The sequence below is a fragment of the Lissotriton helveticus genome, chromosome 10 (genome assembly GCF_964261635.1).
Source record: "Lissotriton helveticus chromosome 10, aLisHel1.1, whole genome shotgun sequence".
Taxonomy (NCBI): domain Eukaryota; kingdom Metazoa; phylum Chordata; class Amphibia; order Caudata; family Salamandridae; genus Lissotriton; species Lissotriton helveticus.
The window spans coordinates 905700347-905844525 of NC_136071.1; the positions used below are offsets into that span (position 1 = coordinate 905700347).

The 144179-nt window shown below is 46.5% G+C and overlaps 1 protein-coding gene across 1 annotated transcript; it reads left to right on the top strand.

Moving 5' to 3' along the window:
- The first annotated feature begins 5576 nt into the window (after positions 1–5576).
- Positions 5577–114553, top strand: TMEM42 (transmembrane protein 42). Its single transcript, XM_078663549.1, has 3 exons — positions 5577–5891; positions 87058–87204; positions 114254–114553. Exons 1-3 carry the CDS (start codon positions 5706–5708, stop codon positions 114395–114397), a joined length of 477 nt encoding a protein of 158 aa, XP_078519675.1. The 5' UTR covers positions 5577–5705; the 3' UTR covers positions 114398–114553.
- The last annotated feature ends 29626 nt before the right edge of the window (positions 114554–144179 follow it).

Here is a 144179-nt window from a genome sequence, read left to right on the forward strand (position 1 = left end):
ATTAAATCCACGGATGCTGAAGATGGTACACATAACAGTTTTCTGAGGAACGTATTTTCGTCTCTCTGCACGCTAGGACCAACACAATGTCCCCAGACTCCCGCTCCATACAATGCTGAGGACACACATTTTACATTATAGATATTCATCATGTCTCTGATACTCCTCACCCCAAGTTTAGATGAGAATCTAAAAATACTATTGGTTGATCTCTTTGTTTTTAGGCTAATGTTTTCGAACTCAGAGTGCCATAACCCACTATTGGCAAAGGTGATGCCTAAATAACAAAATGATTTTACTTGTACCATCTTGACCTTGTCAATAAAAAAGCTAGTTTGGGTTTTCTTAGCTTTCGTCCCACAGGACATTACAAAGGTTTTAGATTTGTTTACTAGGAGCTTCCTACCTTCAATAAACTTCGTGAAACTGTCAATAAGGCGCTGTAGGCCAATCTGTGTGCGGGACAATAGCACAGCGTCATCCGCATATAATAAAATTGGCACCGGTTTACCTCCAATCAAGGGTGCATCGGCTGGGGTCTGGCACAGTATGGAATCAATTTGATTAATAAAGAGGGAAAATAAAAGGGGGCCAAAACACAACCCTGGCGAATGCCTCGTGAAACCTTAAAAAATGAGGTACATTCGCCAAGGGAACCATAACACACTTTACATGACAGTCTCTCGTATAGCCTTGCCAGGAAATGGACAATTTCTTTCGGGGCTCCTGACTCTATTAGGACCTGCCATAATATGCAGTGGTCAACTAGATCGAACGCGCTACTCAGGTCCGCAAAGCATAAAAACAAATTCCCCTCTTTGACTTCCGTGTATTTATTAATTAAAAGATCTAAATTAACACACTGCTCTAGTGTCCCCATACCTTTTCTGAAACCGTATTGAACCTTCGTTAAAATATCCTTTTCATTTGCCCAGGTTTCCAGCCTCAGTAACATAATTCGACTCATTACCTTCACAGAGGCATCCAATAAGGAAATAGGGCGATAATTACTTGCCTCTGATTTGCTACCTTTTTTGAATATGGGAATTATAACTGATTGGCCCCAGGATGAACTCTTGGAGTCAATTTAAACAGGTCAATGTGTATGTTGACAAAAGCCCGTGCCGTCGGGCAAAAACGAAGACCCTTGGTAAGTACATTCCTGTCACACTTGGAAAGTTCAAGATTAGACAAATTAACAATGTTGACATCATTAGAGGGGGTAACAACACAAGGATTATCATTACTCAGTTCTGTGTTCAAGATGTGGCTCAGTTCTTCAGATTGCGGGACTTGGACCTGGTGTTTGTAGCACTCTCTGTTCCGCTTGCTGTGCCGCTCACCCCGTCTTGTTTGTTTGGGGGTGCCCTGTTGTAGTTGTTTCTTGAGCCCTTGCAAAATCGTGCCATTTCCTCTAAAAAAGAGGATGAGGTCGGATTGCGTATGGGACCAGGGTTGCCTGTTTCTGGGTCTCCCACTACACTAATCTCACTGTGGACACAGGAGATATCTGACTCGCTGGTCGAGGCAGTAAATACAGGAGGATTGTTTATCCTGCTGGTTACAGGTTGTCGTGACCTATCTTCATCAAGTTTTTTAGCAAAAGTGAAGACCCTTCTGTTTTTGTAGTCATTGTCGTCTCATTTTAGTTTCCTCATCTTTTTCTCTTTGATATATAACTGATGCCTACCTGGAACCTCTCTGAGTATTTTATAGTACTTGTCAGTAGCTTCTGGCAAATTCAAGTTTTTAATCTCCAATTCAAGTCTCCCAATATCGTTGAGTAAGTTACTATGCTTCCACTTCATATGGGAGATAAGGACGTCCATCATTTTATATGAGGATGTTAAAATCAATTCCTCCAATTCTTTAAGTAGGTCAGGGTCCAAATCCTCAAAGGAGGGAAAAATGATGATGCGTAACCCACGGGGTACTTGCCTAATATCTAATTATCTCTTCAGAATGGTGGCGTCGCACCATCTGGACAGTTCTTGTTTTTTCAAACGTTCAAGTTTAATACATTTTTGTTTAAGGCCTTCCTGCTCATTGGTCAACTGCTGTCTAGGTGTATTGCCTGTAGTGCCTGTGAACAGCTCCAAAAGGAGTTTAACCTTTCATCGTCAAAACTGGTCTGTTAGACCTGGCATCCTTGGCGTGGTTTCCCCCTATCTTTTTGCCTCTAACTCCTGTATTTTTGACGCTGTGCTGGATTTCTTTTTTGCTGGTTTAGATGCTTTGGGCACTTTGCCACTGCTGATCAGTGTCAAAGTGCAAGTGCTGCCTGTATAAATTGTTATTATGATTGGTTATCCATGATTGGCATATTTGTATTACCAAGAAGTCCCTAGTAAAGTGCACTAAGTGTGCCAAGGCTGGTGATTGAAATGCTATAGTGGGCCTGCAGCACTTATTGTGCCACCCACAGGAGTAGCCCTAAAATGGTGTCTCAGGCCAGCCACCGCAGTGCCTGTGTTCAGTCTGTGAACTGCCGTGTCAACCTGGCCAGTGTCCCCACTGACCAGGCCTAACCCTTTCCTTTCTGTACACATTAGACACCCCTATGGAAGGCCGAAGGTACCCCCTGGAAAGGGTGCAGTGTATGTGAGAGGTAGAGCATGTACTAGTGTGGGCGACATGCTCTGGTAGTGAATTACAGCCATTTTCGTTTTTCACTGCTATAAGGATATCTTGCCCATAGGCTATAATGGGGAATGCTGTGTACAGTGGTTACCTGCATATCTTCCCATAGGAGCAAGCTAGGACATAAAAGTCTGGTATCCCTGAACTCTGAATTTTATAACACATCTTTTAGGAAAGGTAGCTTTTAAATCCTGTGTTTGAAAACAGCACTTTCTAGAAAGTGGCTGTTCTCTTGTCTGACCTTTCTGTGTGCTTTGGCGGTTTGTGAAATGACTGTCTGGTTTGCGAGTGACAGGGCTGGGGGATTCCAGGAGACAGAATGAGTCTGCCCAGTGGTGAATAGAGAGATCTGCATCTAGATGGGAGGGAGGAGTTGCACCTGAGACATGAATAGGACTGTGCCTGCCCCCCACAGTGCTGGCGCCACCCCCTGTGGTGATTCTGATGTCTCTGCCCTGCACTGTGAAAGGAGAGATGGAATCATGTCAACAAAGTGCTCCATGGCTGTGCTTTCCTTCCACAATGCTGGCTCCACCTTCTGCTCCACCTCCTCCTGGGTGGCTGATGACCCTGCCCCTCTCTCTGGAAGGAAAGGAGAAGCCAGAAAAACAAAGTGCTCAGGAAACGCCCAGAACTGGTTCAGACCGGGCTCAGAGCCCTCCTGCACAAACGGAACAAAGACTTTTTGGGGTATAAGTACAGGACCCCAGACCACTGAACTTTAGATCATCCTGGAATCAAAAAGGAACCTCTGCCAAGGAGAAAGCTGTTGCTTTGCTGGACTGTGTAATGTTATTATCACAACAGACTGACCTGCAGTTGCTTTGCTACCAAGGAGAGGGGAAGGACTTTGTTGTTACTTTGTCCCCTTGCTTGAAGAGATCTCCAAGGGCCTGCTGTGAGCTGGCCTCCTGTTAAGAAGTCCCAGGAACCAAAGGATTTCACCTCCAGCTTTCCCTAAACTCTGCTGAGAGAGTTCTGCCCTTCCTGAGTGCTGAATCCGACTGAGGGGCAATTGGAAGTTGTGGCCTGCTGTTTGGAAAGTTGGAGAACAAGAAACTAAGACTATCTGCAAATTTTCAAGCATCGCTCGTTTGCGGAGAGCATCCCCATCAGTGCGAGGAAATTCCCGCCGCCGCGAAGATCGAGATCGTCGCAGCGCCTGTTGCCGATGCAAGGACCGTCGCATCCTTCGCTTGCGGAACGCCTCGCTCCGGTGCGGGAAAAGTACCATAGCTGCGGGTATAGTCGCAGAGCCTGTCGTCACTGGGTGAGATCGCCGCATCACTTACTTGCGGACCGCATGACGTCGCTGCGAACATCGTCGCAGAGCCATCGCATCGAGGGGCCACGAGAGGAGAAGATCGACGCTGCGCCGTGCATCGCCACCGCACCTGAGATTCGCCGTTCCGAAGATCGTCGCATCGTGCCTTTGCGAGATGCTTCCTACGGAACCTATGCACCGGAATCCATACAAGGTATCACCTCCCTCCCCATACAGACCGGATTCGTCGCAACACGCCCGCTGCATCCAGCGGGGTTGTCGCATCGCCTTCCCAGGGTCTCAGGAGTGACGCATTGCTTGTTTTCCACCGCACCAGCTTCTGTTTTGGAACTTTGTCGCATCTAAAGTAACTGTTGGCTAAACGTGACGCAACTGTGAACTATTCTAACGCAACTGTGGATTATTTTAACGCAACCTTAAGAACTCTTTTGAAACCATAATCTTGAACTATGTATGTTGGATTTTTGTCGTTTTGGTCTTGTGTTGTTTAGATTAAATACCTTTATTTTTCTAAACTGTTTTGGAGTCAGTTTGTTGTGTTTTCACTGTTACTGTGAGTGTTGGTACAAATACTTAACACATTGCGTTTGATAAGCCTGACTGCTCGTGCCAAGCTACCAAGGGGGTGAGCAGGGGTTATCTAAAGATTGGTTCCTCCTTACCCTGACGAGAAGCAAGGGTCCCTATTTGGACAGTGGTACCTACCTCTGCCAACTAGAGACCCCCAGTTCTAACATGGTCATTTTTAAATGTAAGCAAATAGACGGGTCGAGAACTGAGTGCAAGCTGGCACATGAACTTTACAATAAATGCACATGCTGGTCAAAGCAAACGGAGAGAACACTCAAACATAAGACTTATAAAATGTATGTCACGAGAAGAAAAGAAGCTTGAAGTAAAGTGACATATTGCTGTTCTGTTTTCAACACTATAGTTGACATTGATAACGTTTTCACTTTCAAATGAACTGACACGTCTAGCCATGTGTTAAAAGATGTTTCAAGGTTAGGAAATAGCCCCTTGCACCTGACATGCAGAACATCGAAATAAATTGACAAAAACCTGTCCAAGTTTGCACTGTAATTGATTTTTATGTTGTGTAGATTTTATCGGTCAAATGATTGAGCAAGTAGTGAAATATTTTAATAGTAATTTTTAACATACCAATTATTTTTTTATCAGATTATTTGCAATTAATTGTGTTAAACGTTTTAGCTCACCAAACAATAAATATTGACTAAATGAGACCTGGACATGTCAGATAAGCAGAAACCTGAATGCATTACTTCCAAATTCAGAGAGGAAGGTACAGCGCATTCTAGCGGTCATCTCAAAAGTGTGGGGCTGAGGTGGGGCCCAGCCAGGAGTAGAAGCCCAGCGTGAACATGTATGGAGCGTAACAACAAATCCGAAGTATTTAGGACGAGGAGCGAAAACGAAAGCAAAAGCGGAACTCCGGAAGTTAGGTACGTCATTAGAGTCCGGAGGGCTCTCGTCGGCTGAGAGCGTCACAAAATTACCTTGATAGTGAAAAGAATCGCAGTCTGGTCCGACTCGTGGAGGCGAAGAGTAGTATAAAATGCACCGGTAAATTAATATGGATCACTGACTTCTTCCCGCTGTTTCGGACCTGGACGCCAACTTACTGTGAGGCAAAAAAAAAAAAACACCCAGTGAAAAGTCAGGGCGCAGCCTGCTTAGAGAAGGTGCGGGGGTGCTTCAATGCGGAACACACGAGACTTAGTATACAAGGGATTGCAGTTTCAAGCAACGGATTGCCATGGACAGTATGAGCAGAGGGTCACCCGTAACGGCGGTGGGTGTCTTCTTTGCCCTTCTTGCAGGCATGATGGGAGCCCTGGCATCCGCTTCGGCAAAGTTAGCACTGGGTACGGGTCACCTGAGGGAGGTATGCATCTCGACAGCTACGATTTGGCAGGCAGAGGCCACGGCACTGTGTGAGTCGGTAAGTGCACGCTGGTGGGCCAGTCCTTGTTTCTATATTTGCAGCACTGAGCTTTACCTAGCCGAACTCGGAGATATACGCTGACCATATTAAGAGTCTCTCTGTGGCAAAGGTATGCTGCTGAATTGAGGGTAACTTCGAAATGCAACCTAGTTACTCGCGCATTGCAATGCAAGTACTGCAAGTAAGTGGAATAATGCATCAAACAGCCAATCAGCGCTTAAAATGGAAAAGTAGAAGTGCAAGAACCCTGTACCATACATTTTGCACCAGACTGCAGAGTACCCATTGCTCCTGGGAAACCTGGCCTATTGATGAAAGTTAAGTAAATCACCGAATGACTAGTTCAAGTTCATGGACAGGTTTGTCTGCCCCTCTCCGACCTACATTAAATGCCACAGCTGTTTAGCAGAAACATTCTAGAAGGAAAGATTCCACTATGCAAGCATACCAGCCGGCAGCAAACGCAGTACTTCATCACAGTTTGCATTTGTTATACTTGGCATCTTTGCCGCGGTTTCCCCAGACTTTTTGCCTCTGCCTTCTGTATTTTTGATGCTGTGCTGGATTTTGTTTTTGCTGGCTCAGGTGCTTTGGGCACTGCTGATCAGTGTCAAGGTGTAAGTGCTTCCTGTGTAAATTGTGATTACAATTGGTTCTCCCTGATTGGTATATTTGATTTACTGGTAAGTCCTTAGTAAAGTGCACCTAGTGTGCAGGGCCTGTAAATCAAATGCTACTAGTGGGCCTGCAGCACTGATTGTGCCACCCACATGAGTAGCCCAAAAAAGGTAACTCGGACCTGCCACTGCAGAGTCTGCACACAGTTTTGTGCTGCCATCTCATCTTGACAAGTGCCAGGCAATAACCTACCCTTTTTTTGACCTATAAGGCACCACTATGGTAGGCCCAAGGTATCCCCAAAAGCAGGGTGCAGTGTATGTGAAACAGGGCCAGACTGGGAACCTAAAGCAGCCCTTGATATTTTTGTCAGACCATCCCCCATACTGTGTGCAGCACATAGGCACAATGAGCGAGCTCAACAACTACAAGGTGGAATTTGGGGAGTATTTCTCCTAAGAAATGTTGGGAAAATATTGTGAAAATGGTGTACCAGACCACAAGAGAAAAGGTCAGTTCTGCTCAAGGGAACAGAAGAAAGGCCTGAGGTCTGTCTTCTCAGAGCCCGTCACACAATGAGATGCCTGTTTCCATTGTGGAGTGGCCTTTCATACAAGAGGGAGGGAGGCTGCACAAATATGCTTGAACCAACAAGGACTGCCGGTGTGTCTTTGCTGTACAGACAGCTAGCTGGTAGTATTCACCTGCGGCTCTCAAAGCGCTCTCCTAGCCCTTAGTGAGTCCACCAGGCCCGCAGTGAGAGCCCCTGATGGTGCTGCGCTGTGGGAGGCTGGAGCAGCCTGAACCTGCTGCACAGTGACAGCGACTGACCGTCCATAGCTGCCAAGGTTTCAGATTGCAATGTGTGACATGTTCATAATTTCAGTGCAATTATGAGTGACATTTTAATGACCATGAGCGACACTTTCTCGTGAACAAATTCAAGCAATGAAACCATGGAAACATATCAATATCACACATTACATCCATTTGAGCATCTGGGCTTCAGTTCTGTTTTTTTTTCAAGTATCCTACATGGTTTAGGTTTGCTGAGCTATGTTCAAATGCTATTCTTTACATTACCCTGTTTGATACATGTATAATTTTTCAGTGTGCCATTAAGCTTGCCTTGGTGGCATTTAGGCCAACTTAATTGGTATTTTATATACATGCCATGCTTAATTTGCAAACAAATAAAAAACATATGGAGTTCAAACTTTTTCTAAAGAGGCTGCCACTCATGCTGCCGAATGTAGGGTTTCATGAATACCAAGGTTTATACATTTTGATTCCATGTCATGCTTCTTTCTTCAATCAAACTCTCACTCTTGTAGGTTATTTTTCATTCCTTCTATCTCCATCTGTCACTGTTCCATTATTTTCCTCTGCCTTCTTCTTGCTCCCTTTCTGTAATTCTCTCTAGTAGTAGCTTGGACCAAGATATGGTGGAAGGAAAATAACTCTCAGACCCCAAAATTAATTCCCTCCACTACCAACCACCTGCATAAATTATGCACTGTATACGGGACAAAGATGAGTCACAAGAGTAGGGAGGCCTCCTCCACTGGTACCCTACCCTGCCCAGCCCCGCAGCCACTGTCAGCAGCTGCCTGCTGCTGCTGCTGCTGCTGCACAGAGATGAGCTGCCTTAGCCCATGTAAAGGCTTTTGGCTTGCCGAGGGTGAAGTAAATCTAACGGTTTGCAGACACCAGCACGCACCTCCGGGCATTTTGGGCAAGGCCGCCTCAGGCTGTGAGGCAGCAAACATTTGGTCATAGCTCGCCACCACAGCATGTGCTTCAAATCAAGGGATTTTCATTTTGTTTTAAAGCTCGTCTGGCATGCACTCTTCGCTGTACTGGCAGGCGAACCTGCCCGAGCACCCCCCCTCCTTCCCCCACACGCCCTGAGTCACCCCAAGCCAGGAATATGTCTCGCACTAATGGCTGCCTTTTTGCTTGAGTCACATACCTAACTTAGTCACAATGCAGGAGCCGGACTGTTTTACCTGGCGTCTACTTTTTTTCGACGTTTTTCTGTTTCCTGTGCTCACATTTTATGAGGATAAGTGCCAGGGTAGCTGTTTTTGGAGCGCATGTGCAGGATGCGTGTGCGTCCCAAAACAGCTCCAAACAATTAAAACGGGCAGCAATTGAAAGACCGCATAAGTCGCACCACAACGTCCGAAGACCAGGACGGACTCCCGGGGTTCCGAAAACTGCCTCCATGCGCCAAAACCAGCCTCCAGGAGCTCCGGCCTTCCGGGGGATTGCCCGCTTGCCCGGCTGGCCAGTCCGGCCCTGATGTGAAAGGTGGGACACGTACTGGTGTGTGTGACATGTTCTTATAGTGAAATACTGCCAATGTTTTTTTTCACTATTGAAAGACTGTCAGTCCCATAGGATAGAATGGGGAAATACTTTGTAACATCTTACAAGTATACCTTCCCATTGTGACAAGATTAAGAAATAAAGTTTAGGCTCTCTAAACTCAGAATTTACTAACACATCTTTTAGTAAAGATGGTTCTTAGGTCGAGCATCAGCGCGCATGCGCCGTCTAGAATATCTGTGGTAATCAATCGTACAGATTGTAATCCCGCCTGCCGCTTGCCATTGGTTCAGTTGTGCGTCGCTTTTATTTCTGGCTTTCTTATTGGTTGATGCTACCGATGCATTACTTCCGTTTTAAGACCAGGAGCACTGGCTAATTACAGTTTCATTACAGTGTAGGGATCTAATGTATTTTTTTGTGGGACTACATATTTGTTCAGCACGGCACCCGCTTTAATGCAATCTTTTATCTTGCATGCTCATTATCGCTGCTGCTCGCTTTTACGCCCCCTGCCACGGTGCGTGCATTCACTGTGGGCAAGATATGTGACCATGGCCTTCAGCGCCTTGCTGTTCATTTAAACCGGCACATTCTTTCTTCAAGAAACCTACTTCAAGGCAGATTTCCTTGCCATGGGAACAGGGAGAATGAAGTCTGGGCAAGGATCTTCGCTAATCCTGCTGTTGTTCAGTTAGTAAGAACACCAGCACAGCAGACAGCACGTCACTTAAGGACAGCCCTGACCGGAACCTTACGCTCTTTCAGCCATTTGATGCTCGCCGTGGAAGCAGTATTTATTATTCATTTATTTATTTAAGAGTTTTATATAGTGCTTGCCAGACCTGAAGGTATCAGAGAGCTTTACACATATATCGTGATGCAGTCAGTTATTCAGTTATACAATAAACAGCATTGAAGTGTCTATGTTCTGCACTGGGCAGGATTCCTTTGGTGGTGGAGCTTTGACACATTGTGAGGCATCTCTCCATTTAGAAGTACCTGACTGCAGCCATCCGGCCTTACGCCGTTTGTTTCATAGGCTCGCATACCTACGGCGGCCAAGATACCTCTGATTGTTGTCTTCCCTTTTTGGAGTTGAGGAGAGTTGATAACAAACCAGAACTAATGGGATTGTTTAGTATTCTCTGCTAGTCCGGTCAAGGTAAGGCCCCTTCTGTCCATTTCTGGAGTTTTGAATATGAATTGGCAGTTTGTTTATTTTGGTTTCTGTTTACAAATGCTTACCAGTGACAGCACCAAACGATTCCTAAACGTGTCATGATTCCAGTGGCATTTTATTGTGCGCTGTACCTAGCTATAATGTCTGTGTTAGAACTGGGGGTCTCTAGTTGGCAATGGTATACACCTTTGTCCAAATAAGGGCCCTTGCTTCTAATCAGGGAGAGGGGATACACTACTAAAATAACCCATGCTCCCCCTTGGTAGCTTGGCACAAGCAGATAGGCTTATCTCAGAGGCAGTGTGTAAAGCATTTGTGAACCCATTCAGTAATACAGTGACAACTACAGATGGACACCACACAGGTTGTGTTATAAAAATAAGTATTTTTATATAGACTGAACACAAGACTCAAATGACAAAAATCCCCAATACAGTGCTCACGATATGTTGAAAAATAGGTTATTGAGTTAAATTCAGTCTCTAGCAACAAATATCTCCACCTGGAGTTATGACTATGTCGTGACAGGAGAAATCCCAAAGTACAGCGCCGACCGCGAGGTGCGCAGCGTCGAGCCCGGTGTCCCGCGGATCCCCAAAGACCAGTACCTTGGAAAAGCGATGAAAAACAAAGACCCCTCCCGGCGTCGGGGAGGTGCGGATTCATTGGTGCTGGGCGACGTCGGTTCTTTACGGCCCAGGGGAGGTGTAGACTCGGCTCATGACTGCAGCGCAGGGGAGGTGAGACGACTGTTCCTTACTGCGTCGGGGAGGTGATGTCACGATGGCGCCAAAACTACGGTTCCTTACGGTATCTGGTTGTAGAAGGCGTCTTGGTCACTCACGTTGTGGATCAACTCCGCTTAGACGATGTTGGTGTTGGAGTCGATGCGGCACAGCAGCAGGCATTGGGCCCCCGGCACAAGTCGGTGCAGCGCTCACGGCTTTGGGCAGGTTACATCGCTCGCTGGTATCGATGTCGAGCTTTCCTTCTCTAGCAACTTGAACCGCAGCTCTATATGCAGACAGACAGAAGGGGTGAAGTCTGGTATCCCTGAGACTGAGACTTCAGCCAGGAGACAAGTTCAAGCCCTTGGAGATCTTTCTCAAGATGATGAAAAGCACACGCAGTCCTCTTTTCCTTTCTTTGGCAATGAAGCAACCAATGCAGGCAAACCCTGAACAACACGCAGCCTTGGGGTAGTTTCCTCCTTCAATTCCACGGTTCTTCTCCTCAGCAAAGGGGTTGTCTTGATTCCGAGAAGTGATCTAAAGTCCGGGGGTCTGGGCCCCAATATTTTTATTACTATTCTCTTTGTTCTCTGAAAGCAGAGAGTGTCTGTGCCTAGTGCAAACCAGTTCTGTGCAGTCCTGGAGCACTTTATGTACAGGACTCCTTCTTTCCTTAGTCAGGTTGGGCCAGGGTCCTCAGACGCACTCCGAAGGTGGAGCCAGCATTGTGGAAGGCAGGCACAGCCCTATTCAGATTCAGGTGCTACTCCTCCCACCACTCTACCTGCTGATGGGTCTATTCAGCCCTGGGCTGACTCACCCTGTCTCCTGGAGTCCCACAGCCCCTGTCACTCACAAACCCAGACACACAATAAACAAGCAAGCAGAGGCAGGAAAAGAAAATACCTATTTCTAAAAGTGGTATTTTCAAACATAGAATGTTAAAGCCAACTTCACTAAAAGATGTATTGTACCACTCTGAGTTCAGGCATACTAAATTCCTCTATCTAACATGTTCCCTGGGTCAGTTAGATTTTATAAGATGTTGTAAACAAACTGCCCATTCTGGCCTATGGGAACAGAGCGCTGTAATTCACAATCCCGACATACCACACACATCAGGGCATGTCCTTCCTTTTACTTACAATGCACCCTGCCCGCAGGGCTACTTTAGGGATGACTAAAATGCAGCAAAGGGAAAGTTTGGGGACTGGTAAGTGGGTGCACTTACCAAGTCGAGATGCCAGTACCAGACTGCACACAAACTCTGTGATGGTAGGCCTGAGACACACTTGCTGCGCTGCTCCGGTGGGTGGCACAACCAGTGCTGCAAGCCCACTAGCAGCATTTGACTTGCATGCCCTGGGCACATGTGCGGTGCACTGTACTAGGGCCTGATAGTAAATCAAATAAGCCAATCATGGAGTCACTAATCCATACATCAATTTATCATAGGGAGCATTTGCACTGTGGCACTGATTAGCAGTGGCAAAGTGCCCAAAGCGTCTAAACCAGCAAAAACATTTCAACATCAGAGGAGGCATAGCGAACAATGGAAGGGAGACCAACGACATTGGAGCCAGGTATAACTGTCTGTGTAATACTATACCTAACAGACTGATCTCTTTTAATTCAAGAAAGCACCCTAGAAGAGAGTTCAGACCAGCTCAGTCTCATTTGAGGCATTTGCTTATATTCAGGCCATGGGTTCCTACTATGTGCTGAAGGTCCATTATAAATGGTAGGCTGGTTTGGCCACACTTACCTCCCTTGTACTGAGTTCACCATGCATGACCCATGGGCCAGAGTGGACCAGGCTTGAGAATGACTTTACAATACAGACGCCAGAAACCTTGATAAACCATATATGTATTAATGCATATACTGTGCAGTCATAGCTCAAGTGACATATTTATTGTCAGATCCAGGTAAGGGATATGGAGTACTGGTAGGTGGTGATTTTAATGCTAGGTTGGGGAGCAATTCATCGTACCTAAATGAAAATCCTTTTACATGCACAGCTGCAAACATTGATGTGATACATATTCGGGAGCTTCAGGGTGTTATGCTGTATATATAACTACTGGAACATGATCTGTTTTTGATTCCCCCAGCCCTGAAATCTTCCACTCTTGTGAAATATGGAGCTAACTCAGTTATAGATTAGACCTTTACTGCAAAAGCTTTACCCAACAGATGTGTTCCCTAGCATTTATAGCGATCACAGTTTGCTTACTAATAAGATTATTCCTGAAGGCAAGCCATATGGTTATTTTGGAAAAGATAAATGAATCTATTACTTACAGAAAATAGTTATTACCTCCTCTTCCGTCTTTCTTGTCCTAATTTACTTACAAATGAGTGTGCACCCAATCACCAACACCAGCCCACAGGAAAATGTAAGCAAGAGAAAAACTTCCAAAATAGATCATGATAACAGTATGTGATATTTTAATTTAAGGCCTCCTTTAAGCTATTACATGTGAACCAAAATCTTATGTAAAACTTCCATCCAAGTGAAGTTGGAATAGGGCATGCAGTTATGTAGAGTTGTCAAGGCGGCATCATTACAAATGTCATTTTAGGAAGAGCTCTTAAAAGCCTCCCAGAAAGGTAGACACTCCCCTTGTGGATCAACTCTGAAAAGTGGCCCAAGATGAAGCACCACCTTATCGGAGAAAATAAATTAAGAAACTGAGAACATTAAATCAAAGCTTACAGTCACCCAGCCAATCCCCAGAATAAATAGATACTAAAAAGAACACTTCAGGAGACAAATATTTAAGACTGTGTACTCTAGTGGCTCAAAAGAACTCATCGACAAGGCCTCAGGCACCTAGAGAATCTCAGGAGGCAGAAATTGGGGAATATCTTTGCCGAAGAACTAAGAGATGTTCTCCAAGTACTTATCTCTGAACACTTTTCCGTAGATGCTATAATTTGGATTCAAACCCAGGTACTCCGGTTCTAAAGTGGGTCGCTTAACCACTAGACCAGATTTCCTCCATACGTTTTAGGTCTGGCTTGACAGAGAAACGTTCTACTGCACGACCTGCATTTTTTTTAAAGAACAGTTTTTATTGATTTTCAACTTACATTTATCAAATAAGCTACGTAGTCCTTCAAAGTTGCTCATTATATCCGGAGGCAAGATGGCGACCGTAACGGTTGCGTGAGCTAGCCGCTCTGCCGGACCTTGCGAACTACGGCGTCTTCTGCTGAAAGCTGAGGGTTGGAAAGTTGATGGAAGGACAAAATAACCTTCTCTACTAATGCTGATGAAGGACTGTATGTGGAGCTGTCTCGGTGTCTCTGGGAGCAGCAAGCGGACACTTTGTTCTTGCTATCGGCATTGATAGGAGCGGGATAGTGGAGACCGTAGCGGTTGTTCTGCGCTGGTTACGGAGGGCGCGCCCAGTAAGACGGCACACCTGTGGAAGCTGCCGCCCGGGTGTCAGAAGCTCGGAGAGCGGAGCCGAGCCGTAAGAAAATAATAACGGAGACACGGGTTTTGTTCCGGATTTTGCAATTATTTGGCGAATATAACTTTCAAGCAATGCGTCCTAAAGGACGAAGGGGCCGGGGGCAGACTGCCCCTGGGGCTGAGACACAGGCTGAGATACAGGTAGAGCGTCCGAATTCGAGAGGAGATAACGCTGCTTCAACACCATTGCAGAACACTCCGAGCAGAGGCAACAGTCGAGCGGAGGTACCGGCCAAGGAACCTGAAAAGGCTGGAAGAGGTCATCCACGACTGCATGAGAAGGAGTTGGAGACTGCACTGCATGAGGTTTCTAAGACTGCTAAGACTCTTAAAGTGACTAAAGGTATTCCTGAACTTTTTAATACTTTGAAAAATAAGGAGCTCTTAAAAGGTACAAAGCACATTCCACGTCAGGATTCTGATAATGATACTGTGCCTGTTGAATCTGTTGAGGCTCTGATAGAGCGTATTGAGACTGGTCAGGGGTCACAAGGAGGCTCTGATAACTTGTTGAGTGAAGAGGCACAGTTAAATAATGATGACGGTGGGGTTGGAGGATTGTGCGAAGAGATCGAGATACAGTCGGTTAAGACTGCCATGGTTCAAGAGCCTGTAGATAATGTTGGTCTCCCTGGTGGTACCACCCCCGTCAAATACATTGAGAGTACAGACTCTGCAGATTTTTACTCTCTCTCAGAGCACTCCATATCATCTACGGAGGATCTTGCTCAACAGTATGCTGAACAGATGAGTATGGCTGAAGGAAGCTTTAATAGCAGCTATGAGGCTGAAGAGGGGAGCTCTGAGCAAATGAAGGGACAGGCCGGGGGAGACTGTACGCCGATTGCGGTTGACACAGGATGGGCATTATGATCACACAGGAGCTGCCTCACAGTCTGGTGAGGAGCAAGATGATGAGATATCACTTGAGCTTATTTACAAGACTATGATGATACACAGAGAGGAGCATAGACAAGACAGTCTAAGAGTGCAAAACTCATGTAAAAAATTACAAACTTCTGTCAGGCGGCTGGCTAAATCTCATGCAGAGTTCCTGGGCAGAGTTACTGAGGCTGAGACGCGCATATCTACTTTAGAGGACGAGGTAACACAACAGAAGAGGATCATAGCCGAACAACTGACCCATAAAGAAGAGATTAACTGGAAAGTCATTGATCTAGAAAATCGTGCGAGGAGAAATAACTTGCGATTTTTACAAATTATGGAAGGAAAAGAGGGGTCAGATCCTCGTGGCTTTATAATCGAGCTTCTTAAAAAATCTTTCCCAGATTCAACCAGATGGGATTGGGACCGGGAAGTCGAAAGGGCGCATCGTTTTCCTTTTAAAATACGATCAAACCATTCGGAACACCGCGATTAGAGACCAAGCGCTTTATTAGTGGCATTTAATGGCTTTTTAGCGCGAGAGGAAGTATATAAGAAGGCAAGACCAGATAAGAAAATCAGCGCACTTGGTTGTGAATATTTTGTCCGCCCGGATTTGTGTAAACAAACGGTGGATCTGAGATGGCAATTGCGACAGCTTATCCCTCTTTTTCAATCCAAAGGAGCTCAGGTCTACCTTATGTTTCCTGCGAAAATGAAAATTGTGTATAAAGAGCGTACTCATTATTTCACAACATCACTGGCAGCTAAGACTTTTTTGGACTCAATGTAATTAGATTTAGTTAATGTGTAAACTAATGTAGTGAAATGAGTACATAATGATTATGATTATACTACATCTTTAGAGATTTATCTAAGAGTTGGGTAATTATGTATATGGCCTAGCCCTCAGGTCAGTGAGAAGACGCATATGAGTATATTGTCGTTTTCTTTTCTTTAAATTAGCACTAATTTCGCGGGCGAAGGTCGGGAGAATGGGGCAAGCTCGCAATCAAGAGGACCATAAGTCCTAAAGCCTCAATAAAGGGTTGGGGAGGGGGGAAGGGTACACTTGTTTGGGGGGGGCTTTGTGGGTGGCACAGTGGGGAGGTGTAGGGAGGAAAAGTGGGAAAAAATAGTTCTTGGGCACAGTGAACTGCAAATTGAGAAGTCTAATTGTGATTTAGCGCTGGTATGGAGTATCATGCTTTTTGTTGTATATGAGTGTTTAGAAATGATTTGGATCTTGAATATAACCCGAAATATTAGAATAAAGGGAAATTTATCTAGACTTTTTCAATGGCAACTAAGCGTTTAAAAATGTGTTCTCTAAATGTATCAGGACTCAATAACGTGAATAAAAGGCAGAAAGTCGCTGCTGAATTGAGGTATATAGGACCACATATCGTATGTATACAGGAGACTCATTTACCTTGGTCTAAGAGATTGGTCTTAAGAGAATTTGGATATACACTTGTAGTCGCTACAGGTCAAACTAGTCTGATTAGGGGTGTTGGTATTATGTCTAAAGGTAACATTGCTGTAATAGGTAAAACTTTGGCGGATAAAAAAGGAAGATGGGCAATAGCAGAAATAAGTGTAGAAGGTAAGAAGCTAACGCTTTGTAATATTTATGGTTCAAACTTAGATGACCCAGAGGCTTTAGTGGAAATGAATATTGAGTTAACTACTTGGGCCCAACCTATAATTATTTGTGGAGATATGAACATACATTTGAACAATACTTCTATAAAGGAAGGGCTGGCTATGTACAAAGGCCGTAAACCAAAAGTATATAAGGCGTTGGCAAGCTTAGCACAGGACCATGGGTTGGTGGATGTGTGGGGGCAATTAAGACCACAAGATACTGGGTATACGTTTTATTCTTACCCACATAAAAAATTGGTTAGACTTGACTACTTTTTTACTCCTGTTTCAATTACTTCAGGTGCAACTATTTCTGTATATCCTAGAATTTCATCTGATCACTCCCCGTTACTATTAGAGATCGATACGGAGCTAAATAAACCTAGACAAACTAGTTTCACATTTGACAGGAAATTAATTTTTAATGAGGAGTTTCAAGAACATATAAGAAAATGGATGAAACTATATTTTGAAGAGAACGAGGGATCCAGTTCACAAGGTATAATATGGGACTCTTTTAAAGCTGGATTTCGGGGAGAATGTATAAGCTTTTCGTGCAGGATTCAGAAAAAAGCTAAACAAGAGTTAGATAGATTATACGATCAGTTGATTCACTCTGAAACACAGTTAATGCAGGAGATAATCAATAAGGGGCCAGGTCTAACTATATTGGAGGATAAAGTTGCCAGGGATAAAGCGAAAATATCAGGTATCTGGTCTGAGGAAGATGCTAGGAAATATCTCTTTTCAAAAATGGATAGACACGAATATGGAGAAGCAATTGGGAGAAGATTGGCGATTCAATTACGTATTAAAGAGTCGGCCAGAAATATTGCTCAAATGAGAGATTCTACAGGGGTGATGCAGTCGACACCACAAGAGATCCTTAAGATTTTCCAAAAATTTTACTCTGAGCTATATGAAGGACCATCTGCTCCCGGATTAAACTGGAATACAACATTAGCAGAAGGCCTAAAAATGGTGGACTCAACTGTCTCTCTGGGGCTAGAGGATATAATTACAGAGGAGGAGCTGGATAGGGCTGTTAAAAGTCTAGCTAAGGGTAAAGCTGCTGGCCCCGATAGACTACCTAGCGAAATATATATACAATTTTATCAGGATATTAAAAAAGAACTTCTAAAAACAGTGAGAGAAGCTCAGGTGGGAAATCCCCCAAGAACGTGGGCAGAAGCCACTATCGCAGTCTTCTGTAAAAAAGGCAAACCAGCAGATTGCGTTGGGTCATATAGACCGATTTCGCTGTTTAATTCCGATAATAAAATCTATTCTAAAATCTTAGCTAATCGGTTGTCAAATTGTATCACCCCTTTAGTATCACAGCATCAGCATGGTTTTATTCCCAGAAGGGGGACGGTAGAACATGTAAATACAGTCATCTCTCTCTTTGACACTGCCTCAGTATATAAGAATGACCTAGCGCTGATTCTGTTGGACGCGGAACAAGCGTTTGATCGCGTGCAGTGGGAGTACCTCTGGGAACTAATGAGGAAAATGGGATTTGGGGTGAGATTTATTAGAGCAATACAATCTCTGTACTTGAAACCCGTAGCAAAGATATCAGTTATGGGCCAACTCTCTGACAATGTTATTATAACACTTGGTACGCGACAAGGTTGCCCCTGCTCTCCCCTTTTATTTGCTCTCTATATAAACCCTTTTATTGAGTTATTGAGTCAGAATATTCTGATTCCTCCATATAAAGTTCATAATTTTTATTTTTCAGTGTTTGCCTACGCTGACGATATAGCAGTGGCAACAACTAATCCTGCAACAGCAATTAAAGAAATTGAACGATTAGCACAGGTATTCGGTCTTATAGCAGGCTATAAATTGAATGAGACTAAAACTCAAATTCTCTGCTCTGATACAATTACCTGGCTAGATAGCAGGGTGGTTAAAGAAGTGATGTATTTGGGAATTTTAATCAGGGCAAATATGACGGATTTAGTGCAAGTTAACTGGAATACATTAATGGCAAAAATTACGGCAGATTTGGATAGATGGGAAAGGTTGTACCTAACCATTATTGGAAGATCAAATGTGATAAAAATGAATATATTGCCAAAGGTTTTGTATTTGTTTAGATCGATACCTTTAGAAATAACTAAAGATAAAATACAGGACCTGCAATCTAAATGCGGAAAATTTATATGGAGCCCGGGGAGACCTCGAAGGGCAATGAAATATATTACGCTGCCAGTTTTAAGGGGAGGAATGGGGGTACCTGATTTTTTTCTTTATTATGTCACTTGTTTTTTACTGAAAATGAAAGTTCTAATAATAGGAGTAAATGAAGTTGATGATACTAACATGTCAAATATTTTTGATATACAGTTAGGGACAAATGCAAAGCATATTCTTGTTAAAGAAATTGACGGGAGTTATTTCAAGCGAACAAGGTTCAAGGTAACCATGGGGGCTTTTAATGTCTGGAAATGGTTTATGAAAAATATGGATTTACCAAGAGTGTCATATTATACTCCGCTTAACGCACATAGGATTTTACCAGGCATTTTTTCTGATGCAATGTCTAATAAGTGGCAGCAGAAAGGCATCAAGACGTTAGGACATATTGTTAACAAGAATGGGATGTGTAAATCTTTTGAAGAGATCAAGGACGAATACTCACTGCCCAGATGGTATTTTTTTAAATATCTACAAATACGGGATTATTTAACTCGACGGGGTGGGAAATTAATTCAACATCAAGTTATTGAAGAAATTAGTAGATCAGTCAAAATTGGAGTGATTTATCAAGCCTTGATCTCTGCTAAGAAAGATGATTTAGAAAAAGTGCAGCTGAAATGGAGAGAGTCTCTAGGAGATTTCGAGATTGACGTAGAAGATCTTTTAATTTTGTCTAAGGAGGGGCTCATGTCGGCGAATTTGAAAGCTCAGTTTTTTAAATCATTATGTGATTTATATTATACGCCCAAGCGAATGGCAAAATGGGCAGTGGGAAGTCAAGGTAAATGTTTTCGTTGTGGTGAGGAGGATGCCGGAGCAATACATATTTTTTACAGCTGTGTTAAGTTAAAGGGATTTATTGAGCACTTGGAAAAATTCATCTCTTCAGTGATTAAAACCACGGTCGTCATTTCTCCAGCAATGATGCTGTTAGGAAAAATTCAAAAAGACAATATTTTGGAAACACTTTTTCAACACCGGCATTTTATTTTTTTTGCGATGACAGTGGCACGTCTTTGTATCGCCAGGGAATGGTTACAGGAAAAGTCACCGGATTTTTATCAATGGCGTGCTAAAATGCTGAGTTTATATAATTTGGAGTGGAGTTTATTTTCAATTAAAGGATTAAGGAAAAAGAGACTGGGTATTAAAATTTGGAGTGCCTTCCGAGACTATTATGAATCATGAGTTTATCTCTCCTGAAAGCTAACATAATTTGGACTTTATTATTTGATGATGTACTTGTTGAATATTAATTCGAGATGTCTGCAGTTTGCTGTGCTAAGAACAATAATAAAAATAAATTTAAAAAAATCAAAGTTGCTCATTATACAGTACTGCAACAAACATTGTTTTTGTCTTAATGCCATATGAATACAATGCGTAGCAGTCAAATATATCAGCTTAACCAACACAAATTGAAGGTGGTAATCATAACTCATAAAAAAAGCATAAGTAAATCAGAAGACTTTGCATTACGTTACTGGCTGTCAATTTGATGTCAGAGATATGAGAGGGATATAGGACCCCTTGTCAGAGCTAGGGCCTGTTGCGGAACACAAGTATGGGATTGAGATATGTTAAGTAAAGCATGCTCTATAAGATTTCCTCATGATGCTTCTTGTGGTGGCAGGAAGGGCCTGGATGTCACTCAGGGTTACACATGGCCTATATGGTTGGTGGTGGATAGCCATCCCTCCCTCCCAGTCTTGGTGGGTGTCAAAGTCACTGTAGTTTGTTACACTTAAAGGTCAGGTAGGGCCCCCAGCATTTGGAAACTAAATAGTCCCCGTATATGTATTTTTGACTGCTTCCTTATACCCTTGCTGTTGTCTGTGCGGAGTGTTTCCAATTCAATCCCACCCGATGTATTACAAACTCTACCCATTGGGGATTTTCAGACAATGCTGATACTTCTCTTATGTAGTAATGTGTTATTACTCAATATGTTTCATTTACAGTTTGTGAGCACTCTCTTGTTAATGACTTCTTTGGCGTGGCTGCCTCTGCAGGCATCACAGCTACGCACAGCCTTAACCGTACTTGTATTTCGATTTATATAGCGCACAAATCACCCAGGGGTCTCAAGGCGCTTGCTTAGGGAACCCGTCCTGGTATTCCCCTGTGAGATACCCCGACAGGGTATTCACAAGGTGAAAGCCAGGCATCCCGCCGCGAGGGGCCGTAGTGGAGATTAAGCAAGCTATTGCCCAGAGTCGCAGAGTGTGACCCTGTGAGTCGAGTAGGCACCGGAGTGAGAATTGTCGAGTCCGTGGAATTTTTGAGCCCAAGACCCGCCGAGGCGGGGAATCGAACCCTGGTCCACGGCTGATCTCAGCTTCCGGGTCTGCCACCTCTAACCACTGAGCCACGCTTCTCCACTTCGCTGACCTGTTGTTCTTGTACTTGTTTCTTGTGATTTTAGGTGTGTTGTTCAAAAGTTTCTGTTGCATTAGCGTGCAAGGTAACTGTTGGACCTAGGAAACACCCAAGTCACATAGGGTAGCTTGGCACTAAGTGGGAAGGCCTAACTCCAAGAAACATGTGCTAAGTTTGCGTCACACCCTTCAGTAACAAAACATCCATCCACTTCAAAATAAGCACACTACACCAATTTGGAAAAATATGAGCTGTTTTATAAAAATACTTTGTTAGCTTTTCTCTCTCTTCCGTATTTCAACAATTTAATACACTGTACATTTTGACTTGTCCTCCCCACACATATCCTGTAACAACAGTAGAACTCAGTTCAGTAGTCTCTTAGCCTTTCGATATTTTTTTACAGAGAGTTTACCTAGGATGCACTGTCTTAACGCTCAGAATTAGCACCTCCCACAACAATGGTTTGCCCTCCCAAGAGGAGGTTTTCCGGTTACATAAAAGAACAGTTTCAATCATTAATTCTTGTCCCACTCCGGTCTAACATCATGGGAATATCCAGGCAATAGGACCCTGGAATGTTACCTTGGTAACCACCGTGTGACACCTTCCCCACAACAGGTGAGTAACCCCAGGATTCAGATGCCAGGTGCAATGCTACAATCAGCTCCTTTATAGCTTGCTCATATGTTAGTACAGGGTGAAGTCACAGATTTTCCTCCCCGACCACCTCTGAAAGAGAATTCCACATCAGACCTCAACCCCCATCCTCATTAGCCACAGGGGCTGAATTCTCTTCTCCAGCCTTGTGGCGTCTCCTTGCTTCGCTTATTCTCCTGTACTTCTAACCCTGATGACTTTCAGTCACAATCTTCCTCCACTTTGTCAGGGCTATGGCTATAGCTATCTCCGGTATCAGGGGGTGTGAGAGAGCTCTCTTCTGGCCTCACGTTTGATCTCCCAGTCATTCAGCAATCTCCCCCCTTTCCTCCACCTTACTTGGGGCCAATTAAGCCATGTGCGGGATCAGTCCTCCAGCTCTCCGTTCCCGGCGGCTCCTCCCACGGACCCCAGGACAAGCGTACTCACGCCGGCACCGAGGGGAGGCCGGTCTGGGGCTGCCGGTGATCCAGTCACTCGCGCTGTCCCCGTAGCTCCCTCGACGTTCGCGCCACTGCACAGGCGCGGGAGAGCAGTGTCTCGGCAAAGCGCCGCCTCTCCTCCTGCTCCGACAATCGCTCACCGCTCCTGGGCCTGCGCGGAGATCAGCGCTTCCACGCTCCACACCACTGTCGGCCGCACTTCTGGGCCTGCGCGAGTATCAGCGCTTCTTCGCTTTCAACCACTGTCAGCCGCACTTCCCTCGCTCATGCGCCCAGCCCGGCACCACCTCCGCAGACACTCTCCTCCTCTCCAGAGACTCCTCGGGCGGCGCAAGGCTCTTCAACTTGTTTCGGTCTTCTCCTCTGGGAAACCGGTAAGGCGGACTAGTGGGGGGTTTTGCCCCAGTCAGCGGCTAGGATCAAGGAAGGCAGGGGCCGGAGGGTCTAAAGGGGGCCAACTGTAGTTATCAAGCCGACTCCCTCAGAGGATGAAACCCAACAAGAGGGTTTGGTCAGGGGCTAAGGGGGGTACGTCCTCACGAAGAGGTTGTCTATCTCTCTGATAAACTAACTACTTCTTGCGCGTCCTCCTCTCCTCACCACGGCCTCTCTCCTCAAGCTCTCTGGACTACACAAAATGGCTACCTTGCCCCTGTCCTTCTATAGACTGACCACACTGGGTCCAGTAGGGTCCAGAAGATTCTGGAAGGTCTCTATGTTATTCTATGGGGCTTCCTCAGAGGTTGGCAGTTATGGCAGTTAGTAGCCACCATTTTAGGTACCTTCTAGTTTTTAGTCAGGAAAGACACCTAGGCCTCAAGAAAAGGGACCATGAGGGCAAAGAACACCTAACCCCTAGGACAACACCCCAAAAATTCAGTGGACATAAAAAGATAAAAAGGGTTTGAGGGGCAAAAAGGGGACAAAATAAATAATTAACTAGGAGGGACTAGGAGGTCTAACACGCGTCCCCCCCAGCTGAAAGTGGGGAGAGCTACCCAACCCCTTGGGAGTCCTCTTCACTAAGGCGGAAATACCTAGAGAGACCGTCTGCATTGGCGTGGTCCACTTCAGGCCGATGTTCCACCCGGAAGTCCATTCCCTGTAGGGAGATGGACCATCTCAACAACTTGGGATTTTCCCCCTTCATTTGCATCAGCCAACGAAGGGGTCGGTGGTCAGTCTGAACCAGAAAGTGCGAGCCAAACGGGTATGGCCGCAACTTCTTCAGAGCCCACACCACCGCAAAAGCTTCCCGCTCAATTGCACTCCACTTCTGTTCCCGGGGAAGCAGTCTCCTGGATAGGAAAACTACAGGCTGATCCAGACCCTCTTCATTGAGTTGCGATAACACTGCCCCAATGCCATGTTCTGATGCGTCTGTCTGGACAATGAACTCCTTGGAGAAGTCTGGGGCCCTCAGGACCGGTGCTGCACACATTGCCTGCTTCAATTTCTCAAAGGCTTGCTGACAAGCCTCTGTCCAGACTACCCGTCGAGGTTGTTTCTTAGAGGTAAGCTCTGTGAGGGGCGCTACAATAGTGCCATACCCCTTCACAAAGCGACGGTAGTAACCTGTGAGGCCCAGGAAAGCTCGGACCTCAGTCTGGGTCTTGGGGGGTTCCCAGGCCATGATTGCCTCAATCTTTGCCTGGAGGGGCTGCACTGTTCCCCTACCCACCAAGTGTCCTAGGTACACAACCGACCCCTGCCCAATCTGACATTTGCTGGCCTTGATTGTCAAGCCAGCTTGTTTCAGGGCCTGGAGAACTGCTTGCAAGTGCTGCAAATGGTCCTCCCAACTGCTGCTGAAGACGGCAATGTCATCCAGGTAAGCAGCGGAGAAACCCTCCATTCCGGAGAGGACCTGATTCACCAGCCGCTGAAAAGTGGCAGGGGCATTCTTGAGCCCAAAGGGCATCACGCAGAATTGGAAGTGTCCCTCAGATGTGGAGAAAGCTGACCTTTCTTTTGCTCCATCTGTAAGGGAGATCTGCCAGTACCCTGAAGTGAGGTCAAAGGTACTCAAATATTGGGCAGCTCCCAGCCGGTCAATCAATTCATCCACCCTAGGGATCGGATGAGCATCAGTCTTGGTCACTGAGTTCAGTCCCCGGTAATCCACACAGAACCTCAGTTCTGGAGTGGTGCCTGGTGGAGTTGCTTTTGGCACTAGAACCACCAGACTGGACCAGGGGCTACTGGAAGGTTCAATAACTCCTAGCTCCAGCATCTTGGCAACCTCACCATGGATGCTGGCCTTCACCTTGTCTGACAGCCGGTAGGTCTTTGACTTCACTGGTGGGCTGTCTCCTGTGTTCACGTCATGGGTACACAGGTGGGTCCTTCCCGGGACAAGGGAGAACAACGTAGAGTACTGCTCCAGTATCTGGCGGCAGTCCTCTCGCTGCTCAGGAGTTAGGGATGGGGAGAGAATCACTCCCTCCACCGACCCATCCTTTTCCTGAGACGAAAACAAGTCCGGGAGAGGCTCGCTTTCCGCTTCCTCTCCTCCATCAGTCACCATCATTAAGATGACCTCGGGCCTCTCATGGTGGGGTTTGAGGCGGTTAGCATGCAGCACCCGTAGGGGCTGTCGAGGGGTCTTAAGGTCCACCAGGTATGTGACCTTACCCTTCTTCTCTAACACCTCAAAGGGGCCTGTCCAGCGATCCTGGAGGGCACTTAGCTCTCCAGGCTCCATCACCCACACTTTCTGGCCAGGCTCCAACTCCACCGGGTGAGCGTTGTGGTCATACCACTCCTTCATTACAGCTTGACTAGCCTCCAAGTTGTCAGAAGCTTGCTTCCACAACTTCGCCATTTGGCTCCTGAAGGCCAGCATGTAGCTCACCACATCCTGGGGGGGCTTCCTGGGAGACTTTTCCCATCCATCCTTCACCAGGCTGAGAGGTCCGCGTACAGGGTGCCCATACAGAAGCTCAAAGGGGCTGAAGCCCACTCCCTTCTGCGGCACTTCCCTGTAGGAGAATAGCAAACAGGGTAGGAGGACGTCCCATTTCCTCCGCAGGCTCTCAGGCAGACTTCTGATCATGCCCTTCAAGGTCTTGTTGAACCTTTCTACCAGTCCATTTGACTGGGGGTGATAGGGAGTGGTGAACCGGTAGGTCACTCCACACTCCTTCCACGTTGCCCGCATATATGCTGACATGAAGTTGGTCCCCCTGTCGGACACAACTTCCTTGGGGAAACCCACTCGGGTAAAGATCCCCATCAGGGCCCTAGCCACTACAGGTGCAGTGACAGTCCTCAGAGGAATTGCCTCTGGGTACCCCGTGGCGTGATCCACCAGAACCAGAATAAACCTGTGACCAGCTGTTGTTGGTGGATCCAATGGCCCCACAATGTCGATGCCCACCCTTTCAAAGGGCGTGCTAACGACAGGTAGTGGTTCCAGGGGAGCTTTCAGCTTCACCCCTGTTTTCCCACTGGCTTGACAGGATACACATGTCCGACAGTAGGTGTCAGACGCCACTTTCATCTGAGGCCAGTAAAAGTGGGGGACAAGCCGGGCAAAGGTCTTGTCCTGACCTAAGTGTCCTGCCAAGGGTATTTCGTGAGCCAATTCTAACAGAAAGGCTCGGTATCGTTGAGGGACTACCAAGGCCCTAGATGAACCGGGTAAAGGTACCTTGGGTTCACTGTAGAGGAGTCCGTCCTCCCAGTAAATGTGGTAGTGTCCTGCAACGTTCCCTGCTGCCTGGGCTTCGGCCTGTCGCCTCAGTCCCTCAAGGGTAGGGCACTCCTTCTGGCCCTTGCAAAACTCCTCCCTGGTAGGCCCTCTCTCCACATGCCACTCGGCAGGGATAGGTAAGTCCTCCAGGGAGACTACTTCCCCCTCCACGGACTCCTGGCTCACCACCGCAGGTGGCCGATCTGTCTCATGGGGCGTGGAAGCCGAAGCAGGCTTCTCCTGTCTCCGGGTCTGTCCCTTCTTGGCAGCGGGCTGGGCCATTGTTCCAGGCTCCAACCCCGGCGAACTCCCTCTCTGGGTAGTCGCAGACCTTGTGCTTACACAGGCCCAGTCAGGTGTACCCAGCATCCCCGAATGAGTCCGGTATTCCACCTCTCTCCAAGCATTGTGCTCCATGTCATTCCCCAGCAGACAATCGACTGGCACGGCAGGGCTTACGGCAACTCGAAGTGAACCTGCAACCCCTTCCCACTCAAAGGGAACCTCGGCCACAGGGTAGTGGCCCATTCTGCCGTCAGCCATCGCGGCAGGGTGGAGTACATTGGGAATCACCTGCTCTGGAGACACCAGTTGACTCCTTACCATAGTCATACTGGCTCCTGTGTCTCTCAGAGCCTCCCCTCTCTGGCCATTGATGGTGATCCATTGCCCATACTTGGTGGTATTTGGGGGCACCTGGATCTTAGGAACCATCTCCCGATCTCCCAGGGACACTAAGGTGACACCCGCCCACTCACCCCCCTTATCTAAGGGCAACTCCTCCCCGAGCGCTACACTAGCTACTCCTGGGGCTTTTCCTCCAGTGGGAGGGGGTGGTCTCTTTGGGCATTTGACATCTCCCTTATAATGTCCAACACCACCACACTCAAAGCAGTGGACAACCCTTGGCTGCTGGCTTTGGCCAGGATGAGGGTTTCTGGGCGGGTTAGCCTTAGGAGTGAAACCTGTTCCTTTTCCCTGGAAACTGTTTTGGGGACCTTTTGAGAACTCCCGCTTTTTATCTCCCCCCTCCTTCTTCTGAGGGGCGCCCTGTCCGGCCCTTTGGGAATCCCCTCCAGTCCCCTTTGAGGACACCCGGGTACTTGCCCAGATGTCCGCCTCCTCTGCAAGCTTCCGGGGGTTGGTCAGCTTGCTGTCCACCAGGTGTTGTCGCAGCTCGGGAAAACATTTCTCGAGTAGGTGCTCTCTGAGAAAAAGGTCATATAACCCCTCATAGTCCTTTACCTCGCTGCCCTGTACCCAGCCCTCCAATGCCTTCCTTGCATAGTCCAGGAAATCCACCCAGTTTTGGGTGCTTAATTTGTGACTCCCCCTGAACTTTTGGCAATACTTCTCCGGGGTCAGTCCAAACTTTTTAATTAACGCCACTTTCATGGTGGGGTAGTGGGTCTGCTCTTTCTGTTCCAGGGCCAATAAGGTGTCCCGGCCAGTAGGAGGAATATACTTGTATAAACCACCCCCCAGTGTTTTTCCTGGATCCCATGGGCTCTTAAGGAGACCTCATAGGCAGCCAACCACTTGGCTATATCATCCCCTTGGCTGTAGCTGGCAACTATGTCTTTAGGTAGGTAGGGTCTGGATTCCCTGGTTAATTCTTTGATTTCGCTGCCACCATTCGGAGTGATGTTAAGGGCTTTGAGGTCGAGCTCTCGTAGCTTGAGCTCGTGTTCCATCCTCCTCCCTTCCATCTCCAGTTTGGCCATCTCCCACCTTAACTGTCTTTCCTCTCTCCTGTCGGCTAACTCGGTCTCTGACAACCCTCTCGATGACACACTGCTGCCCTCCCGTGAGACTACCTTGGGGCTGATTGACATTTCACCCATCCCCGGGGGACATTCTGCAAGCCTCTCGATGACAGTACTTCTGTCTGACTCCTCCTCCTCTACCGTTCCCTCCGTGTGTGCTTCCACCCAGGCTCGCAGACTAGTACGGAGCTCCTCTCTTTTGGCCCCTCGCCTAACGAACACTCCCCTTTCCTGACAGAAATCCTTGAGCTGTGCCACAGTATAGGTCTCCAGCTCTGACATTTCGAATTCCATCTTGTCAGTGAAAAGTGTGGACAACCACCCCGAAGTAGGTTACAAGGTTAGGAAACTCTGAGGGTCACCTCCACCCACCACCAGGAATACATTTAGAAAAACCAAAAGTAGTAATTAGGAAGTCCGCCAGGAGAAAACTCCAGGTGTAGGCCTTTTGGGAAGGCTTTGTTACTTCAGAGTAGACGCAAACACAGTTTAGATCCCACCGCTGGACACCAATTATGTTGGACCTAGGAAACACCCAAGTCACATAGGGTAGCTTGGCACTACGTGGGAAGGCCTAACTCCAAGGAACATGTGCTAAGTTTGCGTCACACCCTTCAGTAACAAAACATCCATCCACTTCAAAATAAGGACACTACACCAATTTGGAAAAATATGAGCTGTTTTATAAAAATACTTTGTTAGCTTTTCTCTCTCTTCCGTATTTCAACAATTTAATACACTGTACATTTTGACTTGTCCTCCCCACACATATCCTGTAACAACAGTAGAACTCAGTTCAGTAGTCTCTTAGCCTTTCGATATTTTTTTACAGAGAGTTTACCTAGGATGCACTGTCTTAACGCTCAGAATTAGCACCTCCCACAACAATGGTTTGCCCTCCCAAGAGGAGGTTTTCCGGTTACATAAAAGAACAGTTTCAATCATTAATTCTTGTCCCATTCCGGTCTAACATCATGGGAATATCCAGGCAATAGGACCCTGGAATGTTACCTTGGTAACCACCATGTGACACCTTCCCCACAACAGGTGAGTAACCCCAGGATTCAGATGCCAGGTGCAATGCTACAATCAGCTCCTTTATAGCTTGCTCATATGTTAGTACAGGGTGAAGTCACAGATTTTCCTCCCCGACCACCTCTGAAAGAGAATTCCACATCAGACCTCAACCCCCATCCTCATTAGCCACAGGGGCTCAATTCTCTTCTCCAGCCTTGTGGCGTCTCCCTGCTTCGCTTATTCTCCTGTACTTCTAACCCTGATGACTTTCAGTCACAATCTTTCTCCACTTTGTCAGGGCTATGGCTATAGCTATCTCCGGTATCAGGGGGTGTGAGAGAGCTCTCTTCTGGCCTTACGTTTGATCTCCCAGTCATTCAGCAATCTCCCCCCTTTCCTCCACCTTACTTGGGGCCGATTAAGCCATGTGCGGGATCAGTCCTCCAGCTCTCCGTTCCCGGCGGCTCCTCCCACGGACCCCAGGACAAGCGTACTCATGCCGGCACCGAGGGGAGGCCGGTCTGGGGCTGCTGGTGATCCAGTCACTCGCGCTGTCCCCGTAGCTCCCTCGACGTTCGCGCCACTGCACAGGCGCGGGAGAGCAGTGTCTCGGCAAAGCGCCGCCTCTCCTCCTGCTCCGACAATTGCTCACCGCTCCTGGGCCTGCGCGGAGATCAGCGCTTCCACGCTCCACACCACTGTCGGCCGCACTTCTGGGCCTGCGCGAGGATCAGCGCTTCTTCGCTTTCAACCACTGTCAGCCGCACTTCCCTCGCTCATGAGCCCAGCCCGGCACCACCTCCGCAGACACTCGCCCCCTCTCCATAGACTCCTCGGGCGGCGCAGGGCGCTTCAACTTGTTTCGGTCTTCTCCTCTGGGAAACCGGTAAGGCGGACTAGTGGGGGGTTTTGCCCCAGTCAGCGGCTAGGATCTAGGAAGGCAGGGGCCAGAGGGTCTAAAGGGGGCCAACTGTAGTTATCGAGCCGACTCCCTCAGATGATGAAATCCAACAAGAGGGTTTGGTCAGGGGCTAGGGGGGGAACGTCCTCACGAAGAGGTTGTCTATCTCTCTGATAAACTAACTACTTCTTGCGCGTCCTCCTCTCCTCACCACGGCCTCTCTCCTCAAGCTCTCTGAACTACACAAAATGGCTACCTTGCCCCTGTCCTTTTATAGACTGACCACACTGGGTCCAGTAGGGTCCAGAAGATTCTGGAAGGTCTCTATGTTATTCTATGGGGCTTCCTCAGAGGTTGGCAGTTATGGCAGTTAGTAGCCACCATTTTAGGTACCTTCTAGTTTTTAGTCAGGAAAGACACCTAGGCCTCAAGAAAAGGGACCATGAGGGCAAAGAACACCTAACCCCTAGGACAACACCGCAAAAATTCAGTGGACATAAAAAGATAAAAAGGGTTTGAGGGGCAAAAAGGGGACAAAATAAATAATTAACTAGGAGGGACTTCCAAAAGGCTGACAGGTCTAACAGTAACATTTTGTTTTCTTCAGTGCAGTTTGCTGCACTTGATCTTTAACAATGGCAGCTGCACGTCTTTTCTTTTGTTGTGCGTGGCTCGTCCAACAACGTAAGTTTAAAATTTTTGGAGCGCGTTATGCTGCATTTCATCTTTACAAATGGCGGCTAGCAAGAGGACAGCAGCCTCCCGGGCAGGGTGCATGCTCTAGCAAAGTGAAAGCATTAACACAAGCACCCATCTCCTACTAAACCAGCCCCTGGCCCATAATTATGCTTGCGCATTACACACCCGGCGCAGGCGCATTGTAGACGGTTGCAGTTCTATAACAATTTAAAAGTCTGGTTGGGTAGGAAGCAGGGCCAGTGCAGTAAAGGGAGGGTAGATCAACTCTTATTTTAGCTGACGGTGCACAGCAATGCTTCTAAAAGTACGGTGTCTATATTCTAAGTAGATTAACAACGCCAATTGCTCTAACTTTCAACAATGCAAGACCTATTGCATTGCAAATGCTTGTTAAATTGTGTGTTTGAAAATGCCACTTTTAGAAAGTAGGCATTTTCTTGTTTAACCATTCTGTGTGCGTCTGCCTATTTGTGGATTGACTGGTTTTGGAGTGACAGGGGCTGGGGATGTGTATTCACTGTAGACAGCCACTTTGGGAGGAGTGCCTGACCCTTCCTGGAAGACTCAGAGCTGAGATGAATGGGGCTTGGCTGCATTTAGAGTAGTGGGAGGAATTTTCCTTGCACATGAATAGGGCCCGTCCGAATATACCTAGTTTTTCCCCATTCTTTTTCCCAGGGAATTATAACGCTTGCGACTTGCGGAGTAATGGTATGTGTTGTTACAACGCGGTTGTTGTAACGACGGCGTTGTAATTCCCTGCGGGTAAAAGTATTTGTGGTAAACAATGTTTACCGTCTGTCTCCCTTGCACAATGCTTTCTCTACCCCCTGTGGTCATACTGCACCAGAGAGGACGGAACTGGTTTGGACTGGGTTCAAAGACCCTTGCACAAAGAGAACGTAGACATTTTGAGGTATAAGTATCACACCTACAACCCCAGAACTTTAGATTACTTCTGGACTCAAGAGTAACCTTTGCCAAGGAGAAGAGCTGTGAGGAGGAGTACTGTCCTTTGCTGTATGGGGTTGGCCTGTAGTTGCTGGTTCTGCCAAGGAAAGGACAAAGACTGGAACTTTTGTTTTGAACCTGCTTGAAGAGATCTTCAAGGGCCTGTGTGTGCTGGGCTCCTGTTCTGAAGTCTCAGGGACACAAAGACTTCACCACCAGCTCCCCTGAACTCCGCTGCTGAGAGTTCATACCTGCCAGGAGGGGCCTATTCCAGTTGTGAGCCACTGGAGGTTGTTCCTGCTGTTGGTAGCTGGAAGAAAAGAAGAACTGAAGAAATCAACGCATCGCTCTTCTTGCTACTGTTTTTTTCCGTCGCATTGTTTCTGGAAGTCCAAATCGTCAGTCTCTATAGCGCAAGATGGGTAGATGGGCGATGGACAAGATAGGAACCGCCCCATCCAGAGTTTAGGCAATTATACTCCATCAATTTCTGGTTTACTCCCCTTGACATCACCATCTTTGTCGGACCAGTCCGTCCTATTGGTCAGTTTCGATAGGGTGACATGATGTAGTAGGCAAAAGTATAAAAATGCAGAAGAATTAAGCAATCTATGACCTTGCATTTTCCTTAGGACCACTATACTTTAGTCATATGATTGGTTGTGACATTTCGAAAGCAGGCACGTTCATGTTCTGATTCTTTGTCAGTTCTTTCCCAGGGATGTGCTCTAGGAAGTAGTATTTTGTTGCAAGTTCAGTCATGCAAGCTACAAATTGAGAAAGGAATTTTTGAGTGTTGGAGCACAAGTAGAAACTTTACGAAAGATTCCTGTAGGCTCCAGACTATTCAGTTCATAAGTTCATACTAGAAAAAGCCCGTTTTGAGGTCTTCATGAAACACAGCTTGTGCATGATGAATTTGTGCTAAAATGTGAATCTCACAATATTGAAACAATGCATTAGTTCTTTAGTTTGGCAGATGAATGATTTACAATTACATCATGTAAGTATAAGGTACGCCTAAGAAAAAAAGTTAACAGTTCATTTTTATTTCACATATAATTGTGCAAGACTCTTTGCAAGTTATAGGTTAGTACATCATTCAGGATTTGAAAGGAACATTTAAATTAAACCTTTACATTACACAAATTATATCAATGGCAGTATTCCCATTTCACATTCGAATGCTAATGACCATTTTCCTAACACATAAAACAACTTTATTCTTATATATACTTCTCTGTATTATTGTTGGTTTATTATGTCCATCTGTGTACAAAGAAAACATATGTCAATATAATTTAAGCTTCACATCAGCTTATTGACTATTAAGTGTTATCAGGAAACTACTTCTAACATTGTGCATGCTTTTACAATGCAGTATCTAAATCAAACTTCATTTGTGCTTCTTCTAGGTCTCGCCTGAGCCAGCGCTTGCGCTGCTCTGGCAAAGACATTTAGTAGCTGGGTTTTAAAAGTGCTACCTTGCTGTTACGCGCCCAAGCGCGTGCGACGTGCACAGCTGCCATCTGGCTTTCAGCGCGCGTGTGAATCTCCTCCCCTACCCCATCTCTACTCCCACTCCCTCCTCATCCGCTTCATTTTCCTTTCTCTTCTGCGCTGGCTTTAAGCGCGTGTGTGAATCCCCTCCCCTACCCCCTCCCTTCTCCCACTTCCTCCTCCTCAGCTTCAGTTTCCTTTCACATTCGCGCCAAACGGCCGTGTCCACGGGCTTTCCACGTGCAGCCCCAATCAAAGACTGTCACAAGTCATTTGTTTCTTCGCCCAAGATGTATAAACATGGCTGACTGGGAGCAGCACACCCCAGTGACTGCGAAATGGCAGCTTTGCATACGACAAACAAAGGTGAATTTATGCTCATTTGGGGACCCGGGTGATAATGCAAGCACAACGACCTCTCTTTAAGCCCGGTCCAGGCTGAATTCTCAGTCTAACTGAATTGTTAATGAGGTGTTTAGCATATTATTCAAGTGTACAAGTGGCATGGGTGCCCAGACGTGCTCTCCGGTTAACCTGCCATTGAAATGCAGAGCGCATGCTGCTCGAGCGGCGTTGCACACATTCTGACAGCAAGATTACATTTTATACTGTGACAATCCTGCCACAGCTTTCCACTTCGCAATTATCCTGATGGAAACCCTTCGCTCTCCTTAGTGCATGCCTGTTCTGGCGCCCGGCACGCACGAGGTCACGTATCATGTGGGCAGCATATAACGCCGGCGTGTGTTTAGGCCAGGGCAATATTGCTTCTGCTACCACTAACACTAGCATCAAAAACAACAAAACAATAATAAAATGAACAGTCATAGTAGCGATAAAAATTACCAGGTTTGCAGCACACGCCGCCACTCGAACTGCCGCAAGGTGCTTGAAGGATGCTAGCCTCCAATCAGTCATACTCATTTTTACGACCTTGGAAAGGTGATGGGTAGAGTCGGTCCCTGACAGGAACCTCTGACCCGTGGGCTCCATGAATATCTCTCACTGCTTCACGTGACATCAAGCTACCTCGCTAACTAGGCTAGCTGTCCTACCAGGATGTAATTAAACCAGCTTTTAATCAGTGTACACCTTTCTTTTAAAGAACAGCTCCTTCGATCTTGTGTATAAAATGGCAGGTTCCCAAACGCCTTGGTAGTCCATACACATTTCTGTGATTCCCCTCTAAACCCTCCCCATACGGCGTTGTGTTCCATCCTTGCGGCCGCATTTATTGGTATGGTGGTGGGGACGCTGTACTCCATCGTTAAGGTGTCATTTATATGCAGCACATTACTGTTTGCTGAGTGGAATTGCTTTTATACATCACTATCTTTGCAGACTGCGGGAGCAGGGAGCGAAGTAATAGCGCAGTGAATTAGTATTGTACACAGAGCTGAGTAATAGAGAAGGGAGTTCATGGACCCAGTGTAACAGGCTGTGTCTATGAACTCACCTTCTCTGTACATAATGTGAAGGCAGTGGGAAAGGGCAGTCGGAAGTCTTTCCTGTGAGTGCCAGGGACGCTTAGTGCAAGTACCAGTATTCTGCAACCACTTGTGCATGATCTGGTGCTCATTGGTGTCTGTGGCATTGATTGTGCGCGAGTGTGCAAGCTTGTGCATCGGTGTGTGAATTATGGAACTGGCATCTGTAAAGCCCTAGTTGAGGTTGACACAAGTCTTCCATAGGTAAGTGTCTTTATTTTACCTATGACTCCTCCCAGCTGATTATCTAGTTGTCAGCGACCATCCCCTGAAGTTGAGTGTGCCACTAAATTATGTGTGGGTGTGCATGAAAAAAGAGGCCTGGTGTGTGTGTGTGGGGGGCATCCATAATCCAAAGCTGTCCAGTGTTCACTTTTGATTACAACTTGTATGTCTGTGGTGGAGTGTGTGTGTGTGTGTGTGTGTTTAGGGGGTGCCATAGAGTGTGGCTAAAAATAACATCATCTTATTTTGATTCCCTCCTGTGATTTTGCAGTCCGCTTTGCAGAGCACATCCTCTCCCTCGTGCTCTTTGAAGAAGCTGCACTGCTGGCGGATTTGCTCGGCTCTTGTAATTGTCTCCAATGTGTTCTTGTGGCGCTAAGAGCAGGATTAGCAGAATGTGCATTATCCGAGGAGACCTGACAATGACTGCATTTGAGTCCCCAAGACCATGTTAATTGGAGGCTTTCCAAGTAAAACCATGGGCAGCTCTGTGAAAGCAAAGATTTGAGATTGGTCAGCCAAGAAAGTTTTGATCCACACGAAGAACTGTTTTTCACATTTGAGATGCTGTAATACCCACTTAACTTTACACTAATCTGGATTTGGCCAATTTGTTAGAAAGGGGCCTTGAGGGAACAAACATTGGCATAGCCAATAGGTCTCACTTTTGGGACCTTATAAGTATTTAGTTATGCAACACAATATACTTGGTGCAACAACATCAACTGTTGCATGGCTAAACACTTATAAGGTCCCAAAAGCGAGACCTATTGGCTATGCCAATGCTTGTCTTAAACTTGGTAACCTAACACACATTTGTCATTATTGTAAATTAATGTCACAAATCATTTTTCCACGGTGAATTCATGGAAACAGATGAAAGATAACATCTTTGCTCTATCAGAGGCAGCGTCGGGGACGGTGGCTCCCTTCTTGTGAGGGTTTGAGTGAAGGTGGCGCTGGTCACCCTGGGGACTGTTCTCGTCCCCTGCTGCCAGGAGCTGTTGCTCAGAGTTGTGGCAGGCCCCTCCTTTGTGAGGGTTAAAGATCTGTCGCTGGCAGCTAAGTGTTGATTTGCGGCCTTGCTGTCTCCTTATTGGCAGGGCTCTGGGAGTCAGCAGTGGGCTTATTGCAGCTGTTGTGGACCAGCTGGTTCTGTGGTTTACAGCTCACCTCTGTGGTACTTGGAAGGACGTGCTTGGAACCTCCTGCAGTGTCCTGTGTAATGACTCACTATTGCCACAGACTTTTGGCACCCCCTAAGGTTGGTTTGGTTTCTGGTTCCTTTCCTGCCGGGGCTCTTGGATGGGCATTTTTTCTCCACAGGAGCTGATTATCTCTCACTTTTGTGCGTTTACCACTGTTGTGCCCTTCGCCCTGTTATAGTGGGTCGGGCTTGCTGGGTGGGTTCCTCTATGGCCAAGTGCTCTTTGTGTGTTTCTTCTCCCTATTTGCTCCCGCCCGTGGCGACCTGCCTCTGTGTGCTGGGTTGACGCCAAGGCATTCTTGCACCATGTTGTGGCAATGTGATTAGTGTCCCTGACCTATGTTGCTCTGCTATAGTGATCATGGCTCGGCGTCTCCCAGTGTGGCTCCTTCGTGTCCCTCGCCTGATGTGCATGGCATATGAGGGTGGGGCTTGGGGGGTCTCCATGTACTTTTTGCCCTGCTTTCATGGGCATGTTGCTTGTTTGCCTCTTGCCAGGTTTCGCACTGCGGTCTTGTGTCAAGGGGGCTGGGTTTGCTGTGGCCTGATTTCTTTTCTCCATACATCGTATGGGGTTGCGTTGGGTTGGCTCCGCTCATGGTTTGACATCTCCGGGTGCCTTCTTGTGATATGGCAAGAGTTCACCTTTACTGTCTCATGTTTTTGGCACATCTCATTGGCTCTCTGCAAGCTGTTTTTAACATTTCCTCCTTCTGGGGTTCTTTGGCCATGTTCCTTTGTGCTGTGTCGCTTGGTCTGTGCTCCTAGCTATGGCTTTTTTTAGGCCATGCTACGGCTGCAGTGGTGGCGGCTTTTTGGTCCTGAGTGTCCCGCTGCAGGTTGTATTTGGCCTGATGCGGTCCGAGGCAGGTGTGCTGAGGGGTTCTTGTGTTTGGAGTTCTGCTTGGGAAGGCCTACTGTGGAATCTTGGTGTCTGTTATTCTCCCCTCCTCTTGCGCTTAGCCTTTTTGCCTGGCTGTTTGTCTTTCCTTCTTTCTATTTGCGGAGAAGGTGTATGCGGTCTGCCGTCTTTTGGATTTCTTCTCCCCACTGGTGGCACCCATCTCAGTCTGCTGCTGCTGCCTTTGGTTTTGTTGCAGTCCGCTTCTGTTTTTCTCACCACAGTGCCCTTCTGGGTGCCTGTGCACTTTGCACTTGCACTTGCCACATGAATGGCGTGTTGTTGCCAGGTCCTTTTTTCCTGGCTTTTCTGTACCAAAGTTCTCCTGTGTATGTGTTTTGCAATTGCTCTTCCTACATGGCATCTCCGACATTGACTTCCACTGGGCTGTTACATCCGTAGTTGAGTCCTGTATTTGGCCCTTGTGAGCCCTGGTTCAGATCATGGCAGGTCCACTCAGCTTTTCCTTCTTTTGGCGTCGATGCATTGTGTACCATGGAGTTGGGTGGCTATTTTCATCTGTTCTCCATCACCCTTTCACCCTTCTGGGTGTCTATGCCCTTTACATTTGCTTATGTTGTACTCTCCTGGCCTCTGTTAGGTCTGCCCCTATTACGAGTGGTTTTGGTATTGTGGGGTCATTCTTGTACTCTCCTGGCCTCTGTTAGGTCTGCCCCTATTACGAGTGGTTTTGGTATTGTGGGGTCATTCCTTTTTTCCGTCTGATGGGCTTTGGCCCGATTCCGGATTTGGTTTCCTCCCATCTGGCAGGGGTCACGGGGGGGTGTGTTTGAAAGGTTGCCCAGTTGGGGGTGTTATTTTTTTGTGTTGAGCTGGGTGGCTGTTAGTCCCCTTCCTTTTTGTTTGTACCCGGTTGCGGAGCGGAAGCCTGCGTTTCTACTCGGTCTTCAATGGGCCAGTCCTTGCAGCTCCTGTGGTTTGCTCCTGGCATACCTCATACTGTTGGACGCCTGCCTGCGGATTACCTTCTGTTGGCTGTGAGCTCATGCTCCTGCCATTTCAGGGTGCTTCTTTTCATCTAAGCCATCGTTTTTTTATGGCCATCCTGGCCCCTCTGGCTCTGCGGTTCTACAGAGCTCTCTTCTCTCTGTTCCAACCATATTTTCTGGCTTCTTCTCCTTCCCTGGGTGTCTGCCTGTCTCTGCCAAATCTGGGGGAGATGGCCTACGCACTGCCAATTCTCCATCTCCGTTTTGTTCCCTGTTTCCGGCTTCTCCTGGATCTCTAGTTTCATTCCTGGGTCCCCGATATTTGAGGTTTCTCTGATGGCTTCTCTCCTGCGCCTCAGGCTGGTAGTCTGTCACTGGGATGAAATGAAATGAATGAAATGAAATGAAATGAAATGAAAGTGTGTCTTGTAAAGCGCACTGCTACCCGCACCGCAGGCCTCGTAGCGCTATAGACCGCTGGGGGACCCGTCCTGGCTTTCCCTGTGAGATAGTTCCTCCTGGGAGTCTCCAAGGTGAAGCCAGGCATCCCTGACGTTTGTGAGGGGCCGTTGTGGAGATGAGGCAAGCTTAATGCCCAGAGTTACCGAGTGTGGTCCCTGGATAGAGTAGGCACCGAGTCGAGAATTATCGAGTCCGCTGATCCTGGTCCAAGACCCTGCCACGTCGGGAATCGAACCCTGGTCCCAGCCCGTTCTCTGCTCTCGGGTCTGCCGCCTCTAACCAAGTGAGCCACACCACTCCATAGTTGTCCATGTTTGCTCAGAATTGTTCTCTTGCAGTTCCTCGTTCCTTCTGGTTCTGTCACATACCTTCAACCCTGGCGTCTTGCAGTCGTCATTGGGGATGCTTTGGCTCTTGGTGTGGTGACGGATCTGTCTACTGTTTCCATGGTGGCTCTATTTATGTGAAGTCTTTCTGCTTCTGGATCCTGTCCCCTGCTCTGTGGTTCCCTCCCGGAGTCTTTCACTGGTGCTTCTGGCATTGCCTTTCTTTGCACCTCTGTTTCCAGTTGTTCTTGGTGTTTTTTGTCCATTTGGTGTTTTTTCCTGCACTGTCTTCTCTGGAGATGGGGATTTTCCGTTCTCTGGATGTGTTTTGAGTAACCCTGGGTGAAGTACTACGCTACGCTTGCGTAGTTTGCGAAGCTTGTGCTACTTCGCACTACGCAAATTGTACGTAGCACAGTGCATATACTCGTAGCGTAGCAGTAATTTTTTGCTTGCTCGCGGTCCTCAACGTCAAGTTGGAAACCGCGAGCGAGCAAAATGACATCCCGGCGAGACTTTTTCCTCGTTCGCGATCAGCAACATCAAGATGCAGATTGTGAGCGTGGAAAATAAACCTCCCAGCAAGATTCTCAACGCAAGTGGTCGCGTATGCTCACGACCGCTCGCGATGAGATACTACCAGTCTGCGTTGAGAAAGCTGCCACTCTAGTAGAAATCTACTCGAGCTGCAGAAAACGACTGCTTACACTGTACAAGATGCTGTTTGCACTGATTGCACAGTGCAGACAAGCATCCGGCACTGTGCAATCAGTGCGTACAGCATTTTGCACAGTGCACTATGCAGTTCGCGTAGCTAAGCGTAGCTCGCATAGTGCACTGCACGGAGCTACGCGTAGCGCTACTACGCGAACTACGCCCAGGATTAGTTTTGAGCTTTTTGCATCTGCCTGAGCTGGTCCTGTGCTTTTGGGCGGTAGCGTCCTTATGTGCTGCCTTGGGTCTCTCTGGCTGGGGTTTTGTGCCTTCTTTGTCCCTTCTGGCTCATCAGGTGTTGTTTTCCTCATCCTGGACCTTGCTTTCTGGTTGCCTCCTTCCATGTTGTTTGTATTGCTGCTGCATGGGCCTCTTCCCACACTTGTTTCCCCTTACGATCTTCTGTTGGTGATGGCAGCTTCTGCTGCTTTTGGCGCACGTTTTGTCTGACGTTCATGTTTTGTGCTTTGTACTATTTTCTTTTCTCCATACACTTACCTGTTGATTTGGCTACCTCCTTCTGGTCTTTGTGCCCCAATCACTAGGCACTTGTATATGGACTTATTTCTTAAGGAAAGGGGCGGGAAGACTGACGAGGAGGTAATGCCCTGTTTCTTACCGGCAATCTTCATTACCCCGAGTCTTGTTCTTCTCATTCCATTCCTGAACCCGTCCCTTCCTCCTGGTTTCTGTTTAAGGTGATTGATTTGTGTTTTTCTTCTTCTTGACTTTCTTTGGTATTCTCAAAATGTGTGGATGACGCACTTCCCCCTTTATGCATGCCAGGCATATAGCGCCATTTTGGGGGAAGTATTCAACTTTGCTAGGTAATAGGTTTCTGTAGAGCAGGCAAGCTGGTCATTATTAAGGAGAGGAACAGGCAGATCAGGACTTGGAGTAATGAAGATTACTGCTGAGTAATCTGACATTATTTGTTCTCTGGTTGGAGCAAAGAATTACACATATTTTAAAGAATTGGTAACAAAAGTGCATATATATTTCCAACCTGTAATTTCAAGTAAGGCCTAGAAAGTTGGCATCGCCAAATGATCTTTAAATTGAAGATTTTTTTCTTAAGCTTTTGTAAGACACAAATGGTTATCATCAGTTTAAACTTGCCACTCACACAAAGCAAAGGTACCACATGGCTTCAGAAATGCAAGTTTCTATTGAAGGCATAGCGCAGGTAGAACATGACCACCACCAGTGAAGACGTTCCTTTAGTGCTGGAATTATGAAGGATTTAGTCCAGGAACCCATAAATCAGGGGCCAGAGTGTGGTAGAGGAAGGGGGTGGAGCCTCGAGATGTTGAGGCTGGAAAAGCAGAGTCTGACAATGAACTTACACATTTATTTTATTTTAAAACTCTGCCACAGCGAAATTGGCAGCAAGGACAAACTTGACAGTAAATCGGCTCTAGCTTACTTAATTGGTAGCAGAGACGCTGAATTTTAAAATATCTTACAGGGTGAATGGACCTGCTGCCGAGATCTTTTTATATCCAGCACTTTTCAGAGGATAGTAATTGTTACAATTCTGGTGAATAATGCACTTGCTGCAGAGATCTGTACTTTGTTAAGTCACAGATTGACTCATAATAGCACAGAAGGTTAATATTCCTGCTGCAAAGCAAATCATACACCATGCAGATCACAGATTCATATTTTATGTTGGCAGGTGAGTGGGTTACTGCTTTTGATGCAGAGCTCATGTTAATGGTCTGGCTTGACAGAACAGCTGTCACCAGACAATTATTTGAAAATCACCCTCAGAGTGACTTTTACTCCGCTCACGTGCTGGTAGTCAGAAGAACATGTTTTGATTGGGCACAAGTTGTCCCTTCCACAAAGAAGTGCTGCCTGAGCTTTAGAATTCATAGGCACACACATGACATTGCAATGCTGCTACAGTGTTTAGTTAGTTAGATAATGTGTGGTGTTTTTCTCTGGTGGCAGCACAGCTGAGAGGAAAGCAGTTATTGCCCTTCATCAATGTTTAGGTCTGGCTTGACAGTGCTATGGTCACTAGACCTTTTAACTTACTCCAATATTCTACAGTTCTTTCCTTCCGCACAAATACATTCCCATGCCATCTACTTGTAATGCTTCACATTACCATACTACATTTCTTTAAAGGCATACATATTGGCATTGTCAATGCTTGTGTAACTTAAATATATCTTTATTGTATGAAAATATTAATTACATCAATAAAGCACAATAAAAAGTTACCAAAAATTCCATACAACATAAAACGTTCATGAACTCCACATTTCATTTACGTTTCCTTGATGCGTTTCCTTGATATACAAGATCTAAAAATTTGGCCAGTTTCCCCAAAAATTGTCAAACCTTTGTAGAAAAACAATATAAACAATACGCAACAGCATCTTGTGAAATCTACATTTAATTGTAACAAATGCATTTTTCAAATATGTCTTCCTCAAATATAATAACCTGGGACAGGAACAAACTAAATACTCGATCAACTCCTCTTTACATAGGTGGCAAAACTTTGAGGGTAAGTAGTTTATATCCAGGACCCATCAAATTGAAATATTGGAATAAAAATAAGAAGAAATCTTAAATATGTTAACTTGCATCCGGTGTCCAGGTTATAATCTAAGTGCCCGATTACGAGTTTGGTAGTCCGAGACCGCTGTACCGGTGGTAACGGTGCGACCACCGCGACCTCCAGTGTCGGCTGCTGTTTTACGAGGTTGGTGGATTGCAGTTTGAAATACCATCAGCGAACTGCCGACACTACCAGCCAAGTCCGACCGCGGCGGCTGCAGAATGGGCCAGTGAGGCTGTGGGAGGCTCGGACCACCAGTGAAAGCACCGGCCCAATTGCGAGTTGATTTATAGCCGACGTGACCGTGGCAGTTCAACCACCACATCCGAGACAGAAGAAAGGAGGGATAAAGGGCAAAACTCACGTCTACATATCCTATGCTGCCACAGAGCCCATCAGACAAGTCCTACCACTGCTGATCCCGTTTGATCACATCTAAAACCCACTCCGTCGCAGGAGAAATCAGCAGTAAGTCATACAGCTACCAGTTTCCATAGACTCATTAGTAAAACAATGCCACGCCTTTGACCAATCAAGGGAGTTGGGGTTGCTAAGTAATTTATACATTTTCAGGGACCTTGTCTGGGATTATTACATAAGAATAATCAAAAATACATATGTAGGGTGCTCCCCTAGCCAAAAAACTGGTACTAATCAGGTATACTGTACACAAATGGACATATGTTTGCAAATGATATTCAGTGATAGTGATGTGTGCATTATTTTGTATTCTACAAGAGCACCGCCTCATCAATATCACACCTATTATTGTTGGTCATACATATCTTTTGCCCTTTCTAGCTTGTCTGACATGTTACAACTGATCTGCACTCATTAAGAAGCTTACACTTTCAAGTGTTGGTGGAGAAGTGTGGCTCAATGGTTAGAGCGGCAGACCCTGATGCAGAAGTCTGGCCTGGGACCAGGGTTCAATTCCCGCCTCGGCGGGTCTTGCGCTCAATTTCTTCGGACCTGATAATTCTCGCCTCGGTGCCTATTCCAATCATGAGTCCCACTCTGCAACTCTGGGCAATAGCTTGCTTAATCTCCACAACGGCCCCAACAACGCTAGGATGCCTGGCTTCACCTTGGGGGTGCCCAGGAGTGGGCACTTCACAGGGAAAGGCCAGGAAGGGTTCCTCAGCGGTATTCGTACAAGCGCTGAGAGGCCTCCGGGTAGTCGTGCGCTATACAAGTACCTCTACATTTACATTTACATTTAAAGTGAGATTTAAGTGACTACAACTACCATGAGGCCCTGTCATTGCAACTCTAACCAAGAAGCTAGACTCCTTTTGCCCATTCTCATTTGTCTACCATGTCCCTACTGATCAACATACATCATACCATTTGTCAAGTGTTGTAAAAGTGAGATTGAAGTGACTACAATTATAATGAGGCCCTGTCACTGCAACTCTAACCAAGACGTTAGACTTCTTTTGCCCCTTTTCACTTGTCTGCCATGTCACTACTGATCTTCACACACTATGCAGCTTACCATTTTTCAGTGTTGATAAAGTGAGATTGAGGTGGCTACCATGAAGACCTGTCACTGCAACTCTAGTCAAGAGGCTATAGTGAATGTGACACTCACATTTCACACTTCCCAGGTCCTGTTTTGATATCAAAGAAACATCTGTATGGATGTGTCATTAGCATAATACACACCTTCCCTGCTACAACTCTGTATTGGACTCACGCATATCACCCACATAAAAATACAATGCAAGTCAACAATGGGATTACATAGAACCAGTGTGAGAAGCATTCTAAGGGTACAATGGAAACATTCTCTGCAGTATAGCTATGCATCTATAAGGTGGAACCCTGAATGTCTGGGGCCCTGAGGCATAGTACAATTTGCACATGCCTGATCAACTCTATGGGCACTTCACCAGGTAATGGAAGTATATCAGGGGCAACCAATAGCATAGCCAACTGCCAGGCATGTGTAAGGAACATGTAAGTGCAACTCATGAGAGCAAACAGCATGTGTCACACATCTAGATATAGTAGCTGTAAGGTACACACAGGACAATGGGCACATGTCCATGTAGATCTCCACAAATGTATGACAAGTTAACACCATCCGTGTGTGGATAAACTAATAGCTAACTTCAACACACCTAACACATATCCTACATGCATCATAGGGAGAAGTGCAATCTAAATGACATTGACAGTGGCATGGCCAAGCTGATTAACTCACCATATGCCATAGACATCCATCCAACGTTTCTCCTTGTCCTGTGCAACTCCAGCACATGCTCCAAGGTCACATCATTCAAACCACTTCAACTGTATGAGCAATCAGGGACGAAACTAACACAACTGTAGTCACACATAAATAACTATACAACAACATCAAATAGTTAGAAAAGTAATGGCAGGACCAATGTCTTAAAAACTATGAAAAGATTTAAACGACTGTATGTCACAACAGGATTCTACACAAAGGCCAATGGGTCCCAAGAGAAATAAACACTCTGCCCCGTGGTTTTCTGAGAATCTTAGGCAACATAAACAAGCATGCAGAAAACAAGAAAGGGTCTGGAAAAAAGATTATAACCCCTCCGAGAGAAGTATAAGGCCTGCCTTAATGAATACAAGCATTGGAAATGCAATAGGTCTCGCAGCATTAGAGTTAGTGCATTTAGAATTGTTTATGGGTTTTTTGTTGTAAATCTTTTGCATTTTTTATTTTTTTTGCCAATGCTAAAGAATTACAAATCAAAAAAGCAATAAACAATTGTAAAAGCTGTAACTAAAAATCCTACGAGACCTATTGCACTGTGTGAGGGTGAGGTGTTGAGGGTGAGTGAGGGTGGGGGTGAGTGAGGAGTTGAGTGTGAGTGAGGTGTTGAGGGTGAGTGAGGTGTTGAGGGTGAGTGAGAGTGAGAGTGAGTGAGGGTGAGGGTGAGGGAGGGTTATTGCGAGTTAGGATGAGGGGTTGAGGGTGGGTGATGGTGAGGTGAGACATTCCTTTTAGCCAAACATGGTGTCGATTTCTCTGTTGATTCGACCCCTTCTATTCCTGACTCTGCTTGCCGGTCCATGCAAATGAAAAATCCCTTGTTTTACGCCCCTACCAGGTGTTTCTAAATGTTAATGTGCGTGTATATGTTTTATAAGACACAGCCAGTGAGATAACAGGAGGTTATCGCCCCGCCCCCACAAACACATGCTGGCCGGAGACAAAAGGCAGCTGGAGTATGTGTGACCCCGGATCCCTGAGTCCTGTTTGTTAAAGCATGTAGACTTTGTTTATGTTGGGCGCATGTTATCATGTTTTGTTTTAGAGAGCTCAAAGAGAACCCTGACACGCGCCTTACCAATAGCAGAGAGGTCTGGGTGGGCGAGATATGCATTTTACGATAACTAGGGTTAAGGGGCTTTCCTTTACGTACTGAAAGATCTGCGGCAGGAAGTTGTCAACGTAAATAAACACCTGGATACAAACCAAATTGTCCTATGCCTACTTTGTACAAACGTGCAGGTAAGAGCAGAAAAAGAAACACCTGGATGCATTAGCGACTTCGCAGAATTCTGTAAGAAGTGCTGCGACTGCTAGAGGTGGAAGGTGAATATGCCACAAACCGACCCGCACTTCCGACACAGTTCTGGGCAGTGAAGCGGAGGGCGGTCTGAAGTTGAATTGGGAAAAGCTTGTGCTGAGTGTTTGGTTACAGTTCTGGGCGGAGGCAGGAGAAGCTTGTGCTGGAGTTCCTAGGATGGGCGGTGCTGGCAGACTACCATTTACGTAGTAACAACAAGAAAGGGTGGAGGGGGCAGGGGAGGAGGGGGCAGGGGAGGAGGGGTCCGGGGAGGAGGGAAGGGCCAGAGGGACTTGATGGGAGTGGTGGGGGGGAGGGGGAGGGTATAGAGAGGGAGAGGAGGAGAGACAGGACAGGGGGAAGCAGCAGAGACACGGCGGGTAAAATAAACAAACAAGCCTTTCACCGTAACACGGCTGGCAGGGGAGGGGGCGGAGAGGGGAGAGGTGCGACACGGCAGTAGGAGGAGGAGGGGGGAGGAGAGTAGGGGAGGCACGGCCTAGCGGTAGGCAGGCAGGGGAGGAGAGGAGGAGGGGGGAGGAGAGTAGGGGAGGCACGGCCTAGCGGCCGTGCAATCAAGTAGTGAGGGGGCGGAGCTGGGGGAGGCTGTGAGAGAGAGTAGGCAAGGCAGGCGGCTGGGGGCATGTGCACGCGCTTTTAAGCTCAATGCACATGCGCATTGAGCTTAAAAGTCACGGGCACTGCAAGGAATCGCCACGATTCCTTGCAAGTTAGATAAAGTCTGGATGAGCCCCTATAGTCTCGCTTGCTCGATGCGCATGCGCATCGACAGGCGAGACCTAATAAAAATGTTGTGCATAGCGCAGTCGACTTCCTTCACACAAAAAAAAATGATGGGAACAATTCAACTAAAGAGCTTTTTAAAGTTGTGGCTAGCCTGACAATGTCTCCCAGGAGTATCTTGAATAAGAACACACAGGACTTGTGGACACTGTAGCCAGGTTTTTCATGGGTAAAGTAGTCCAAATTTACATCATTTTCAGACAAAAACAGACACCGAGGTCTGATTAGCATTCCCTAAATATGCCTACTCTGGACGCACCTATCTTTTCAAATGTTTCCCCTCTTACCTTACAGCTAGTTTCCTTGCTCATTAAAACAACAAATTCAGGCTCCCCTCAGACCCGTGTCCTCCTTCCATCATTCACATGGTCGCGGAAATGGTGGCAGACAATCTAAGCACAATCTTCAACTCTATGCTCTCTTCCAGACTTTTCCCTTCAGTCTGGAAAGAGACCTCTGTCCTTCCCCTGCTAAAATAAGCCAACCTGAATGCTGGGGATCCCAACAACTACAGACCTATCCCCTGTTTACCCCTTACTGCCAAAATCCTTGAAAAAGCTATGAATCAGCAACTGCTTCAATTTTTATCCAATCACCATCTGCTAGATACCACCCTATTCAGTTTCAGAAACTGTCAAAGTACCAAAACAGGCCTGATAAAAAAACTACTGATTAAATCAGGGCCATTGTGGATGGCAGAGATGTTGCTACTTTGGTGCGCCTTGATTTATCAGCAGCCTTTGATACGGTCAACAACAAGATTCTGATCAACCATCTCCAGGCTGTTGGTATCAAAGAGTCCGCTCTCAAACATTTGGGACCCTTCTTTCAGAAAGGAAACAGATGGTGGCCCATGATCCTTTTGTATCTAAACCTTTCAATGCGCCATGCCGGGTTCTATAGGGTACTTTTTTAAGCCCCACGTTCTTCAATGTATATGTTAAAACCCTGGCAGTCTTGATCAGATCCTTTTGTCAGAATTTTACTTCATACATAGATGATACCCAAATTGTGGTGACCATGTCTTCAACTAATAATCATACCGGCCATAACTTTAATAATTGCATGGCAGCAATTGGCCGTTTGATGAGCCAAAATTGCCTAAAAATCAATTCAGGGAAAACTGAAGTCATCTTGTTTGGAAATAACCCAACTCTGTGTCCCAGCCTGAGGACCTCAAAAGATGGGTACCGTCCCCACACCAGTGAATAAGGTCAGAAACCTGGGTGTGGTTGTAGATATCAAACTGACTGTTGGGCCTCAGACCTCTTCTGCCTACCTCATTCTGCGCAATGTTAAAAAGATCTTTCTTTTTATTCCATCTGATGCCCAGAGAACAGTTATATTGGCTCTAGTATTGACCAAAATAGACTATTCCAATGCCTTATATCTCAATATGCAGTCACTGCAGCTCAATAAACTTCAGGTACTGCAAAATGCAGCAGCAGGAGCTCTAACTACGATATCTAAACAGAAATGCTCTGCCCCTGCTATCAAACAGCTTCACTGGCTTCCCATCAGACAAATAATTAAATTCAGAGCCCTCTGCCTGGCCCAGAGGGCCCTCCATGGGGTTGTCCCAAGGTTTTTGCAAAAATCCTTCAATTGGAATCTTCCAGGTAGAAACCTTAGGTCCAGTGGCTCCGGCCAACTAGTGGTCCAGAGATATAAACTTACCCACTGGGGAGGCAGAAACTTTGTCAACACCACAGCCAAGAAATGGAATAACTTACCCTCCCATATTAGATCCATTTATAACTTACTCAATTTCTGAAAAGCCTTAAAAACCTAACTCTTCCCTAAGTAAGCATCATCTGGACTCTCTTCTTTTTCTCTTCCACAGTGCTAGCGTCTAAACACCATTGGATAATTATTTGTACTTTATAAGTCCAAAAAACATAACATAACATAGGCCAGTCCATTTAGTGTACATGTGCCACTAACTTGCCCTAACTGACACTGCCTGGGAACCGCCTCACAAAAGGGCATCCGTTGGGCATAGTAGGCACCCAGAATATGGTACTTTGGAGGAGGGGGGGGGGGGCGAGGTTTAGAGAGGGGTAGGTTTCGTTTTGTACGGTGTCTTCTTGGGTTTGGGGGGTTTTGGGCTGTCTTTAAGTGGGTAGGGATGCTGTTTTTCACAGGGGAGTGTGAAGTGGATGGGTTGGATTTATCTTTGGGAGGTTTCTTTTCTTTTTTGGGCTGGGTTTAGGAGGGTGTGGATGCTGTTTTTTGTGGTGGAGTGGGAAGTGGAAATTATGGATTTAGGTGTGGGAGAGGTTTTTTGGACTTTTGGAGTGGGGTTAGGTTTTTACAGTGGAAAAGGCAAGGGCAAATGACACATCTTCACAAGGAAAATGGGTAGGATGTTCGGGTTGGAAGTGTGAGCTGGGTCTGCTGTCTGCACTGTGTGTTGTGTTGGTGTCTGTTGTGTAGGTGACTGTGAGTGTTTGTTTGTGCCTGTTTGTGCTGTGGACGTGCTCAGTATTGTGGAGGGTGTCTGTGTGTGTGTTGCTGTGTCATCTGGGAGGAAGAATGTGGATGCGGAGGGTTCTGTGTGTGTGGTATGTTGTCTGTGAGTATGAGTGTGGTTGTGTAGTCTTAAGTCATGGTGAATGAAGCCATTGTAGTAGAGTCCAAATTGTCTGGAGTCCAAAGTCCAACATACTCCTCCCATCAGATGTGGAAAAGTGAATGTGTAGCACACAAATTAGTGGCAATATTGTTTCCTGGTTGTGTGAGAGTCATGCCGTCCCTACCTCCTGGATTTTTGTGTGGACATCCCTTCTTTTTGCCAGGGGGGAATCCATAGCTGCTGAGACCGGGGTGCATGCAGTTGTGTCCACCTCTGACAGGGCCGTCCTTCCTGTGGTTGTGGCAGATATTGATGGCCTGGATGTTCTTTGTCCACAGGAAGGGGTAGATGCAGGTGGAAAAGCCCTGCAGATGTTAATGTTGATGCCGGCCACCTCGGTGTGTATGCTGGCCACCTGTGTGTATGCCAGCAACCTCCTCACATGTGTTCCTCTGCAGCTTCCTCGTTTCCAAGATTTCGGTAAATACCTGCCCTATGACACTTTGGGAGTCCTGATATACTCTCAGAACTAGGGTGAAGGCAGCCCCAGTCGGCTCACTCTGCGGGCCCAGGTCCTGGTCCCTCAATGACTGGAGTGGTGATAGCCAGCCCAGAATCCAGGACTGGGGGGCACAGGATGGTACTGACTGTGCTAGGTGCACAGGTTGGGGCTGGAGTGGTTAACTATGTTGTTGTGGGAACCATAAGCCCCACTGTTGCCGCATGCCGATGCTGAACAGTTGGGCTAGTACCGGCATCCACGTCCACCTCTTCATGAGCGTTGTCATCTCTGAAGGCTTCAGTATGGGGAGGAGAGGAACTCTGTTCGGGTTCCAACCTCCGTCCATGTGCTGTGTCGGATCAACCTGTAGAGAAATAGAGAAGTTTGTTATTGGTGGAAGTGAGGAATCTACATCCACGTTGTTTGTGAAAAAGAAAATGAGGATGTAGAATGGAACAAAATAGATAGAGATTAGTATTGTCATCTATTTGCATGGAGTTGAGATTGGTTACTGGACATTTAAAGACTTTCAATAGATGTAGTAGATTTCATCAACTCATTTGATGTGCAGATATGTGGCATTTTGATTTTAGGGATAAACATGATAGCTCCAAAACTGCTACAAATACAGTGCAGTCATAACATGTGCTTTTGTCCATTCTAGGGCCTAGTTGTGTATAATAGAGGCCAAAACACAGCTTGGTTGTATTTTTGGCATTGTTCATCATTTGAGGAGTGCAGAGTCAAGAGGCCGCCTGGTACTGCTAATCAGCTAAGTTTCTATAATGGCTTACATAAACTAGGGGTACACCATTGTTAGGGTATCACTCACTCAGTTGATGAGACCAGGACACCACCAAGCAAAGTATTCAGACATATATCTGAGTGGAGCATTGTCTGTACATTGCACAGTCCATGATGAGTGAAGATCAGTAGTAACATGGCAGACCAGTGAGAAGGAGCTAAAGTAGTCTAGCATCTTGGTTAGAGTTGAAGTGACAAGGCCTCATGGTAGTTGTAGTCACTTCAGTCTCACTTTACCAACCCTTGGTCAACAGTTAGTATACCATACCTGTTGACATCATACATTTGAGATGGGCCATTCTTTTAAATATTCACACATATATGGGTCCTGCATTGATATTTTTATGGTAACCACTTACCGACAGCATAGCAACATGTGGCATGTCATGGAGTTGCATTCATGTGCTCTTATATGTAACAATTTACATTGACACAGACAAACCAACATCTCGGATACTTTGAGTATTGCATGTTAGGAAAGCAGATAGAGAACACAATAGCAGAGTTGAGATCAAACAGGACATTTTGATATTGTGACAGTTATTGAAGTGTAACTTACCAGAGTCCACTTCCCTAGCTATTCCTGTCAAGCCCTCAGGATGGCCAAGACCTTCTCCTCCCAGGGAAAGAATTGTAATGGTGCGCTCGAAGGGCCAACGCCAGTCCTCTGAGCATTCAAGTGGTGGTTGTTGTACCTGGTATACACCCTCAACCTGAGGTTGTTCACCTCTTCCTAATGTCGCCCTGTGCCTGCAGGGTGGTACCAACAGCATTCACTCTGTTATCCTGTCCCATATTTCCGTATTCTACTGAGCAGAGTATGCTGGACTTGGGAACCTAAAATGTATGGCTTTATGCTAATGATTTAATCCATCTATGACTGTCAACTCATGCTCAGTAAAGAATCTTTGTTTTTGCCAGGCATGACAAAATGTGAGTGACTATATATGGAATGAAAAATAAACAAGTGATACAGGAAAAAAGGTGCAAAACAAAAATTACAGGTGGTGGAGAGTGCTAAATAGGAAGATGAAGATATAAAAGGAGTTGCCTGTCTAGTGGGCTGCTTTTGGGAAGTAAAGGATGCTGGTCCGGGACGGGGTGTGTTTTTAATGTGTAATTTGCAGGTGTTACCACTTGGCCAAAGCACATATGTGTGGAAAAGCAGTTTCTAAGGACGACCTTTTCTAACACTGCTTGGCGTTATTCGCCTCTAAACCATTCGATGATTATCAAATAAAGAGGCAGGCATTGGAAAGCAGGAAACAGGTTTTAATTCTCTCCGGAGCAGAACACGTCAAATCGGACAAGCAGGGTATCATCTCGAGGTGCTCTAACCGCATCTCTGAGGCCTGGCCTCTTATACACAGGTTTATTGCTTTATTGCATACAACACATTCTTAACAATACTTTGATGTTCGGAAAGACGTCCTCGGAATCCCTGCTTCAGGCCCGTTCCCACATGTATCTACAGTAGAAGTCCCCACCCCAATCTCAGCAGGTAATGGCTATCGCGCAGCTGGACATTCCGCTGGGAACAGAAATATGTACGATCGGTCGGATCTTGTGGTGCGAGGACATTGATTAATCTCAGCCCCTTTGAAGAGAGGCGAGTTTCTATTGTAGGGGGCAATAAACTGCATCCGCAGGGCTAGGTGATGGCCTGGGATCAGCTCGGACAATCGGGCACGGAGGAAGGGGGTTATCAAAGGGCTTGTTCGTGTGAAAGAGATGAAAGGGTATGTGGGTTCAGTACGGGATGTGGCACCGGGGCTGGGTCGCACTGAGGATGTTTTATGATCCTAACATGTGCTTGGGGGTCGCCAGCGCGGGGGATGATCGCAAGGTCGGAGAGACGTGCAGGCGATCGGCAATGTTACGAGAGTGGCCACAGTCTTAAAATGGCTGCTGTTTACGCGCTCGAAAAAGGGGGGCCTAAGTGGGGCAAGATGGCGCCGGTGATGTTCACTTCGTAATCTAATATTCAACAGTGTGCCCTTTGAACATACCCCGACATCTTGCTAGTTTATGTCAATGTTCATTATGTGGTGGATCTCTGTCTCGCACAATGCTTTCATGCGTTCGAACTTGTTGTTCAAAGTCTTAGGGCATATCGTATTCGCAAAAAGAGAGCACAAGGGCGGTATGCATTGTATCCCCAGGCAACACCCACATAATACAAAAATTGGCACCAATATTATTATCAATAATTTCCAGCCCCAGTCTTTCAAAGTAGTCCAGATCCAGCCTACGAGTGTCCAGCCGTCTTGCTCCTGGTGGATTTCCGAAGATAGTCTGTGGAGGTGTTCTATTGCTTTGTAGACAGAAGGCGAATAGTCTGGGACAAAGGTGCAACAGCTGGCACCGATGATGCGGCATGCTCCTCCGCGGTCCGCCAGTACCACGTCGAGCACGAGGCGGACCGCCTGTAGCTCAGCTGTATTGTTAGCGAGGATGCCGGCCGTGATGTTCAAAGCTGTTTCGACTGCTTGGGTTAGATGACGGATGGCTCGACTGTTTGACATCGGGCCCCAGAAAGGAATGAGTCCCTTCGCAGCATCAAGGAACTGCGAAGAGGTGGAATCAGTTCGTTCTGTATCCAAGGAGCGCCTCTGCCTGTGGTATGCTGCCAGAGCCACATAGGTGGGGGGGAGGACAAAGGAGATGTAGCAAGTGCCTCCCCAGCCTTTAGGGAGCCAGGTGTAGGCTTTAGTGCCGCAGACGAAATACATGTTGGGAGATGCTACAAATGAAGGGGGGTCGGCAGTATTCAGTGTCCTTTTTATGGGGCAGGAGCTGTGGCCCACAATTTTTGTCCCATGGCCCTCGATGCAGACAAGGCCGGAGACATTCACCACAGACAGGGCCACAGTCAGAGTTGCAGCAGTCCGTTTGCGTAGGTATGAAAAAGTGGGTCTGGCTGGATTATTGAATACCTGCATCTCGGGCCGTTCCTTCTCCGGGATGTCCATTTGAAGCGTTGCATTTGAGGTCTGAGGGCAAAGGGGAGTGGAAGTCTTTTCGGTTTTGCCCAGCCAGAACCCATCGTAGAAGTGTGAAATGGTTTCGCCAGAAGTTGCATTGTCCTTGTAACTCTCTTGCAAGAGTATCAGCCAGGCAAGGCAGGACCCATGAATGGAGAAAGGCGGAGGGATGAAGGGGATAGAATGTTCAGTTGCATGAGGCAGTAACCCACAGATCCAGCAGTTGGTGGCGTTGGCAGCGAGGTTGTGCTGGTGTATCAATTGGACAAAGGAATTGTTCCAGAACTCCTTGCGTCTTTCTCGGAGCTGGGGTGGAAGTGAAATGAGATAGTGTTCTCTTTTGGTGGTGGGTTGCACAGTGGGTATCAAAGTCTTACGGGCAGGAATGCTTTCTTCCACAATCCAGAAGGTGGCCATGATGAGGAGGCAGAAGAGAAAAGAAATGAAGAGGGCAATTGTCTTTGTTTTATGCAGCGTTTCAGTATTGGGACTCTTACAGTGGATCTTCGGACGTTCGGTTGCTTCCATCATCTTCATGCCGGGAGCTTCCATCACCTTCAAGAGATCCCGGTAGCGGGCAGAACCACGTACTTCGTCTGGCGTCTCTCCTGGTAGCCTTTGTAGTGTTAGCTACTGCTCTGAGACTGTTGACTCAGTCAGTGGCCTGCTTTGCCGGAGCCCCCTCCTTTCGTCGTAAGTTGTACCCTTCCCTGGATGGCACAGTGGGATCGGGAAACTTTGCCAATTCGAGTGTCTCTGTGTCAGGGTAGCAACTCAGGGCTGGTCTGTCTTTGCTCAGGAGCTCTTCTTGGGTGTCCACGTCTTCATTTGTTGTCAGGGTCGGTGATATTTTCTTGCAGTGATGTGCATGCAGCCAGTTTTGTTTCCCTTCCACTCGGAGTGCAGTTCGGGTGGTGATCAAGACTTGCCAGGGGCCCGTCCACCTGGGTTCCAGACTCTTCGTCCTCTGGAAGTTTTTAATCAGCACAAACTCTCCGGGTTGGATGTCGTGTCCGGGGCCCCTGGACGTGTCTGGGATGGCTTGCTGCACCTGTTGGTGAATAACAGTTAGTGTTTTTGTTAAGTTATGCAGGTAATCAGACATCAGGATGTCCGGGACATCATGGATGGATGCTGGCTTCGGCGCGGTCCAGATGTTCATGGGCCAGCCAAAAAGCACTTCATACGGGGTTAGGTGGTGCTTGGCAGGAGTGGAGCGCATCGATAGCAATGCCAGTGGGAGGGCGTCTGGCCATTTCAGTCCTGTGGTGGCAACTATCTTTGCTAGTTTGAGTTTTAGTGTGGCGTTATGTCGTTCTACTAAGCCTGCAGATTGGGGGTGGAAGACTGCATGAAATCTTTGTTTTACACCCAACCCTTTCAATATGAGTTGGATAACTTCGGCTACGAAGTGGGGGCTGTTGTCGCTCCACAAAATCCGACAAAGGCCGTAGCGTGGGAAGAATTCCTTCAACAACACCTTGGCAGTAGTGATGGCGGTGTTGTCTCTAGTGGGGTAGGCTTCCACCCATTTGCTGAACGCACACACAATGACAAGCACGTATTTCAGACCATGGCACCTGTCTAGCTGAATGTAGTCCATTTGAAGGACTTCGAAGGGATGGTCGGGGACCCCAAACCCTCCCCGGGGTACTACAGTTCCTTTCCCCGGGTTGTGTTGTAGACATATCAGGCATTGTTGAACCAGGCGTTTTGCTGCGTCGGTTATTTTGTCATTGTGCCAAACTCTAGAAACGAGCTCAGTCATGGGGGCAGTTCCTATGTGTGCAGGGGAGTGTGCCATGGTCAGTATAGGGATCAAATAGGAATTGGGTAGCAGCCATTTGTTTGTGTCTTTCGTCCGCCAGCAGCCTTCATCGTCTTTTAGTCCCACCCGTGCCCATTCAGTCAGCTCCTGTGGTGTGCTAGTCATTTGAATGTCCTTTATAGTCTCTCTAGCGTCTTTCCATTTTTCTGCTTGGGACCTGGTTACGTATATGTGGGTTGTCGTTCTATCTTCAGCTGTGGTTCGGGCAGTGATGTCGGCTAGTGCATTCCCCTGTCCTACAATGTCTGTGACTTTCTTGTGTGCCTGGCACTTGATTAAAGCTAGTTGTTTGGGGAGGAGGACTGCTTCGGTCAGGGCAGAGACTAGATCTCCATGTAGGATCGGTGTGCCATGTGAGGTCAGGAATCCACTCTCCTTCCAAAGGAGCTCAAAGTGATGAACCACCCCAAAGGCATTCTGGCTGTCTGTGTATATGTTAGCGGTCGTCCCTGCAGCTAGGACGCATGCTCGTGTGAGGGCAATCAGTTCTGCTGCTTGTGCGGATCGCTGTGTGATGCGAGCTGTCTCAACAACAGTTCGGGCCGTGGTAACAGCATATGCGGCGGAAGTGGTGCCGTCGGGGAGTTTAATGCACGAACCATCTACCCACAGTTCACCGTCAGGTTCTGGAAAAGCAGTATCTCGGAGGTCTACTCTGCTCCTAGTCTGTTCGTCAGTGAGGGTCACAGTCATGGAGGGGAGCGACATTAGGGTCATTCTCGGGTAAGGGTAGCAAGGTTGCTGGATTCAGAGTGGTGCATCTTTTCAAAGTTATGTGGGGTGCCAGTAAAGTCAGTTCGTACCCAGTCAGTCGTGCGCTAGTCAGATGTTGGGTTCTGGTCTGGTTCAGAAGGGTATCAACGGAATGGGGTACTAGCACGGTGAGGGAATTTGAAAGTACAATTCCTTCACTCTGTCGTATGGAGACAGCAGCGGCAGCTACGGCTCGAAGGCAGGCAGGCAAAGCTCTAGCTACAGGGTCAAGAGTGGCATAGAAGTAGGCACAAGGGCGTTGTTTGAAGCCAATGGATTGTGTTAGGACAGACAAAGCGCATCCCTCCCTTTCGTGAGTATAAAGGGAAAAAGGCTTGGAATAGTCTGGGGTTCCTAGAACGGGAGCTGAACAAAGGCCATCTCGTAATTCTGTGAAGGAAGATTGGCATTCGGGGGTCCAAGGGAGTGGGAAGGGAACATCTTTGGCCAGGAGGGAAAGTAATGGCTTAATAATGAGGCTGAAGTTTGGCAACCACTGTCGACAGAATGAGGTGAGGCCTACCAGAGAGCGGACTTGCTTCTGGGTTTTAGGGACGGGAGTTTCCAAAATGGTCTGAATTCTGTCGGGCGTAAGTTTCCTCCCTTCTTTGGACAAGAGGTGGCCTAGATATGTTACTTGGGGCTGGCAGAACTGTAATTTCTTCTTGGAGACCTTGTGACCATTCTCCGCAAGGAAATGTAGGAGCTGGATGGTGGCTGTGACTGCAAGTGGAGTGGTGTCGGCTGCTAGGAGGATGTCATCCACATATTGTATCAACACAACTCCATCCGGCAACTGGACTGCGTCTAGCTGTCTCTTGAGGGCCTGGCTATAGATGCTGGGACTCTCAGTGTAGCCTTGGGGTGCTCGACAAAATCTGTACGAGCGAGATTTTCGGGTAAATCCGAAAAGGCAGCGGCTGTCTGGATGGATAGGGATAGAGAAGAAGGCGTTTTTGAGATCAATGACAGTGAAAGTGGTGACAGTGGACGGGATCAGGGCAGAATGGTGGTGATGTCAGAGACCACGGGGTATTGAGGCACAACTACTTTATTAACCTCCCGCAGGTCGATGATGAAGCGGTACGCTTTCTCATCTCCCTCTCCTTGCTTCTTGATAATCGGTAAGATAGGGCTGTTACAAACGTTGCTGACCACTTCTTCTACCACTCCTGCATCTACTAAGGATTGAATGATCTCTACCAATGCCTTCTCACCTTCGGGTGATATCCTATATTGTGGGAGTTTTGGGAGTGTTGCGTCCTGTCGTACAGTTATATGCACAGGGTCGATCATCATCCGTCCTACGTCTGAGTCGGTCTTTGCCCATAAGTACGGGGGTAAGGTGTCGAGCAACGACATGTCGGCGTCAGTGACAGAGAACATGTGTTGTGTGGGACAAGGTCTGAGCAGATTGGGGTTGTCGTATAAAATGACTCTGACTCCATCCGGGGAACATCTGATGGTGGCTCGGAAATGTTTCAACAGGTCAAGACCATAATGGCATCAGGGGTGTTGGAGGAAAGTAGAAATGTCGTGTCAGTGGTGTTGTTTTCCAAGGCGAAAGGGATTGGAGTGGACAAGGGATTAGTGGAGGGCGTTCCATCAAAACCTATCGATGTTACATGTGAGCCAGACAAGGGTGCCCTTGGAATCAGTCGTTTAGATAAAGCACTACGTGTTGCTCTTGTGTCTACCAAAAATGGAGAATTCATGCCTAGGACCTTAGCGGTGACATAAGGACCTTGCTGGTCAACATAGAGCTCGACTGGATCCCTCCCTTACCTTTGCCAATCCTATGCAAAGTCGTACGTGTTGTCGTAATCGGACTGTTGGCACTGGCTCTGTCGGGGACGGTCAAATGTGTTCGTTTTAATGGGCCTTTCATCGCTATTGTCATTTGTGTACCCTCGTCCAAGTCCTCTATTTCTCGGTCCGTTCACTGAGTCCCTCGTCTCCTTATTTCTGATCATTTCTAGCAGAATCGGGCACTGGAATTTCCAATGTCCGAGTCCTTTACAGAACGCACACTGGTTTTCGCTTAAGTCTCTACGTCCAGCGTAGGATGTGGGTGCATTATCTCTAGGAGGCGGGTTTCTAGGGACGTTCGGCTGGTAGTTTCCTTTGTAGGGTTCCTTTCCTATAGTCACTCCCTGCAACTGTGCGATCATAACCCTTTCTTTGAGGTCTTTCTTCTTTTTCTCCGTCGCCCTATCATTTTCATTCTTTTGATGCTCATAGTACTGGGCCATCTGAAGGATAGCCGTGGGTTTAGGGGCCGCCCAGCTACTCTCGCTAGTCTGTAGTTTCTGTGAGACCTCCTGCAACAGATCTTTAACATAATTTTGGACAAACAGGTGATGTCCGGTTGCAGTGGTCATGTCCTGACCACTATAGTCAGAAAACACCGTCTCAAATCGAGAAAAGTATTCGGAGACATCTTCTTGGGGCTTCTGACGGCAAGCCATTACGATCGACCAGTCTACCTTTTTCTCGGGGATTAGTGTCTTTAATTTTTGAATGATTTTGTCTGGAAGTTCTAAAATAGCTTTTAAGGGTTTCTGCCCGGGATCCCGTTGTTTATCTATGCCATCGAGTTGTATCCAGGTATGTCCAAACAGCTCAAGGTGGTCGACTTTCCGGATTTGCTTCCACACATCAGCTGGTAGACATAACCCGAAAAACAAGTTGATGTCTGCTAAGGTAATGATTGTTGAACCTAGGGCCGTGCCTAGTTCTGTATAAAAGGCTGTGGGGTTCTTCCGCAAATCCGGTAAGGATTTTCGGAATGTCAGTATGTCTTGTCGATCCCAGGGCTGGTATACCCAGTTATAAACCACCCTTCCCTTTGCGTCCTGATGGTTAATGTCATCATTAGTGCCCTGACCTCGTGGGGGGACCCAGTAGGGAGCGGCTTCCTCTATTGGCATCATGGTATCAACTTTCTCCAATGGGGATTCGGTCGTTACGGGAGTTGTGTTCTTAGTTATCGGTTCTTGTTCAGTGAGGTGAGGTGGCGGAAGACTTCCAGCGTATGCGAGAAGAGTTCCGTCACATCACACTCGCTCTCATCTCCTATGTCTACCTTCCTGTACAAGTCTGCAAGGCGTTCAGGTCTTTTGTTTTGGTATCTCTCCTCATAGGCTGTGAGGGTGTGGTAGCAAAAACGTACAACAAAGTGTCGCCTATGCCTGCTGGTATATGAGTTGTACATGTCCGAAATGTATTCCTCCGTTTCCTTTCGTTCTATTAACATTTTTACGATTTTGTCAATACCCGCTCGTTCATGGCTGTTCAAGCGGCTCGCTCTCGTAATCTCTTTTCCTATGGCTTCAGGCTTGCTTGAAGCTTCCGTTGATGCGGTTTTTAGTACGAGAGGTTCGGTCGGCGCGGAGGCCGTGGGTACCGAGGCCCTGGCACTACCTTCATTTGGGTTCAGGGATTGTTGGTGCTGTACTAAAGGATGGGAGGGGGCATATGGAGGGGGCATATAGATGATCGGGGGACCTAAGAGTAACTCATCGTTTGCCTTTTGCTTTGAGGGTAGCTCGGGGTAGAGCATAGGGGGTGTTCTAGCAAGGCATTGGCCCGATGTTTCGGACTCTCGTTCTTTCTTAATTCTCTCTCTTTCTTTGATCTCTTCCTCTAGCTTTTTACCAGCTAGGTGAGCTGCCTTTCGTAGCTCTTTATCCGTCTTTGCTTCGTCTCTCTTTTTACGTTGTGTTGCTTCTTTGCGCCACATGCCGAGACTATCAAGCATGGTTGGCGTCGTTTTATGTTTACGAAGGGCTATTTCTAGCTTCTATTTTATTTATCTCAAAAGATCCCATCAGTGGCCACTGACTTTCTCGATCTTTCTTGGTATTTTTATGCCATAACTTACTATAGGCTACGGCGACTAATCCATATTTCATGAACATGTCCTTATTAGGGGTGCCCTCCAGTGAAGCTGGATGATCTACCTCTAATAAACGGTCCGGGCTAATCCAACTACCAATCAGTGGGGAGAAGATAGGCATGACGTATAGCGGTCAAAAGTACTACAAACAATGGTGGACAAAGGTCCGCACTACCTATCCTTCGCTACTTGCAAAGACTAGACAGAATATTTCTATTCTACGTTATTTGCAAATAGGGAATATCTCAAGAGAACCAAACAATCAGTGGGGAGAAGATAGGCGCGGCGTATTATCAGCCCTTACCGATATGGACAAAAAGTCTGCGCTACCTATCCTTCACTATCTGCAAAGGGAGAGAGAATATTCCTATTCTTCACCGTTTGTAGGCAGAGAATGTCTCAAAAAGAACAAATCTCGTTTAACAACCGGGGTTAAGCGATTCAAACAATAACTTTTTAACTAGTATATTCAAACAATCAATCAAACAAAAAGAGTCGTGCTGCACGACCTTACCCGGACCGTATGGACAGTTTCTCGTCTTCCACTTCCAGCGCCCGATCGTACTCTATTCTCCGTTATTGCCGCGGCACTCCTGAGGGTTCCCAGTCAGGACCGTAGATCACTCGAGAGAATGTCTGTTCAGAACCAGTGAAGTTCGGATGATCGGCCGCCAGACGAGGGTCTATCGGGCGTGAGCTCTTCCCGATCGTTGCAGTCGTTCACTCCGTCGTCAGGACCTCTCCCGCTGGATCCACGTGTCGCTGATGGGCCCCACGTTTGGGACGCCAATTGTGGAAAAGCAGTTTCTAAGGACGACCGTTTCTAACACTGCTTGGCGTTATTCGCCTCTAAACCATTCGATGATTATCAAATAAAGAGGCAGGCGCTGGAAATTGGAAAGCAGGAAACAGGTTTTAATTCTCTCCGGAGCAGAACACGTCAGATCGGACAAGCAGGGTATCGTCTCGAGGTGCTCTAACCGCATCTCTGAGGCCTGGCCTCTTATACACAGGTTTATTGCTTTATTGCATACAACACATTCTTAACAATACTTTGATGTTCGGAAAGACGTCCTCGGAATCCCTGCTTCAGGCCCGTTCCCACATGTATCTACAGTAGAAGTCCCCACCCCAATCTCAGCAGGTAATGGCTATCGCGCAGCTGGACATTCCGCTGGGAACAGAAATATGTACGATCGGTCGGATCTTGTGGTGCGAGGACATTGATTAATCTCAGCCCCTTTGAAGAGAGGCGAGTTTCTATTGTAGGGGGCAATAAACTGCATCCGCAGGGCTAGGTGATGGCCTGGGATCAGCTCGGACAATCGGGCACGGAGGAAGGGGGTTATCAAAGGGCTTGTTCGTGTGAAAGAGATGAAAGGGTATGTGGGTTCAGTACGGGATGTGGCACCGGGGCTGGGTCGCACTGAGGATGTTTTATGATCCTAACATGTGCTTGGGGGTCGCCAGCGCGGGGGATGATCGCAAGGTCGGAGAGACGTGCAGGCGATCGGCAATGTTACGAGAGTGGCCACAGTCTTAAAATGGCTGCTGTTTACGCGCTCGAAAAAGGGGGGCCTAAGTGGGGCAAGATGGCGCCGGTGATGTTCACTTCGTAATCTAATATTCAACAGTGTGCCCTTTGAACATACCCCGACATCTTGCTAGTTTATGTCAATGTTCATTATGTGGTGGATCTCTGTCTCGCACAATGCTTTCATGCGTTCGAACTTGTTGTTCAAAGTCTTAGGGCATATCGTATTCGCAAAAAGAGAGCACAAGGGCGGTATGCATTGTATCCCCAGGCAACACCCACATAATACAAAAATTGGCACCAATATTATTATCAATAATTTCCAGCCCCAGTCTTTCAAAGTAGTCCAGATCCAGCCTACGAGTGTCCAGCCGTCTTGCTCCTGGTGGATTTCCGAAGATAGTCTGTGGAGGTGTTCTATTGCTTTGTAGACAGAAGGCGAATAGTCTGGGACAAAGGTGCAACAGCTGGCACCGATGATGCGGCATGCTCCTCCGCGGTCCGCCAGTACCACGTCGAGCACGAGGCGGACCGCCTGTAGCTCAGCTGTATTGTTAGCGAGGATGCCGGCCGTGATGTTCAAAGCTGTTTCGACTGCTTGGGTTAGATGACGGATGGCTCGACTGTTTGACATCGGGCCCCAGAAAGGAATGAGTCCCTTCGCAGCATCAAGGAACTGCGAAGAGGTGGAATCAGTTCGTTCTGTATCCAAGGAGCGCCTCTGCCTGTGGTATGCTGCCAGAGCCACATAGGTGGGGGGGAGGACAAAGGAGATGTAGCAAGTGCCTCCCCAGCCTTTAGGGAGCCAGGTGTAGGCTTTAGTGCCGCAGACGAAATACATGTTGGGAGATGCTACAAATGAAGGGGGGTCGGCAGTATTCAGTGTCCTTTTTATGGGGCAGGAGCTGTGGCCCACAATTTTTGTCCCATGGCCCTCGATGCAGACAAGGCCGGAGACATTCACCACAGACAGGGCCACAGTCAGAGTTGCAGCAGTCCGTTTGCGTAGGTATGAAAAAGTGGGTCTGGCTGGATTATTGAATACCTGCATCTCGGGCCGTTCCTTCTCCGGGATGTCCATTTGAAGCGTTGCATTTGAGGTCTGAGGGCAAAGGGGAGTGGAAGTCTTTTCGGTTTTGCCCAGCCAGAACCCATCGTAGAAGTGTGAAATGGTTTCGCCAGAAGTTGCATTGTCCTTGTAACTCTCTTGCAAGAGTATCAGCCAGGCAAGGCAGGACCCATGAATGGAGAAAGGCGGAGGGATGAAGGGGATAGAATGTTCAGTTGCATGAGGCAGTAACCCACAGATCCAGCAGTTGGTGGCGTTGGCAGCGAGGTTGTGCTGGTGTATCAATTGGACAAAGGAATTGTTCCAGAACTCCTTGCGTCTTTCTCGGAGCTGGGGTGGAAGTGAAATGAGATAGTGTTCTCTTTTGGTGGTGGGTTGCACAGTGGGTATCAAAGTCTTACGGGCAGGAATGCTTTCTTCCACAATCCAGAAGGTGGCCATGATGAGGAGGCAGAAGAGAAAAGAAATGAAGAGGGCAATTGTCTTTGTTTTATGCAGCGTTTCAGTATTGGGACTCTTACAGTGGATCTTCGGACGTTCGGTTGCTTCCATCATCTTCATGCCGGGAGCTTCCATCACCTTCAAGAGATCCCGGTAGCGGGCAGAACCACGTACTTCGTCTGGCGTCTCTCCTGGTAGCCTTTGTAGTGTTAGCTACTGCTCTGAGACTGTTGACTCAGTCAGTGGCCTGCTTTGCCGGAGCCCCCTCCTTTCGTCGTAAGTTGTACCCTTCCCTGGATGGCACAGTGGGATCGGGAAACTTTGCCAATTCGAGTGTCTCTGTGTCAGGGTAGCAACTCAGGGCTGGTCTGTCTTTGCTCAGGAGCTCTTCTTGGGTGTCCACGTCTTCATTTGTTGTCAGGGTCGGTGATATTTTCTTGCAGTGATGTGCATGCAGCCAGTTTTGTTTCCCTTCCACTCGGAGTGCAGTTCGGGTGGTGATCAAGACTTGCCAGGGGCCCGTCCACCTGGGTTCCAGACTCTTCGTCCTCTGGAAGTTTTTAATCAGCACAAACTCTCCGGGTTGGATGTCGTGTCCGGGGCCCCTGGACGTGTCTGGGATGGCTTGCTGCACCTGTTGGTGAATAACAGTTAGTGTTTTTGTTAAGTTATGCAGGTAATCAGACATCAGGATGTCCGGGACATCATGGATGGATGCTGGCTTCGGCGCGGTCCAGATGTTCATGGGCCAGCCAAAAAGCACTTCATACGGGGTTAGGTGGTGCTTGGCAGGAGTGGAGCGCATCGATAGCAATGCCAGTGGGAGGGCGTCTGGCCATTTCAGTCCTGTGGTGGCAACTATCTTTGCTAGTTTGAGTTTTAGTGTGGCGTTATGTCGTTCTACTAAGCCTGCAGATTGGGGGTGGAAGACTGCATGAAATCTTTGTTTTACACCCAACCCTTTCAATATGAGTTGGATAACTTCGGCTACGAAGTGGGGGCTGTTGTCGCTCCACAAAATCCGACAAAGGCCGTAGCGTGGGAAGAATTCCTTCAACAACACCTTGGCAGTAGTGATGGCGGTGTTGTCTCTAGTGGGGTAGGCTTCCACCCATTTGCTGAACGCACACACAATGACAAGCACGTATTTCAGACCATGGCACCTGTCTAGCTGAATGTAGTCCATTTGAAGGACTTCGAAGGGATGGTCGGGGACCCCAAACCCTCCCCGGGGTACTACAGTTCCTTTCCCCGGGTTGTGTTGTAGACATATCAGGCATTGTTGAACCAGGCGTTTTGCTGCGTCGGTTATTTTGTCATTGTGCCAAACTCTAGAAACGAGCTCAGTCATGGGGGCAGTTCCTATGTGTGCAGGGGAGTGTGCCATGGTCAGTATAGGGATCAAATAGGAATTGGGTAGCAGCCATTTGTTTGTGTCTTTCGTCCGCCAGCAGCCTTCATCGTCTTTTAGTCCCACCCGTGCCCATTCAGTCAGCTCCTGTGGTGTGCTAGTCATTTGAATGTCCTTTATAGTCTCTCTAGCGTCTTTCCATTTTTCTGCTTGGGACCTGGTTACGTATATGTGGGTTGTCGTTCTATCTTCAGCTGTGGTTCGGGCAGTGATGTCGGCTAGTGCATTCCCCTGTCCTACAATGTCTGTGACTTTCTTGTGTGCCTGGCACTTGATTAAAGCTAGTTGTTTGGGGAGGAGGACTGCTTCGGTCAGGGCAGAGACTAGATCTCCATGTAGGATCGGTGTGCCATGTGAGGTCAGGAATCCACTCTCCTTCCAAAGGAGCTCAAAGTGATGAACCACCCCAAAGGCATTCTGGCTGTCTGTGTATATGTTAGCGGTCGTCCCTGCAGCTAGGACGCATGCTCGTGTGAGGGCAATCAGTTCTGCTGCTTGTGCGGATCGCTGTGTGATGCGAGCTGTCTCAACAACAGTTCGGGCCGTGGTAACAGCATATGCGGCGGAAGTGGTGCCGTCGGGGAGTTTAATGCACGAACCATCTACCCACAGTTCACCGTCAGGTTCTGGAAAAGCAGTATCTCGGAGGTCTACTCTGCTCCTAGTCTGTTCGTCAGTGAGGGTCACAGTCATGGAGGGGAGCGACATTAGGGTCATTCTCGGGTAAGGGTAGCAAGGTTGCTGGATTCAGAGTGGTGCATCTTTTCAAAGTTATGTGGGGTGCCAGTAAAGTCAGTTCGTACCCAGTCAGTCGTGCGCTAGTCAGATGTTGGGTTCTGGTCTGGTTCAGAAGGGTATCAACGGAATGGGGTACTAGCACGGTGAGGGAATTTGAAAGTACAATTCCTTCACTCTGTCGTATGGAGACAGCAGCGGCAGCTACGGCTCGAAGGCAGGCAGGCAAAGCTCTAGCTACAGGGTCAAGAGTGGCATAGAAGTAGGCACAAGGGCGTTGTTTGAAGCCAATGGATTGTGTTAGGACAGACAAAGCGCATCCCTCCCTTTCGTGAGTATAAAGGGAAAAAGGCTTGGAATAGTCTGGGGTTCCTAGAACGGGAGCTGAACAAAGGCCATCTCGTAATTCTGTGAAGGAAGATTGGCATTCGGGGGTCCAAGGGAGTGGGAAGGGAACATCTTTGGCCAGGAGGGAAAGTAATGGCTTAATAATGAGGCTGAAGTTTGGCAACCACTGTCGACAGAATGAGGTGAGGCCTACCAGAGAGCGGACTTGCTTCTGGGTTTTAGGGACGGGAGTTTCCAAAATGGTCTGAATTCTGTCGGGCGTAAGTTTCCTCCCTTCTTTGGACAAGAGGTGGCCTAGATATGTTACTTGGGGCTGGCAGAACTGTAATTTCTTCTTGGAGACCTTGTGACCATTCTCCGCAAGGAAATGTAGGAGCTGGATGGTGGCTGTGACTGCAAGTGGAGTGGTGTCGGCTGCTAGGAGGATGTCATCCACATATTGTATCAACACAACTCCATCCGGCAACTGGACTGCGTCTAGCTGTCTCTTGAGGGCCTGGCTATAGATGCTGGGACTCTCAGTGTAGCCTTGGGGTGCTCGACAAAATCTGTACGAGCGAGATTTTCGGGTAAATCCGAAAAGGCAGCGGCTGTCTGGATGGATAGGGATAGAGAAGAAGGCGTTTTTGAGATCAATGACAGTGAAAGTGGTGACAGTGGACGGGATCAGGGCAGAATGGTGGTGATGTCAGAGACCACGGGGTATTGAGGCACAACTACTTTATTAACCTCCCGCAGGTCGATGATGAAGCGGTACGCTTTCTCATCTCCCTCTCCTTGCTTCTTGATAATCGGTAAGATAGGGCTGTTACAAACGTTGCTGACCACTTCTTCTACCACTCCTGCATCTACTAAGGATTGAATGATCTCTACCAATGCCTTCTCACCTTCGGGTGATATCCTATATTGTGGGAGTTTTGGGAGTGTTGCGTCCTGTCGTACAGTTATATGCACAGGGTCGATCATCATCCGTCCTACGTCTGAGTCGGTCTTTGCCCATAAGTACGGGGGTAAGGTGTCGAGCAACGACATGTCGGCGTCAGTGACAGAGAACATGTGTTGTGTGGGACAAGGTCTGAGCAGATTGGGGTTGTCGTATAAAATGACTCTGACTCCATCCGGGGAACATCTGATGGTGGCTCGGAAATGTTTCAACAGGTCAAGACCATAATGGCATCAGGGGTGTTGGAGGAAAGTAGAAATGTCGTGTCAGTGGTGTTGTTTTCCAAGGCGAAAGGGATTGGAGTGGACAAGGGATTAGTGGAGGGCGTTCCATCAAAACCTATCGATGTTACATGTGAGCCAGACAAGGGTGCCCTTGGAATCAGTCGTTTAGATAAAGCACTACGTGTTGCTCTTGTGTCTACCAAAAATGGAGAATTCATGCCTAGGACCTTAGCGGTGACATAAGGACCTTGCTGGTCAACATAGAGCTCGACTGGATCCCTCCCTTACCTTTGGCAATCCTATGCAAAGTCGTACGTGTTGTCGTAATCGGACTGTTGGCACTGGCTCTGTCGGGGACGGTCAAATGTGTTCGTTTTAATGGGCCTTTCATCGCTATTGTCATTTGTGTACCCTCGTCCAAGTCCTCTATTTCTCGGTCCGTTCACTGAGTCCCTCGTCTCCTTATTTCTGATCATTTCTAGCAGAATCGGGCACTGGAATTTCCAATGTCCGAGTCCTTTACAGAACGCACACTGGTTTTCGCTTAAGTCTCTACGTCCAGCGTAGGATGTGGGTGCATTATCTCTAGGAGGCGGGTTTCTAGGGACGTTCGGCTGGTAGTTTCCTTTGTAGGGTTCCTTTCCTATAGTCACTCCCTGCAACTGTGCGATCATAACCCTTTCTTTGAGGTCTTTCTTCTTTTTCTCCGTCGCCCTATCATTTTCATTCTTTTGATGCTCATAGTACTGGGCCATCTGAAGGATAGCCGTGGGTTTAGGGGCCGCCCAGCTACTCTCGCTAGTCTGTAGTTTCTGTGAGACCTCCTGCAACAGATCTTTAACATAATTTTGGACAAACAGGTGATGTCCGGTTGCAGTGGTCATGTCCTGACCACTATAGTCAGAAAACACCGTCTCAAATCGAGAAAAGTATTCGGAGACATCTTCTTGGGGCTTCTGACGGCAAGCCATTACGATCGACCAGTCTACCTTTTTCTCGGGGATTAGTGTCTTTAATTTTTGAATGATTTTGTCTGGAAGTTCTAAAATAGCTTTTAAGGGTTTCTGCCCGGGATCCCGTTGTTTATCTATGCCATCGAGTTGTATCCAGGTATGTCCAAACAGCTCAAGGTGGTCGACTTTCCGGATTTGCTTCCACACATCAGCTGGTAGACATAACCCGAAAAACAAGTTGATGTCTGCTAAGGTAATGATTGTTGAACCTAGGGCCGTGCCTAGTTCTGTATAAAAGGCTGTGGGGTTCTTCCGCAAATCCGGTAAGGATTTTCGGAATGTCAGTATGTCTTGTCGATCCCAGGGCTGGTATACCCAGTTATAAACCACCCTTCCCTTTGCGTCCTGATGGTTAATGTCATCATTAGTGCCCTGACCTCGTGGGGGGACCCAGTAGGGAGCGGCTTCCTCTATTGGCATCATGGTATCAACTTTCTCCAATGGGGATTCGGTCGTTACGGGAGTTGTGTTCTTAGTTATCGGTTCTTGTTCAGTGAGGTGAGGTGGCGGAAGACTTCCAGCGTATGCGAGAAGAGTTCCGTCACATCACACTCGCTCTCATCTCCTATGTCTACCTTCCTGTACAAGTCTGCAAGGCGTTCAGGTCTTTTGTTTTGGTATCTCTCCTCATAGGCTGTGAGGGTGTGGTAGCAAAAACGTACAACAAAGTGTCGCCTATGCCTGCTGGTATATGAGTTGTACATGTCCGAAATGTATTCCTCCGTTTCCTTTCGTTCTATTAACATTTTTACGATTTTGTCAATACCCGCTCGTTCATGGCTGTTCAAGCGGCTCGCTCTCGTAATCTCTTTTCCTATGGCTTCAGGCTTGCTTGAAGCTTCCGTTGATGCGGTTTTTAGTACGAGAGGTTCGGTCGGCGCGGAGGCCGTGGGTACCGAGGCCCTGGCACTACCTTCATTTGGGTTCAGGGATTGTTGGTGCTGTACTAAAGGATGGGAGGGGGCATATGGAGGGGGCATATAGATGATCGGGGGACCTAAGAGTAACTCATCGTTTGCCTTTTGCTTTGAGGGTAGCTCGGGGTAGAGCATAGGGGGTGTTCTAGCAAGGCATTGGCCCGATGTTTCGGACTCTCGTTCTTTCTTAATTCTCTCTCTTTCTTTGATCTCTTCCTCTAGCTTTTTACCAGCTAGGTGAGCTGCCTTTCGTAGCTCTTTATCCGTCTTTGCTTCGTCTCTCTTTTTACGTTGTGTTGCTTCTTTGCGCCACATGCCGAGACTATCAAGCATGGTTGGCGTCGTTTTATGTTTACGAAGGGCTATTTCTAGCTTCTATTTTATTTATCTCAAAAGATCCCATCAGTGGCCACTGACTTTCTCGATCTTTCTTGGTATTTTTATGCCATAACTTACTATAGGCTACGGCGACTAATCCATATTTCATGAACATGTCCTTATTAGGGGTGCCCTCCAGTGAAGCTGGATGATCTACCTCTAATAAACGGTCCGGGCTAATCCAACTACCAATCAGTGGGGAGAAGATAGGCATGACGTATAGCGGTCAAAAGTACTACAAACAATGGTGGACAAAGGTCCGCACTACCTATCCTTCGCTACTTGCAAAGACTAGACAGAATATTTCTATTCTACGTTATTTGCAAATAGGGAATATCTCAAGAGAACCAAACAATCAGTGGGGAGAAGATAGGCGCGGCGTATTATCAGCCCTTACCGATATGGACAAAAAGTCTGCGCTACCTATCCTTCACTATCTGCAAAGGGAGAGAGAATATTCCTATTCTTCACCGTTTGTAGGCAGAGAATGTCTCAAAAAGAACAAATCTCGTTTAACAACCGGGGTTAAGCGATTCAAACAATAACTTTTTAACTAGTATATTCAAACAATCAATCAAACAAAAAGAGTCGTGCTGCACGACCTTACCCGGACCGTATGGACAGTTTCTCGTCTTCCACTTCCAGCGCCCGATCGTACTCTATTCTCCGTTATTGCCGCGGCACTCCTGAGGGTTCCCAGTCAGGACCGTAGATCACTCGAGAGAATGTCTGTTCAGAACCAGTGAAGTTCGGATGATCGGCCGCCAGACGAGGGTCTATCGGGCGTGAGCTCTTCCCGATCGTTGCAGTCGTTCACTCCGTCGTCAGGACCTCTCCCGCTGGATCCACGTGTCGCTGATGGGCCCCACGTTTGGGACGCCAATTGTGGAAAAGCAGTTTCTAAGGACGACCGTTTCTAACACTGCTTGGCGTTATTCGCCTCTAAACCATTCGATGATTATCAAATAAAGAGGCAGGCGCTGGAAATTGGAAAGCAGGAAACAGGTTTTAATTCTCTCCGGAGCAGAACACGTCAGATCGGACAAGCAGGGTATCGTCTCGAGGTGCTCTAACCGCATCTCTGAGGCCTGGCCTCTTATACACAGGTTTATTGCTTTATTGCATACAACACATTCTTAACAATACTTTGATGTTCGGAAAGACGTCCTCGGAATCCCCGCTTCAGGCCCGTTCCCACATGTATCAACAGTAGAAGTCCCCACCCCAATCTCAGCAGGTAATGGCTATCGCGCAGCTGGACATTCCGCTGGGAACAGAAATATGTGCGATCGGTCGGATCTTGTGGTGTGAGGACATTGATTAATCTCAGCCCCTTTGAAGAGAGGCAAGTTTCTATTGTAGGGGGCAATAAACTGCATCCGCAGGGCTAGGTGATGGCCTGGGATCAGCTCGGACAATCTGGCACGGAGGAAAGGGTTATCAAAGGGCCTGTTCGTGTGAAAGGGATGAAAGGGTATGTGGGTTCAGTACGGGATGTGGCTCCGGGGCTGGGTCGCACTTAGGATGTTTTATGATCCTAACATGTGCTTGGGGGTCGCCAGCGTGGGGGATGATCGCAAGGTCGGAGAGACGTGCAGGCGATCGGCAATGTTACGAGAGTGGCCACAGTCTTAAAATGGCTGCTGTTTACGTGCTCGAAAAAGGGGGGCCTAAGTGGGGCAAGATGGCGCCGGTGATGTTCACTTCGTAATCTAATATGCAACATAAGCTGTGTAGTTTTTAAATCCATCCAATGGTCATTGTTGTAGTGTTTTTTTTTTTGCGTCTGTACCGCAGCGGTCTACTGCTGTTGGGTAACCGCCATTTGTTAACCACCGCTGGGAGACCACCAGTACAACTTTGTAGTCGTAATACACTTGGTGGGTAGACTGTGGACCTGAAAGCGTTGGTGGATGCAACACCAATATTGCAAACTGCCACGGCCTCAGTGTTTCAGATAACACATCTCATAATACGGTGGACTGTAGCCCGCCATAGCAGAGGTGTCATAGAGAACACGGCGTTCGGGTGGTCAGACCACCAAACTCAATGCCTAAGTTTTCTTGTTTTACACCAGAATACAACTCTGTTATATAATGGACATGTTTATATTTCTCTAATGTTGAAAGTCCGTGTAAGACCTATCAGCCTTAGGGTTGTCTTCCTACCCAACTTTTTTTCTTCCGCCTCCATTTTATCAGATCTCGTTTTTGCTGGCTTTAGGACTCTGAGCACTTTACCACTACTAACGTGCATGTGCTCTCTCCTCTAAACATGGTAATATTAGCTTATAAATTACGCCCAGGATAGGCCCTGGGCAGCCTAGAGGCAGGCTGCAGTGTATTTAAAAAGTAGGACATGTGCTTTTAAGTTTTACATGTTCTGGTAGTAAAAAACAATTTTAAAACAAGCATTAGCAAAGCAAATGGCTTTAACTTAATCAGGCGAGATCTATTGCATTTTCAATGCTTGTTTAATGTAGCCACTCCTCCTTCTTACCATGCATCCATACATCCTTCCTTCCATCCATCATTCTATTAGTCATTCTCTATCATCCACTCTTCTCTGCATCTGTCTCTACATCTATCCTGCTCCCAGTACTTCAATTTCTTCATGTGTCCCTCCATCCGCCCACCCATCCATCCTACTCTCTAGCCGCACATCTCTGAATCCACCTACTCTCTAGCCACACATCTCTGAATCCACCCATGACACATTCGCCATCCTGAAGGGTCACTCGTCCGAGAACAATTGTTCTGGAAAAAAATGTGAGACTCAAGTGCCCCTTGACAATGAAAAAATTAAATATATATCTTTAAAAAGTGGAATGGCGGGAGTTTACATTAAAACTGCACCAGTAATGATACTATACCAAGGAAACAATGGTTTAACATCCATTACCATGGTAAAACAAAACATGTGGTCATCTATTTATTATTATTATTATTTATGTAGTTTATAGAGCGCACAGCTACCCCCGAAGGGGTGTCCCGGCGCTAGAACCAGAGCCTCAAGGGGAAAAGGGGGAGAAAAGGAAGTCAGCAAGAAGGGATCATAGTCCGGAGAACAGCCAGGTTTTTAATCTAGCACGGAAGATGGATTCGGACGAGCAGAACCTAAGGTCGATTGGGAGGCAGTTCCACAGTTTAGCAGAGATTACGCTGAACCCTCTGCCGCCCATTCTGGCACGTTGAAAGCGGGGAGAGGTCAAAAGACGTAAGTGGTTAGATCGTAGTGATCTAACGGAGTGGGATATTGATACTCGCTTTTGAAGGTAGATAGGACCAAGGCCGTTGATTGCTCGAAAGGCGAGGGTGAGGATCTTGAACTGGATGCGGCTTGCAATAGGGAGCCAATGAAGCTCCTTGCGATAGGCGGCGACTGACTGACGGTAGGGGATGTTTCCAATCAGTCTAGCCGCCGCGTTCTGAACGATCTGGAGCCGGTCGATCAGATATTGAGGAGCGCAGGCGTACAGGCTGTTAGCGTAGTCCAAGTGAGAGGTGATGAGGGTCTGAATGACCGTTCGGCGGGCGACCAAGGGGAGGTAGGGAAGGATCTTCATGATCATTCGCAGCTTCATGAAGCAGGCAGAGGTGACCTTATTGACTTGTGCTTTGCATGAAAGTGAGTCGTCGAACTGGTAACCCAGGTTGCGAACAGAGTGAACTGGGATGGGTGCGGGGTCAAGTACTGTAGGCCACCATAGGGAAGGGGAAATAGGGTTTTTCTGATTAAAAAACAGAACTTCTGTTTTATCAGAGTTAAGTCTTAAATGATTATTAGTCATCCAAATATTGATGTTGTCTAGGCATTGGCGGAAGTTGGCAAACGTGGAGTCAGAGTGGTCTGTGAAAGAGAATATCAGCTGAGTGTCATCAGCGTACGAGACCACTCTGACTCCACAAGACTCCACCACGGCGGCCAAGGGAGCAAGATAGACGTTGAAAAACAGAGGGCTGAGGGCAGAGCCCTGCGGAACACCACACAGCAGGGGTTTACCCTCTGATTCAAATGGTCTCAGTATCACCCTCTGACTTATGCCTGTAAGGAAGGATTCAATCCAGGTAAGAGCGATGCCGCTGATTCCAACCTGCTTGAGACGGTTTAGGAGTATATTGTGGGAGACCGTATCAAAAGCGGCAGATAGGTCGAGGAGGAACAACATGGCCTCCTCGCCTCTATCTACACACTCACGAATAGTTTCAGCCACTTCCAATAGAGCCGTCTCAGTGCTGAAACCTGCTCTAAATCCAGACTGAGAATCGTGCAGAAGGGAGTTGACCTCCAGATACTCTGTAAGTTGTAGTTGCACTGCCTTTTCCAGGATTTTAGCGGGTTTGGGGAGGAGGGAAATGGGACGGTAGTTAGTGAATTGGGTAGGGTCGGCATCTGGCTTTTTCAGGATGGGGACTACCAGTGCTTCCTTCCACGTAGTAGGAAAGATGCCATGATGGAGGGAGGCATTCCAGATGGAGAGAAAGGAACTTGCCAGTGAGGGGGCCAGATCACCCACGATTTTGGCGGGGATAGGATCGGAGGGAGCACCAGATCTGCATTGGGTGAATAGCCTAAGTGCGGTCTCAAGAGTCAGTTCGTTGTATGACTGCAGGGAGACGGCTTCTGGAGCCCTTGTATGTGGGAGCGGAGGGGCTACCCTGGAAGAGAATGCGGCACGTAATTTATTTATTTTTTCAAAAAAAAAGTCAGAGAGTCCATCGCATAGTGTCTGGCTAGGTGAGTTCTGCGTGGCCGTAGCGGGGGGGTTAATGAAATCTCTGACAATATTGAAAAGGGTTTTTGAGGAGTTTTTGGCATTGGCAATTTGTAGGGAGAAGTAGTCTCTCATGGTTATTTTTTTTGTTTAAGGAAATTTTTTAACGCGGTTTTATAAATAGCTTTGGCTTCAGGGTCGTAATTTTGTCGCCACTTGCGTTCGAGTGTTTTGCATCTGCTTTTTTCCTCGCGGAGGGTGGTAGAGAACCAAGGGGCAGAAGGGTGGGATCTGGTGGAGGAAATGGATTTGAGGGGGGCGATGGAATCGATGGCCTGGAACAAAGCAGAGTTGAGTCTGGTGACATTTCCATCGATGTCGCTGGAGTGGGGTTCCGGCTGAAAGTGGAATACTGGGTCAAAAGTGGCAGTGGTGACTTTATGAAAGAGAAAACAAGCGAAACCGTTTGCCCCCTACGCACTGTTGCGCATCCCATCCAGGGGATACAACGTTAATGAAATTTTAGCAAATATTCAGAGTGTACTAAATTAATAAGACAACACCATTATATCGTTTCCAAAAAGAATAATTGTATTGACAGAATTAATTTTTTTATATCATACATGCTTCATCTCATAAGCAAAAACATGACTTTCATTAATAAACAAAAACATATAAGTTTTGACAACACTTCGTTTTCATTATACATGTATAGCAAGTTCATGCCCTGCCCAATGCATTTCGGGCCACTCGGCCCTTCATCAGGGGCGTTATCTGAAATGACAAAAAAACAAAAAATAGCTCAATCACTTGGGTGTGAAAGGAAAAACAATCTTCAGGTTCATAGGTTACCACAACATTTCATGGGTGCTTTGTTATAACAACTGCAATGTGCACTGATATCCCTTTATGTAGAGACGAGTTTAGATAAACACTCACTTATATTTAGGAAAAGGAATGTGTGCTTGAAGAAGAATCTTGACTTGAACGAACATTTTCAGAAAATCCACACTGAAAAGGCAAAGTAAATTCCCTCACTAAAAATAATCATGTCCGTATACTGATAAAAACGAAAAAGTGCTCTGTAACTTACTGAAACTACATTAGTATGCGTCTATGTAGAGCGACGTACAGCCCAATGTAATCCCTGCCGGAGATCAATAATTCCACCGCTTGAAACTGTGAACCTTCGAAAAATGCAAGGCTAGTATTACTACATTATCTCGTTTCAATCTCCCTCTGCTACCTCCACTCTTTGCCGACCCCAAATACACACCTAAACGACACTGCGCGTTACAGCTCACTGTGCTTAATTCTCTAATCCATTCTCCCGGCCGTTGACAAAGTAAACCTACAGAGACAAAAATCTCCGTTTTAGAGAGCAGATTGCAACCAGAGCGCAACATAGTAACAAGCGGGGACAGCTCAAAATACCTGCTGTACGATACAAAGTATCTCGATCTCCTTGTTCGGCGAACCCGTGTCTTAGATGTCGATGGAAACGAAACGCCATACTAAGAGCGTCGGCCTTAATAAATGACGTGTGGGGCGCTATAGCCATAGATAACGGACTAATCATATAGAACAACTTGATGAACTAAAGTGTGGGCGCCATGTTTGTGTGGTGTGATTCTTAAAAAACGTTAGAATAGTTATACAAATTAATACCAAGCATCAACAAAAATTTACAAACAGTGTTGGAAATATTCTGATAAAGTTACAGTCCTCCCGCGCAATCATTTGTGCAATCATCACGCATGGTTTAATATGTTATTATATTGCCTGTAATAGTGTAAATTTAGTTGAAATTAAGGAGTGCCTCTCCACAGCACTAATTTTCAGTGGTGACTTTATGCCATTTTCTCCTCAGCTCTTTGTTGGGGGCCGCATGGGCGGGTTTTAGGTTTAGCGCAAGTTTGAAGGGGATAAGAAAATGGTCAGACCAGGTGAGAGGGAGAGAAGGGAAGACTGTGATGTTCGAGCAGTTAGAAAAAATTAAGTCAAGGGTATGTCCAGCTGTATGAGTGGGGCCTTTGACTAATTGTAGTAGGTTTAAGCTCTGCATAGTTTCAAGTAGATTGTTCGCTTTCGAGCAAAGAGGGTTGTCCACATGAAGGTTGAAGTCTCCTAGTGCCAAAAAGTATTGGTGTTTGAGGGAGAGATCAGCCAGCTGGTGGGTGAGCGCAGTTAGTGGGAGAGTGGAGGTGGTAGGAGGGTTGTATACTAGTGTACCAGCCAGTATAACTGCTGCGGAATCCGAGACAGTGAAGTACATAGCTTCAATCATCCCTATATTAGTCAATTTGGTAGTAGTCAAATTAAGATGAGATTTGAGGATGATGGCTAGACCGCCTCCTGTTTTGCCCCCTGCACGGTTGATGCCCTTTAAGGTGTAGCCTGGCGGGATGGCAAGGTGGATGTCAGGGGTGGAGGAATCTGTGAGCCACGTCTCGGTGAGAAATAGGATGTCCCAAGCGTCGGAGATAATTGACATCCAGATCTCGTTGGTATGGCGGGGCAAAGATCTGCAGTTGACCATGCCAGCTTTCAGCGTAAGGGGGAGGGACTGGCGGGTAGGCAGGTTAGGGCAGGGAGATGAGCGACGACGCCACGGCAGGAGCGTGAAATTGCATCGGGGGCAGTGGTAAGAAGCCTCTTCCAAGTGATCCGGGCAACATCGTGAAGTAGCCGGGCAGGTAGTGGGTTTTAGGAAGAGAAGTTGGAATCTGGTCCAGCACGTGCGGTCGATGTTAGCCGGACGGGCAGGGGGACTGGCCCTAGGCACGGGCCAGGCGCGGACGGGCGCAGCCGGGCTTGCCTTAGGCGCGCCTTCGGCGCGCCCGCTGCGCCCGTCCGCTGCGCGTACGGAAGTGACACATACTTTTATGCAGGTGAGGGGCGTGGCCTCCAAGGGGGCGTGGTCTAGTGGCATGCCGGCAATGGCGTCGTGATTGTTAGGAGAGACCCGCTGTCAGCGCAGAGCAGCTGAGCGGTGGATTGTCAGGGGCGAGTCTTGTGCAGCCAGGTAAGGCAAGTTTTTAAAAACAGAAGATATCAAAGTTACACACAAAATCACAAAATAGCACCAAAGATTTAAAAGTAAAAGTCTCTATCTCCCGGCTATTTTGCCTCAGGAGGTTCAGGGTTCTGGCAGGTAGCGCTAGTAAGTCAGCTTTTATACCTACTCGGGAGGGGGCGTGGCCTCCAAGGGGGCGTGGCCTAGTCGCACGCCGGCAATGGCGCCGTGATTGTTAGGAGAGACCCGCTGTCAGCGCAGGGCAGCTGAGCGGTGGATTGTCAGGGGCGAGTCTTGTGCAGCCAGGTAAGGCAAGTTTTTAAAAGCAGAAGATATCAAAGTTACACACAAAATCACAAAATAGCACCAAAGATTTAAAAGTAAAAGTCTCTATCTCCCGGCTATTTTGCCTCAGGAGGTTCAGGGTAGGCACTGTTCAGACCCCCAGAGTAGCCCTTTATTCGAGGTTGTAATTCCGGAAACAGAAAAAAGCGCTAGGTATGCAAATTTACTCTAGCAAATTAGCGCAAGTGACTTGTGTGTGTGTGTAGTATACTTGTAAAGCGCACAGCTGCCCCAGCAACGGGGCGTCCCGGCGCTGTATAACTCTGGGGAACCCGTCCTGGCTTTCCCTGTGGGATGGTCCCTTGCTGGGAGTCCCCAAGGTGGAGCCAGGCATCCCCGGAATTGGTGGGGCCGTTGTGGAGATTAGGCAAGCTAATGCCCAGAGTTGCCGAGTGGAACCCCTGATTATAGTAAGCACCAAAGCGAGAATTATCGAGTCCGCTGACCAAGGTCCACGACCCTGCCGCGTCGGGAATTGAACCCTGGTCCCGGGCTGACTTCTGCTCCCAGGCCTGCCGCCTCTAACCAGTGAGCCACACTACTCCACTTCAAGTCCACTTTGACCCTAGTGACAGTTTGTCCACTTATCACATCCTGACCCCTCGACAACCACTGACTCCCCCTAAACTAAAAGGCTAGAGAAGTGAAACACAATTCCTATAACTTTGTTTACTTTCTGTCCCGGACGCTGCCCTCAGGATTTCTGGGACCAGGGGCAAGTAGAGAAGTACCAGGACTATCCAAGAGGAAGCTAGTGGTAGCACTAGCAACAACTACCCCTCTCTACTCCTATTTAACGCTCATGCCCTGTTAGCTTTAATGAATCCAAGCAGAAGTTCTGATCCAGGGCTGTTTTTCCGCCCTGTCTGGCTTTGTCCCCCGCATGTGCGGCACATGTCTGCCTTCCCCGGGAGCCTGGTCTAGTTTAATTGCGGTGGAGGCAGGAGACATGCTTATGGCTCTGTGGCACTATGAGCAACGGTTATTACTACTGCCCAAATCACGGAGCCTATCCCTGATGAGGATGAAAGTTTGAGCTAAACTCACCATGGCTAATATCTGTGACATGCCACTCGGCATCCGGCATGTCAACTCACCTTGCTGCCTCATTTCTCTAGTCGGTCAATATGGTGTTCTCAAAAGATCACAGGCCCCTGCGGCGTCGCTTGTGTTCCGTTTGTCTAATATGGGGCATCCCTGGAGGAAAAATCGGCCGGACAATTTACAACTGGTTTCAGCTGCTCCATTTATATGTACATGTGACAATATGCCTGTGCTCTTCGAATTAAAACCCCGACAGACACCACCATGTGCCACAAACAAATTCCAAGGCACAACTGTGACTCCTCCACAGTAGTCGAGCGCTTGCCCCAAGCACCCTAAAGCCAGGAAGCCACTGTGTCCAATGGAGACCATATGTAACTGGTAGACTAGAATTTCTACATGAGCACCAGTTACGTTACAGAAAGACACACATATAGGAATGGGACGATTAAGTGATTTGCCCAGGATCACAGGATGTTGAGGCGACGCCGAGACTAGAACTCTGTTCCACAGGTCCAAAGTGGCAGCTCTGGTAGTTATACCCCATCCTCTAATTTCCAAAAGCAAAGGGCAACTGAGAGATTAACTATTTCCTGTGGCGGTCTGATTTTAGGAGGCTTGAAAGAGAACGCAGAGTACCACTAGAGCAGAAGGCACCATTGCGGGCATTAAAAATGTGGCTCTTTCACTATACATGACTGCCCCCTCATCTGCCGAAAGCGCCTTGAGGCGGCCCAAGGCTAGTGGTTTATGAATCAGTTAATTCCATTACCATACAGTTTGACGTGGCAGCGCATGAACCAACTGTGTTGTCGCTCTCTTTTAGCTGGTCGGGCGCAAGTTGGTCTCGAAATGCACTGTCCCAATTTTTATTTTTTCCCCCACGATTTAAGGGACCTTGCAACACTCCACTAGTTTTAAAATATCTGCTTATTTTGTTGATGAAATACAAACAGTTCCTGAACTGTATTTTGTCGGAGACCATCTATGTACATTCCACTACCCTCGTGCGCGCTCCAGTAGGTGCGTTAACCCACCGAACCGCCGAGTTTGTGAAAGGGGGCCAGGGGTCAGTAAGGGAGAGGGGGCGACTGCTGAAAAAATAAGCAGATCATAGTGAGGGGGAGGAAGGCGAATCAAAACAAGAGAGAAGGGACGAGAGCGTGGAGAAAGGACAGGCTGTTGAAAGTAAAACGCGACCCAGTGAGAGGAGCAGGAGACAGATGGGCGAAAAAAGAGAGCGGGGACTAATGAGGGAGAGGGGACCAGCTGAGGGGAAAGAGAGGAGGGACAGACGAGTAACGGAGATTATGGACTGATGGAAAGGAGAGCCGGGTGCAGGCACTGGTGAGCGCGAGGGACTGGCGGGCAGACCTGAGCTGGGAACCACAAGGATGGCTGCAGCCAAAGCAGTAACCCACTAAGCTATCTACATCAATTAAAAATCTGTGACCTAGTGTTCTGGGCTGTGCTCTGAGCTGGTCCATTCACCTTTGTGCTTGAAGAGATAAACATCCCAGTGCCTACGTTAAGCAGTGCACACGATCCCAGTCCGATGCTTTTCAATGGAGCTGACATCTCCGTGGTCCCGGAGCGAATATTGATTATAGGCTTGGTAAAACTACATTTTTATTAGCTTCTCTTTCCCTACTCCCACCCCTCCCTGACTCCTATCCAAAGGTTTTAGACAAAACCTCCTCTGTCAATGTCTCACAGTGGTCCACTGGCCCAATGTCACCAAGTTCACCTGCGATCCATATGGCTATTTTATCCACAAGCTTGGGGCTTTCTATGCCCATACTTGCAAGACACCCCTGTCTCAAGGTGCCCTCCTGATATGGGGTCATTTTGTCAGTAATTATCTCGCCCTTGGTTCAATGAGAAAATATAGATTGAAAAAAGCGAAAACGAAAAACTAAATGATGCAGCCCGCAACAATAGCTTACATGAATATCTGAATAGAAAAAAATGAGCATGTAAAAAAATACTGAAATCCAGAAAAACTCTCTTGCCATCTGTTGCTTTAATACAACTAACGGCCCTTGTAACATGTCAAATATGACAACGTTGGAGATTAATATTTGATGGTCGCATTTGGCACCATGCTGCTTTACGTTCCTGGGTGTATATTCCTTATGTTTGCAGTCTTAATTGTTGATTCTTTTTTACTGCAATACTTATTTCTGCTGTCTATATGTTTATGCTCATGTCCTGTTACTTTGAGCACTCGGGTAGGGTAGGCGCCCCCACCAGTGCCTGCCCACTCCCGTGTCTCCGTGATCAGCATCTTTCAGTACCATGAGGCTATGTTGGTGGGCTGTCCTCCTCTAGGGACCCCCGCCACCTCCCCAACTCAAAACTATCCTGTCACTTTAATCGTGGCTTTCTTGTTGTCGGTGGGCTCTGATGTGAAAGATGTCTGTCGTGATCCGGCCGCGACTGTCATGGCTCATGGCTATGACAGGATTGCTTCCAGGGTGAAACAGACATGTGTCGGGAGCCGCTAGTAAGGTTGCCTCGACTGGCAGACCCGATTATGTGCAGGATGGGATCAAAGAGGATGTGGCAGCCCCTCCGCTCCAGGTGTCTGCAAACTGCCCCAGGACACAGGCATTGCCTCCTCGTCATGGCAGTTCTTGTTCCTTGAAGCCGGGTAGTGTTTATACCTACCTCGGTTATTCTAGTACATGTTAAATAACTGATATTTAACAATATTAAGAATTAGCTCCTCCCTCAACATCGGAAGGGAACCGTGTGCACTGCTGTCTTCTGTTGTAGGTTAATTTGCCTAGGCAGGTAATTACACATTCTTATCAGTGTGTTTTATACTTTTACACCTTTTGGTCTGCTTTAGCGGTCATTTTCTTAAATACAGTCAGAGCGCCTGCTAGAGACATTATGCTTTAGCAGGCGCTCTATGCGTAAGCGGGCTCTGCTTTCTTGCTACAAAGAAGGTCTCTTCGATCAAGATATTACTTTTATGGCCGTTTTGCCCGTTTTCTCGCTTTGCGGGTAAAACAAAGTTCTTGAGCTGCACGCATCTCCGGTCTGCCACTGCTGTCGCATATCTGATCTTTCTAGTGTGATGGTACTATTTAATTTGACCGGTTGGGGCCACCAGTTTGGGGACCAGCATTTATTATTCTGCATGAGGTATTCCCGTAGAGTAAAAGAGAGAAAAACACACAAATCGAAAAGACGCAGGACGACAATTAAGGACAAGCGCTCGCCAGGCAGCTGACGTCGACTTTTCTCTATTTCTGCCGTCCCTCTTGGACGGCCTGGCAGGGTTTGTTATCTCTATGGGGCCATGTGTTTCGCCCCATAAAGATAACAAAGCTTTTACGCCAGCAGTAAGTCAGGGCAGCCAGTCCAAGTGGGACGGCTGTAACAGAGAAAACTGAACGTCACTGGAAGCTCTTTTCCAATGGCTGGCCTCCGTTTAGCCTAAACGGTGACGCCGGCCAATGGAAAAGAGGAGCGGGGCTTAAAGCCCGCAAGTGAACCGTCCTGATGACACTAAATCTCGCCAGCGAGACTGCGCATGTGCGCAGTCTTACGCTAGGCTTCGACCTAAATATTCGCTACTGCAAGGCCTATCTCTCCCGTAATATAATATTGGGATTACATTATTATGTTTTATAAGTGTAATTTCCTAATGGGAAGCAAAAAACAGTTCATGTTTGGTGTCTCTATAATTTGAATTTAAAATCCTAACTATGCTGAAGTCTGAATTTAAACAGTGGAACTTTGCATATTCCTCCTAGACAGTCACACACAATAGGAAGCTTAGGTCTGCCTGGATGGGCCATCACTGGCAGGATGGGAGAGAGGAGCTGGGCCCAGCCCCACTTACACCTGAATAGGATGTGTTATGCCTACACACAAAGGGGTCCATAACCCTCTGTAGTTAGTCTCGAGCAAGGACAGGAAAGGCAGGATGACTGGAGACTTTAAAAGGAAACCTTGAGAACCCATCTCCCCTACTTTAGAGGAACAACTGGGTATAAATACTGGACCTTTGACACCAACTCGTTAGTACACTTCTGGACCTGTGGATACTGTGCCAGGAAGGAGGACTTCTGTGCTGCTACCAGGATTGAGACTCTGTTGGACTGCTGCTCTAAAAGAACTGCTGACCTACTGCCTGCTGCCCTCTTTCCTCGGGAAGGAGGTCTGGACCTGCATCCCATCTTGAACCCAGGGCCCCAGATTGACTCTAAGGGCTATTATGCTGGCCTCCTGATCTGAGCCAGAAGGTCATAAAAGGTTCCCAAACAGCTCCTGGACCTGTCTGCAGCGAGTTTGTGACTCCCAAGTGGTCCTTCTCAGTTCCTGAACCCTTGATGTGGCTCATCAGGCTTTTAAATCAAGATTTTGTGCGAGCCGTGGCCAGCCCATCTCTTCACACAGCAAGCATCATTCAGCCACTGAATACTGCCACAGCAAAGCTTCAGCCCGCCCATCTGCAACGCCTGACCTGCTCTTCGACCCCCTCCAACACTAATGGGACTCTTGGCACAAAACTTGTGACGGTAAACCTCCAGTAGGGCCAATCTGAGACTGTTTCCAGCCTGTGCTCCTTTGCAGTCGGCCTAAACTTTGGACTTTGACCCTGTCCAGCACAACCAAATAGCTGCAATTGCTGTTGTATGCTTTTAGGCACCATATTGCAGTTTATTCTTCAAAAATGTATAACTCCCGTTCTACTGATCGTGTTTTTGTTGTTTTGGTATTGTTTTATTTATAAAATTAAGCTCAAATTTTCTAACCTTGTAAAGTATATTTGTGTGTGGTGTTTTCATTGTTTTATTTCTTTAAAGTGTTGCACAAACACTTTGCACATTGCCTCTAAGTTAAGCCTGACTGCTGTGTGCCAAGCTACCAGGGGAGTGAGCACAGGTTAATTTGGGTTTGCTTGTGCCTTACCATGAGAAGGATTGTGGTTACTGCTTGACCAGAGCTCACACCCCAGTCAAACAGTAACACAGTTTCTTTCAGTCAGCTGCCTTGTCATTCCTCCACAAATGTTGTCTTTTTGGTCCCTTGCACTCCAGATGCAGCAATTCTATAATATCTGAAGATGTTCCATAACTACCCTGTTAATAGCTGCCAAATTCAACCGAAGGTTCAGTTCACACTGGTTTGTTACCTCTTTGTAAATCAGAGATCTCAATGAATATTTGCAATTGTGCAGTCACAATGATAATTTAACATTTCTGAAAAATACCTTGCAGTTAATAATAGCAAAGGTAGATCCAGTGTCTCAATTTGCAAAGCGGAATTGCGTATCTATATCAATCCCTTATGTCTAGTAGTTTTCTGCCCCCATTAGGGGGCAGATCGGGCTAAAAATATGGCCAATCTTCCTCGTGGGGGGGGCAAAAAACAGCCACAACATTTACCAAATAATGGGGTGCGAACATTGCCCAAGGGGGTGCTCCCCGTGATGTTACTAAATTAATCCCTGGTGTCTAGTGCCTTTCTGCCATGCTTGGAGACAGAAAACAGCCCCCAAAATTGATCAAATAATGGAGAGTGGCCCTTGCCCAAAGGGCCCCTAACCGATGTAACTAAATGAATCCCTGGTGTCTACTGGTTTTCTGCCTCTTTAGGGGCAGGTCGGCCTAAAACTATGACATATCACCCCTGAGCCATACTTTTAAATATTCACACATATCATGGGTCCTGCATTGATATTTATGGCAATTGACTTACAGACCGCATAGCAACATGTGGCATGTTATGGAGCTGGATACACGTGCTCTTATATGTGACAGCGGTACAAAAGGGGGTGGTGATGGACGGAGCATCTGAATCAATCAAACACTCACACCCAGTCAAAAGATCTGGGTTTGATCCATCACCGTTCTTTAGCCCACTCTGCCATCCCAGTTCAGACATGGCTATATGCAAATCAGTCTGACCCTGTGCCTCATGGGAACAGTCCAGCCCGAACTGCCAAGCCATGCCTTCCCTGGACCGGAAACAAGCTTCCGAGGACCGGTTTCTGGCATTCCAGCCGTCTTCAGCCCGGCCTGCTTGAATCCAATGGCAAAGTGAGCAAGGGAGTTTGTTTCCGGTCCAGGGAAGGCATGGCTTGGCAGTTCAGGCTGGACTGTTCCCATGAGGCACAGGGTCAGACTGATTTGCATATACCCATGTCTGAACTGGGGTGGCAGAGTGGGCTAAAGAACCGTGATGGATTAAACCCAGATCTTTTGACTGGGTGTGAGTGTTTGATTGGTTCAGATGCTCCGTCCATCACCACCCCTTTTGTACCACTTTAGGCCGCCATAAGTGTGGCAGGGTATGCTCAGACGTGAGTCCCTTGCTCACTTTGCCACTGGATTCAAGCAAGCCGGGCTGAAGACGGCTGTAATGCCAGAAACCGGTCACGGAAGCCTGTTTCCGGTCCAGGGAAGGCATGGCTTGGCAGTTCGGGCTGGACTGTTCCCATGAGGCACAGGGTCAGACTGATTTGCATATAGCCATGTCTGAACTGGGGTGGCAGAGTGGGCTAAAGAACCGTGATGGATTAAACCCAGATCTTTTGACTGGGTGTGAGTGTTTGATTGGTTCAGATGCTCCGTCCATCACCATCCCTTGTCTACCACTTATATGTGACAGTACACAAGGACATAGACAAACCAACATCTCAGATACTTTGAGTATTGGATGTTAGGAAAGTAGATAGAGAACACAATAGCAGAGTTAAGAGCAAACAGGACATTTTGATATTGTGACAGGTATTGAAGTGTAACTTACCAGAGTCCACTACCCCAGCTACTCCTGTCCAGCCCTCAGAATGCAGGATGACCAAGACCTTCTCCTCCCAGGGGAAGAATTGTAATGGTGCGCTGGGAGGGCCACCGTCAGTCCTCTAAGCCTCTAGGTGGTGGTTTCTGTAGTGGGTATGCACCCTCAACCTTAGGTCGTTCACCTCTTCCTAGTATCGCCTTGTGTGTGCAAGGTGGTACCAACAGCATTCACTCACTTGACTTTCCTGTCCCACATTTCAGTTTTCCTATTGAGAGGAGTATGCTGGACTTGGGAACCAAAAATATGTGGCTTTACTCTAATGATTTCATCCACCATGACTGTCAACTCTTGCTCAGTGAAGTATGTTTTTTTTGCCAGGCATGATGAAGAAATAAAATGTGATTGACTATATATATGAAAGGAAAAACAAACAAGTGATGCAGGTAAAAAGCTGCAAAACAAACTTTACAGGTGGTGGAGTGTGCTAAATGGGAAGATGTAAAAAAAAGGCTGCCTGTCTTGGGGCACAGAAAACGGCCACAATATTTGCAAAATATTGTGGAGTGACCTTTACCCAAGGGGCCGCACCCCGCATCAGTAAAAAAAATCCTGGTTTATAGTGGGTGGATTTCTGCTGTGCAGTCGTGGTCCCACCCACGATCCCGCAGCAGGAATGCATTGCTGAGAGACACTGGAGATAAGAAAACAACTCTTTCCTTTACCCCAGTGCCTCTCATCTCTCCAGGGAGGTAAAAATTCACCTATGCACTGCGACTGTGCGTTCTCCTAAACCCCCGGGCTTAAGTCTCATGATGTTATGGAGACTTTGTTCAGGATGATCATATGGTAAAGTATATGATATTCTGATATGTAGTACCACTTTACTAGGGACTTACAAGTAAATTAAATATGCCAATTGGTGATGAAGCAATGTTACCATGTTTTAAGGAAGGATCACATGCACTTGCACACTGCTTAGTAGCGGTAATGTGTGCAGAGTCCTAAGGCCAGCAAAAACATGATCTGAAAAAATGGTGGAGCAAGGCAAAATGTTTGGGTGCAGACAGTGGCAGCTGACATGTTAAAATACCAAAGGGAGAGTGTGAGGGAGAGGCTGAAGAGGCAAGTGGGAAGCACACAGAGGAAATGGGGCCTGCGGGAAGCACGCGAGGAAGTGTGCAGAGGAAGGAGACCGGGTTCGTGAAGAAATCAACACTTACGTGGCGCTGCCGTCCAGGGTGCGATTCTCTGCTGCAGTTCCTGGAGTCCCTATGAAACCATCAGACGCCCATCCAATCCCCGAGCTGCGAGCAGTGTGGGTATTGGCCTGAGGGGACTGAGAAGACGCTTTGCTCAGGTCACGGAATCTGTGGGGTTTCTCCAGTATGGCTGCTTGATGCTGTCAGGCTGGAGAAACCTAAGTGGGCATGTGTGTTTGGCTGGCCTGAGACGGCCGGCCAAACACACATGCGCACTTAACCCCCCCTCCCTCTCTTTCCCATGCCCCGGCCCTCCCCTCCATACACAAGCTGGCTCAGAGCAGGCAAATGAAAAATAAAACAATACTAAAATATTGTTTTATTTTTCACTTGTTGGCTCTGAGCCAGTGGGGCAACGCTTTTCCGCCATTGCTGGAGAACCGCCCCTGGGAGAAGACCACCCTGAGGCTGACCGGTCTAACAATACACATCTCCTAACCTATTTTGGTGTATTAACATGGGACCCCATTACCTCATGTGTTCCAGTTCCAAGTCTTATGTGGCCAAGAAAAGGAGTTCTCCGCAGAGTACTGATGTGCAGCAAGAGCTGGTGTCTGCCTGACAGACAGTTTCCCACAGGTGAGGGGGATATCACATGACACTGAGATACAACTCGGGATCTGGATGGGTAATAATGGAGGATTTATAGTGTTACCTTAATGCTTGAAGCACCTAAACCTTTAATGCCTATAATACCTATAATCAATATCCTGTCCCAGGAGCGTGAAGTAGCTGATGGCATTGTTAATATGTTTATTTAAATATTATATCTTGTCTTGCGTTCTCCTGCCAATCTGTTGACGAGTAAGGCGGCAGATAGTAAGTAGTAAATACCCTAAATTGGACACGATACAGAAAGTTACGAAATCGGATGAGACAACAGTTGGAAATTAAGAGTATTACCTTTTAACGTGTTTATGTATGCATTTACTGTTAACTCTAGAAAAAGTTTTGGGGGAAAAATGCAATAAAGGTATTTAAAAAAACCAACTATAATCAGTGGCAAGATTCTTCAACTATAAATAATTCAGTTGTTGGTTTTTCCGGGAATGATGATCAGAAAAATATTATGTCATGTAATGCTGAACACATTTCCCGTCTTTACTTGTGAATTTATTTCCTCCACTTTCATGCATCTATAAATTACAGCTGAATTATCAAGGTGTAGGTTCTGCAGTGACAGTCTTATAATATACTAGGCTATTCAAATTTAGAGGGTGACGAAATGGAAGCCACATAGGGCAAAGTATTTTGTTCTCAAAAAGTGAAATTCCCTAAATGCATCCTGGAGTATTCATATGTTTGTAAATGATTTAAAGCAAGAAACATATTTGATTTTAACAATTTATATTTTCCCGTTCTAGCTGCATAAAGTGCTTCTTCTGGGATGCATTGGCCTCGTGTTTGCCTGTAATGCAGTCATGTGGACTTTCTTCGTAAAAGCTCTTAGGTTTTCCTCCTCTTCAGCAGCAGCAACAGTGACATCAACTGCCTCAAATTTCGTTTTTTCTGTAAGTTAACTCAGTTATTCCAAGCTAGTTACTCATCAAATTCTCTATTATCATTAAGGCAGAAATGAGAGCGATACATCTAATGAAGGAGAATATTTTTGAAATACTGAATGCTTTTTTCATTGCCTTAGTCATTCTATTAAATTATTTTTTAATGGGGATCCTGATATGTAATCTTCCAGTGGTAACATAAATCAGGCTATTGGAAGCAACAGATATTTTCTCTTTAAATTGAAAACGAATAGTTTGCTATATTCATCCTGCCAGCTTTACAGCTTTCTTCCAGTTAGGAATAATGAGTGGTTGTTTTTTAGTTATCACACTATTGTTAAAAGCACGTGAGTGAACAAGCCAATAAATCAAGACAACATGCAATTATTACGCCCACCTAACACTCCGTGAAAGCGATGCCTTCCCAGGCTTCCATCCCAGCATTTTGCTGTACAAAATGTTTTGAAATTATAGCTGGACTGTTAGTTACTTTTATAGTTTGAGAACCTGTTGTGAGATTTGTGTAACCCAGATCAGACCCATGCACATTTGTGGAAGTATTGGTGCCGCTCGATGTGGCCAACAACAAGGGAGAGACTTACTACCACTGACCTTTGGGAGTGCTATTCACCGGGAAGCAGATTCACCATCTCTGCGGGCGGAGGCACCGACAGCGGGACTGCGAGTCCCAGGATTCCTGACGGTGCCTGCCGCACCTGAGACTCTTCCCCTGAGCCCCCGCCCTCTCCTGGGTGTTTAAAACTGCGACTCGCGGCCCCCGCTCCGCGGGGGCCACTCAAAGTGGCCAACAACAAGGGAGAGACTTACTACCACTGACCTTTGGGAGTGCTATTCACCGGGAAGCAGATTCACCATCTCTGCGGGCGGAGGCACCGACAGCGGGACTGCGAGTCCCAGGATTCCTGACGGCGCGTGCCGCACCTGAGACTCTTCCCCTGAGCCCCCGCCCTCTCCTGGGTGTTTAAAACTGCGACTCGCGGCCCCCGCTCCGTGGGTGCCGCTCGAAGTGGCCAACAACAAGGGAGAGACTTACTACCACTGACCTTTGGGAGTGCTATTCACCGGGAAGCAGATTCACCATCTCTGCGGGCGGAGGCACCGACAGCGGGACTGCGAGTCCCAGGATTCCTGACGGCGCGTGCCGCACCTGAGACTCTTCCCCTGAGCCCCCGCCCACTTCCTGAGTGTTTTTCCAGCCCACTGACCATAAGATCACGCCCATCTCGCGTATCGCGGGACATGCGCGGGCGACCGCCGGGCTTAGCCCGGGCAAAGGGCGGGCCGTTTGAGGCCGTTAGAGAACGGTAGAGATCGGGCCGGGCCACCCCCCTAACGCCCTGTCTCTCTGGGTTTGTTCTCTGACTATTTGGTCGACCGCCGGTAAGACGCTTTACTATGGCCAGCAGGGAATCTAGAACCAAGGCTGCTTCCACTGTTTCCGGGACACTGGACACATTTCTTTTCAAAGCTAATCCTTTATCTAATAAGTGTACTACTGTAACTGAGGAGGGTGTAGAAAGTTCTTGCCTATCCTCGCCAGGTTTATTAAAAAACACCAGCACACCGCTCCCGCTTGATGCGACCCACCTAGCTTTAATGGACAGTATTGACCAAACTATAGAGTCAGTTTTGTAACAACTCAGGACACCGTCATCTGTGCCAAGGGACAGAGGCACATCACGTCTTACTAGCGATGTAGAGCTCTCCCCTGTCACATTGATTGCACCACTTGGGGATCAGGGTAGGGTTGATAACCTGCCGGTGCATACATGCGATAGTGAGGATCTCGTAACTAAAAGGAAAAAACCCAGTAAGCCTAAAGGTGCTAAAAGGTCCAAAACTGATTGCATAATACCCATTGTGGAGGAAAATTTGGGCGCACCTGAGTCTCTAAGTTTGGGAACGAATGGGGTAATCTCAAGTGTTTTACCTATTGCATCCACACCTGTGATTACACAGCCATTTATATTTGGTGGGGTCACCCCTAACACTTCAGATTCCCTTATTGCCTCACTCACCACTGTCTTCAAAAGTCTTTTGAATCCTCTTATTCTTAAATTAAATTCAATAGAATCGAGATTGAGATCGATTGAGAGACATAGTGTGGGCAATGGAGCACAACCTGGGATGGGACCAAATTTTGATAGAACACAAGGGAGTAGTATGGGAGTCTCACGTCCCCCTCTATCAACTATGGTTCATGTTCCACTACCGCCTACAGCTCCTACTGGGGAAAAAACTAAAACTAACAACACCACAGTTCCCGTGTTCCAAACTGTACCTGTACCACTCCCTAGGTCAGCGCCCCCGATCCCTCCCCCTAGAAGGTCAGAGCAACCAGCTTTGGTCAGCCTACCCACCCAGGAGAGACTAACAAATGTGCTAGCCCACAGTTCCAATCTGCAGGATAGCCCCAAATCTAGGCGTAAGGCAGTTAATCTGCCCCCTGAGGCGGCATGCTACACTGCTATATTGATGGGGGTCCCTGAGCTGGACAACGGCGCAAAGGAGTCTTATGATTCCTTACACAATAAGGTAATCAGCTGGCTTAATATTCAAAGGCCTCTTCCATCTGATCTAAAGGGAGAAGTTCTTCTGGTTAGAAGGGTCCCGTGGGTTGGGTATACTGCCAAGAAAACTGTGGGGGATTGTATAATTGTCAGCTTCAAGAGCCCCCAGGTTGTTACCTATATTTGCAATTGGCTAGGCAACATAGGTAACACATCCATCGAATTGGTCCCTCTTTCGTACTTTTATCCCAACTCTTATAAGCCATTCTTGAGGCGGGACGACGGCTGGACACGGGTGCGTTTTGCTGTAGACGGCACAAGGTATAGGCCCAGGCACTCTGTCCATCCTACTACTTTAACCTATGCCCATCCGAATAGATTCAACTGCCTCGATGAGGTAGATTGACTTCAAAGGGGTCGATCCTCACAGTCTCACCAAGTCAGTGTAACTGAACCCATAGGACAGGGGATAGGAGCTGTAGTGATTGACACTCCAAATAGAGAATTGGAAGGTGGCAGTTTGAAACTGCCCGGCACTAGGGACCTCGCAGTCATCCTACCCGTAAACCAAACCGGCAACACCCGAACCTCCCAAGCCCTCTGTGTGCCCAATATAGCAATTACTGTCCAACCCACCAAGGAAACAGAAGAACGGTGGCTCGTACTTCCAAATGCGGACACAACATCTGAAACTATTGACGGGTCCCCCCCTAAATTCATTTCCGATACATTGAAGGTCCTCTCCTGGAATGTGGCAGGTATAGTAAATAAAATACACACACCAGATTGGGAGCTCCTACTAGACACTATTGATATCTGTCTCTTCCAGGAGACGTGGGCTAGGGACCCATTGACTAGAGTGGGTTTTGCAGTTTTTGAAATTCAGGCCAGTTGGAGTGGAAAGGGGAGACCTTCGGGCGGCTTAGCGATTTGGGTAGCTAGTCACATTGGATGTATTGCGGAAAGCGTTCCTACGTTCTCGCAGGACATCCAGTGTGTACTTCTTAGGTGGCCCAATGCACTAAAATTGGCAATTGTAAATGTATATTCCCATCCTGTCAGTGTAGCTAAGGAATCGCCCACCCTGGAAGATCTCTCGTTCTTTCTGGAGTCACTGTCTAGTGACTATAAAATTCTGATGGGCGGAGATTTTAATTGCCACTTTGAACCTCTGGAAGGTCTAAAGGAGGGCTCACTTACCACTGAAGACGACTTCTGGGGCGTCCCACCTTGCTTATCCCCCCATCCCAAATCCTGGTCCCCACTTGCGGTCCAAATCATGTCCCTCACCTTAAACTATGCACTGAGGGCTTGTAATGGTCGCACTCCATCAGATAGTCCCTCATCGTGTACCTTCAATAGGAAGAATCACGAATCGAGGTTGGATTACATCTTTGTCGACCTCGGTTATAGGTCCAAGGTCCAGGATTTTAGAGTATCCCCCAGAACAGACAGTGACCATAATGCTCTTCTATTGGATCTGAAACATCCCGCTCCTGTCGCTGAGTCACTATCTGCCAATTCTAATGATGACCCAGGTAACTTGACCCTTAGTACTAACAGGCGAAGGGTAAAATGGGGGAAAATTATTAGCTCAGAGGAAAACATAAGAACATTTTTTGACATAGCTCTCCCGAAGTTTGTTGAAATAGATGATCTAATTAATCAGCCTAGATCCCCAGATTTTAACAATAAATTGGCAATCATCCACGAAAACCTAGTGGGATCTTTAGCAGAGGTCTTCCACCCAGTGGCAGCCCCCCCGACGCAAACAGTCTCGAACCTCAAGATGGTACAATTCTTACTGCAAAAAGGTTAAGTCAGAGTTAATTGCCTCCATTAAAGCGGGCTCTGACAGGGCCACTGTCGCCAAACTTAGGCGTCAGTATAAGGACGCCACGGTCCTGGCTAAGAAGGAGTGGGACTGGAACCATTGGCAGGACCTCTCCTCCGCATTAGAAACCAGGGATTCGAAACATTTTTGGACCCTGGTGAATAATGGCACGGGAGAGGTCAAAGCGGCAGTGGAAGCCAACATTGCGTCATCCGCCTGGGAAGGCCACTTCGGCAAACTGTATCAAGATACTGAACAGTCTGCCTATGAAGTGGCCCCTGTTGATACACTTAACCCCGCAGTTGGTCTAGAATTTACCCTTGGCGAGGTGGTCAGTGCTATTGAGAGATTGGCAATGGGGAAGGCCCCGGGATTGGATAGATTGCCCGGTGACCTCTTCAGACAACATCCTGAGATTTGGGGTCCGTACCTCCTTATTCTCTTTAATGCCATCCTGGGAGGTATGGAGATCCCCTGTACTTGGCTGGGAGCTGAGATAAGACCTATCTATAAAAAGGGCTCACATCTTCTCCCAGCCAACTACAGGCCGATCAGCCTCATTGATGTCCCCCAAAAACTCTTCTCTCGTCTCATTTTGGACCATCTCAATGACTGGATGGAGGCAAATGAAATCCTGAGTCCCCTCCAGGCTGGCTTCAGAAAAAACACGTCCACCATGGACCAGGTCTTCCGCCTCGTCCTCCTGTATTGGAAAACGGTGAGGATTGAGGGGGGGGGGGGGGCTATACATGGTGTTCGTGGATCTGAGGTCAGCCTTTGATCTGGTCCCTCGAAAAAAACTATGGCAGGTCCTCAGGGAGTTGGGTGTCCCATCCCAACTGTTGCACGCCCTAATCAGGCTCCATGATGGTAATTATGCGCAGGTCAGGTGTGGGAGGGATGGAGCATTGTCATCAAGGTTCCCTGTTCTCAGAGGGGTAAGGCAGGGTTGTGTCCTGGCGCCAACCCTGTTTTGCCTCTTTGTCAACAGCGTTATATCCCACCTTGACAACGTCAAAGACAATGACGCCCCTCTTTTGGCCGGCAGGAGGGTGCCAGCAATCATGTTTGCTGACGACACCCTCCTGCTTTCCAAAACCCCCATGGGGATCCATAGGATTTTAGATGGATTTGATCTTTTCTGTAGGCAACATGGTCTAGAGATCAATACAGAGAAGACCAAGTTCATGATCTTCAATCCATCCCCTAAAACCAGACCCAACCCCACTCTGGGCTCAGTTAGTCTAGAAAGGGTCACAACCTTCCAATACTTGTGGGTAACATTACCTGAGAACCTATCCTGGGACCCCCAAATTGTAAGATCCCAGCTTAAGCTGTCCCAACTCTCTGGTGCAATTTTGAAGGTTGTAAATACTTCAACCTTCAAACCGATAAGTCCGGCGCTGGAAATGTACAATTTGCAGGCCAAAGCGGCAGCATCTTATGGCAGTGAGCTATGGGGGCATAGAGCAGGTCCGGTTCTCGCCAGAGTCGAAAACAACTTTCTTAGACGTCTTCTGGCCCTCCCCCGCAGTACACCTTTGTTTCCCCTGAGATTGGACATGGGTCTACCATCTATCTCTGCCGAGTTGGAGTCTAAGCCAATAAGATTCTGGCATAGGCTTTGGTCTACCAGTGAGCTTGCTCATTATAGGAGTGATCTTGCCCATGTAATGGACCTGAACCAACGAGACAAAATTACCTGGCTGGCTTTCGTAAAGAAGGAATTGTATCGCTTAAAATTACCAGAGCTATGGGAGGCTCCTGAATTAGGCTGCCAAAGGCTCTCCCGCAAACGCTTAGTTCAGATCCATAAGGAGAAAAGCTTAGATCTTCTTCTGACCTCAACTAAACACGGCACCCTAACCGAACACTTCTTACAATCCAAAAATTCATATGAATTCGAAGGTTTTATGGATATCATTTTCCCTATTCTAGCCAGGAAGCTCTTCATACAGTGGAGGCTTGGCACTTTACCTGTCAAAACCTTCACCTGTAATTGGCTACACAGGAATGACAAAATCTGCCCAGGATGTAATTCCCATGATGAAGATGAAACACATTTTCTTTTTTTTGTCCTGCTTACCAGAGACCAAGGAAATACTGGTTGGTCCCTTTATGCAGGAACTTGGGTTTTAGGAACCATATGCATGCGTACAGAGTGTTAAGAACTAGTACTCTACCCTACGTAATGTTTGCAGTGGCGAAATTTATTATGGCTATGTGGCAGATCAGGAAAAAACTGCTAAATGCACAACTGCCGTAAATATGAAAATTGTTTTTATAGTATGGATTGTGCTCTGAATATGCTATGAATTGTTTCCCCTAACTATGAATTGGTTTCTATCTTTATCATGTTTCGAACAACCTGGTAATCATTTTATATGTAATGTGTTCTTAAAATCGCATTCTTCTTTTAATATAATTGTTTAAATGTATGTATATCTATGTATCTTTTATGGTCTAGAAGACCGAAATAAAGAATTTTTGGATTGGATTGGATTGGTTCCTACAATTAACATTCGTTGGCACTCGTGCATGATTGCTTACTGGGGGTAACCATTGCTTTTGTCTAGGAGAACTGGTTCTGGTCCACCTTTGTGCTTGTAAGGAGAGAATTATAATTATGGACTGTCTCTAATGATCTGACTAGCCTAAAATGGCTTCAGGAGCAGCGCATACCCAGAAGCCCAGCTTTCTGGAGTCACTGCCTGTTTGTCACACTCAGTTATGGGTGGTCAAACATGATAAACTATAGAAGGAAATCTGAATAAGGAAAAGACAGGGTTAAACTTCAGGCCATGGCCAACACTCTGCTTCTTTCTAACATCTGCCAAAGCAATCGCTTGTGTTAATCCAGCTTTCGACTGAAATTAGGTTACAAGTGGCCTGATACTCTACTGGAAACATATTCATTTGATACAGGCATGTGGAGACGTGCATGGGAAATGGATCAACATTTTTCGAAAACATGTGGAAAACTGTGCAGTAATACCTTGTTGCATGGTTAGCCCTCATTCCATATGTTAGGACTCATGAATGCCTAGTAAAGTCATGATTGTGCCTCCTTGCATCAGTAATACTGTGTGTGGTTTTACCATGCCCTAATAGCCCTGGCAGCTTGTAACCGACCAATAAAAATAGAGTGGTTTACCAAGTTTGGGACAGAGGTAAGGGAAAGGTGGATAACTGGGCTAATGGAACCAACAATAATTAGCTAATAATAGCAAAGGTTGTATCACAATCTTTATAATTTAACAAAGTTCAATCAAAAAACAAATTTCAGTACTTCAGTCACTGCATCAATCAAACTATGGGTTTCCCAAAAAGAATGAACCACAGCAGTATTTTCTCCGAGATTCCTTATAACTTCCAGTTTCCTCAGATTTGTACAGGAGATTGCACAGAACATGACAGAGCAGGATCGATTTTTTGCCAAGTTGTCTGGGTAACTGGTGTGCACACCTTTTTAAATGAAGGTTTGAACTTGATTCATGCTGTACGAAGAAGCCAGTGTAACCTTTAACAAGGCATAGTGGCTGGTAATGTAACCATACCTTTCCAGTTAGTTGGTATGGGAATGTCCCCTGCATGGTGTACAGTCTAATTCCCCTTTCCATTCCACACTGTGTCTCTCTTCTATACTGCTGTTTAATTTTGACTCTAGCATCCGGCTAATGTCGCCTGCACGCACATGCTTGGACCTGCTGCTTGACATGAACAAGGTCCTGTACTTTTGCTATGACCTGGAGGGGTGCACTGAGCATTCCCTCATTGACTGACAGAGGACTACTGTTCCTGTCATGGCTTTAGTACATAAAGTGGTGGTGGCAGCATACCGTGTTGTTTGAATTCATGGTTCTGGACAGACCTTTATATATGTCACTGGAGTGGAGGCCTACTGGCCCACTGCTGTAAAGTTTGCATTTATGTCCTTGCCCAACACCTTGCTCAAATGCATCTTTGTGTGTAGATGCATGGTGTGTGTTAGTGAGCCAGAGTAATGGAGTCCTTTGGGATCCATTTTAGATACTTCAGGCCTCGCCTTTACTCATGATGGAGGTGAGGTTGTTTTCCCAGACCTGAAGTGTGTTACTGATATTCCCGAATCTAGAGGGAGGAGACCAAGACACTGACGGGAGTGGAGACAGGCTGTAGTTCGAAATTTGAATAGACCTTTTGATTTGCAGGGAGTTGCTGATATTCTTTTTATTTTTATTTTTTTTAATTCTTTTTATTGAACTTTCAGGCAATTCAAGTACGAACAGTAGTATACAGTCTTGTTGAAGCACCAACCATTACAATTGAGCATATACAGCATTTACTGAGTTGGTGTGACAGTATAAAAACAGAAATAAACACAGTTAAGTGGGGAAGGTAGCAAAGTCAGAAAAAACGGTTAGTCACTCATCGAAAGTATATACATGTGTAACCCTATAGCTGGATCTACCAGTCACACCCACAGATGTCTACAGGCTACCAACAGTCCACCGTCAAGCAAGCCATGCATAAGCCTATGGCAAATCAACGAGAGGGTCGGACGGGCCTGCCTCGCTAGAGACATCTGCAGTTTCCTCCGCATCCACCTGGGCGCCAAAATATAACCCAAGCAGAGTCCCTATATCCTTGGGGGAGAAATTCGTCAGCATCAGCTCCCAATAAGCAGTCCAGTGTTCCTGACAATAATCTGCATCCTTGAGTCATCCGGCACTTTGCGGCATTGGGCACCTGCCCCAATGAATTGCCACGTGGCGCTTAGCCATAAGGAGAAGAGCTATTAAATTATGCACATCAGGCATGGCATCTTTCACATACCATAGTAGGGCCACGCGTTATGAGCGTTCCAGAGAGAGCCCAATAATGTCCACTAGTGCATCAAAAACTGTACCCCAGACAATCCCATGCCAGGTGTAAACAAATCAGCACAAGCATGGCTCAGAGCATGCAGTGTGCATCATCAATTAATCCCATCTTCTGCATTTTTTGGGTGGTGCAGTATAATCTATGGAGAAATTTGAAATGTACAAGATGCAGTCTATAATTAGGGGAGCATGCGCGGGTTTGGGCGCAGCAATATTCCCACTGTTCGTCAGTCATGGGGTCGCCAGGTCATCGTTCCATGCCGCATCGGGGCAGTTACTGTCATACTTGTGTAAAGCCTTCTTATCAACTTGCGTGAGGAGTGATGTGTGAGAATCTCCTCCAGTCCCTTGGAGCTTGGGTGGTGCCTCCAGGAAGGAGTCATAAGCCCTCCGAACTGTGTCTCGGAGTTGGTAATATGTGAACTTATCAAGAACAGTCATTGTAGTGCCTTGCAGGGCCTGGTTCAATGAAAGTACCATTCGGATACACAGAAGACATGGAAGTCAGCTGCAGGTGGCGCAGCCTACTGCGAGTAACTGCTTCGCTTGGCATTGAAGGAGCAAATAAGCGATCTTATATGACTCTCGTTAGAGCTCGATCTGGGTTCGCGGAATTCTGGGGGTCTGGTACAGCGCCATCCGTGCGGAAGCTGGGCACCATGTGGTCATGGTGATGTGTGCCATGAACTACGAGAGGTAAAACCTTTAGTGTAAAACTGTGCCTGGAGTAATACAGATCCGTGTCTGGAGCCCTGAGTCCCTCCCTCCCCCCTCAACCCCATTCAAAGGGGAGCCTCATTACCTCCCAGGCAATACGGGGTTGCACTTCCGCCCACGCAAGAGAGATCAGTCGTGAGCAAAGATGCCATATTTATGAACTAATAGAGAAACTTAGGGAGGATCACCATCTCAGCGATTGCCATCCTTCCAGTCAAGGATAGCAGGAGTTTTTGACAACTCTCCATCCACTCATCCAGCCAGTTCATTAGGGGTCCATAATTGGCTTTCCACAACTCATCTGGGTCCCTGCTGAGCCAAACCCCCAAGTATCTTACAGGCTCTCTAGCCCACGTCATTGGGCTCTCTGATGGGAACTCTGCTGTTGAGTCTGTCAGGGGGAACAAAACTGATTTGGCCCAGTTGATCATGATCCCAGAGAGACCTCCAACCCTTGTGAACTCATGGATCAGGGGGTCCAGATTGACACGGTTCTCTCAAAAAATACAGGGTATTTGTATATCGAGGCTACAAGTCTACAGGGTGTAAACGGCAGACCTCGATGCGCATGATGTTGCCACACCTGAGCCACAAGCGTCTCCATGGCTACGGCGAAAAGAATAGGAGACAGGGGGCATCCCTGTCAGGTACCTCTTGATACTAGGAATCAGGATGCCACTGTCACATTGACTCGCAAGTGGGCTACAGGCTAGTCGTGCAGGAGACCAAATCATCTCGGAAACGTGGGACTCATTCCTATGCGCAACAGAGGGGCAAAGATATAGGGCCATCTCAGTGAATCAAACGCCTTTGTGGCGTCTAAGAACACAGTTGCAGGGCTGAGGCTGGGGTCAATGGTGTGGATTAGGGTGAAAAATGTATGCAGGTTGTGGGTAGTGGACCTACTAGGAACAGATCCTGACTGGTCCGGGTGAACAATGGATGGCAGAGTGGGAGAAATTGCAAGGCAATTCATTTAGAAAAGCTTTTATTGTCAATACTAAGCATTGATAAGAGTCGGTACGACTCATGATGTCATGATTAAAGCTTCTCGTAGGACGAGGGAAGAACATCTGAAGTAAGAGACTCCTCGTACATGGAAAGCACATCTGGAGCTAGGATATGAGCATTATCTTTATGAAAATAGCGGTGAGTCTGTCCAGGCCAGGTGCCTTGTCTCCTGGTAATGGAGAGATGACTCTGACCACTTCTTCTGCTGAGAAAAGTTCCGCTTAGAAGCACCTACTGCCCTCCTTGAGCCACAGCAGCTGCAGAGAGTCAAAGTTTGGAGTCAATATCTGGTGGTGGTGCTGATTGTCTGGTCGCATACAGGGAGGAAAAGAAGGTTGTCATTTATCTCATATTGGCCTCAGGGCCCACATGTTTGTTAGATTGCTTGTACCGTAATGTGATGATGTAATCACACGCCCAAGGTTTGCGTAACATATTGTCCAGTATAACGCCTAGCTCAGGCCTCTCTCCCCAGACAGTGTGTCCACCGTTGTGCTGCTTCCTCCAATTCCGCAAGTTTACCTCAGATTAACAACAGTGTGGATGTACTACAGGTTTTAAAATACTGGAGATCCAGCTCTCGTATCTCCCTCTCTAATTGCGCCAGCTTGCTACACAACGCACGGAGCACCCCCACCTCTTTTGCTATGCATATTCCTCCTATCACAACATTAAAGGTGTCCCATAGGGATGATCGTGAAGTCACTGAGCCCTCAAAGTATTCCAGAATGGCTGCTCTAATCTCCTTCCTGAAAACCTGATTGTGTGAGTGCCTCAGCCAGCAGCCACCAGGTAAATGCATGCATGCCAACACCAGGAAAGAGCATCTCTAGTAGTACAGGACCATGGTCTGATAGTGTCCTTGGCAGATGTGTAAAATTTTTGGTCCATACTTCAATACATTGTGGGCCAACCAGAAATCAATTCTCGACCATGTGACGTGTAGCCACTATGCATGTACCCTCAGTAGTGTGCGTATGTCAAGCGCAGCAGAGATCAAGGAGAGCATTGTCCTATGTTAACAGGTGTAACTGCACCCACACAATCTTGTGCAGCTGTCTAATATCATTGAATCTATCCGACACTGGGGCTAGCACCACATTGAAGTTCTTTCCCAATAAAAGAGCCTCCACGTGCCCGCCAACCGCCATACCTCAGCGAAGAAGTAGGAGTAATTCACATTGGGAACATATACAGAAATAACTTGACCAGGTGATCCTGGAGTATTGCAGAGATCAAGTGCCTTGGTACACCTTTGCAGATCAATATAGCAACCCCTCATACATAATTAAAATAATATGCAGCATGTCTTGCCCAACCTTCCTGCTTTTAGCTGCGCCTTTGTGTCCTCTGTAAGATGTGGCTTTTGCAGCAGACAAGTATATAATCTTATGTCTCTAAGTATGGAAGTATGCAAGTACATGCAGCGCATTGCGCCTATTATTAAGAACTCGTTCACTCCAGGTAATACATATGATAGACTGCATTTATGTCAACTCGTAGGTATGAGGATCTCTATTGTGCTGCTGTAGTTGCCAAGAATGGGAACTCACAGCAACACTCTTGAGTTGCAATCAAGGGGGGAAACAGAGAAACATTTGGCAGCTCTAAGCCCATCATCCTCATCACCATTCTCATAACATTCCACCCACCTTGGCTCCCCAATGAGGCCAAATATTACCATCCCACCCATCATATACGCCAAAGCAAACCATCAATGAAGGCATTATTGGACTCATCCAGAGTGGGGTGACATAGGAACTCAGAACTCTCCACAGCCAATGCCTAGCTGGGTGGCAAGAGGGTTATAGGGGTTCAAGTAATCAGAGCATGCCCAAGAGGGCCATCAGTGGCAGTTACTGAAACATCACCATCTCCAGATCCACTGCCTCCACTATGTTTCTGTTCTTAGAGCTCCCAATCAGCCTGGGACAGCATAGTTACATTCACACAGAGACAGCATCCCACCAACACCCCATGAAGGAAGCATTATACCAACTGAGTTGCCTGCACTGTACACTCACCATAAGAGCAAGGTAGTTAGGTTCAGCATAGTGCTACTGACGCACCAGCTTTGCGTAGCATTATCAGACACATCAGATATAGGCAGATCCCTTGGGGGCCCCAAGTGTCTCATTTTTACCCAGATGTCCCGACTTAAAATCTCATGCCGTCGATGACGATCTATCCTTAAGTGCAGGGATGTTCTTTACAAACTAGGTGACTGCCTTCCGGTATGTGAAATAGTGAGTCTTACCAGAGTGTTGTATTCGAAGCTTGGCTGGTTAAAGTAAGGAGTAATGAGCCTCCGTGCATTGGAGCAAGCCATTACCAGGTAATAAGTCCCTCCTTGCGAACTGCACTGCAATGGTAAAACTGGGGAAAATAGAAATGTTGTTTCCTTGGTATTGAAGTGGCCCCCTCTCTCTTCACCAGATGCAAAGCAGTATTCCTGTTCCGATAGTTTAACAGCCTGGCTATAATGGAGTAGGCCGGTAGCCCGGAGGAGGCCGCTGTCCTAGTGACATATGGGCCCCTTTAAGCAATGAGCATGCTCGAGAGTACCCCGCCAAACAGTTCACAGAATATCTCTTCTACATAGTCCTCCATGCGACCCATCTCTTTCGATTCCGGCACCCCTAAGATATGGAAGTTGTTCCTTCTCGATCGTGCTTCCAGATCTTAGTTTTTGTTCCTGATCACTTCCTGTACGTTTTCCATCTGGAGTAATTATTCACCTGCTGCAGAATGTTTATCCTCCACATCTGACATGCAACTCTCAAGTTGGGTTAAGCGTTCATCATGCTTATCCACTTTATCTTTGAGGTGGTCAAACCGGTCCGTCAGGAGATCTATTTTGGTATTGATAGCAGTTGGACTCTGCTTGAAGTCTAGAACATGGTATGGATGTCTTCTGCCGTAGTCATACCCTCTCCATCTCCCTTTCTCTGGTAGTCATCGGGAGGAATGTCCATCATGCATGTCTATCCGTGTTTTTCAAAAATGAGCTTAGACTGCCTTACATCTGTTTTCCCTATCATGCACCAGGTGCCTGGCAGCGGGCCACAGGATCAGGTGGAAGGTGAGTGCAGCCCTTAGGCGGCAGCTCGCCTCTCTGTAGGCAGGTCCCGACACTCCTCCAGTGAAGCGCTGTGGCGGGGGCACAAGCAGACCCACTCCTCCTCTGCCAGGAGCCAGGAGTACTTTGCCCTCTATGGCAACAGCAGCCCCAGCAGGCAATATCTGCACAAGCAGTCACTGTTCAGATGCTGGAGTCCTCGCTACACGCCCCACAGGTCCGCCACACCTGATGCTCCAATCTCTGGAGACACAAGCAGGCCGGGGTCTCTCTGCCATCCGCTGCACTGCCATAAAGGGATTGGTGTGATGTAAGTGAAGAGCCCAAGCTGCTTGGCCCAATACAGTGTCTCAATGTCTTGTATCATTGATAGGTGGGGCTGCCCCAGAGCACGCGATCCCCAGCTGGGCAGGGATGCAATTCCCACACAAACAGGTCGAACCACGGCCGTTTCCAGCACCTGGGTATGGGCTACCAGTGCCCCCACTGGGCAGATCGTCTATGCTGACTGCCTATCATACACAAGTCCTAATGGGCCATGCCTCCAGCAGAGGCTCTTCTGCTGGACCATGACGTAAATGCCACTCGGTCCCCGCTGGTCCAATTTCTTCTCTGTTTGTTCCCCTTGGCCCAACTAGGTCAGGAACTATTGCCTCGGTTCCTCTACAGCTGTGCCGATAGTTCAGTCCTCCTGTATGGGGTTCAGCATGTGCACTGCACCTTACACAGGCCATCATGGCCCGGGCGACCTGCCCCCACCAGATGGGGACCACCAGGAATATTCAAACCTCCTCCGAGGCAGTGCCTCTCTTTCAGGGGGACCTCCCCCGCCTCAATATCCGTACAATGCTGCGCGAAGCAATCTGTCACTGCCGCAACCCTCTCAGCCACCTCCACCCGATCACCCCAGGCAGATAGTAGCACGAACCGCACCAACAGGGCCAGCCATGGCAGCCACAGCTGCCTGATATCTGCTCAAGGCAAGGGCACTCACCTCTATGGCCCCATCCAGACCGTCACTCTTGCAGCGGCACCATACTCCCGGCTCAGTGGCAATCCATTGTGCCCTCTGCTGTCCTCATTACCGCAGTGTCCATAGGCCCCAGAGAAGGATCCGCCATGGAGCACAGGCCTGATGTAGGCCATAGGCAGTACGCCTTGCATTTCATCCCTCCAATATCCCTAGGCGGCATATTTTGATCTGTCCCAGTGGAGTTAGAAGGATGCCTCTTCCCTAATAGTCAGCTCTGGCTGGCGAAGCCTCCGAGTGGTGGCCAGCCTGCTGCCGGGCCAACTAGTGCCTCTAGCTGCTGATAATATTGTATGAATACTGCCATTTGTTAGATGGTAGGAGAGAGTGGTGGGTCTGTAGACTCTGTTGTGCAAGATGAGTGCAACCATTGGGTGAGGCCTGGCCTTTTGTCTTTCCCTGATTTTACTTTCTTATGATTCCTGACAGCCAGGTGCTGAACCTCAAATAAAGTAATCATACAAAGATGTAAGTTACTAATTTAAAGTCACTGAAAACAAACACAAAAATCTTAATAGGAGTCTTTGTTGCTAGTCATGAACAAACCATTAGTAATAAAGGCAGGAGGGCACTCACTTGACTTGGTGTACGCTTGCAAGTTTCATGTCCTCACCAATACTGGAAAGGGTGCAGAGCTGTGCTGCTACTTCATGAAGAGATCAGAGGCCCAAATAAGAGGACCAACAGGAAGCATAAAGGTTTCATGTAATTTGATTCCCTGTGTCAGCCCCCCTCCCCTTTGTGGATGTTGAAAAAATGGACCACTGCCTACTCTTAAATAATGGAAATTACACTTTTCATTTTATTTGTCAATGCATCCCATTTTCCTTTAAGGAAACTGTGTTGCATTTAAAGAAAAAAAATTGGTTGGCCGCACACTTTATTTAAAAGCAAACACAGACATGGAGGTCTGCTCACCTCAGCAGGCCACCATCTGTGTAATGGCTGTGATTCCTAGTGGGTCACACTTTGCTACCTCCCTTATTAATATTCATAAAGTAGGTTGAATTGTGACCTACCCTGAATCGTTAATATGGAAAACAGCCTATTAGTACATAGGCCGCTTTGCAACTTACCATACTGGTCACAAAAAGACTGGCCACAAATTGCAACCTGTATTTTATGACCAGTTGTACATACATCTGGCCCTTATTATTATGTAAATACATTTTTATGACTAAGCAAGGTTGATTTCACCAATGTCGGTAAAAATCTCTTTCAGAAAACAGCATTTAATGCATTTGAGGATAGTAACTTGAGGTTGATGTTAGTTTCTATTCAAATTTGTATTTTAACAAAGGGTACAAGGGGATATTTCTGCACGAATGAATGAATAATCAAGCCTAGTAGAAATTCAATTTCATGGCCTGATATTTAATAATTTGATATTTATTAATTTATATAGCGCCTGAATCACCCCGTCAGGGGTATCTCTGCCCTTGGACAGCATGTTACAGTCAAACAAGTGGACCTGGTGGGTGTGGCTAGGATACCTCCAGCAACTGAGCCTTTAGCCACCTCGGTTCGCGGAGTTTGCAGAGTTTTCAGCACTCTGCGCTCATCGGAGCTCGCCGAGTACAGAAAACTCTGCTTCACGTAGTGCAGCAGAGTTTTTCCGCCGCTCGCGGACGGTAAGTTTGCGAGCGCGAGCTGCCGCTCGGGTATAATTACTACCCGAGCGGCAGGAAGCCAGCGGGAACAGCAGTTTGCACTACACTTTGCCACTAGTGGAACTTCGCTGAGTTTTTATGTAACTTCGCCGAGTTCCGCTTAGCAAAACTCAGCGAACTACGTCCAGGCTTACCTTATTCTTTTGAAGCAGTCAGATTAGGAACAGTATACATCTGGAGCTCTGCGATTGCTTATTGAAATTTCAGATAAGTAATAGACCAGAATTGATTCAGTGACCGAATCTGCTGATTACCTACTGGAGTAGACCTCAAACTAGCACTTATGTCACCAATAGAGTATAACTGGATTAGATTATTACAGTCTTGTTCAATTTTTGAAAATTTCCTCTCTAGCTTTGCAATAGCATCCTTACCTATTGCCATTTAAAAAAAAAATGTAATACTATTTTTTGGGCTATAAGATGTCGTTTGTTTGCCATTTTGACTGTCATTCTTTAGTCGCTCCTCTGTTAAAAGTTCTTCGGCACTTAAAACATCAGATTTGCATGGGAGAATCTGTGAACCAGGGAAGAAGTCATTTGAGACGAGCACTCCTTTTCAATGCATAGAGAATCATTAAGAATATTACATGTAGATTAGCTAAATTACGACATTTGAGGCAAACTCAAATTTTTAAAGCTTATCATTACCGTAGTGCAGAATTTGAAGGGAACACGTAAATGTGTTGCTTTATTTTATTGCATTTTGAGTGGTCCATATACAGTTGAGTCGCTGATAATTCCAGTGGAAATTTATGAAAACTGATGTGATCACTGCATCCTGCACTCACTGATGATTGAGATCAAAACATTTATTGCTTCTGCTGAAGAGGGTAGGATAGGCTTGTAGTACATTTGGTGGCACCAGTTAATTTAGATCTTGGGTGTAGAGAATTCAATAGAAGAACTTACCACATCTTCCCATGCTCAGCCTCTGCCAGAGAGTCAAAAGTCTCCTTGTGGGAGGGCGGGTTTTATAAACAGGCGTGGCGGCTGGAGTAGTGGTTTAAAAGATGGTGTTTTATTGAAAACAAATGAAGATGCTATGGATTTGGCGGATTGTCCCTCGGTAGATTCTTCTTCTGATGTCTCCGGTGATGAGCTGGATGGGGAAGTGGGTAGTGGTGTTGTCTTCTCCTTATCCTCAGGACCCTGGTGGTCTCCCCGGAGGCTCATAGGAGAGGGAAGAAATTACAAGGAACCGTGAGAATTGAGGCCAAAAAGAACTATGGACTAAGTTACCCTTCACCACACCTTAGGTGTTTGAATGCCCGTGAACAGGTGACAAAAAATAGTAAAACGTTGTGGTTCCAATAAAGTTACATGGAGGAAAGGGGGGGGGGGTTGTTTTTCCTTTACGAGCCTAGGAAACAGGGTGCTCCAAGGTCAAGTGCAAACTAATAAAGCACGAGTGGTTTCCTAAAGAAGGCAACCATAGAACCCAGAAAATAACGTGCAGTACGACAAAGCTAGACCCCTCCAAGTTTTTACAGGTCCCACCCTACTCTCCCTCCCTCTTCCCCGCTTCCCAAATCCCTCGAGCAGATTCACTCACCGGCCCCGCCGCAACTCTCCTCCCGAGTCGCGGCCGCTCTCCAGCCTCCTCCGGGCACCACCAGCTGGCACACCTCGCACCAGCTGTCTTCTTCCACATCCTGGTTTACTGGCGACTCGGGTCCCGCATCTTCTTTCACGGGTCCCGCGTCTTCTTCCACGGGTCCCGCGTCTTCTTTCACCGGTCCATCGTCTTCTTCTCCCGTTTCCTGTTTCCTGCTCTCGCCTTAGTCCTGCGCGCCAACTCTCTCCGCTCCCGCCCCTTGAAGGAAGTCGCCTTTCATTGGCTCGTCCCTTCGGCTTCCGGGTTCGGTCCGGACCACTTCCGGGTACATCCCGTCATCGCGTTCCTGGGGAGAAACCGCAGAGGTTGATGGTTGCTGCAGTCCGGTATTAGGGTTGTGATGCGTGACCCGCATTGGCATAGTCCCTCCCGGGGTTATTTCGGAAAGGCTCTCAGTTACTCCGGGGTCCGTCTCACATCCCCTTTCCCTTGCTGTCCTTCTTCTAGGGTCTGTACTTTGGGGATATCTGGACAGATAGTCTGCATTTCCTTGTTCTTTCCCTTTCCGGTGTCTATTATAAAACCTATAGGGCTGTAGGGATAGAAACCATCTGAGTACCCTTTCGTTGTGACCCTTATTTCTGGCTAACCATTCTAGGGGTGCATGGTCAGGAAATAGGGTGAACTCCCTTCCTTCCAGATAATATCGTAAGGACTTGATGGCCCATTTGATTGCCAGTGCCTCTTTTTCAATAGTCACATAATTCTTTTCTCGGGGAAAGAGTTTGCGACTAATGTAGAGTATAGGTTTCTCACCTTGGGGGGTTTCCTGAGATAAAACTGCTCCTAGGCCCTGATCAGAGGCATCTGTGTGTAAAATGAAGGGGCGGTCATAATCTGGGCTAATCAGAACAGTGTCTGACGTCAGGGAGTTTTTTAGGGCTTCAAAGGAGTGTAATACCTCAGCCGGAGGGAATCTCAAGATCTCTTCTGTTCTGCTGTTTTTTTATAGGAGGTCGGTTAGAGGAGCTGCCAATTGGGAAAACATAGGTATGAACCGTCTATAGTAACCCAATAACCCAAGAAAAGCCCTTAAATATTTTTTTGTTCTGGGTAGTGGGATCTGGGATATGGCTGTCACTTTGGATGATTGGGGTCTTATAACTCCTTCCCCTAATAGGTAACCTAAGTATTTGACTGTCTGAGCAGCCAAGTGACTTTTGGCCGGATTTATTCTCAACCCGTATGATCCTAACGTCTGAATTACTTGGGAAAGGTGTGAGAGATGTTGGTCCCAGGTGTCACTATATATCACGATATCATCTATATAAGCCCCTGCATAGTCATCATGTGCTCTCAGTATCATGTTCATGGCTCTCTGAAATGTTGCCGGGGCCCCATGTAAGCCAAACGGCATCATCTTAAAGTGGTATAACCCATCAGGGGTGGAGAAAGCTGTCTTTTCTCTGTCTTCTTCTTTTAGGGGTATTTGCCAGTATCCCTTACATAGATCCAGGGTACTTATATACTTAGCTCTCCCTATCCTCTCCACCATTTCATCCACCCTTGGAAGGGGGTAGGTGTCAAATTCGGATATTTTGTTTACCTCGCGAAAGTCAATACAAAATCTGACTGAGCCATCCGGCTTTGGCATAAGCACAATGGGCGAATTCCATTCACTCCTTGATGGTTCAATGATGTCCATTTGAAGCATCTTGTCTTATTACCTGACGGCGGGATTCGGGTATACGGTATGGTCTTAACCTGACCCGTTTACCTGGTGGAGTTTTAATGGTATGTTCAATGACAGACACTCTCCCGGGAGAGGTGGAAAAGATATGAGACCATGGTTGTAAAGACGCGATCAATTCAGTTTTCCGGGAAGTCGGTAACTCCATATCAATGCTCTGGTGGAACAGAGGGGTCTGGGGTTCTACCAAATTCACTGTCGCAGGTAAAGGTCCCTCCCACTTTTTAAGCAAATTAATGTGGTAAATCTGGGATGTATGCTTGGTGGCATCGGTTTTAATGCGATATGTTACCGGGGTCACCTGGGCGATGACTTTGTAGGGTCACTGCCACTGTCCCAAAAGCTTTTGGTCTGAGGAGGCCATCATAAGCAATACGAGGTCCCCTACCTGAAAAGATCTATTCCTAGTCCCTTTGTCATATTGACCCTTTTGGGCAGTCTGGGCATTTTCCAGGTTATTGCGTACAATATCCCTGATTTGTCTCAAATGGGTCTTTAAGTTTGAGACAAATTCCAGGAGTGGTTTCGTATTGTCTGGTTCTCTTTTCCATAGCTCTTGGGCCATGTCAAGTAAAGTACGGGGTTTATGGCCATACAACAATTCAAACTGGGAATACCCGGTACTTTTCTGCTCCAAGCATCTAATGGCGAATAGTGCCAATGGGAGCCTATCTTCCCATTTCCGTGCTTCTAATGCCAGTAGTTTTTTTAGGGTGGTCTTAATGGTTGCATTATATCTTTCAACCAGCCCATCCGTTTGCGGGTGATAAGCTGCTGTTTTTATTTGTTTCACCCCTAACTGAGTACAAATGTCTCTCATCATTTTGGAAACAAAAGGTGTCTCTTGATCTGTCAATATTTCCTTCGGGAACCCTACCCTAGAGAATACACCAATCATGGCTTTGGCAATATTGGTAGTGTCTGGACGGCGGAGAGGTATCGCTTCGGGGAACCGTGTCGCATAGTCTACAATCACAAGGACATAACGACACCCACTTCGTGATGGTAACAAGGGTCCTATGATGTCCATACCAACTCGGCTGAACGATTCATCAATGATGGGGAGGGGAAGCAAGGGTACCTTTGGGGGTTGATAATGGCTGTGTCTCTGACAGATTGGGCATTCCCTACAATATCGTTTCACCTGATGGTATATCCCTGGCCAGTAAAATTTCTACAGGATGGTTTTCTCTGTTTTATGAGCCCCAACATGTCCCCCTAATAGATGACTATGGGCTAGGTATAACACCTTTTCTCTGAACGGCTCGGGGATGAGCAACTGGGCTTTCTGATTAGGACTGCCTTTCCTGTACAATAAACCATGTTTGACAAAGAAGTAAGGACCTACATGATTAGGATCTTCATCCTCAAGTGCCTTGTTCCATGCTTCTTGAAGGAGGGGGTCCTCTCGTTGGGCAGCGTGAAAATTCCTGTCTGTTTCCCATGGGTTCTCTTCGGGTATAATGGGCATCACCATGGGTTCTCTCCCTTTCTCCGCCCTTCTTTGCCTTCGACTCTTACGGGGTTTGGAAGATGGCCATTCTTTTCCTGTGTCACTTGAAATAGGAGCGGTAGCTAGCCATTCATCTTCAGCTACAGGTACCTTCTGTAACAACTGGGTTAACTTGGGATAGTCGTTTCCTAAGATTACTTGTTCGGGCAATCGGGGTATGAGGCCTACCGTTAAGGATGTTCCAGTGTCTTGAAGATGTTGGATCTGCACTTGTGCAGTGGGGTATGGTTTTGTATCCCCATGCACACACTTAATGGCTACCACTCCGTCTAGGATGTTACCGAGGTCTTGGGGTCTGACTACGCTATGTAAACATCCTGTGTCAGCTAAAGCGGTTACGGGTTGGCCATTGACAGAAATAGTGCACCTATATGGGGGTGGCTTTCTTTCCGTGGGTGAACAGTAATAATTGCGGGCCATCCCTATCTCCATTGGTTCCTCTTTTTGTGGACAGAACCTGGCTATATGTCCCATCCCCCACACTGGAAACACTGTGGTCCTATAAGGGGTGGACGAATAAGAGGAGCACTAGGGGATGGTACGCTGGGTAGGAAAGCAAGAGGTTCAGGCTTCTTAACTAACGGAGGACGGGGAGGTCTATGAGTTGCGTGTCCCCCTATATTCCCTGTTGACTCTTCTTTTCCTTTTTTGCAAATCCTGTGCTCTATTGTATGCACCAGCTATCTCTACAGCTGTTTCCAAGGTAAGGTTGGCCTGTTGTCGGACCCAGCGTTGTATCGGAGGGTGGAGAGACGTTAGATATTGTTCTAGATAGATCTTGGCCATGATCCCGTCCTTATCAGTAGTTGAAGGTTTAATCCAATGGCGGATTGTCCCTTGGTAGATTCTTCTTCTGATGTCTCCGGTGATGAGCTGGATGGGGAAGTGGGTAGTGGTGTTGTCTTCTCCTTATCCTCAGGACCCTGGTGGTCTCCCCAGAGGCTCATAGGAGAGGAAAGAAATTACAAGGAACTGTGAGAATTGAGGCCAAAAAGAACTATGGACTAAGTTACCCTTCACCGCACCTTAGGTGTTTGAATGCCCGTGAACAGGTGACAAAAAATAGTAAAACGTCGTGGTTCCAATATAATTACATGGAGGAAAGGAGGGGGGGGTTGTTTTTCCTTTACGTGCCTAGGAAACAGGGTGCTCCAAGGTCAAGTGCAAACTAATAAAGCACAAGTGGTTTCCTAAAGCAGACCACCATAGAACCCAGAAAACAACGTGCAGTCCGGCAAAGCTAGACCCCTCCAAGTTTTTACAGGTCCCACCCTACTCTCCCTCCCTCTTCCCCGCTTCCCAAATCCCTCGAGCCGATTCACTCACCGGCCCCGCCGCAACTCTCCTCCTGAGTCACGGCCGCTCTCCTGCCTCCTCCGGACACCACCAGTCCTCGCACCAGCTGTCTTCTTCCACGTCCTGGTTTACTTGCGTCTCGGGTCCCGCGTCTTCTTCCACGGGTCCCGCGTCTTCTTTCACCGGTCCCTCGTCTTCTTCTCCCGTTTCCTGTTTCCTGCTCTCGCCTTCGTCCTGCGCGCCAACTCTCTCCGCTCCTGCCCCTTGAAGGAAGTCGCCTTTCATTGACTCGTCCCTACGGCTTCCGGGTTAGGTCCGGACCACTTCCGGGTACATCCCGTCATCGCGTTCCTGGGGAGAACAGCAGAGGGTGATAGTTGCTGTAGTCCGGTATTAGGGTCGTGATGCGTGACCCGCATTGGCATAGTCCCACCCGGGGTTATTTCGGTAAGGCTCTCAGTTACTCCTGGGTCCGCCTCACACTCCTCCATTTAAACATGTTTGAATGAAAACTTTGGTTATCAGCTTCCAAATCCTTAGTAGGAGTAAGTGTAACTCTTGTGAGTTGTCCTCAATAATTGGTGAGTGAAATTCAGGATGAGCAGTGTCTGTAAATTTAGTTGTTCCTGCAGCAAAGACAGGATTGAGTGACGTAGGCTGAATGAAAGAGAAAGAAAGTTCCAATAAGGTTAAAAATAAATCTGATTGGTATTTCCTTTACCTGTCATTGTACATGACATTCCCTGTAGCATGCACATTATATAACAATGAGAGTCAATTTATGGGCAAAGTTGAGGGTGCTTGGAGTGAGCTGTGATTTAAGGCCTGGTAGAAAGTGTAAAAGATGAAGCACTTGAGGCTGAGGACAAGGTTGGCCATACACATTTGCTTCTTCAGTTTAACTGTTAATAGATGTAAAGAGACATACATTTAATGGAAAGCAGGGATGGTTGGAGTCCCATCCTGTTGGCCATTATTGTTTAAATGATCTTGGAGCTGAGCTTATTTCTACCTGATGGTGAAGTACCAGCTGCCTCTCTTCTTCAAGAACCTCCAGAGGCCTCGTTCTACATATCGACAGAGACAAACTTGAACACTTGATAAGCGTTGGTAGGAGAGGGGATGGTGAAGTATCTCTGGCCCAATGGAGCCAGCAAGCACACTTGCTCCAGCATTAACATTGCTGGTATAATCTGATCTGATCTGAGTGGCTCTATGGGAAAACCAGCCTGGTCTGCTGTTCACTGTCTTCGGACCAGACAGCTAACCACAAAGAACAACAGTTAATTCAGTGAATAAGAAGGCCAGCAAGAGGGTAACAGGCGGATCATCATAATTGCAGTAAAGTGTGCAAAGAATGTGCCATTTCAGGTGGTGTAATCATAAGCATTATAAATAAAAGAATGCACTGCAAAAGTCCACTATGTCTACATTTCACTTAGCTTTGACACTTTTTCCTTTGTTGACAGAGAAAGATACACCTGTATAAGTATCTATAGACGTGGAAAAACATGGGCCTGATTTAAAAAAAGTAATCATACACATTTGTGTTAGTTTACTCTTTTTGGGATTTAACAAAACTGCAAATTAATAGTAACTTTACGACTGCAGAGGACTTCGCACATAAAAAGATAGGCCTGTCCACCTTTTTATGTACGGAGTACTCCTCCCTGACAGTTACTATGAAGTTGCGATTTTATGAATACTGAAAAAGTGTAAACGTATTCAATGTGTAAGTTTCCCTGTACAAAGACCGTTTAAGTCTATGCATTCATTGATCAATGATGCCTCTGGTGGCTACAAAGTCAAATCAGCTTGAAAAGCATCAACAAATTGTAGCTATTTTACTAAATAGGCCTATGGAATGTCAAGTTGAGAGAATCAAGTTGGCACTGCCTACAGTCACTGTAACCACTGTAGTGTAACTTGCCTTGCATACCACTCTCTGTTTTGTTTGCTTTTAGAGTTTTTTCTTTTACCCCTCGGTTTACACCACAGCGACAAACCACAGACTGCATCAATTGCTGCCTCCTAACCATCCCTGTTTTGTATGCCCCTGCACATTCACTTCATCTCTTGGCTTCCAAGTAGAGTGTGTGGATGTGGACGTCAGAAAGCTGATGTGTCTGCTCAAGGAGAGGTCACATGCACATTAATCTGCCTTCATAGCACTGAGGGAGGAGGTATGCGGATGAGGCAGCACCAACTTGTATTTTGTCTCCAAAGCAAATTTAGGAGAAAAGTAAGTGAAGTGGCACCTTGACCTAACCCACAATTGGACTAAGCCTTTGCATGCATAATTATGCATATGGAGGCAGAGGAACTTAATCTCCAAAATTGAGTATCTTTATGAATATCCTAGCTGCATACATATAGCACTTACATTTACTTTTTTGTTAATCCAGCCTATGGTGAACTGTCTGTTACATCACTACGAGCATGTTCTATTCTTGCCTGAACTCCAAGCCCCTAATAAAAGGCTCACAGGACATAGGAAACAATTCCCTTAAATCTCGGAATAGTAGCTTACAGTTGGGATGTGGAGTGCTGTTTCGTTCTGTGCTCGTTCCTGTTGAATTCTGAGGTGGCCATAAACTCAGGTGTAACCTGGCCCCTTCAGAATTGCCATTTCGTAATTTTTCATGGTGAAAGAAGTAAATTGTATATACAGAAGGAGCTTGCTGCAGGTTATCAGGATCCCTCCTGCCCCACCTTGGTGTAGGGTGTTCTTTTTAATGTCGGTTGTTGGTTGGCTAAAATCTATTTTGAATATGTCTCTTCAAGGAGACGAAAAGTCAGGTAGCCAGACCAAACAACATCTGGACATTCAGGCACCAAACAGAGTTGTGCCTAGATTAATTGTAGTTGAATCCCAATAGGATTGTGAATGAACTGAATGATTCATTGTGCTTGAAAGACTTCTCTGTGTCACTGGTTATTAAATCAGGGGGTCATCAGCATGTGCAAATAGGTTAGCTGCAGGCTTACTTCAATTTGCAGTTTGGTTCTCTTAGAATTGAAATAATATTTTTTAGCTCAACTGTGACCTCGAAGGTATCCTGGCGTTTGCCTCCTAGAAGACCTGGGAAATGTCCAAACTCTTTGAGAAGCAAAGTTCTAGTTGCTTTTCAAAGATCCTCTTGACTGGTGTTTCTTGTTAAACTACTCACACTTGTTCACTTACTTGAGATCTAAATTAGGTCGTATATTACCCATGGACATGTAGAATGCCTAACAGGTACCTTTTTAATGAATTTAAAACACAGTATGATGCAACCCTTAGAGTGTTTCAATGACTAAAGTTGTATTCATCCCTGTGTCTTGCCTAAAGCCTCATTTGGTTCCCTTAGTAATCAATATGTTAAGTTTGCAAATTCTTTTCAAAACCCTTGTTTTGTTTTTTTACCTATTTGGCGGTCAGTGTACGAAGGAGGCAAATGGGCCATAGTTTGTCTGAGCAGACAGTCTCATGGTGGGTTGCGCAGTATACACATTTTCATCACCAAAAGGCAATTTGATCTTTGCAAAGGTCACAAAAGGTCACAAAAGAAGAAACTGTACAACGAATGTGACTGAAGCAGCCAAACTTTCAAAGCAACTTATCTTGGCTGGGATCTGAATAGTTTCCAAATACAAGACTGTGCAAATCTTGTTTATGCTTTACTTTTTAGACATGAACTCGCAGGTGGCAACAATAGCCCTCACAACATTTTTTTCTCAGTAATTGATGTGTTTCTCAATGGCACTTCACCAGAGTTGCTTTTCGTTGTTTGTTACTCTTAAAATATTTTGAATTTAAGGAGGGCCTTATGTAGAAGTAAACAAAAATGTGACCTGTCTGTAGCAGTTATTCCTAAACGGCTTCCTTTCCTAGATTTATAACGGGCCTATGTTTCGTGTGGATCTCTTTTTTCAAATGGGTTTTGGTACATTGAAAATGTACCATAAAACAAAGGACCAAAGCGAAATGTTAAATTAAAGGTTTGATTCTTCCCAAACTGCATGCAGGTATTTTAAAGATATAAATCTGACAAAGATTTTAATGTGCTGATCTATACCTTGAGGTAAGTAGCTGTTTCTCTTCATGCTTTTCTACTATTGCGAGGTACTTTCAACAGTTTAGCATTTTTGTTCTTGTGGCAGGTGAGTAAGAGCTTCTTGTTTGAACAGTATAGTCATGATACATTTCTTTTAATGTTTTTTAACAGGCTTTCCTTGGCAAGATCCTCCTGGGAGAAGTCTGTAATCTGCTGTGGTGGGTAGGAATCTCAATCACCCTTTTGGGGCTGCTGTTGCTACACACCGGGCCACCTCAAACTGATCAAATGGATTCTGAGAAAAAAGAAAAATAGCCTTGATGATAATTTAGGCATGAAATTAGAGCTTTGTTCAGAAGTACATTTTGAAATAAGAAATGTCAAGGTGTTGGAGTTAAGATACTTTTTTTATAAAGCAAAGTAAACAAATTTGTTCTAAACTTGCATACAATATAATGTACGTTTATTAAAGTGAGCTCAGAGTAATTTGTTAACTTATTGGCAATATATTTAAGCAGTAAATTGGTGACCAGAGATGACAATCAAGATTTCAACAGGAAAGACTGTCGGAAGTTGTAAAAATCCTAAATGAAAAGATAAGTATATGTTAAAAGAGGGTGACATTTGAAGGAAAAGATGGCACTTCTATAACATTATTGGAATTGTTATTCAGATTTACACTTTGCTTAGTCTCTGGCAGCATAGAGCCTAGTGACCCTCTCCCGTGCTGTGAAGCAGCAAAATTACTTTATGTTCAAGATTGTTGAGGAACTATGTCAAACTTAATACACAAAATATTCATGGTTTTGCCCCACTGTTTGTGTCATCAAATGACTATTGTGGAGGGAAATGACTGCACGTAGACACTGCTTCAGAATGATGTGCTTGGTGTTACATAGTGCATTGAAGACTAATTGAAGGCGGGCATGAGTTAGGAGCTGAAGTTTTCCCAGATGATGGTATCACACATGTGGTGCATTTAAATTTATTGTTAAATGAAGGTAGGTAAATAATGACTCGGCAGTGCTTATGGACAAATAGTAGAATATTATAATTATACAGGGGGACTAGTTGGCGTGAAGAGAACACATACAATATAAAGTGGTTGCACAGGTGGAGATAATGTTGATCCTGTAAATGTCCCCAACTAGGAGTGAAGAGAAAACAACAAACACAGACTGTCAGAGCTGGGCTACGTTGTTTGACATGCCTGATTAACAACTAACAATGGTATTCATATTTCATCAGCAATCTGTTGTGGTTCTGCTGGAGGACTGCACTGAACTTGTGAAGATTAACCCGAAAATTAAAACGTTATTGCCCCAATTAATGGATTTTGTTTCTGTTCTTAAATTTACACAAGTAGATATGTCCAATAACCTGTTGTCAGGATTTCAGTTATGTTTTAACATTGTTAGAATTGTGTCTGAATTCTTTCCCTACCTTCTCCTAAGGAGCTGGCACAAGTAAAGGCATTGTTTTAGACTGTTACCGTGGCCGCTAATTTGGCCGAGCCCATATCCTGTGCACATTGCTAGTTTGCAGCCACTCAACCAACATGGATAGGATAAAATATTTTTAAAAAATGAAATCTGAAATAACACATTTGTTGAAATGATAATTTGCTCAGCCATACATTAAAAACTCATTGCTATTTCACTGCTATTCACATTTCCCTGCCCTAGACCCCTACCCAGTATTATATCTGATCAGTCACATAAACATGCATGGCTACTTGATCAGTGTCGAACAAACTGCCTAGAACCCCAGCCATACTACAGTAGCCGAATAGAAATGCAAGACGCATCAAGGTACAATAACGCACCTGATGTGGAACTGCAGTGAAACTAATGTCACCTTGCAGCGCTCCGTCCATCACCTCCTTGTGTTTACCTTGCAGCAAGCGGGTATCAATGGGCTCAGTTTCATCTTTGACACCGAAATGGCTTTGACATTTTTAAAATGTATGTCCTCTGAAAGAAATATCACGGAATCTCTGTCCAACCACACAGAATTCATGTACTGATTTGTGGTAGGTGTTGTGTTCTCACTTTCACAGCTGCATACTCTATGTTTCATAGAGGGCTTCTGGTTGGTTACTTAGCATATTGTGGAAAGTTGGATTTGTTGCCAGAAACAAGTTGTAATTCAGTGTCTTGATGCAGCAAAGCTGAACTGATATGGGGTCTGCTCCCTCCTCAAATCTTTTAGGAATAAGGTAAATGTTGCCAGAAGCCTCTCAGGTAAAGCAACAGATGATACAGGGAAACAGACACAATCTCAAAACACTGTGGGATGGCAGCTGTATGTAGAGTATAAGAAAAACTTAGATGAAAATGCAAGGATAAAGGCCTGACTAAGACTGTGTTGAGACTCAAAATGGCTGAATAACCTAAGCCAACCAGAGAGAAATATTTTATGCCATGAAGCATGTTCAAAGAATAAAGTGGACAGAAGACCGTCTGAAAGATGAGGCTGCAAATTCAGTTTAGTTAACAAATTTAAACCAGTAAGCCAAGCAACACAATGATAGAGCTATTGAACATCAGAACGGTGTAAGATGTGCGTGAAACGGTGATTTAGAAGTGTAAGGTTGATTCCTTTACCTTCATGTTTTAAGCTGGAAAAGAACATTTACAGAGAGAGCGCCCATTGATGAGAAGGAAATTGGAGGATGGAGGCACCACCATGGGTATTTGATATGACGTTTCTGCGTTTGAAGGACAGCAAAGCGGTAAGAGCACGGGTAATGGGGATCCGAAAGGAATCACAGCCACATATTGAGCTACACTGAGTGCGCTAACATGAGGCTTCAAGCCTATACTACATTTGACAACGAGAGCCAAAAAGAAGTGTGGACTACTGATGCCGTATCATGATCAGGTGCTGAACTCAGCGCCTGTTTTTTTTTGTTGCATTGGAAGCATCTAAAGTTCACACATATAACCCAGAATGTCTCTTAGTTAATGCATGAACTTTAAACTGAACAATTCAATCAATTAGTGGTGTGCAGAGATTAAGTCTCTCTGTTTCCGACTTGTTCTCTCTGAAGTTCATGCAATAACACAGAGAAAATCAGTCATATGTATGAACTTTAGATGCCTTAGATGCAAAAAAACAGGCTCTTGGCTCTGAACTGAGCCGGCGCAGCTCTTCATGGTACGACCCCCGGAGCATGCATTGTTTATAATTATGCAGGGAGAATAACCCTATTTCTACAAGTCACCTAAAACAGAGAAGGGTATCATCAAGGATGCATTGTGAGGGGGAAAGAGAGAGTGGAAGAAAGAGGCTGAAGCCAAAGACCAGACGCTGGTGGAGTTGGGAAGGGAAGAGTCCCTGGACAATGACTAATGGGGAGGATGATTAACGATCAGTCATGTTGTTGTCAGTTTGACAGTTAAGGATCCTGTTTCTTTGTTGTGAATAATCTTTCTGTTTGTGTATGACTAGAGGCATGAAGTGATTGACTAAGAGGCCAGCTGGATCTCCCCTTCAAGCTCTCCCTCAGCATCAGTGGAGGTTTGAAACATGCAAGTATGGATCTAAACTGCTGGAAAAGTGAGCACATTGATGGAGCAAGAATCCGGGAGAACTAAATGGGTATGGAAAGTAAGCTCTGGTAACCACCATAATGAGATGATACAAGAAGGAAAGAGTAGACTGGCATAGATACACTGATGTCTACTTACCAAACAAAGTCAACGAAACAGTTTAAAAGTAGAAGGCAATAAGCTGGAGCCTTGAGCAGCGTTTAGGCCAGTCCGAGACTGGTTTATCTTGTTTGGTATCACCATCTTAGACAAAAGGCATCGATGAAGCAAGCTGATCAACATTTTTCAATAGGTGGGTCAAGACAGACCTGTGTGATATATGGAGCGACGGAGACCATGAGAGGAGGCACATTCACAGATACGGCACAAAGCCCAGAGGGGTGGGGGGGAAGGAGAAAGCTGTAGAATATGATAATGGGAGGGATGGGGAACCTATTATGGCTGCCAAGTGGGAGGTAAGGAGAAGAAGCAGCAGTGCAGACATTGAAGGAATCGGAGTACAACCTCTAGAATCTATGAAAGACTCAATGTGGAACAATATTCTTCATAAATAGAGATTGAGGGGTATGAAAGGGAAGGAAATGAGCTGGTTTTGGTGGCTGTGAGCCTGTTATGTCCCTATGGTTCTGAGCAGGAGGTCAGCACAACCCAGGACTCTGGAAGACCGGAGTTCAGGTGCAGGTCTAATCCCCTTGACTCAGGCAGGAGGGCAGCAGGACAGCAGTTCAGCAAAGCAGTAGTCCACCAGACAGTCCTTCTTCCTGGCAGAGTATCCACAGGTCCTGAAGAGTTGGCATCTGAGGTCCAATATTTAGACCCAGTTGTGCCTTTGAAGTGGGGAGAAGCTTCTAGAGGCATATCTTTGAAGTGAATACATGCCCTGCCTTCCCTGCCATGGGTCCAGACTAACTACAAAGGGTATCCATCCCTTTGTATGGATGTAGGACAAAGCCGATTCAAGTGTATAGTGGGGCTGTGCCCAGCTCCACCCTCTCACCCTGCCAATGATAGCTCATCCAGACATGTGCAAGCTCCTATTGTGTGTGGCTGTCTAGAAGGAACACACAAAGCTGAATTGTCAACTACACCCAGTCATCAAACCCAGAGACAGGCTGCAGACACCAAATGGTTAAAGCAGGAAAATGCCAACTTTGTAAAAGTAAAGACAACAAGATGATGGACGGAGTGCTCAAACTTTTCAACCACTCGCCCCAGTCAACAGATCTGGGTTTAATTCATTGTTCTTTTTCCCACTATGCCACTCCAGTTTAGACCCAGCCATGTGCAAATCAGTCTTGACCCTATCCCTCATGGGAACAGTCCAGCCCGAACTGCCAGGCCATGTCCTCCCTGGAATGGAAAGAAGCATCCTGGGAGCGGTTTCGGGGCATCACCCCTCATCAGCCAGGCTAGTTTGAATCCAGTAGCACAGCATGCAAGGGACCCACGTCTGGGCATACTCATGGCCACTTAGGGCAAACATAATTAGATGATGGACGGAGTGCTGAAAGTTTTCAACCACTCACCCCATACAACAGATCTTAGTTGAATCCATCATTCTTTTGCTCACTATGCCACCTCAGTTTGGACCCAGCCATATGTAAATCAGTCTTGACCTTGTTCCTCATGGGAACAGTCCAGCCCGAACTGCCAGGCCAGGACCTCGGTGGACCGGAAACAAGCATCCTGGCATTGGCTTTAGGCATCAGCCAGGCTAGCTTGAATCCAGTGGCACAGCATAGAAGGGACCCATGTCTGGGCATGCCCTTGGCCACTTAGGACAAACATTCACATTTGTCACCCTAAGTTGGAAGGCTATGCCCAGACGTGGGTCCCGTGCTTGCTATTCCACCAGATTCAAGCTAGCCTGGCTGATATGGGGTGTTACCCCATAACCAGGCCCAGGATGCTTGTTTTGGACCGGGGAAGATGTTGCCTGGCAGTTCGGGCTGGACTATTTCCATGAGGAACACGGGCAAGACTGATTTGCATATGGCTGGGTCTAAACTATAGTGGCGTGGCGTGCAAAAAAGTGAAGGATTTAACCCAGATCTGTGACTGGCAATAAATGTTTGATTAATTCAGCATTCTATCCATCATCTGTTCTTTTTGATTTGGTTCCCCTAAGTGGGAAGGGAATGCCCTGACGTGGGTCCTGTGCTCACCATGCCACCAGATTCAAGCTAGCCTGGCTGATGAGGGATCTTGCCCCAAAACCGGTCTCAGAATGCTTGTTTCCGGTCCGTCCATCATCTGTTCTATTAATTTTGTAAAAGTGACATTTTCAAAATTGTAAATTAAAATCCTACCTCACCATAAGTTATGAATTTCCATTGCAATCCCAAAGACACCAAACATGAACTGGGTACCTGTTCCCATTTAGAAGTCACACACATAAAATGTAATAAGGTAACTCCACTGTTATCCCACGGGAGCCGTAGGTTTTGCAGTAGTGGTTTACTACCAGAACATGTCAAACTAAAATGTAACACACCCAACCTTCTAAATACACTTTACCTAGCCCTCTAGGCTGTCCAGGTGGGCCTATCCTAGGAGTGATTCAGATGTACTAAAAATAAAGTTTTGGGCCAGGCACAAGGTTTATTTTGCCAGATCGATTTATCAGTTTAAAACTGCTCACACAGACTTCAGTGGCAGGCCTGAGGCATTTTTAAAGTGCTGCTTAAGTGGTTGGCGAGATCAGTGGTGGAGGCCCACTAGTAATATTTAATTCACAGGCCCTAGACACAGGTAGTGCCACTTTAATGGGATATTGCTAGTAAATTACATACGCCAATTGGGTATAAGCTAAGTCTTCCATGTACAGGAGAGAGCACAAGCATTTTAGCACTGGTTAGTCGTGGTAAGGTGCACGGAGTCCTAAGACCCAGCAAAACCAGTCAGCAAAACAGGAGGTCTGAAGGCAAAAAGATAAGGGGGAAACAACACCAAGGATTCTTGGTCTAACAAATAGAATTATTACTATCATTCTACTAGTTTTCAGTTAATTGCAAAATATTTAATTGTTGCACCCAGCTATTTTTCTGTTTTTGCTTACAGCATATAGTACCTCTTCTTATAGAGATAAAGTGCAATATGACGATTTCAAATGATGAAGGGATTAAAAACTAGATTAACCAATAGTTATTTCATCCCCAGTGAGCTAATGCTGTCTCTTCCTGGTACGTTCTAGGTGAAATGGGACAGGTTTTAACGCCATTTATGGAAGTAAGTTCCGTTTACATGAGGAATTGGGTGGGTTTCCATCTTCAAGGAATTCACCGAAGGTGACCTGGAAGTTGGAAACCTTTGACTCTGATGTAATATTACACTGCATGCAATTGTGTAGTGTTGCTCAGGCAAGGAGCAGAGATTGAGCATTTAAAAGCATGGACAGCTTTGAAAGCTTGTGAACTCTCACAACCACATTAGTGTGTTGGTGTTTAAAATATGCTTTTACGAAGTCTTCCTAACCTTGACTTGGTCAGGCATTCCTTTTTGTCAAGGAAAGGTGTAAACCCCATACCAGAATGAGAAGAGAAATGGAACAACCCCACACTTCATGCGGTGTGGGGGAAGGGGTTTCTGCCTGCAGAGAACTAGTTTCACTGTGGAAAAAGAAAATGTCCCTTTGCACAAAGGAGCTGACAGCGCACAGTGATTGATTGTACAATACTACACTTCCAAAACAAAAATCATTCACTATAATTTTACATGATGATGTTTTTCACAAGCAAGCCTGCTGCATGTCCCAGTACCTCCAGTCTCCACATCAAACTCACTATAAGGCATGCATGCCAAATTCATTATCAATGAACAGCCTAGCACTGTAGTGGTGTGCAACAAACAACAACTGTATTTTGTATCTATCACGAAGTTCATCATGGCCTTGCTGGCTTTAGATTCCCCATGTCCGATCTCCCATGTCCTTTCACAAGTAGATCTATTTTGTTGTTTCAACCTTATATGATTAGCGCTTCCTCAGGAAACAATAATTGTATGTCCCACAGAGAAAATTGTTACCTTTCTGTCCCAATACTAACTCTACTGTCACAGCCATCTTGCCATGCCAAGAATATCAGTAACACACTCCTTTCTCATTCTGCCCTGTTTATGTATGTTCTGCGAGTTGTTTGTATATAAATATAGATATTTTATTCCACTTGCCACCCTAACTTGAGCTGTGTTAATGTCTCTCTACCTGTGGTAAAACCTCCCTACCTGATCCCGTTTGATATATCTTCCTCTTTCAGTGTCATGTGTACCCCTACATTAGTGCTGTTTGGACGCTGGGATCATGAATTATTTATTTTCTTTTTTATGAAGTGTTCCATCCCATTAACATTTATATTATTTTAAGCTAGTCTCTCCTTCTGCTTGGTTTACTCCTCACTTGCATGGTTTCTGCCCCCTCCCTTCTATTTCTTGTGTCAGTATTTGTTCTTTTTTATATACTGGATAAACGATGCATTTCTATTTCGGGTGGTTTTTTCCTCGAATTATGAATGGGTCAGAAACATATGGGGTTTTAGAGCACAGGTTAAACACCAGCATCAGTAGGTGAAGTATTTACCAGCTGCAGTAAATAGCTCCTGTTAAATGTGGAATGTGGTCCACTGCATGTGCTGTGATTTTCCAGTTATTTGCACCCAGTGAATTTGGGAAGATTTGACCTGCTAGAAATCACCTGTGGAAACATTTGGGGAGCATTTACAAACACCTTTGCAGAATATACCAGTACTTTCATTATGAGGGCCTTATGTTTTATGACTCAGGGCCAGACTTAGATCTTGGTGGGAGGGTTACTCCATCACAACGGTGAGGGATATCTAGTCCGGCTAAATATAAATCCCATTATATCCTAAGAGATTTATATTTCAGCGGATGGGATATCCATCACTGTTGTGATGGAGTAACCCGTCCGCTGAGGTCTACCTCAGGCCCTTACTCTCCTATTTTATTTGTAGTAGTCTTGGGTTAGATATCTGTGATGCAGTCCCCTTTGCTGACCTGTCTTCTCACTCACTCCTTCTGTTGTCCCCATCACACATACTCCTCCTCTTCGACATATATGCTTTCGACCTTTTCTAGTTGCCATTTCCTCCCTTCACCCTACCTCCCTCTAAATTCTGGATTAACTTTTAGGTCAGAATTTCATTTAGCATTGTAACTTACAGAAACAAATATGGTTTAGGCATACAGTCCATTCTCTCCAGTTGTGCTCATTTAAATGTACTGCACTGCCTTCATACAGACTTCCTCCTGACCTCCATTCTCCATTTCCTGCTTGACAGCCTCCACTTTGTCAGGGTATCCATTTTCTGAAAATATTTCATACATTGCTTAATCTCCCAACTGCTCCCCTCTCCTCCCTCTAGTATTCCTCTTCTCCCCTCTTCTTTCGTCCACCTTCCAGCCCCTCATCGCATTCCATATTTGGGACTAAGTGTAATTGTCTGACTCTACCATTTCATCTTGTTTCACATGCACTCTGTCACATCTGTGACGTGGTACCCTCTCCTCCAAACTGAAGGTCTGCCTGCCTGATTTACAGATGGTAAATAGGACGTGGGGAAACCCAATATACCCTTGCAGGCTTGGGACGTGTAACAATGAATAGGTAAGGATGCCAACAAGGGGTTTACTTAGGAAAAATCGATAAACACCAATCGATTTCACAAACTTTATTCGACAATTAAGTCATAAAAGTATACATACATATATTTACACAAATTTTGATTAAAAAGTCATAAAAAAATCCATACAATAAATATTTAAAAAAGTATTAAACTAGAATAGACTATGCCGGATTACAGATTAAAAAGAGGATAAAAACAAGTTAATCAACATACATTTATCCAGAGGAGTATTGCACAAAAATTCACAAGGGTTAGCCCCAGTATACATGGGCAAATACAGCTTAATCTTCACATAGTTACCGCTGTATATTTTGTGCGGATTACCCAAGCCCATTTCAAGAATTTAGCCACAGCAACAGCGATTCTAGGCGTCGGGTCTGTAGTTAAAATTCTCAAAGCCTCAGCATGTCTGTGAATCCCAAGCAGTTTACATAATGGCTTGATCCACATCGTTCTGGGGGCAGTGTACAGGGGACAAAAAAATAAAAAGTGACTTATTGACTCTTGGTTCTCCCCACAATTGGGACATTTGTCGTTTCCACTTTTATCTGCCCATTTAACCGTAAAGGATCTTACTGGGAGTGATCCTACCCTAAGCTGGAAATAGAGCTTGCGATCCTGTAGTTTACCAATAATATCCCAGTATTGTTCCAGTTTTGGTTGCGCTTTAATGTCCATGAAACGACCAGTTAAATGAGCGGAGAGACCCTCTGACCTTACTTCTGTGATCACCATCTCCCAATACTTTTCTTTTAGCAATTTTTTAGAGGGAAACTGAGCGTTTTCCGGGTCCTCCCATAAATCACTCATTCCTAATTTGAGGAGTATCGACCTGATGTTCTTAAGCCAATGTATTCTTTGGCCCGTGTCCTTAGCCATTATCTCCCTTAAACCCTGGGCATAATGCTGTAATTCTTCTCTTGTCCATAAACGGCGCCAGTAAAGGACTGGGCGCAAAAGGGCAAGATCCTGGACCGCCTTTTTTCCAAGATCCCACATTAGCGGTGTTAACGGGGTACTTGTAGGAACCCTAGTAGCTTTTCGGAGGAATTCATTTTCAGCTAGCGTTAGCTTTCTAAGATCTTCAAAACCCCAGAGTTCGGCTCCGTATAGGGCCGAACCTAAGACCTTCATCCCGTATACTTCCAATAAGGGGCTAATAGGCTTAGTTGTTGAGGAGGTAAATGTTTTCAAAAGGATGCCTGCCTTCTGGCGGAGTTTTAGGACCGCAATGTCCAATTGGCTAGACCACCCCAGGTCTTTTTGAAGGGTAACCCCCAGGTAGGTGAAAGCATCTACCCGCTCCAGCGGGGAGCCATTCATATTAATCAGCCCTCTAAAAGGTCTATTTGACCCGCACGTTTTACGGCCAGTCAGAACCATATACTTAGTTTTTGTCGTATTTATTTCTAGGCCCCTATTCAAACAGAAATCTTCAAACTGCTTCAGTGCTTGCTGGAGTCCACTCGGGGTCTTTGAGATGATGAGAGTATCGTCCGCGAACATGAGGATCGGGACCCGCTCACCGGACATCGCAGGGGCATCGGTCGGGACCAGGGAGAGGAAATCCGCAACCCTATTCACGAAGAGCGAGAATAAGGTGGGCGCCATAACGCAACCCTGCCTCACTCCACGCTCCACCCGAAAGGGCACGGTAACCTCCCCCTGGGAACCCCACCGTACCCGAGCGAAGGTATCCTCATGCAAGCGGACAATCAAACTCAGCGATTCAGGTGCCATCCCCAGATCCGCTAAAACTTTCCATAGAGTATTACGAGGGACCAGGTCAAAAGCCGCTTTTAAGTCAACAAAAACGGCATACAAAGTGCCCTTTTCCAGGACCACGGTACGCTAGTATAACATGATGAACCGGAAGACCTGGTCTATGGTACTTGTTTTTGGGCGGAAACCAGCCTGGAGGTGACTTAAAATATTGTCATTATCCATCCAGGTCTGAATTCTGCCCAAAACCAGCCGTCCCATGATTTTTTGTAAGCAGTCAATTAGACTTATTGGTCTATAATTGGCCGCAAGTGACTTATCACCCTTTTTATACACCGGCACAATTTCTGCCCCTTTCCATGAGATGGGCACTTCCATCCCTTGGGCTATGGCGTTTGCCACATACAAGATATAAAATCGCCAGCGCCCTCTGTTGTTCGGAAATAAATCTGCGGGGACACAATCCATGCCGGTAGCACGACCCTCAGTGACTTGGTCCAATACCCTATCCACATCATTCAAGGAAAAAATAGGTTCCTTGTACACAATATGGAGATAGGCTCCATCGCTATTACCAGTGGCACTAGCAGCATATTGGGGCTTGAAATAGTCGACCCAGGAATTGCGGTCAACATTATTATGAGGGCTCTCTCGATGTCCTCCCCTGTCCCATTTAAAGATTTCCCAAAAAAGTTTGGGATTCTTTGCAGAACACGCCACTTTCAGATCCTGCCACAGGCCCTCTTCCCAGTCCCTTTTAGCAACAAGTTGCTTGAGCCTGTAGTTCGCACGAGCCAGTCTTACTGCACCCATGTCTTTAGACTTTAAGGCTAGACCCAAATCCCTCCTAGCTTGGCGACCGGAGCTATTATACCAGCTCTCTGGTTTTTTAGCTGCAGTTCTTCTTTTTCCTAAACTAGGTTTACAGAAGTATGTCTTCAGTTTAGTAAAGAGCCTATTGTGTACCTCTAGTAAAAGGTAAGGGGGAGAACCGTTCAGTATAACATCCTCCATAGCCTTTAAGGCCCCTACCAGGTCTCCCTCGATGAAACTAATTATTTCCTGATGCTCAGCGACTTGACACCATTTAAGGTGTCGCTCATCGTTTGCCATAACTAAATCCGGGTAACTATGCCCTTGATGAGCTTCCTCCCCTGTGTGAATACCCAAGTTAAACTTTGCACTCAGAGGGTTATGGTCGCTTTCAATACATGACACAACTTCCATATCGAGGAGAGTTGACCACATCTTGAGAGGGACAAGTTAGTAGTCAATGTTGCTTGCCCTAGCACCATTGTCAAAAGTTTCCTTCCCCATTTTATCTGAGAGTGTGCGCCCGTTGGCAGCTCTCAATTAGTTTTCTAAACAAAAGCCCTTTAACTGAATAGCAGCCTCAGTCCATTTTTTTTTTATAGGTTTAGTACTGAGCTGGGGAACTCCCCATCTAGCGTCCTCCTCCTCTGTCAGATGGATATCGTCCAAACCAAGGGGTTCAAAAGTGGTATTGAAGGCCCCAGCAATAAATGACATAATGTTGTTTGGAGAAGCCTGTAGTAATGTTTCAAGTTTAGCTACAACTTCCGATTTCTTGCCACCTTGAAGCCCCCTAGCATAAACATTAAAAATGTTGATTTCTAAGTTTGCATGAAAACTAAATCTAACACCAAGAATGTCATCACATACAATAGGGAGCAACTGGGTTTTACATTTTAGGGACTGCTTGACCCATGTAACTAAACCCCCCATAGGTCGCCCTTTAGTTTTTTTTACAGCAGGGACAAAAAAGTTCAAATAGCCAACTCTAAACATTGGTTCGACCGCCCAAACTTCTTGAAACAAACAAATGTCAAAGTGGTCAATGAAGTCTGCCCAAGCCTGCGAATTAAGTTTTGACCCCAAACCTGCCACATTGCAAGAAACCAGCGATGTCTAGCTTCGTGGACCATCTGATAATGTTGCCAAATTGTCCCGTACGGGTTGTCCCCCTAAACCAGACTGTATATTATGCTGTCTATTCAAGGACTGGTCTACCTCTAAAGCCTGAGGGATAATGTCACATGTGGTGCGTTGCCCAACCTCAGCCAGCCCTTCATCTTTACTACACGGGACCGGGACATTCCCTTTCCCAGTCTCCATCCCCTCCCTTCCAGCCCCTCCCCTACTACTCAGGATGGACTTTTGTTGTTCATACTGTCAATCACAGTCCCCTAGCCCCGACATGGTCTGAAATCTGTTGAACAACCTTATGTCCCTAAGGGGCAAAAATTAGATACAGACCCCTGAGAAAACATATCCCTCTCGAAGAACACTGGAATGGGGGGCCATAGAAATAAGCTAAGGGTAGAACTTGTATCCCATTAGACATATCATTATGAGTCCAATTACAGATGAAGTTGACACACATCTGGTCTCTAAAATTAATAACGATACAGTCTCCTGCAACAGTCTTACATCCCTTGCCTATCCAGTTAACTCTCCTGGCACCCATAATATCAGCACGCATGTACACTGGCAATGGGCGGTGTTTATTTAGCCAGAAAATACATTTATGCTTTAGATCTTGGTATGATTCTCGTTTCCCACGAGCTAGTGGGGGGACCCCTACCAAAACTACCACAAAAGGGGCTGATTGGGGAGGGAGGTCAATATAAGGTAGGGGAGGCTCGCTATGGGCTCTGGTTGAGGCAGGTAAAATTGGCTGTTTATCCTTTAACTTAGCTCCATCGCCCAAAGTTCTATCTTTGTTCAATGGCTTTGCTCCCGCCCCTGTGTGATTAGGTACCGGGGGAGTATCTGCCCGTGACAGGGGGGTTTGTGGTATCACACTAGCTTGATGTATTTTTCCCACTCCCGTCTGGGTGACTGGTTGTGAATTAACAATTTGCCCCTTATCAAAAGCCAAAATAGGCCTTGCAGTCTGGCTTGACCCGGTAACACTGTTAGAATTAGATGGAGCATTGGCTACAGTAGATTTTGGCCTTAGAGTATGGTAGCCACGACTTGGTCCTGCCTATTTCTGAGCTGATGCCAATGAAAGTTAAAGGCACACCAGTCTGTTTTCAATGGAGTCCAGCCGTTCATGCAATGGGTGACACATTTTTGTAAAGGTGGCTTCCAGTCTTTTCCAGAAAGAAGGACCCAACTCCATATGTGGATCCTCCCCCCTATGATCCAAACGGCTTCCCTGCCCACTTCTGTCAACCCCGTCCAATTGTACGGGGGTGGTTGGTGACATCACTACTGTGTCATCAGGTGGAGCATTACTTTTGCAAGATCTAGCTTTTTTCCCACCAGCATTGGTTTGAGGACCAGGGCGTTTCCTTTTTGTTTGCTCCCTCCCCTTTGGTTGGACCATAATGGCTTTCACTTGACCAGCAGATCGAGTCTTAATTTTAGGAGATGGAACTCTAACTATGTCGCTGCTGGGCACTACTTCTTTTGGGGAGTTGTCACTTATAATCATAATCGCTGCTGATTGAAGTGGGGAAGCAGTTACCACTCCTGAAGGGGGAAGTGAACCCTGCGAGTTAGATTGTGAGTTGGTCGGTGATCTGGCATGTGCCAGGGGGCCCAGTGAAGACCTTTTATCGAAGGGTGTGTCCAAGGATAGTCTTTTTTCTTTAAGTTCTATATCCTTGGCAAGTGCAGTTGATACCTGAAATGATGTTGCCACGAAGATTAGTGGATAGAAGTAGTATATTTATTTAGAGATACAATTATAGGTCTCATCATGAAGCCTGGGTCGTAACCGTCTTCCCTGGAATCTGGAACCCAGCAGTGTTCCCGATTCCAGGTATGACACGACAACACCACACATTCCCCTTCGTAAAGAGAAATAAAGAAACACCTTTAACCAACAATAAAAGAACAAAAATAGATAAACACAGTACAATTTGAACTCTGAAAAGAAAAACAAAGGCATCAATAATGAGAGATCAAATTGCATGATAAACAAATCGGATTATCTATAAAGATGATAATCCTTATACCGCACAGGAGTGAGATATTTCCTCTGTGCTCGTTAAACAGGAATAGAGTCGTCAGGAGCACCGGAGGACTTATTTTCAGGAACATTGTGAAGAGTTGTTGAATCTGAGAACTTCCTCCAATTGCCAGCACTGTTGGAGGACTTAGAGTTGGACGGAATTCCAGACTCTGGGGATACTTCCTTAGGCCACAACCACCTGGGAATCTTTACCACTTTGGACATACTCCACACATTACCATCAGAAAGTTCAACAACCTGACGACCAACACGCTTGACCATCAAAGGATCCGAATACCGTGACTCCCCAGACTTAACTAATCTGCACTTCTTAACACGCACCCAATCATTGACACTGAACTGGGAAGAATCGCTACACAGAGAACGATCAACTTTAACGGCCCTTTCTGAATCAAGCGTTCTCATCCAAGGTTGACTCATGTTGGAGACACTCCTCCTCCCTCTCATCTTCTCAAAAGGAGAGAGATCACCCATACTCCTAGGTGTATTTCTGTAGCACCACAGAATTTCACTTATGGTCTGTTTACAATCTTTACCATTACGTAATGCTAATTGGAGACCCTCTTTAAACACCATGATCCACCTCTCTACAATGCCATTACTATTGGGATAGTAAACTGACACACGTTTATGTCTTATACCATGACGTACCAAAAACTCCTTCATCTCTTGAGACACAAATTGCACCCCGTTGTCTGTTGTAATAGATTCTGGGAAACTTTCTCTTTCAAATACTTCATTTAAAAACTTGATCACCACACTAGACGTTATGCTAGAAACCATTTTTACCTCAGGCCATTGGGACAACTGATCTACCAAGATAATAGCATACATCGCATTCTTGTTGAATGACAAAGGACCTGCAATATCCAAAGATACACTTTCCCAAACCCGTGAAGGTCTAGAAATGGGAAGACGTTCATATGCAACATGCTTTTGAGACTTATCACTCAAACAGCAATCCATACAGTCCCTGACATGCCGTTCTATGCATTTATCCATCCCTGGCCACCAGAACTCACTTCTGATCCTCCTTTTCATAGATGTCATTCCAGGATGTCCCTCATGAGCCATTTCTAAAATCTTAGGCTGTAATTCACGAGGCACCACCAATTGCAGACCTCTAAACAATACTCCCTCAACCACAGACAACTCTTGAGCAACGTGAAAGAAAGGTTGTATATCATCAGACAACAAAACCTTGCGTGGCCACTGAGTTTTTACAAAATCACATATGTCATTAAAAACAGGGTCACCACTACATGCCAATTTCCATGCATCCTCATGGATACAACCCTTTGAAATTTCACAAATTGACACAACATTATCATCATCCTTGTCCTCTTCAACTACATTGTCATCAGGCACAGGCAATCTAGACAAGCAGTCAGCTAACACATTCCTAACACCAGGAATATACTCCACTTTGAAATGAAAATCTTGAAGCTTGTATTGCCATCTAGCAATTCTTGAAGTTGCTTTTCCACAACCTTTCGTAGTAAATAAATCCACTAAAGGACGATGGTCAGACCAGAGTTTAAAAACAGTACCGTACACATACTTGCGGAAATACTCTATGCCCCACCAGCAAGCAAGAGCTTCCTTTTCTAATGTAGAATATTTGCACTCAGCATCCCTTAACGGTCTTGATGCAAATCCAATTGTTACCATTTGACCCTTTTGACGCTGCATTAAAACTGCACCGATACCCACATTACTAGCATCAGTGATGATAAATGAACAATGTGCAGTATTAAACGTTGCCAAAGCAGGTGCGGATGCAATATTTTGCTTCAACAACATGAATTCTTTTTTACAATTTTCATCCCAAAGAAATTGAACATTTTTTTTCATCAAATTTCTCATATTTACAGTTTTATCAGAGAACAGGGGAATAAATTTGGAGTAATATTCGGCAAGCCCCAAGAAAGACCTGAGCTGATCTTTATTCACAGGGTCTCGAGCTAATTCAATGGCCTTGGCTAAATTTATTTTCGGGAAAATGCCTTCTTTAGTAATAGTATGTCCTAAATAGTCAACAGAAGACACACCAAATTTACATTTTTCTTTTGTGAGAGTGAGACCACTATCTTGTAACACACTTAATACTTTATACAGTATTTCAGAATGATCAGATGAATTAGATGCAAAGATCAAAATGTCGTCCTGGAAGTACAAGACATTTTCAAAATCCTTAAAAAGGTTGTGCATCACTCTTTGAAAGACAGAAGATGCCGATATTAGACCAAAAGGCATCCTTTTGTACCTGAAAGCACCTTCTGAAGTGATGAAAGATGTCAAATGTCTACTGTCCTTGTGTAATGCTATCTGGTGGTAAGCATTAGACAGGTCTAATGTAGAAAAAATGGATGCCCCCTTCAATTTTGTGAACATTTAATTAATATTAGGTAACGGATGCCTATCCACCCATACGTTCTCGTTTAAATCTCTCAAATCCACACAAAGTCTCACTTTGCCGTTGGGCTTGTGAGCGACAACAACTGGGGACAACCAAACGGAAGATTCTATTTCCTCAATGACATCTAACTCACATAATCCTTTGAGTTCAGACTTCACAGCTTCTCTTAAATGTAAAGGAACATTCCTAACTTTATGGACCTTTGGTACAGCATCTTCCCTAAGAATAATTTTGTGTTCAAAATGTTTTAAGAGACCTAATGCAGATGTAGAAAACACAGAAGGAAACCTCTTTTCACACTCAGAACTAAGATCAGACTCTACTATCATGACCAGGTCTGAATAACCAAGCACTTGTTCAGGATGGTTAGGATCCAATTTTATCATTAAGTCCCTCTGTTGAGGCCATCCCAATAAACAAGAGCCATCTTTTGCCACATAAACCTTGGAATTGATGGTTTTCCCTTTGAAACTTAGGGATGTTGTAAAAAAAACAAGAATTTCAATGGGTTTCTTCCCATACCCAAGTAACTTTATGTCTGGAGGAGATAATTTTAAACCTGGAAACTCTTTTATCCATTCCTCACCAATGAGAGTACGTTTTGCTCCAGAGTCTGCCATAACACTGATATTTTTCCCTCCAATATCTACAGTACAATACGGTGAATCTTTATCGCACTCATTAACTTCATACACTGCAAAATGACATTCTTCCTCTAAATAATCGTCATCTATTTCATTTACGTGTTCATCAGAACTTCTTTTTTGAACAAAACCCTTACTTTTAAATTTGTTCTTATTTTTACACATTTTACTAAAATGACCTTTCAATCTGCAATATCTGCACAATTGTCCAATAGCCGGACATTTTCTGTCATTCGCTAGGTGATCTGGACTACCACATTTGAAGCATGCATATTCTCTCCTCTCTTGGAAAGGTTGGTTTCTGTTTCTAAAAGAATTTCTTTCCTCAAAATTAGATCTTTTTACAATATTGACTTCAGCAATTTTCCTTTCCGCAAGTTCTTTCACACCCAGATTCATGTTTTCAAAACGATGAGCAATATCTAAGGCTTTGTCCAAAGTTAGATCCTCAGTGTCCAAAAGTTTCCCTTGAAGCTTGACATCAGCAATTTTGTGGACCATTTGATCACGTAACATTTGATCATGAAAGGTTGAATAATTGCACTTAGATGCTAGAATTCTCAAGTCATTCATAAATGAGTCAATGGATTCACCTGGTAATTGACCTCTACTTAAGAATTTATGACGGGAAACCACAACGTTAATTTTCTTTATATACTGTTTATCCAACTGTTTGATCGCTTCTTCAAAAACATCTATCACTTGTTCAGTAGATGTTACACTGCGTGAATCTAAAGGCAAATGACCTAGGACATGTCTTCCTTCAGCACCTAAACCGTGTTTTAAAATAGCTAGTTTCCTTTTATCGGTGTAGTCTTCACCACCAATAGCCTCAATGTCTGCATAAAAACCTTCTTTCCATCTTTTCCATTCTAGAATTTGTTCACCTGGACTTGGTAGAAAAGGTGGTGGAGCAGAGAAACTTTCCATCTTAATTAATAAGAATTTAAAATAACAGTAGGTGAATTTTTCAATGAAAAATGTTGAATTTAAAGTTTTTGCTGTTTATTTGTTGATAATTGCCATGTTAAACTGTTTTGCAAAGATAGTTCGTGGCTTTTTACTGACATGCAAAGCTTTTTGTCGACATTTGCTTGTTAAAACGCGTTCTTTTCGTTATAACGCGTTCTCAATGGTTTTTCAATACAATTTGTCCCAAAAGATGGCCGCCGTGCGTCAAAATGCGTGTATGTACGCTGTGACGTTACGCGCATGCGCACAAGCTTGTCAAGGGGCCAGAAGACTCGCGCAGACGTATCACTCGAAATGCCCAAAATGGAGAAAATTAAATATTTCAATAACGGAAGGGTACAAAACTGCGGCGTTTTCACCTGCACGTCCTCGCCTTGGTCCGCGTCACAGCGCTGGCAGCACCCAAGGAATTCAAAGACGTTTCGTGATCCTCTGCTTAACTCGACATGCACGATGCAGGTAGGGACTCCAGGCTCCTATGTTTTCGTTTCTTGCCGAATCGTCAACAGTGAAATGATGTTGCCACGAAGATTAGTGGATAGAAGTAGTATATTTATTTAGAGATACAATTATAGGTCTCATCATGAAGCCTGGGTCGTAACCGTCTTCCCTGGAATCTGGAACCCAGCAGTGTTCCCGATTCCAGGTATGACACGACAACACCACAATACCCTTATAAGAAAATTGTCAAGAGTTCCTAATAGTGAACCGCCAGTTGATTTCCTACAGTTAGGATCACCATCTTGTACGGTAGCCATCCTTTCTGTACCTTGTGTACTACTTGAATCGGTATCAAATGAATTCCAATATGACACTGACCTTAATTATGCCGTGGCAGGTGTCAGAGGGGTGGCCCGTCCCGTCCTTATCCGGTCTTGAACGGGCTTAAACGGGCCCGCCCTTGGCCCGGGCTTCGCCCGGCGTGTCCCGCGCAGCGAGCCTCTGCGCCTGCTTTATGCACCTCCTGGTGCAGGCGCGGCGTTAGCGGTGCGCGCCGCCGCTGTGCCTGCCCGGAGTTGTGGTCCCGGGGCGGCGGCGCGAAGAATGGCGTTTGCTGACTCTTGGCCGGTGGCGGCGTTGGATATGGCCCTCTGGACTCTTGGCAGTGGCGGCGTTCCAAACAGGTAAGATATTGTGCAGTTAAACACCAATCACTTGAATTCATCTGTTGTCAAGCCCAGCAATGGTGGCTGACTCATGAACAATCAACCTTAAATTCAGCTTATTTATACTTAGAAGGAATCACACCAAGAGTTATGTAAACACGGGCGTTTGTAGTTTCACAAATATAATATATTTTTTTTTTTTTTGAAAACCTTTATTGACATCAAAAGAAGACAAATCGAGGCCCACAACCAAGCCGGCCGGCCGCAGTGTACAAAACAGTCAGGAGTCACCAGGCAAATATTACATAAGCAATCAATACAAAGCAGAGGCAGCACAATCACAATAGGGGAGAAAAAATACAGAAACTAAAGGGCTAAAACACAGGAGTAAATAAGGCTTAATTTTACAATAAGGGGAGAGGACGCATGACAGGCACACTTGCAATACGGAGGCATCCAACATCCCGTAACCAACCTCAACATTAAGAAGGGGGCATGGGGCAAAATATCAGGGGGACAACACAATGCAGTCAAGAAATCAGGATATGTGAGATACAGTCAGCCCCTGAGCATTATCATCGTAACACGCCCGCCACCCGAGACACTACCAAGCCAGAACAGAGGGATCGGAAGACAATGCATTAAAACCCGCCCGTCATAGTACCCTCTGGGACGCAGGAAGGAAAAAAGGAGGGGGGACTAGGTAGGGAGGGGGGAAGAGGAAGGGAAAGGAAAATGGAGGGAAGAAAAACAGAACAATAAAAAGGAAATCAGGAAATATGAAAAAAGAAAGGTAAAAGACACGCCGACACGGCCCCCCGTGGCGGGAGGACAGGAGACAAAAGGATTAGCGGCCCAAGCGGGGCATGGCAATCGGGAAGAAAGACAGCCGAAATATAGCAGGAGAAGTAACGATGCCATACCCCCACCCGAAACACACCATAGGAGGTCGGGACAGACGCGGCCTCACGAAAAAGAGATACAAAAGGGCCATAGAACCAGAAGACAAACGAAAAACAGAACCCAACCCACCCGTCCCACCCTGCACCCCTGTAGAAGGCTATGGCCTACCCTTCAAACAGCGTGCCTGTCGCCCTAAACCAGAACCCGAAATATAGCGAGAAGAAAGAAAGAAAAACGAGACAAAAAGGCCACAAAAGCGGAGAAAAGAAAACAGGAGGGAGGAGCAGAATAACTATAATACAAACGGTAGGCCGCAGCCCTCCGCCCAACCCGACAAATACAATCAAAAACAGACCAGGACGACATCCCATCACGCGCCACAAAATATTAGGAGAAGGGGACCTCCCACCCTCCTACGATCCGAAACAATTGTGCAACGAAATCGCATACCGGGAATCAAGCAGAAGTCGTACATTTCACCCCCAACCCTTCCGAGCGACAAACCCCACCCACCACATGGCAATGTACAACCACATACTAAATACGAAATCAGCATATAATCGAGTGGAATGGTGACTAGCATAGCTACGTGGGGTGTAGATAGATCCACAAGTGAGCAGTAGTCCAAACTGAAAATACCGATGCATCAACAATCGAAGCACGAGCCATGAAAAACAGGAGTTCAGATGCGCCACTGGAGAGGGCGAGGTGGTCCCAATTATAGTCACAGGCAAAGTCATCGAAGCAGGGACAGGAGGAAGTCCACCCATAGTTTCAGGCAACAATGTCGAACAGGGTCGCAGTACAGCATCTGAATCCCCGGGGTCCGAACCTTGAAAGGCAGGGCGCCCCAAAGTCACCAGCACACTACACGATCCTCGATCAGTGGTGGAGACACTCAGGTCAATCGAGGGGGGTGAGGCAATGAAGTCATCGAAACAAGAGGGCGACAAGAAGAAACGGCCGCCCAAAATGGCGGCGGATCGTGGCGGACCCACCGAGACGCCCAGGGCCAGGGAAGCGTGCAGGGATCTCAGGGCTTCCAGGATATCTCTGACTGTCGGCTCACGCCCACCAGATCCGATCCCCACACAATCAGGCAACTCGGGCCCGCCGCCACAGGGTGACTCTCGTTCCAGAGGGCCGGCCGCCATTTAGTGAATCAGCCCAATCGCCGCCCACGAGGACCCCCGGAAATAACAGTTCTCAAATGTAGGACTTTACAAGCGTCGGGGGTCCCAGCAAGGGCGGCCTCGATGCCAAAAGGATGTCCGCCCAAAATGGGTCTCCGCCAGCACCAGCACCGGTGCCCCAAACAAGCGGAGTCCGGGCCCTGAGGACCAGGGCCGCCGGACAAAGCAGCGGCGGGGGGAGACCCCCTCTCAGAATCAGGTCCCGGGGTTTCTCACCCGCGTCGGCCACGCGGCCACCAGTGCAGGACCGGGTCAGGATCGCCGGGATCTTCGCACATCGGCTCCCAACACTGGTTCTCGCTCTCGGCCGGGGCCGAGAGCCGTCGGATCCCACCGGCCAGGTCCCGGTCCAAGTCTCGCAGAGGCCCCGATCTCTCGGAGGCCACAACTCCGGAGCCACTGCACGCCGAGACCCCGGGGTCAGATGGTAAGGACAAACAAGCCGTTATGTTTCCAATTCCCCGAAAATGCGCCGTCCCGGGACAGGATAAAAGACAGGATAGGCAGTCACAAATATAATATTTAATGCAAACAGATGGATAGAGTGCTGAAAATACCTACATACAACAGACCGAGGTAAATCAATTTTGAACAGACATTAAAACCTCAGAATCCAGTATGTAAACATCTATTCCAAAACTTCTGTATAGTGGAACATGAGTCTGACACATCAAAGAACAATCCCAGAGATACAAAACATTGTGGAAATAGATTGATTAGTCTATGTTTCGGTCTCTATGGTTGATTAGTCCGTTGTACCATCTTCAGGACGATGAATTAAAAGTTACATATTTGACCCTTATGTCTGGTCATGCTATATACTTTTCTAGACCAGCGGAATCCTAGTTGAAAAGACAATTCCCATAAAGAGCTAACGCCGGACAAGTGATCAAAACATTCCAAGCTTATAGAGGAATTCATGAACAGCAATCCAAAGGACTGGCTGTAGATATCGACTCGCTGCCGTCGAGCAGTATATTTATCGGCGTTGCTTCCAGCCCTGTCCGAGCACACCATATAGTCCTGGAAGCAACTGCAATGGAAACATTAGTTATGTCATAATTAAGGCTCCCAGTTTTCCATTTTCACAGCTAAATACTAACAGAAACCAATGTGCTTCCTGTCAGTATTTATTATTAAAAGTGGAAACATACAGAAAAGTGTGCTGCTTGTGAGTGTCTCAACATGCTGTCTTTCATGAATTACAGGCCAACAGCTGGGGAATTAAAACATAACAGATTCCCTAAATAGAGGAATAGTTAATATATATATGAAGTATAATGGTAATATTGATCTGTGAGTGTAGCGTTTTCTTATATTTGTCTTAATAATTTGCTAAAATGCGACCGGCATCAAAGTATGAATGAATGTTTGTCAGTAAAATAAATGTTGAAAAACTTCATTTTGTGTCAACAGTTATTCCCAAAACACAAAATAAATATGGATAAATACCAGTGAGGTGGTCCCAAAAAAAAAAGGCTGGAAGTCTTCACCTTAAATTAAAATCTAAATGTGTTCAAAACAATATAAAATCCCTCCTAAAATGGCCTAATATCATAGAGCAAATCACCCTCACAGTTTGAGTGAGTCACCAGCTACAAAACCCTAGCCTACGCTGCTAATCTGTGAAATTTCATGTAACAAAATACCTGTCTACCGCCTGTAACTAAGTGGCATAACAATCCACCAGTAAATAACTATTGACTTTAATAAACGCTTCTCACAATAAAGAAGCTAGGCCTTCTGCTTTTGTTGTAACTTTCTCTAATATGTGGTTTAACGGCTAGAGCGTCCGACTTTGAAGCTTGGAAATCAGATTTGAGTCTGGCGGGAAGCTCAAACATCCTGTGAATATGGGCAAATCACTTAATCTCCCCGTGCCTAAAAAATGAATGTGTCCATCTGTAATGCAACTGGTGCTCATTGTAAAGTGCTCTGATACCTTCGGGTCGAGTTTGCGCTATTTAAAACTGCAAAAAAACAAATTCAAACCTATTGCATAGGACATAACTTTTCACAGTGATTGAATCAGTTCTGCAGCCTTTATCACTGACATCTCACTGCAACCATTTTAGGCCTACTGTTTTGAGCACCAGCTTTCCCACAAGGCAACCATCGTACATATGGTCATAAAATTGCAAATGTAGTCAAAAGTACAACAGTGGCAAAGCAGAATGCCATCTCTACTGTGAGGGCCTAACGAGGCTCATGATGGTGAAAGCTATCTGTCGGCACAATTTGTTTAAGAGGGTCACCAGCAACAAAGCCCTACTTTACTATGGTAATCTAATGGGATTTTGTGTAACAAAATAAATGTCCTAATTTAGCACAGTGCAAATAAAATCCACCCTTAAAAGTATATTACCTTCTACACATACTTTTCACAATAGGTAAGGCAGGCCTGATGGATTTCTTGTAAACGGTCATAATATATAGATCACTCATGGAATCCAACACTTTTTCCCAGTTTTCCCAATTAATCAATAACACCCATAGCAATTACCACTGACTTGACACCATAACCAACAGAGGTGTGCTTAAGTGTGAAGAAACTGTAATTATCATCCATAATGTTATAAAATATATAGACAAATACACTTGACAAAACAGTATACATTCCTTCTCTAAAGGAACTATTAAGGATTATCGCTGTAAAAATCTCCTATCCCTACTGTTTGTCTGAGGCGGTAACCAGCAGTAAAACTCTTTCCTACTACAGTACTCTATGTGAACTCTGTGTCACAAAGCACCTCTCTGCTTTGTATGCTTTAATGCATAGTAATCTGTCCACGTGTAAATACCTATTGACCTTAACATATGCGTTTCACAACAAATATGTTTGACCTACTCTGTCTTTATGCTAACTTTTCATGATCAACAAACAGATCAGGGCTAAGCTGTGCTCATTGACTTGCCATTATAACCAGTTCAGTACTTGAGAAGAGCAAAATGGGTAATAAAAAAAGCACTCTGCAAAAACCGTACTCCAGTAAACCAACACGTGGGGGAGCCTAAACCCCTCTCACAGCAGTACTCCTGAAAGCTATTTTTCTGTTACATACATAAAGCCGCAGCTGCGATATCACGACAGATCTGAAAATGAAAAATGCTGTGTACGGCTAATCAAAAACCTTAAAAGGTCGTAACGCAAACTAACTCGTAATATCTAAAAATGAACTGACTGTACTACTACTGATGAACGCTTGATGGCAGTAGAAGATTGGGATATTCCAGGAGCCCTTTTAACGTAAATATGAATACAGTACCCTCTTCCTAGCATGTCAGTCCTACTCCTGAGATATTGTGTACAGCAAATCAAAGGCAACGTATGTAGGGAAGTCTCGTGTATTCTTGCTGAGGGGAAATATTGCACTGTGTCATTTATTTGCAAAGCGCTCTTCTAGACCTCCTGTGGAGTTCTCTTCCGATTACTCATTCTCCCCCTGCTCCATCGTGTTGCACATTATTTAATGCTCGACATGTGAAGTATTCGACAATCATTCCAAATATCACAGGGAGTCCCAGCACATGATGCAGTCCAGCTAATGTGCTTTGCCCGTAAAGGCTGCAAGGGAATGAAATCTACATTTTTTCCATTGAGCCAAACTTCGGACCAAGTGTACCAAAATGGAGGAGCCCCCTAGGAAGGAAGGCCAATCTGGAGTCTCACTGAATTCTTTAGTCTACAGGCAGATGCGTTTTCTGTACATGGATTTCCAGGTTTACCCTCCAGGGTATGAAAATGAGTATTTGAATCGTTTTTGTTCAAGATAATTACATTCACTGCTTGTATGCAGCAGTGGCGTCACTGGGGTTGGTGTCACCCGGTGCGGGTAACTCATGGTGTCACCCCCTCACGACTTACCACATGGATCACCTCTGTCGGAAATGTACGGCGCTAGGTACCGTCTTACTCCCTCTAGCTCCCTCTCTCTGTCTAGCTCCCTCTAGCTCCCTCTCTCTGTCTTACTCCCTCTAGCTCCCTCTGGTTCCCTCTGGTTCCCTCTCTCTCTGTCTTGCTCCCTCTGTCTCTGTCTTACTCCCTCTAGCTCCCTCCCCCTCTGTCTTACTCCCTCTAGCTCCCTCTCTCTGTCTTGCTCCCTCTAGCTCCCTCTCTTACTCCTTCTAGCTCCCTCTCTCTCTGTCTTACTCCCTCTAGCTCCCTCTCTCCCTGTCTTACTCCCTCTAGCTCCCTCTCTCTGTCTTACTCCCTCTAGCTCCCGCTCTCTCTCTCTATTACCCCCCGCCAGCTCCCGCTCTCTCTCTTACTCCCTCTAGCTCCCTCTCTCTCTATTACTCCCTCTAGCTCCCTCTCACTCTCTCTTGCTCCCTCTAGCTCTCTCTCTCTCTTTTACTCCCTCTAGCTCCCTCTCTCTGTCTAGCGCCCTCTAGCTCCCTCTCTCTGTCTAGCGCCCTCTAGCTCACTCTCTCTCTGTCTTACTCCCTCTAGCTCCCTCTCTATGTCTAGCTCCCTATCTCTCTGTCTTGCTCCCTCTAGATCCCCCTGTCTCCCTCTCTCTGTCTTACTCCCTCTAGCTCCCTCTCTCTCTGTCTTACTCCCACTAGCTCCCTCTCTCTTGGTCTTACTCCCTCTAGCTCCCTCTCTCTGTCTAGCTCCCTCTAGCTCCCTCTCTCTGTCTTACTCCCTCTAGCTCCCTCTGGTTCCCTCTCTCTCTGTTGTCTTACTCCCTCTAGCTCCCTCTCTCTCTGTATTACTCCTTCTAGCTCCCTCTCCCTCTGTCTTACTCCCTCTAGCTCCCTCTCTCTGTCTTGCTCCCTCTAGCTCCCTCTCGTACTCCTTCTAGCTCCCTCTCTCTCTGTCTTACTCCCTCTAGCTCCCTCTCTGTCTTACTCCCTATAGCTCCCTCTCTCTGTCTTACTGCCTCTAGCTCCCGCTCTCTCTCTCTCTTACTCCCTCTAGCTCCCGCTCTCTCTCTCTCTTACTCCCTCTAGCTCCCTCTCTCTCTCTATTTTACTCCCTCTAGCTCCCTCTCTCTGTCTTACTCCCTCTAGCTTCCTCTCTCTGTGGCTTACTCCCTCTAGCCCCCTCTCTCTTACTCCCTCTAGATCCCTCTCTCTCTCTTACTCCCTCTAGCCCCCTCTCTCTCTGTCTTGCTCCCTCTAGCTCTCTCTCTCTGTCTGTCTTACTCCCTCTAGCTCCCTCTCACTCTGTCTTGCTCCCTCTAGCTCCCTCTCTCTCTCTTACTCCCTCTAGCTCCCTCTCTCTGTCTAGCGCCCTCTAGCTCACTCTCTCTCTGTCTTACTCCCTCTAGCTCCCTCTTTCTGTCTAGCTCCCTCTCTCTCTGTCTTGCTCCCTCTCGCTCCCTCTGTCTGTCTCCCTCTCTGTCTTACTCCCTCTAGCTCCCTCTCTCTCTATCTTACTCCCTCTAGCTCCCTCTCTCTCTGTCTTACTCTCTCTAGCTCCCTTTTTCTGTCTAGCTCCCTCTCTCTCTGTCTTACTCCCTCTAGCTCCCTCTCCCTCTGTCTTGCTCCCTCTAGCTCCCTCTCTCTATCTTAATCCCTCTAGCCCCCTCTCTCTGTCTAGCTCCCTCCCTCTCTGTCTTACTCCCTCTAGCTCCCTCTCTCTCTCTTACTCCCTCTAGCTCCCTCTCTCTCTGTCTTACTCCCTCTAGCTCCCTATCTCTCTGTCTTACTCCCTCTAGCTCCCTCTCTCTCTGTCTTACTCCCTCTAGCTCCCTCTCTCTCCGTCTTACTCCCTCTAGCTCCCTCTCTCTCTGTCTTACTCCCTCTAGCTCCCTCTCTCTTACTCCCTTTAGCTCCCTCTCTGTCTTGCTCCCTCTAGCTCCCTCTCTCTCTATCTTAATCCCTCTAGATCCCTCTCTCTGTCTAGCTCCCTCTCTCCCTGTCTTACTCCCTCTAGCTCTCTCTGTCTCCCTCTCTGTCTTACTCCCTCTAGCTCGCTCTCTCTCTTACTCCCTCTAGATCCCTCTCTCTCTCTTACTCCCTCTAGCCCCCTCTCTCTCTGTCTGACTCCCTCTAGCTCCCTCTCTCTCTGTATTACTCCCTCTAGCTCCCTCTCTCTTACTCCCTCTAGCTCCCTCTCTGTCTTGCTCCCTCCCTCTCTGTCTTGCTCCCTCTCTCTCTCTGTCTTACTCCCTTAGCTCCCTCTCTCCGTCTTAGTCCCTCTAGCTCCCTCTCTCTGTCTTGCTCCCTCTAGCTCCCTCTCTCTCTTACTCCCTCTAGCTCCCTCTCTCTGTCTTACTCGCTCTAGCTCCCTCTCTATCTTACTCCCTCTAGCTCCCTCTCTCTGTCATGCTCGCTCTAGCTCCCTCTCTCTCTATCTCCCTCCCTCTAGCTCCCTCTCTCTGTCTAGCTCCCTCTCTCTCTCTTACTCCCTCTAGCTCCCTCTCCCTCTGTCTTGCTCGCTCTAGCTCCATCTCTCTCTGTCTTACTCCCTCTAGCTTCCTCTCTCTCTGGCTTACTCCCTCTAGCCCCCTCTCTCTTACTCCCTCTAGATCCCTCTCTCTCTCTTACTCCCTCTAGATCCCTCTCTCTCTCTTACTCCCTCTAGCCCCCTCTCTCTCTGTCTTGCTCCCTCTAGCTCTCTCTCTCTGTCTAACTTACTCCCTCTAGCTCCCTCTCACTCTGTCTTGCTCCCTCTAGCTCCCTCTCTCTCTTACTCCCTCTAGCTCCCTCTCTCTGTCTAGCGCCCTCTAGCTCACTCTCTCTCTGTCTTACTCCCTCTAGCTCCCTCTTTCTGTCTAGCTCCCTCTCTCTCTCTGTCTTGCTCTCTCTAGTTCCCTCTCTCTGTCTTACTCCCTCTAGCTCCCTCTCTCTCTATCTTACTCCCTCTAGCTCCCTCTCTCTCTGTCTTACTCTCTCTAGCTCCCTTTTTCTGTCTAGCTCCCTCTAGCTCCCTCTCTCTCTGTCTTACTCCCTCTAGCTCCCTCTCCCTCTGTCTTGCTCCCTCTAGCTCCCTCTCTCTATCTTAATCCCTCTAGCCCCCTCTCTCTGTCTAGCTCCCTCTCTCTCTGTCTTACTCCCTCTAGCTCCCTCTGTCTCCCTCTCTGTCTTACTCCCTCTAGCTCCCTCTCTCTCTCTTACTCCCTCTAGCTCCCTCTCTCTCTGTCTTACTCCCTCTAGCTCCCTCTCTCTCCGTCTTACTCCCTCTAGCTCCCTCTCTCTCTGTCTTACTCCCTCTAGCTCCCTCTCTCTTACTCCCTTTAGCTCCCTGTCTGTCTTGCTCCCTCTAGCTCCCTCTCTCTCTATCTTAATCCCTCTAGCTCCCTCTCTCTGTCTAGCTCCCTCTCTCCCTGTCTTACTCCCTCTAGCTCCCTCTGTCTCCCTCTCTGTCTTACTCCCTCTAGCTCGCTCTCTCTCTTACTCCCTCTAGATCCCTCTCTCTCTCTTACTCCCTCTAGCCCCCTCTCTCTCTGTCTTACTCCCTCTAGCTCCCTCTCTCTCTGTCTTACTCCCTCTAGCTCCCTCTCTCTTACTCCCTCTAGCTCCCTCTCTGTCTTGCTCCCTCCCTCTCTGTCTTGCTCCCTCTCTCTCTCTGTCTTACTCCCTTAGCTCCCTCTCTCCGTCTTAGTCCCTCTAGCTCCCTCTCTCTGTCTTGCTCCCTCTAGCTCCCTCTCTCTCTTACTCCCTCTAGCTCCCTCTCTCTGTCTTACTCGCTCTAGCTCCCTCTCTATCTTACTCCCTCTAGCTCCCTCTCTCTGTCATGCTCGCTCTAGCTCCCTCTCTCTCTATCTCACTCCCTCTAGCTCCCTCTCTCTGTCTAGCTCCCTCTCTCTCTCTTACTCCCTCTAGCTCCCTCTCTCTCTGTCTTGCTCGCTCTAGCTCCATCTCTCTCTATCTTACTCCCTCTAGCTCCCTCGCTCTCTGTCTTACTCTCTCTAGCTCCCTCTCTCTCGGTCTTACTCCCTCTAGCTCCCTCTCTCTGTCCAGCTCCCTCTCTCTTGCTCCCTCTAGCTCA

Bases quoted from the DNA above. Each gene is read 5' to 3' on its own strand.
- TMEM42 (XM_078663549.1), top strand. From the start codon at position 5,706: ATGGACAGTATGAGCAGAGGGTCACCCGTAACGGCGGTGGGTGTCTTC. The intron at 5,892-87,057 runs GTAAGTGCACGC...TTCCCGTTCTAG, and splicing joins CCACGGCACTGTGTGAGTCG to CTGCATAAAGTGCTTCTTCT. The intron at 87,205-114,253 runs GTAAGTTAACTC...GTTTTTTAACAG, and splicing joins CCTCAAATTTCGTTTTTTCT to GCTTTCCTTGGCAAGATCCT.